We start from the raw sequence: 144179 nt of genomic DNA, 5'->3' as shown, positions 1-144179 counted from the left end.
ATTTAGAGAGGTACATGCATGTATTGTGTGTATAATTTTATAAAGCGTGTCAGTATTCAGGCACAGCTTTGTGCTTTTTTCTTGTGAACCTATTAATGCGCAGCCTGTGATGTGTTTGTCCTCTCTAATGGAAATCCTCCGATCCCAGAGGCTCTCTGTATTGCCACTTGTGACATTTGATAAATCTTTTGGGTGCTGAGTGGTAACTCCTTACAGGGTAGTAATTAGAAGTGTGACACAAATCTGCGCACATCCAACACACATTTTTCATCTTAGCTAGTGTGTTTCTGAAACAAAAAAACTGGACCATGAAACAAAAGGTATTTTGTAATATAAATACAGTACAGTAGTGAGCAATGGTCTGTTTTCTCTTGTGTTCTGAAAACCAGTTTTTGTACCTGTGTAGTTATCACAAGGCGGTGACAAACATTGACAAGCCTGGACTTAAGGAGTGGAGATTTCATCTGTTTTTTGACAGCATCTCCTCTCTTTTTACTCCTCATCATTTTAGAGTTTCTGTAAATTGGATTAATTGGCTCAAAATCACTAAAGATAAAGCTCAGTATATAAATGGTTGACAAATGTTCCACATTTGTGGGCATTTTTTGTTTCCCACTTTTTCCTTTCAAAGAAAAGGAGGCAGGAAATTAAAACAAGCCAACAGCAGTGCTGTTCGCATAAGCAAAAGAATGAGGAACAGAAAAAGGTGAATCTGGAAGAGTAGGCAGATTTTGCTGCCTTTGTCTGAAAGAAATCTGGAAAGCCGGGGGAGTAAAATAAAATCGAAAGTAACATTTTTACCAAAAGTATACAAAATGTACTGTATTAACTTACTGCCATCTAGTGGTGATAAACTGATTTTATTTAAAGTTCGGTTCAGAAGTGAAGGAAAATGAAGAAAACACCACTAAGGCCTGTATTTCTCATGTGCTGACAGGGATGTGCATGAAACTGAATTTACAGTACAATATAGCCCAGCAGATGATAACGCAGTGGCAATATAAGCATTGCATGCCTGTGTAACAACAGAAAGGAAAACTATTTACCCACTGTATTGTTGCCTGATTTTAAAATGTAGATTGAGATATCATAACTTTGTGTTTTATTGTGGGCTTATATTACTCATTATTTCTAAAATGTACTAATGTACTAAAATGTAGTACTAATTATCCAATCAGATTGTAGAATTACAAATCCCCGTAACTGTGTCACAGTATCTTTAATAAATTCTTGTCATTTTAGGTTTATTAAGAGCAGAAAGAACTCTCTAAGCAAAACTGCTAAAAACCAGTACCAGGACTGCCATGTAAACCAGTCTTATGAGAAACTCTTAAGAGTTTAAGCTCTCTTTGTAAGTACTTATTCAACAGAAAACTACATTGCAAAACTTCAACATTTTTTTCTCACGGTACATATTATTTAATTTTGTTCTTTAATGTTCTTTTGTATATTACAAAGAGGAATATTTGCACCCTAACAGAAAAGCACTCTTTGCACTTCACACAGAACACCACCCACACAGCACCACTAACAACTCTAGATAATTATTACACAAACATTTGATATGGTTTCAAAAGGTGTTATTTTCTTAATATCATAAAAGTATATTATCCTTCTTGAGTCTTGCATTATTGCTCATTCACTTTCTCCAGATAAAGTATGCAAAATAGTTTGTAATTTGGTTAGTCGGAACTAAGTATTACTTTTGCAGTGGTTATGGAAAAGGTTTTCTTCCCTGAAGAAATATTTACATTTGAGTTTTTTGTGCAGGAAATATTTTGGTTCTTGTTCATTTTAGGAGTGACTCGCAGGTCTGGCCTACTTTATTCTTCTGCTGCTGGGAGTGTAAACTGAAAATTGCTGTAAAAAAAGAGGTGTTACAGACAAAAGCAGGCAGCTCAGGAAACAGGGTAAATGCTTAAAGGACCGCATATGACCAATAAAAAGGTTTTTGTGTAAGTTGTGTTTTTATAATAAAAACGATGTTTTAAAAATGAACAGTACACCTTCTGTTCATATTTCTTTGCTGAGGAAAAGCTGGCACCTTTTCAGGCCACCTGAACTGGCAGAGCACCAGGAAGAGTAGAACCTCTGTTCTGTTCAGACAAAGCTGATCTGTTTTCACTCGCCGAGCTTTCCGCCTGCTAACGTAATTACACCAGTAAGAACAACAGGGGGCACTCTAATACCGTCTTTAGGTACATTAAAATTAATTTTCCAGAAAACCTAAATCCGCGACACTTTAAATGTAGGAAGGGCCTCTGAAGTGTTGTATAACTGTTTCGTTAACTAAGAGGCATTAAGAATGCAGAAGAGTGTTGGAACCAATAGCATTTTAATGTAGCAGTTTTCTAGTAGCCATTCAAATACCGTTTCAGAACAAAGATAACATATATACTTTCTTTTTTCAAGGGCTAATGATATCATCATATTTACATGTATTTAGTTTATCGCAGTCTTTATTGATTTACAGGTTTATACTGGTTTTTGTTTCACTGGTAAGGAGCTGGAGGTGTAACTGTTGATGGAGGTGCTGTACACCAGCAGGGAAGAGGTCTAGCTGTGTTTAAGGAGTGCCATGGAGATGACCTTAGACGTGAACACCCTGGTGAGGCCATCATGGCGTGATACATGTGCATGGCTTGAGACCTTAATAAAGCTGGACTGTCACACTGACACATGCTTTTAACACACCCTGATCAATGAGCATCCTGAACCCCACATTAGACACAAACTGACCACTTTCCTGTTTCTATCCCAATCTTTTTAAGGTATATTTTGTTTGGTTGGTCTCTGCCTTCCTCCATTATCCCTATACCTTTAGCAAACATTAAGATCAGTAGCTATATGCAGAATGGGAAACGTTTCATGATTTTGCTTTGATCATTGAACTGCGAAAACAGTGCCACCTCGTGGCTGGTTTTTCCAGTGTTGGGGATGTTTAAATAAATCTGATTAAAAGGTGGAAGTTGTTAGAAATATTTGTTTCAAAAATGGCTTTAATTACTCGGTGTTTAAATAAAGGAAGAGGTTTGCAAATACCTTATTTATCAAACTGTATAACATTATTTACAGATACCAATTTTTTTTGGCAATTTTATTTCAGATTTAAGTGTTCTTGGTTTGCTTTATAATTGCGTTAACTGCTTAATTACCTGTACTGTAAGTGTTAGAGTAACTGACCAAATCCCTGGATAAAGTATTTTTTCTATTAGCATAAAAATATAACAGCGAGATGTTTGCAATATTCCACCAGAAAGATGATTACAATTAGAAAAAGAGCAATTAGATGTCCAAGCTGAAAGTGATCAAAACAGAAAGTGTATTGTGATTAGACACATGCACCTTGTACATTGTAGCCAGGTCATTTCTGAGGCAACTATTATTAGACTATGTACAGTACAAAACATTGTAAACAGGATGCCTGTTGTTACTACCCCAGATATGCAATCTATCAAGTACAGGAGTTTTTCAACTAAAGGTAGAATGTGTTAGGGAACTGATATTGTTCTCTTTGTCACAAAGTCATAACTGCATTGCAATCTCTTCATTATTTGCCACCAAATCTTAGAAATGCTAAGTGTTTTTTATTCACATTTAAGTTCAAATTGTAAGAAAAAAATGTCATTCAGAACTGGTTTGTCATTGTCTGAGCCTTTTAGTAATCTGCAGAAAATATTAATAGTTAATCTCTAGTCTTCATAAATATTTAATTGTCTGTGTCCATATGTAATATATGCATTCACTGATGTAAGAGAACTGAAGAGCACCATAAACTATCAGTTATTCGGTACGCTAGTAGTTGTATTTACTTAGAACGCTCAGTATTTCTCTTTGATTTCCAGCTGAAAAGTTTCAAAATCACAAAAATAAAAAAGTTGTCTTTTAAATGTACATTAACATTGAGTTAATGTGTGCAAACTGAACGCATTTCAGAGAAGAAAATGATTGCTGCCACACCTTCCTTGCAAAACTGATTCACAATTTGCAGATGAAAATCACCAACCTTCTGTTAAAACTATTAATTCACAACCATCCATGCATCATAATCCACGCACACGAGCACACAGGGACAATTCTGAGACTCCAATTATCCTAGCCACTGTCTTTGGAAGGAAGGAGGAAAGAGGAGCATCTGGAGAAATCATCATGTGGAGAATGCAAACTGCACAAAATAATTGCTGTGTCAACCTGTCATATCTGTAAGTCACTTTGGATAGAGGTGTTTGCCAAATGAAGAAACGTAGCAATCCCAGGTCCTAGCAGCTACAGCATGTGTAACAATGGTACCTGCAGTGCTTCTGTAATTCCCCTAAAGGACAATACTTCTCACAATCACGAAACAGAACAGAAAAAACAGGACACAAAATTGCTAAATTTACACAAGACTGCATTATATTTGTGAATTCTACAGGTTTATTTCTGAATATTATAACATTGAAATCACACTCTTGTTCAGTGCATGAAACTGCCCTTTTGTTTTCCTTGCAAATAAAAAAACTGAACTCTAATATATTATATTATACAGTGTTGCTGGAAAGAAATCCACAAGAGATACTGAGAGGCAGCAAATGAAGTAGAATGAGTGGGCATTTCTGTCCTCCATAAAAGGCCTTATTTGGTAAACATGCTCCTTCAGTATGTTATCAAGTACACTTGTTGAAGTTGTTGATTCGACACAGAGCTGGGAAGCTGGCAAGAGTGAATACATATGAAGAAAGGTAATTGAGAAATAAATGAGGGTTTGCTAATAATAGGCATTCTAAATAACTGAAATAAAATGATTGATTTTAAAACAACTTTACCTCATTAATTTATGTGAGTTATTTTATCAATAGAAAATAATGTGTGAAATAAATCTTTGTGTTTACTGAATTATCCATGTAAGGTCAAGTAAAAGGATGAAATGTTCAGGTTGTTTAACTGCAGTGATGTTGATTCAACTAAACTGTACACTGGGCTGAATGTTCTAGTTTGGCTTGCTGTGTTACTCTTGCATCACAGCTGTTTTCTTCAATGTACCTCTGAGTGGCAAATCCTTCTCACCTGGTCTTCCAGTTTACAAAATCCATCCATTTTCTATCCGCTTCTTCCAATTCAGGGAGAGCTGAGAACTATCCCAGCAAGCCGTTTTAGAACATATTTAACTGTAGTAGTATCATTTGATGTATTTATTTATTTTTCATGCTGTTCTGACATAGTGGGTAGATGGAAAGAGCCACGCCTGCTGGACGGTCTGAGGATTCCAAACTCCCAGTCAAGGCACGAGGAGTGACGAGAGCTGGCGGAGATAACCGAACTGGAGTTGCGAAGGCTGGCCAAACAGGATAAGTGATAGAGGGTCAGGGCGACTGCGCCGTCAAGCAGTGCCGGATGGAAGCAGGTACAGCTCTATACCACAGGCCCAGGACTCAGCTGGACAGGCGGGCTGCCGACAGGCGGCGCAGGATCGAGACAGACAGACAAATATACTCGGGCTGGATACAGGCTGGTTGTCCTTCTTGGAAGTAGACCTGTTGTGCTGTGAGCACTTCTCTTGCCAGGAGGTAACTCAATGACTGAGCAGTGGATCAGTGGCACATCAGGGATTAAATACCCTGGACTAATGGACTAATTAGCCATTATGTGTGTATTATGTATTATTATGTATTATGGGCAGGCGGTGGGGACAAGCGTCCCGAGCAAGTCCGGAGGGCCCCAGGAGGTTTTCGACTCCTCATGCGAATGAGGCCGGTTTCCACGGAGACCGAGGACTGCGAGCTCTGGCTCGCTCAGCTGTAACACACGTGGCATTGTATCTTACTTTCTTTCCTGAATTTTTTTTTCCACTTGACACATAAAAACACACTTACAGCATATAAATTTGAAAAATAAAATTGAAAAAGCCGACATTAAACACTAAAAAGTTTGTACACTATTAGCTTTACATGGCTGAAACCAGTTCATCTGTAGCTGAATGTATATCAGGCCCTTGAACAAGTTTACTCAGCTGGATTGTCAGATGTGAAATGGTTTCAGGTGTGTAACTGGTTTGCTGTTCTAGGTCATCACTGGTCACCATGACAATGACATCTTCTGAAGCAGACCCTGATGTCTGGGAGCCATTCGACCTCTTCTTGTCAGCCTTTGCTGCTTTTCTCTTCCAGTGCACTTTGGAGATTTTCTTCTCTGTGTCTTTGTAAAATGTGGTTAGTAGATTAAACAGGAGAGCCAACCATGCCATTCCAAAGAGTATCCAGAAGGCAACCAGGCATCGATAATACGGTTTTGCTGTGTTGATACCTATGCAATAAATGGAAATTAACTTAATGAACATTTCAGATTTCACTAAACACAATATCTTGTTTACTAGTTGTAATAATGCTGCCATGTGCTTATACAGATTCATTCTGTTTGTTCCAAACACATTTTCAGTTACATAGCCAATTAAATTATTTTGTGAGCTACACACAGTATCTGCAATGCTTCTAACCAAGCTTCGAGGTTCTTTATGGCTGAACAGTAAACTTCAGTTTACAAGACCTTTCTTCAAGGCTTATACAATTTTATTTTAAGTCAATGTTTTGTGTAATCAGTCATATAAGACCTGAAAAAAAAATTCTATATGTCTAAAGGACTACTCACTCCAGTTAGACTGAAAAACCAAAGACATTAGGCCCTACAGGAATTGAGTCTGAGATGCTTACTTTTAAAAAATGGTGTTTTCCAAATTGGGTGGGGATTGTATTATTATATATAATATTATAGATTATAATGTTAAAATAAACATGCATTAACCTTGAGTTGCAAATAGCAATGGGGAATGAGCACTGAAGATTTAATGTTTGTGCTTTGCAACTGCCTCCAGCTATCTATAGTAATGTGTAGATTTGCAGGGCTGTGAGTTGTATAGTTTAATAAACACTTGGCTTTTTAACTGTTGTCTATTTCTCCACTACTACTTAGTTCTAGGCACACTGCTTAGACAGTGGTAGTGGCTGTGGTAATAGCTGTAGCCGCAAACTTTGAGGTTTGCTTATTATCAGCAGTAAAGGTTTTGTGAAGTGAGCCATTAGGCATCATAAAAAGTAATCCATCTCACTACGAATGAAATGGCGCTTTATTTGGATATCCCTGGACTAATGTTGACTCTGTATATGGCACTTTTTAATGCAGAAATTGGACATCAGTGCAGCTAGATTTACATTTTGCATGATGTAGCCTTACACACAGTCCATTTCCCATGTTTGCTGTTGATTAGGAGACAGGTGGCTTTATCTGGATTATCACTTAAGCATAATCATGTATGCTCTGCCTGCTGATCTCAAGACTGGAAACTTTTCATAACTGGATCTCCCTATTTTAAATCCACATAAAGAATAGAAAAATCTGGAGCAAAGAGGAAACTGTGTTTCTGCCTCATGGCATCTTGTGTTTCACTTTCCCATTTCTTAGCTTCATATACTCATGGGACGCAAAAGCAATTCTCACCAACAACAAAGTCGCCAAATCCAATCGTGCTGAGGGTGATAAACGCATAGTAGACTCCTTCTCTGTAGCTCCATTTTTCTGTGAGGCTGAACACGAATGGGGGTAAAGCCAGGAACAGGATTATTCCAACCACCAAGAAGAAAACAATGGTAAAAACCTTCACCCTTTTCTGCAACAGAAATAAAGGAGAAATATTATGAAAATATTTCAGACCAAAAACTAATTTGTACTTTGTCTAGTCTTTACGTAAGGAGTACTTGTTTGCGTTGCGATTAATAACCATGCACAAAATACATCTGCCAGCACATAGTTATTATTTTATTTTTAGAGGCAAATGTCTAAGATGGATGTTGTTATGCTGGCATGGTGTTTAGCACTACTTCCTCATAGTTCTTCGATTCTAAGTTGGATTCTGGACTGAAGTACTTTCAGCTTGTCATGCATGTCCTTTTTGTGTTCTTCAGCTGCTCTGGTTTCTCTTCTTCCAAATCATGCTGGCTAATTTAACTGAAGCCTGCAGTGGACTGGTGTGTTACCCACTGCTGCTATACTTAGCACCACTGCTATAGGTGTGTATAGGTACCTACTGCTGCTAGGTAAATTCTAAGTTGCCACAACAATCATATGAATCTTTGTGATAATGCATGCATGAATGCATGACAAAACAAATCTCAATAAAAATGTAGTATATATAACTTCCCCCTCTTCCTCCACCATTTGCCACTGAAAATGAAAATCCCTAGGCCATTTCCAGGCCCTATTGTTTGAAAATAGAGAAGTTCAGCCAAGGTACAGTACATTGAAAACAGACCTTTTGAAAACACTGTGGTACTGTGCCTTTAATAAAACAACAACAACAACAACTATTTAAAAAGAAATTACTGCTGTGTTGAATGCATTCTACAGGGTAGTTGAATATTTTGTTACCAGCGATTTCAACTACACCTCATCCACTCCTCTGTTGTATAGTCGAGTCCCCAGCTTCTCAGTCCAGGAAGACAGGATCTTCCCCACATGGTTCAGAACAATTAGGTTCAGGGGAATTCCAAACATCGCAAAGAGAACACAGAACATTTGGCCTCCTGCTGTCCTTGGAGCCAGGTATCCGTAACCTGTATAGACACACTGTTAGTCACTACAGCTCTACGAAATGTCCTTGTTTCTCATTTAACTGTCTCCATTACAAATAGTTAAAATAATTTTTCTCTGGAACTCTCAAACTTTATTTATTTTCAACCATTTCATGAAATGAGCTCAACGGGATTTTTTTTCTTCCTGATAGTGTTGATATGATAGCGCTCGATGGTAAAATAAATCGAATCAGCAATGCAAAGTTTTTTTCTTGCAAAATCACCATAGCAGTACTGGTAGCCCCTACATGATGTTTATCTGAAAATGTTCTCCATTGCACTACTTTCAGTCTGCTGTAGACCCTGAGCACTCATACAATGTAATTATGAACCGCTGTGATGAGACTTTACCTATAGTTGTTATTACGGTGCCAACAAAGAAAAAAGAACTGCTGAAGTCCCAGTTACTGCCATTACCCACAGGATTCACCCCACTTTTCACTGCTGCAGTCATGACCTACAAGACTCAAACGAGAGTAGCATGTGAAATTATCTGTACACAAACATTTGAAGTTAGAGTGCGAGTGACCAACCAGCCAAAAACCATCATATATTTATATATATATTCATAAATTCACTTTACTGAAACAAATGAATATGAGAGGCCATCTAAGTGTCCCAAGGAGGAAAATGTATTTGTGGAAATTGTTTCAAAGTCAGCCATTTTTTTTTAATTGTCACCTAATAACAATTATTTTTCTCTGTTTTTTTTTACAGTTTCTGTGAAGTAGGATTTGGCAGTTCTCCATTGTAACTCAAAGAAACGTGATCTTTTTTTACCCACGGAATACTCTGAAGATGCAGAAATATGTCGCACTTTCCACAAACACTATTTATTGCTCATCACTTAATAATCTGTACTTGTATTCCTTCAGGCACCGCATCCCGATGGCAAGAAACACCACTTCTCCATTTGTAAAATTGCTGCATACATTTAGCGTACTGTGCCAAAGTTTAGGTGCTCGTATGTCTCTTCAAAATCAGAACTTTCACAAAAGAAAGGAAGTAACAGTCTATTAGTATGTTAGTAGGAACATGTCAACATTGTTAACAGTGCTAGTAGGAAAGAGCTCTTACCTCAACAAAAGTTTCCACAGATTCTTTGGTTAAACATGTGTAGTTTTTTAGAAACAGTAACTTCTGGAGGAAAATTTCTTTTCTCATCTCTTCCTCAGAATGCTGTTCCAGCGCTTGAAAGACAGCAGCTCCCATAAGTAAATAAGCAAGGTACCCGATAACCATTAGTACCGTTCTGGCGCAGCGCGTAGACATTTTTAATAAAGATTCCGGATTGCTCAATACGGGAAAAGCACTCTATGTAAACTTAGTGGTTTATATTTAATCGTAATTTCATTTTAGGCACTGGATTCTTTGCATATATAATGTACTGAAGGAATTCATGTCCTCGCAGATTCTAAAGTTTCTTTTTCTTTCATCGTGTGCGATATATATCAAGAAACTAATACGCTACGGCAGAAAACGAGGTAGATGATATGACCTTTAAATCTCTGGTCCGGGGAAAGAGGAGTGGTATAGCTCTGTTTTGACGGCCCCAAAGCGGAAATACCAAGGTACATTTTATTGGTAGAAAACTAATACGAGGTGGGGGAATCGTAAGAAAAATAATAAGCGCTACAGATAGTATCCTAACTGCTCAGCTTGCCAGGAAGTTTCTGTGATTGAAGAGGTGTTAAAGAGACCGAGGAGGGTAAAGTCCATGGATGAATGACGTGCAGAGGCTGTCAGAATTAATGTAAATTTAAATGCCAAAAACTGGGTTTTCTCCTCGCATTTGTTTAACTTTTAAGTCACATTCATTTTTATCAATTTGAGTATATCCAAAATCAACTTAATGTACAGTAGTACAGTGTTTCAGGTGGGTAGCTGAGTCAGCATGCGTAGGCTGCAAAGGAACAAGTAATAGGTTTATTCCATGCTGAAAAAAAAGAAGAAAGAGAACACAACGAAGAAAAGAAGAAAGAGAACACAACGTTTCGGCCGTGGAACAATAGTACAGCTCTTTGAAAAACAAAAACAACATCCTCTCATGCTGTATTCTGAAGTTTTAGTTTCTTGTCTTTTTTTTAGCAGTTCGTCACACGTAATATGAGTGGTCTATTTTTTTAAATGAATTAGAAAAACGCAGAACACATCTAGTTCAACCAGTATGCCACTGGTCCATCTAACTTTTTGGTAAAATGGAAGACTCACTGTTGAAATACTGCCATACCTAACCTAAAACTGCTAAGGCCTCTTTGCATTGCGAGATATTGAGATGTGTGCCTTGTTCTAAAAAGGTCACAGAATGGGTTTGGAGCCTTCCACGGCCGAAACGTTGTGTTCTCTTTCTTCTTTTTTTCAGCTTAGTACAGTGTTGTCTTACGCTACCGGTGTTTTCCAACGTCGGCTCGCTGTGTTCTAGCCTGTGAAACACTACAGGTGCGCATCCAAATATATTCTCAACCTGTAGGTTGAACTGCGAGGAATTATTAGCCTTGATTTTGGATATTCAATCAAACCTAATCAATTGCGTTATTAGGAATTAAGAAATACATTTGTATGACTTAGCTTTCTGTGCATTTTTTTTCATTCCATGAACAGCTCAGCTGATTCTTTATTAAATTAACTGCTGTGTTCCTAGTAAACAGGAATATCCGTCTTGCCGTCATTTAAGTTTCCACATCTTGGCACTTTAAAAAAATGTTAAGAAGTCAGGAACTAAGAAACAAATAGTTGGTCTTTGACAATTTCCTGCAACAATAGTACAGCTCTTTGAAAAACAAAAACAACATCCTCTCATGCTGTATTCTGAAGTTTTAGTTTCTTGTCTTTTTTTTAGCAGTTCGTCACACGTAATATGAGTGGTCTATTTTTTTAAATGAATTAGAAAAACGCAGAACACATCTAGTTCAACCAGTATGCCACTGGTCCATCTAACTTTTTGGTAAAATGGAAGACTCACTGTTGAAATACTGCCATACCTAACCTAAAACTGCTAAGGCCTCTTTGCATTGCGAGATATTGAGATGTGTGCCTTGTTCTAAAAAGGTCACAGAATGGGTTTGGAGCTTTTCTACTCCACAATAATACCGCAAGCTCAATTCTGTTGAACAATATTTATATTTTTAATATTGTTTCTGGTCCGTACACAGGAAAGCATGGCAGTTCTTGCAGTTAGTAATGAGATGATATATTGTTTCCCTGGGAAGCCTCTACTACAAGACAATGTGCAAGATATTGCAGAGAAGATGAAAGATTTCCTGAGTCTATTACTTTCACACTGGGGACACAGAGATGTCTTCTCTCCAGACAGGAGTAGTATAAATTCTCAATGGAAAGGGTGAGACACACACACCATAACTTCTTTGCAACCTATTGTTTGTACAGGATATTTACGTAGATTTTCCCCCAATTATTTTGCTACTTAATTTCACTAATTTTCTAAATCTATTATAATTAATGGTACTGATGTTGCCAAACCAAAAAGTGAGACTGTATGCTTAGACATTTCAATAAATGACCCATAGAAAACTGTTAAAATGGTTCTCTCTACCTTAAAATAGCCATGTTTCCTAAGAAAGGAGTCTCTGTTGGTGTTTTTATATAAATGGTGTCCCATCTCAGATTTCTGTCTGTAACCAGTACCAAGTACTTGTAGTGATGAACAATTTCTATAGGCTGACTTATTTATAGTAGGATAGAGGAATATTGCATTTTTATTAAACTCAATGAACAGTTCCTTTATTTTGAAGACAGTTAAAGAGAACTCATCGCACTATTTTGTAAAATCATTTAGAATGGGCCCGTAATGATTTTCGGGGCCTGTAATAAGCTGACCAAGGCTATTCCATAAGCAGACTTGAAGAGATGTCTGTCTATGTGATTTCTCTTAATGTACTGTGGGTGAGGGGAGGGTCAAGACATGATGCCCCGTGGTCATCATGTGGTTATCCCTATTAGACTTGTTGAAACTTGATTTTTAACTGTGCCGAGTGTATCACGGTTATGAATGATCAATTAATTAAAATTACACCAGAGACAATTATCAAATATCCAAAATACATTGTTGGTACTAAATATTTCAAACAACATGCGCGCAAGAATGATAAATCATTTTCAGGGAAAATGTAACAAATGTAATAAAAAAAACGATGTAACAAAATAACAGTTATTCCCCATAATGCTTTTATGGTGAATACCCAAAAGATGGCGATAGTGTCTCTGTGTTTGAGTTTTCAAAGTCAAGCTTGAAAGCTTTGCGGCGGAGCAGGAAGTTGAATTAGCAGATACTCGCGATACTGTATTAAAAACTACTTCCCGGTTGCAGATCCAGAATTGTCAATGATTAATGAAATAGCACGAAAAAGTGATTGTTATTATTATTTAAGATCAATAACACATTGCACATAATGATCGGATTTACTGTGTTTTGCATCGATGTTAAACACGTTTAAAATAAAATTATTATATTAAAATTTAAAAATGTTTAGTTAAAGTGCGTGTATTAAAATGGAAATAGCACCTTGAATAGCCCCTGTTTAACGTGTTTCAGTATGGTTCATAAATCATGTTTTTTTAAGACATCACACACTCTTTACACGAATCACCGCTGTTTCTGTTGCTCGCATTAATAACCTCTTAAAGTTATTATTTGTTTTGTTAATAGGCAGTTTCCTGAAGTTGTCCCACGAGGAAAAGCCTAATTGAAAACAACACCAGATTTTACGCTAATACAAGTTTATGAGACCTACCGGGGCACCTTTTGGCAGTTTTACAGTTGTTCCAAAAGAGCTATGTACCCGCATACTTAAGACATGTTCAATTCTAGTTATAGAAATCTTGACGTGTAAGACATAGACATCTGTATATGTTTGATTCTGTGCAGTTGGTTTCACTAGATATTTGGGGATCAATAGATCTGTATTTGAGAATTGAGAAATTAAATGTAGTGTCAAAATAATGAAATAGTAAACACCCAGACTTCACAGGAATAAAAGAAGTGTGGCGCTGAGTGAAGAGTTGTGAACACAGGTTCCAAGCTCATCCATTGCTTCTCAGGAGGTGTCTGCACACAGACTGCCTCTTTAGTCAAGTGTCATTCTCTCCAATCAGAGGCCGCTCTCATGATTTTAATTGAATTCACTGTCACGAGTGATGACTCTCTCTCTCTTTCTCCCTACTACATCCATGACCCATGCTTGATTTCTCTCATCACTGTAACAAATAACAGTAGTCTCAAATCACAACGTACACATTGAAATGTCTTTCTAGAGGGCAAAAGTGTTTGATTTTAAGCAGCTCCAAATTTTGCTATGAGTTTCATTAAGCACTCCTACTGTTAATTGGGTCCACCGGAAATATCACATAACTGCAGATAGTCCATCTTAAGCATAGCTCTGTTCGAATTCATTTCCGATGGGAGTGTCTTATCTTCCAACAGTATGAAGGTTGTGGGTTTGGAAGACTGCTATCCACAGCCCCCAGAAACAGCCCTGCTATTGTTAATGCTTATTTTATACCAGTTCCAATTCTGTTTCTATTGTTTTTCTTAAAAGCATGTGTGTGCATTCCCCTGCTTTATGTGGTATCATTGTGGCTGCTTTGTAGGTCAGATCACACTAAAAACCCATAAAAAATATCAAGAAGAGAAGCAGGTTGAGAACATTGGCTGAGCAGTCAAAAGGTTGACAAAGAAATGAATTTCTGCAGGGCCATCACACCATTGCCCTTTTCTGCTTATATATAGTGTGTGCCAACTTTAACCTCTATGCCTAGAGAAGAACACATCCTTTATTCTGTATAGTCTAATGCAGTGTGGTTTACAGAAACTGGTGTATGCTGAGGTCCACATTAATTAATCTCAGCTTTTTAAACAATAGCTGACACATTATTAATCACCTTCCTGTTGTTCAGGTGCAGAGACTGAAGCCATGTGAACAATGTCATTTATCACATCTTGGCCAAATCAAAACCATCTATGAATCATTACCTTTCAAGTAAGGATTTGTGTATATAGACAACCAGAGTTGAATTTTCCACTTGTTGAAACCAAAAACCAGAAGGTAAACCTAAGAGCAGTTTGATACAATTTTTGGGGTAATTATCCACATAGTGAAGTCTGAGAATTTAATACAGCTTATTAATGAAAACTTGAAGCAAAAGTGGTTAGTGATATTTCTGTTCCTTTTTATGTGGATTTATCGTAGGTTTCTCTCATCCACAGCAAAGAGGTATTTAAAAAATACAAGTGACAAGCTTACTTTCAGTCTCACAGCACTGGCTTGTGACTCTGCGCATTGATGATGAGGGATTCCAGACACAATGGTAGAGAGGGGGGGCTTTATCTGAAGCACAGCTTGCAAAACACCTGAAAAAGGTAAGTTATTGAAACAAAATATGCCGAAGTGGCTTGATTTATGTCAAATCAAAAATGGAATTGACAAGGAATGTAATGGGCAATTGATTTGGTGGCTTTATTGTGGTTGAAGCCTACAAGTTGAATCAATTTCTCACTGCTATTATTGTTTTTTAGCAATGAAAGTTTGAACGTGAACTTGTGGTGTGTTGCATTAAATTGATGTAAATAATTTAAATTAATCTTTTGGTAAGAAAGATGTTTAAATTAAACAAGCTGAGATTAAATCAAAGCTGTATTCATAAAAGACAAAAAAACTTTTCAGTTACAGAGACAGGTGGCCTTTTTTGAAGGCTTTTTCAAAGGTTGAACTTTTATCTTTTCTTCCCTTTTCTTTCAGCTTGGAAATATCTCCTACTTAGTTCCTTTGCAGGTCTCACACTGACACACCTCCCCGATCTCCAGGAGATTTTATAATGTTCACTTTTGCATCCTGAGTCTAAAAAGCACATGCCTGAGTAAGGGAAAGCTGAACACACTTCCAGCTGTCCTACATCAGACAAACAATGAAAGAGTAAAGACTTTGGAAGTAAAAATGAAAAAGAAGCCAGTCTGAAAGATTTCACACTACATTTGTGAAATAAACAACTGTTTCAGACTGCTTAACTAAATCGAGCCTTTGCTCACCATGCTAACGAACATGGCTCATTAGTGCCCGTGGCCATAACAATAAACAGGCCTAACCAATCTCTCCAGCAGTAACACTTACAGGCAAAGCTTTTAAAAGTGTTGCTCAGTGTAATGTACATAAAGCAGATGCAGGATTCCAGTATCATTGTTTTATTTTTGTTACAAAGTTAGGGAAAGGTGAACAAGCTTGGCTCTAAGCACAATAACAGAAAGTCTGCCAAAAAGACATTGTGTTTTGGAAACTGTTATTCATCCTGTTTGTGACTGTTTTATTAGTGACCTGTTTCCCATACTGGACATATAAAGGAAAATTAGGATAGCACCCTCATGAGCAGCACTTCACTAAAGTCTGTCTAGCAACAAGCTAGATGGGCCTGATGTCTCCCCTTGTTTGTAATCCTTCTTAGGTTCTTAAGTCGGGCATTATGGAAGATTTGAGATCCTGAAGAATAATGTAGATGCTAAGGGGTGTTAATTAACACAGGATTTATAGGAATTTAAATGCCGGAGAACCGAATGCAGACTTGCTTTTAAATGTCCATTTCTCTAAAACGATTACCAGTATGAATTCACTGACAGTTGCTAAAGTTTTCTCTGTCGAGCTTTGTTAGCTCAAATGTGGCATAGATAAAAAAATAAACAATCTTATTTTTGTGCCTGACACTGCAAAGTCTCATGGACAAGACTTCTCACAGTCAGAACGAGTGTGGTTCAGAGTGACCCCTTGCCAGCTGATGGAAATGCTTTAATTCCACTAACCCTCCTTAGCTCTTGTATTTTGTTCATAATCCATTGTAATTCTGTCTGTGTTTCATTATTCTTTACATAATTCAACCAGTGGTAGTTTTTCACACATAAAAAGGAAACGTTTTTGGTTATGCATATCATTATTTTAGTTATTTTTTTGCTACCATAATTCATAAAATTAAAATATAAAGGACCACATTCTTTTTAATCTCTCAAGGTGCATTACTTAAAATTCTAGTGCCTAATATTGCACCAAAGAATGCAGAATATTCCAACTTTATCTGAATGAAAAAGTAGTAAATTCAACAGTTCAGGGCTGATTGGTGACTTCTTTCTGTACTTCCTCAATATATTTTGATGGCATGAACTTTCATCCAGATGGGGGTTAAATTGAAACCACCAAATCACCTATTATGAAGATGATATGTGATATATGTAATATATACACACACACATACAATATATATTGATTATTTAAGGAGTTTGTATTGGTAATCCCCTACCAAACCTACCTCTGTAGTCTTCTTCCAAAGCATTTGAGAAATTGCATAACAGTGGGCTGGTTCAGTTCCAGTAGCAAATACAGCTGAACACATATTGCAGGACTGATTCCAGTAGATCAGAGGTATGCAGCCCTGGTCCTAGAGAGCTCACCTGGATGAGTGCTGCAGACCCCTGTGATGAATGTTCAGAGGTGTCCAAAAATACATACAGCAGGACTCAACAAGCTTCTCACGATGACAGGAAATCTGCTCTCTGTACTTCGAGATCAGAATTTTCTTGCCAGCTCACTTGTCCACTTGATGTCATTTTATGCTGCGACCATTGTCTTTAATCCCTTGAAGCTGTCTGTAGTAAACATTAGCCAGGTCTGCTAATGCTTTCACTCAAGCTTCTGTACCACATGCTGGGACATTCCCACTATTTTTAATAAGATGGGTCACTCCAATGGAACATGCCATTCTTTAATATGTTTATAGGTCAAATATAACATATATACACTATTTTAAATCAAGTAAGAACTGAAAAACAGTTCCCATAGAGGCAAATTTAAATTGTCTGTTTTTGGTCTGTGTTCTATAGATTTCATTTTGTGTTTATTTTCTTGCATTTTGCAGCACAGCTAGCACTTTTAAGAACACGGACTTTGTTTTACCAGTGTGTGATGATTGCTGGATTTTGACAATCAGCAGAATGTCACAACTGGATTAACACAAGTGTTGCCTTCTGGAAGTCAGGAACTGATGCTTTGGAAATGTACCTTGGTTTACTCCATTATAATGGCATTGGAAACGAAAGGGGACTGGCAGTGAAATAAGGCCAGATCTGAGCCAAAGGGGACTGCATGTCAACACAAGGATGTGGAGAGCAGATGTTCCTCCTTGCTCTATTGATTAATGGCTGCTGCAGAGCCTGTAATGTGCGCTAGCACAGTGTGTGGATGAACCTGCAGCAGAGATAAGAACGATCTCCCTTAAGTGCTCCCAGTCTCTGGGGAGAACAAGGAAAAAAACAGGCCTGCTGATTGACTAAATAGCAAAAAGCAAACTGTACATATTGTTTTCTGAACAGGGGCTTTGACAGGCTTGTGGAAAGGTAAGTCATGCGGTTCAAATTACCCCCGTGTTTAATTTAATGACGCCAAAGGGGGTGAACAGTTTACTGCTTTGCAGAAAAGCCTGTCTCTCCCAGGAAACCACTTCACGTCCGAGTGGTTTCTCATGAAGACATGCAGAATTCAAATGGCTAATGTGGTATATTAAGAATATATGCACATTAATAATATAGTATATTATTGTATATTTAATATACAATATTATACAGCATAGTGTAGATTTAAATGGAAAATATCTTTTTTGTATCTTTGATTACTCTGAGAATTTAATACCATTTCTAAGCTTCTAAAATTGCTTGGGTACCATACATAAAAAGAGAGAATTACTGGCATGCCTTCTTCAGACTGTTAGCATTACAAGTTTCCTACCCTATTTTTTAATTCTGTTGTTTGGACCTTTGCTCTTCATTGCTGTAAGAATAGACATGGTTGTATAGGAGTGGAGAGAGAAGCATGGAAATGCTGCCAGCTGAGACAAGTGCATCTCCAGCCAAACAGCAGTGAAATCAATGACCTCATTAAATTGGCAGCTCCTGTTACTCACGGGGGATGACCGCTCTCTTTAGACTCATTGTTTCTTTAAAAAACCCCAGAAAAAAACGGAGTCTGGAGTTATCAAAGTTTTCATTCGCAGAGATTAATTTGTCTCCGGGAAGCATGTGCAATTTGGATCATTACCAATAGATTTTTTTTTTCACTTGCCACAATGCATATGTTTTTTGATTTCCATTTTTTCAAACATAAGAAAGCTTTGCTTCAACTGTGTCATGAAAATATCTGCCCACATGTGACAGGAATGATCTAGTGCAGGCAGCTGAAACATATTCCAAGTGAAAATAAGAACATAAGAAAAGTTGACAAAGGAGACAAGACCATTTGGCTCATATAGTCTCCTTGGTTCTCAGTAAACAGTAACAATAACTCTGTGCGTTTATTGGCACATTATCATCTTCAAAATGACTATATGAATTAAATAGATGATGGCCTTAACATTTTAATTGGACACGAAAAAGAACAAGATGTTAGGATTCTGGACTATAAATGGAAAATGGTCATCTGGTCATGTCAGCCATCTTCCCCCAAGGCAAAAGAGCAGCTGTTCAATTTGCTAATATAGGAAGTGCAGTTTTATCTAAATGGAACGAGCTCAGAGAAAGCTCTACAGAGCATTCTTTTTTTTTACTGCATATATAATATGTGACTTGTTCCGAGTCTGAGACGGAGAAGGATTAATATTCCCAGATCATTTATTACCTACAGACGTTATCAGAGCACTGTCTTTTTCCTGGCTTGTTGAAGGTCACAGTTGTATAAGTAGAACTCAAATTGTCTTTATATTTAGGACACAGCTTAAAAGTTGTTCAGAAAAGTATTAGTGTTCATAGTTTATGTACCATTATGTATACTGTATGTTTTCTGTATTTATTTCTGAAATTATTCTGTATTATTTCAGAAGGAAGGGATTGATCATGTATAACATAGATTACTTTTAAATAACGAATTCTTAAATAACCATTTGCCTTTTGTTGTTAATGGTCAAAGAGTGCAAAGTTTTCAAGGGTATAGAACCTTTGAATAAGAGAAGCCAGTTCAACATTGCTTCAGATTACGATATTACCTGTAGAAATAAGTCTTGTCATCTGTCATCAGTGCTGAGGTCACAATTGCCCATTTATAATCAGGGAGGACTAAGCTTTTTAAATTAATCTCCACACTCATATTTATTTTTCTCATTCTTGGACCATAAGCTAATGTGATGAGTCGCAGAAAATGCTACAGGAAACAACTCTCTCTCCAGTTCTACAGACGCCTGAGACGCCGGGTACACAGACTGGGTAGAATCAGCCCTTTCTGGTTTCCCTTTACTTTTGAATCAGTCGACTGTCTGGTCAGCAGCTCTATATGTAGAAAGAAGGGTCTCCAGTCCTAGCCCTGGAGAATCCCAATCCAGCATGTTTTATACTGTAGGTAGCCTTTAAATAATGAGTTAAGGACAATTCAACTATGATCATTTAAACAGGTGGTGTGTCGAAATAAGTGATTTAATTAAATAATTTAGAACAAAGATCAGACTGTCCTTCAGCTCTCAAGGACAAAGATTCCCTTCACTGAAACATCACATTCTTAATTGATCAATTTCTTAAACAAAAAAACTTTAAATGACAGGTGATTCAGGATGTAAAATTACCTACTGTATATTTGGGCCTCTTCAGGACTGGTTCTGCAGACTGTTGCATAAAGGCATAGACTGGTGGGTAACTTTGTGATTAAGAGAACAGTGGGTATGAGAAACAAGAGTTTCAATCCTACAGTAGCTGGATATGACAAATAGACCAAAAGTTTCAAAATCTAAACGTTTACAAAGGGGAGGAGGCCATTGGACACATCTAAAAGTGGAACCAAAATCTACTGCACCCCAGCATAACTATTTCATGGAGCCTGCTTGTCTTTTCATGTTCATTCATTTACATTCGGTGTGTAAACCTCAAAGTTAAATTCTTTGTGGAAGTGGTGTTTCATCAAGAGCTGACAATTAAGACAATTATACCGTAGTGAATTCTGTATCTGGATATCAAGGCATTCCTGTCCTCTGGCTCTCCATACAAGCTCAGGACTTCTCATTACAGTTTTTAATCAAAAGTGAGTGCACTCCTTAGTTTCCTGGATGACATTATCTAAAACGAATCCATTCATGCTAAGCCAAACAATGTTATATTGCCTACTGTACGTCAAACCTAAGTGGTTTAGTTTGATAATACATCATGTTTGATGTGCCAGACCTTGTGCTGTTTTCAATTCAAAGAAACGTAATTGCATTACTGAACACTATAATATTAGTCATTCCTCAAAAAAAAAAGACTTTTGAAATCAGCAATAGCTTTGTTCTTTTATTGTCTCTAAGATATACAGAAAGGCCTGAAAGACAGACAAGCCAAAACCACACTTTTTTAGCTGACGCAAAGTTGTCATGGAAACCACCGCTTCAGCTACAAGGTGGGAAGATTGTCTTTTTATATGAAACAGCAAAATCAGCACCATGACCACCAGAAATATTAAACTGAATGTACAGTGCTGTAACTGAAGATGGATTTTTTTTTTCTGCCTCGGAAAAATGATTTTGCTTTTTATGCAAGTGTTCTTCGACTGAGAAAGGGAGGTTACACTGATATCTCTCCCCAGAAATGGAACAAGTTTGTTTGAAAAATGTTAAAATAAACACCTTTTGAGCTTCAAATTGAGAAGACGTTAGTGATTCTTGTGTTCTGTGGGTGATGTCTGAAATGTTGCTAAGTTCCTGGCTTGTCTTCAGTGTTGTTTCAGTGTTAGGTGTTCAGTCTATCCATTGTAGGCATGAATCACGCCTGTTCGAAAACACCTTGCGAAGGCAACGTGTCGGGACTGTCTGGAATCTAATTAAAGTGGACAGAGAAGAATATTAATGCTGTTTTTTTTCTGATCATGCTTACAAAGGAAAGGATTGTCTTGTGAGATTTTTTCAAATTTGACATAAAAATGGGTTTATGGAAAAAGCCTAATTCATACAACTCCTAATTTATGCGCGCAAGCGAAGAAAGTATAGTTTCTCAATTTTGGTGAACAGGAATCTACGAATATGGTGACAGCTTTATAGGGAGCAGTCTTATTTTGTAGCAGGTGAAAAATGTTTTACTTGAAAAGACTGAAATTCTTATAAAGAAAGTTTTTGAAATTGTTGGAGCATTACGAACATATTAAGGAGACCAATTGAATTCCTCCCCTAGAAATATTTCATTGACTAAGCTAAAATAATTAATTTTGGAATATTTGCTTGCCTGGATAGGCTCCGGTTCGCCCATGATTCTAAATTGGATGAAATGGAAAAAGGATGGATGGATTAATGCATGAAGATTATTTGACTTTAGGTTCAGGACACCAGGAAATAAAAGGGGCAGCATATACCCATCCATCATCTTTGAAGTCCATCTAGTAGATGTGATAGAAACAGAACTAATGTCATGGAGAAATTTAGGTAACATCCTGGGCCATCAACTGCTGCACAAGTAACAGAGAGTGCCTGCTTCTGATTATGAATGCACCAACACACAAGTCCAGGTCTGTGCTTTTGTGTACTCAGTCGTTTTAAAACCAAAGTACTCATCGTTCTGAGCTGCTGGCAAAACTGTCAATGATACCTTTTCAGAGAGCACCCGAATGAAAGGTCAGCCGAAATGAAATATGACAATACTGTGTGAAAAGCTCTCTTTGGAAGCCCAGGAGACAAAGAGGCAGTTCGCCGTTCGGGAGCTCCCTTCAGGATTGCCAGTGTGCTGTCTTGGATAAACGCCCTGTCTGATTGTTTCAGTCACACTGCCGAGGACTCAAAGATGACCTTGGCTACCCACTTCAGTGCTGTTGCTACTTTTTGTCTGAACAAACTAAACTAATGCCACTGGGACAGATACAGTGTGCCGTTCTTTGGCAGAACAATCATAGAGCTCTCTGTCTCACGATTTACCAGCACTTGAGTTTTGATGGCACAGAGTTTGCTACTCCTGTGCATAAATATAATCGCAATAGTTTCAGCTGAAATAACTGACTTAAAAATGAAGAGTGTGACTTTTATTCTCATTCTTGAGTTTGACCACTTGCTGTTTGTACATGTGAGCTAAAAGTACCTTTTTAAAGAACAGATATTTCTTAGAATGAATCATAATCTTCTTATAACTTGAGAAAAATTATTTCTAAAATTGTGATGTTTGAATGACAATGTAACAGTTATTTCCAAATGCAGTTATTAAGATTAGGAGTTTGGTTAATTACTAATACAATTATATGTCCAACACGTTTCAGGCAATATTTGTATTTCAATTCGTCAGAGTATATCTGCTTTATTGGACTTCATCTTTATTTTTTAAATAGACTGCAGTATAACGAATTATGCTTTTACATGTTTTAAACCTGCTGGTGCTAGAGAAAAATAAACTGTATGTAGAGGTTTCTTCTTTGATTGCTGTTGCCAGGTGGTGCTGTAATAAGTTTTCTGCTAATTCACAAAAACAGCTTAACTGGCCAACAAAAAGTCCCCTTCATGAACTACAGAGACAATGTATGACAGCGGTTTAAGTGATGGCGTCGTGTTGAAAGCAGAGTTCCTTTTATATGTTCTGTAAACAATAAAAATTTCAAAGCTGTGTTTAATATTCAAATTTTTACAGAATTCAAAAGGAAATTAGTCTGGGAGAACACAGAAAGACCAGCTTTGTATCCTGTGGGCTCATGCCAGCAGGAAGCACATGAGACTTGATAAGAAACACAAGACCAACTTCCTTATAATGATTTAATTAACAGGCTGGAAAATGGGCCGTGATTCCATGTCATTCCTCCACCTACATTTTAAACTGTTTTGCAAGCCGAGAATAACTGCCAGAGGAGAAGAAAAAAATGAGTTTACTACTTTAGTGCTTTCTCTCACTGCTATTTCAATTATGTTAAGATGCTTATGAACAAAGCACCATGGAGCACAGTGGTGGGGCACTGATTTAGCTGAACTAGGAGTGCATCAAGCTAGAGCCTTTGTTTTGCAATTAATTTTGTGTTTTTGCAATTAAGAAAATAAAAGCACGTGTCATGGGGCACACATTAGACATCAAACCTGTCTTTTTGACAGATCAGCACCATCTGTGGTTTCCTACGGTTTCACTCTGCTTTCCTAATGTGGGCCTTGGGAATACATTGATAAATTTTACATTTAGACTCATTTATTGGGCAGACACGTTTATCCAAAATGACTTAAATGTGTCTGTATAAATAAATGTAGCTAAGTAGATTGCCTGAAATGAAAAACGTAAAGAAATCCATAGGGAACCCAAAGTCTGTTTAAGAAGTATTTGTTCTTGATTACAAGTGAAAGAAATAGAACAGGCAATGCACTTTTCCAAGCCAGCAAAAATACTGGCTGGAAAAGTACAGTGTCAGTTCGTACCACTACTTCACAGCTCGGCCAGCCATATCACACTGGAACTTACAACTGGCAGCCCCCTGAAGCTCAGCAGGTGTGAGCCTGGTCAGTACCTGGATGGGAGACCTCTGGGGAAAAACTAAGGCTGCTGCTGGAGTGGTGTTAGTGGGACCAGTAGGGGGCGCTCACCCTGCCCTCTGTGTGTGTCCCAAATCCAGAGTATAGTGATGGGGACACTATACTGTAAAAAGGTGCTGTCCTTTGAATGTGACAAAAAACTGTAGTCCTGACTATCTGTGGTCATTAAAAATCACTGGGCATTTCAGGAGAAATACTGTGTCCTGTACGGGTGTTACCTTGTCCCATGTGGGTGTTACCCATGTACCCATGTTACCCATGTGGTGTCCTGGCCCAATTTCCCATTGGCCTTTACCTCCCATAGCCTCCTAGTAATCTCCACTATGAACTGGCTTCATCATTCTGTTCTCCTCCCCACTGAGAGCTGGTGTGTGGGGAGCAGATTGGCGCACTCGGGCTGCTGTTGCATCATCCAGGTAGGGCTGCACACTGGTGTGATGGAGGGGAGTCCCCATTACCTGTAAACCGCTTTGAGTGGAGTGTCCAGAAAAGTGTTACATAAGTCTAAGGAATTATTATTATTATTATAGCTCTGATTGTCTAGAATTCGATTCCAGCTGCTGGTGCCTGTCCGTATGGAGTTTGCACGCTCTCCTAGCTCTCACATAGCTTTTTGCCAGGTGCTCCGTTTTCTTCCCACCCTCCAGGAACATAGTCATTCTAGGTTTCATTGGCTGGTTTAAATGACCCCTTTGTCCATAGCCTCGTGTCAGACTGGCATCAATGTGCAGAGAAGTCATGTGCCCTTGGCCTGTGCTTTGGAAAACAGGCATGGACTCTCACCAGGATAAGTGATGGATGCAAACATACTAGACTGACAGAGGAAATGGGTTGACTGAACAAAATGTGTTTACTCCTATTTATCTCCTCGCAGAGTCAAAAGTCTCCCATGAACAGCCTTGACTGGGGATTTGTTTCTGTATGGCTTTTGAAACCTAGTTAATCATTATCCCATCTTAAAAAAAAATGAGCAATGAATAACAAAACTCAGTAGTCTTATTTAAAAAGAAGTGTCACTTTCTGAAACATAATCTGTATTGCTAACACAGCTGGCTAATTAGACATGGATAGACAGTATAGCTGTGTTTGTATATTAACAAAAATATTTTAAATGGAAATATATCACCTTTTCAAAGAGCAACGTGTGAAGACACTATCACTTAACAGCAGTTAACAGCAGCGGTTATAACAACTCCATGGCTCTCAACAACTGACACAACTAAGGGACTTCCTGTCTAAGGTCTGTGCCGGATAACTCTTTTTGGGCCCTGAGACCTTTTGATGTCAAAATCCACCATAATCCAATTGTGGCCCAAAAGTAATTTTAGTATCTTTGAATGAATGCTGTTTACTGTTCTAACTCTTGTTCTTTGTGTTTATTTTTTAAACATAAAAAACTCCCTAAGCTGACGCACAAGGTGGACTTTCAATGAGGCATCATTGAGTTGAAATTAAAACTAAATCTCATTCATAGCTTCAATATTGACAGGAGAATATTTGTGAAATAACCACACTTCATAGCCTGAGGGCTATCACTAATTACAAAGGACAAATGGGTGGTATAACAACAGCTGATGATTCAATGTCTGACCAACTAAACAACTTCTATACGAGGTTAGACGCTCACAACAAGGACCCTTCACACAAAATGCCCAGTGAGCCTGGGGAATTTGTGCTGCTGCTGTCTGAACAGGAGGTACGGAGAACTTTCAGAAAGGTGAAGACAGGGGCCCTGATGGCATCACCTCCTGAGCGCAGCTGGCCCCTGTCTTCACTGTAATATTTAACCTGTCACTATCCCTGTCAACTGTCCCACTGTGCTTTAAGAGGACTACTATCATGCCACAGCCTAAAGCAACCAAGGTGTGACATCTGAATGACTACCGCCCGGTGGCACTCACCTCAGTAGTCATGAAGTGCATGGAGAAACTGGTGATGGGACACATCAACAATATTGTCCCGGATTCTTGGACCCCCTGCAGTTTGCTTATAGGAATAATAGGTCGGTGGACGATGCTGTCTCACTGGCCCTTCACACCACTCTCGAGCACCTGGACAAGAGGAACACCTGTGCCAGGATGTTATTTATTGACTTCAGCTCAGCCTTCAACACCATTGTGCCAGGCAGGCTGGCAGTCAAACTCGGGGGTCTGGGCCTCAGCAACTCCGTCTGCAACTGGGTCCTGGACTTCCTGACAAGCAGACCCCCAGGTGGTGAGGATTGGAAACAAAACCTCATCCCCTCTGATCCTCAACACAGGGGCCCCCCAGGGCTGCTGCCTGAGCCCACGGCTGTATTCTCTATTTACACATGACTGTGTGGCTAGATTTAATAGCAACCGCATCATCAAGTCTGCTGATGACACCACAGTAATTGGTCTTATCAGCAACACTGATGAAACCACCTACAGGAGTGAGGTAGCAGAGCTGGTGGAGTGGTGCCACAACAACAACCTCACACTTCACATCGGCAAAACAAAAGAGATTATAGTGGACTTCAGGAGGCTCGGAGGACGTCACACACCCATCATCATTCACGGGGCTCCAGTCGAAACAGTCAGCACCTTCAAGTTCCTCGGCCTCCAGATCACTGAGAGGCTGAGCTGGTCAGAGAACACTGCTGCCATCCTCACTGAAGCCCACCAGCGCCTTCACTTCCTGAGACAGTTAAGGAAGGGGGATATGAGCAAGACAACACTCACCAATTTTTACCATAATATGACTGAGAGTGTCCTGACTGGTGGTATTACGGTGTGGTGTGGTATGATGGAGCCACAGTACAGGACAGAAAAGCCATACAGAGGGTTGTAAGGTCTGCGTGGAAAATCGCTGGGACTGAGCTACCCTCCATCGACCGGATATATCTCGCCCGCTGCCACAACCGGGCATGACCTATACATCGGGACCCAATTCACCCTGGCCACAATCTGTTTTCACCCCTGGGTTCTGGTAGGAGGTATCGCAGTATCAGAACACTGACCAATAGATTCAAAAACAGTTTCTTCCCCTCAGCAGTCCCCATCATAAACACCTCCAGTTAGCACCTGCACATTAAGGTACTGCACTATTTGCACTATGTCCTGTCTTGGCTGTATTATAACGTTGATTGTCTTAATTTATTGTCCATGTCTGTTTGTCATTTGTGCCTACTTTTTTTCTCTAATGTTACTAGGGACAGCTGAACGAGTAAGCATTCCAGTACACTCGTTGTATATGGCAAATAAAGAAATCTTGAATCTTGAATCAAATTATGTAAGAAAACAGGAGCATGACAATTGAATTTAAACAATGGAAAAAGGATCAAGAGAATCTTTTTATTTTCTCTGTTCCTGACTAGCCCCTTTCCACATATCTAACAGTGGAATTTTCTGTGCACAAGCTGATTTTGGCTGTGGATATCCTTATGATGTCTCCTTGATGTTAGTTTCCTGCCAGATCAGGGATCTGGACAGATTAGGTAGGAAAGGCCTGTTGAAGTCTTTCCAGACATTCGCATAAATGTTAGCAGAGGGCCTTTCTGTCTGAACTGGACCCCTATCTGTGTAAGCAGAATAATGTGTAAGTTTACAGGCAAATACAGGACGACACTTGCAGACTTCTGAGGCCCAGAGTATGTTCTGATTCCTTGAATTCATTGAGGATAGCCTGTCACATCAAGGTAAGATAGAAAGTAAATTCAAAGGCATCTAATAGCTGTCTTCAAGTCTTGCTGTAATACAGATGTATACAGCATTCAGAAGACCACAAAGTTCACATATGCTTGTATGTAAAAACTGAATTTAAAAAGTCTGTGTATTTTACTCTAATATATATTCTAGACAAAGAATTATTATTCTTTCAACGTGTTATACTCCCAATCTTTCAGGCTCCCAGGATGGGCTTATGCAAACTATAATACTACTGTCCCTAAAACACGTTAATGCTATTAAACTTGCTATTAAATGTGGGCGCAGGACGGTACTTTTCCACTTTCTTACTGCATTCCAGACTAGCCTTTGGGCTCTCCTGGATCCATTAATTTCACAACAATATAACTGTCAGAGGACAGTAGGGAGGTAAAGCCCCTTGCTTTCAGGGACAAAAGCTGTGTTTACTTACTGTACATGTCTCCAGACTCCCCGTAACTCCCCACCCTCATTCTACAAATGTAAACTCCTGTGGAGCCTGCTTTTACTACCATCAGCACAAGAAAGACAGCATTTACTATGGTTCTGAAGATGTCTGAACGCAGAAGGGTTCTCCATGCAGTTGGTAAGCTAGGAGCCTGAGTAAAATACGAGGGAAAAAAGCTGCTACCTTTGCTGCTGCTGTATATTATTAATTTTCTACATACATCCTACACAGTGGTCTCACCAGACACAGTCCTGTCAGGAAGTAGTCATTCCAACTACACGGAACAACTGCAAAACTTCATTCAGTTTCTGTTATCGCTCTAGTTTAAATTGTGGCACAGTGTCATACTGTCCATTCAGCAAACAAAACAGAGGTGGAGAAAGACAGAGCTCTGTTTTTGCACCTCATTTGAGAACACTCTGCAGATGTAGGGAAATGACCTGACAGGCGTGTTTGTACAGTCAAAGACTCTTTATTTTTAGTGGGCATGATGAATGAGCCCAACCCTGTGTGAACTCACACTGGCGCAGAATTGCGTTCAGCTGGCAACTGTGTGCGATGTGATAAGACCTAAATGATTGTGTTGGTCTTAATTGAATCTTGATAAATAGCATGCCAAATCAAAAACAAACACTGTGCTGAGTAATCTTTTCACTTAGGTAGGAAATGAGGGAACTGCTTAACTAGGTAACAGCAGAGAGCCTGCAGACAAGATGAAGCCATTTGGTCCATTTCAGTCATTTGGCTCTTAGTAGTTTATTATATTTTTACTTAACCTTTTTGTTACCTGGAGAGCCATTTATATAGTAGGGCATTTACTGGAGCAATCTGTGTAAAATATCTTGCTGAGGTGTTGGTCTCAGAAACCTCCTGACTCATGTTCCACACTGCTGCCCTTATGATCCATTGGTATCTTCCATCTGGTTCTTAAAAGACGGCTGGATATCGGATTCAACAATATCAACAACAACTACTGTAGGTAGGAAGTCCCAGTCTCCCACATTGCTTTGTGTAAACAAGATTTTATATCACCACAACACAAAGCCACCCTGCTTTGCTAGACTGGAGACTAGAAGGAGCTCTTTTTATTTACCTTGAAAAAACAATGGTGGGTATCCAATCTACAATTGTTTGTAATGATAATAAGGAACGTAAGAGCTTTGCTGCAACGTGTACTTCTGAAAATTATTTTATTCTTTTATCTGTGCATGATCAATATGAAAACTTCCCATCAATTTGCAAATGTCAAAATATATTTTGACAAGGAACAGGTAACGGGTTTATTCCATGCTGAAAAAAAAGGAAACATCGTTTCGGCTGTGGAGCCTTCTTCAGGTGTGGGTTAACTATCAAAATATATTCTGATAGTTATGTGGGGCAGTAGTCACAAAAGCATCTCTCGTTAGATTTAAGTATGTCTCCTACCATTGAATAAGATAGGAACCCCCCAGCAGACGACGTATCACTCAGTTGTGTTGAACTGAACAGAGGCTCTTTGAACGGAAAAAGAATAGGTTAAGATAAAGGTAAGAAGTGATAACAAATTGCTGTTCTGGGTAATCGCGCTTCAGAACCGAGACCTTAAGACTTTCTTATTGGCTGTCAAGTAACTATTGCTCTCGCTACGGGAATTTCAAAGATTTAATACTCCAGAAATGATATATTAAGAACTTTTAAAACAGATATTGCGTTTTGTGGATGGGAGGGGGGGATTTAGTGCTGTAATTTTAGCGAACATTCTCGTCAACACCTTTCAGCAGCAAAACGTCATTTTTTTGTTTAAAATTGCCCTGGTTTTAAAGGGTAAAATCTGTTTTGGCACCCATTTCCAGACGCATAAAAAGAAGATAATCTCGATTTTTTTTTTTCCTGATCGCGAACACTAAAGTCACTGCAATGTACGAAGCGACACAGACAATGTCCGACCGGTCGATAATAAATTTAGCTTGCATGCCATTTATCAATAACGCCGTAGTTCCAAAATCGCTTGGTAAAAAAACCCCAACAGTAGTGGCATTAGCCTTTACCCCCTAATCACGTCGTTCCGTGTCTGAACTGAACAGTTTCACCGTCCTTATCTGTAGCTGAATCAGGTGGAGACTGCATGGGACGCATTCAACACCGGGAAATGCAGTCTTTCCTGTTCTTTTGTTCCTTTGAAACAAAGGCGTGCACGCTGAGCTGCAGGTACTACACTTCCCAGAGCACCTTTCGCTTCGATATCTCCAGTCCATGCGCACTGTGTTATCTGGCCAAAAGGGATGATGTCACCTGCAACAGCAGAGCTGCACAGTATTGTGTTCAGCGAGATTCCTATTGTAACCAGAGCCTGTGGAGCCTGCTTGAATGATGGGTCGGTTTTCAAGGTAAGGAATTACTATTCTGCGTTTTTTTCGGGAAAATGGAAAAAAACCCTATCCAAATAAAGCGGCAATGCAGATGGTAATAAAGAGGTTCAGTTGTGCTTAAACAATTAACTGTAAGCTGTACACGGAGATTCAGGTTAAATAAATGGGTGGGACTTTCAGATTAGACACATGCAAATAGAAGGTAACATAAAACAATGTATACGCGGAAATATATAAACCCTTGTTTTCGTTTCTGTCGTCTATATTTGAAGTTTTCAAGGTACTTGGATGAGACACCGGTACAAAAATGATGACGATGTCGTGGTTTAAAAAAATAAAACACGAGTTTGTGCGCGAAGCCGGCGGACTCCGGTGTTGTGCGGTTGATGTAGTCTGTAGGCTTGGCAGATCGAAGAAGCAAAGGTCCCAGTAATTTATGCTTCGTGTGAATTGTGAACTGAAGTTGAAGATGCCGGGTTTTGTGTGTCTGTGTTACCTTACGCGATTATGATACAACCGGTGAATCAGGAAGCGCATAGCTTAAACCCTTTCCTGTTTTCCATCCACACGTTAAGGTAAATTTAATTAAGCCAGTATATGATGTACTGTATTTAGGTACTGCATTTTCTGGCATTTGTCAGGAACAGAAAAATTCAAGCATTTATTTTCATTACGATAAATAAATCGACTGTATGCAAATAGTCACAGGTACCCCCGATTCCCTTGAGTAGGAGAATTAAAGCATTCTGCTTTTATATATTTAAGAACGGGTTTATGTACGTTGCTGCATGTTATGACCGTAGATAAAGCGGCTTTTAATAGGTCAGATTATATAAAGCATGTCAAACTAAGAGATTAATGACAGCTGCAGCAGTTACTGCCGTTTAATTTAATAGTTTCTTTCACTCTGCTGAACGCAAGCCCTTTTTTAACACCATGTGGCTTGTCATGCATATTCGAAAATGTTTCTCGTACCTTTTTGCCAGCTGTTGCAGGCGTAGGAGGACTCCAACATCTGCGCTTGCGAACACTTTTTATCGTGTGCCTTCCAATTTCCAAAAGTGCATCGGAGTGTTCCACTATTGTTGTTATAGGAATATGTGTAAATCGTTTTTATTTGGCTGCTCAATGTCTGTTTCCAGTTATTTATGCGAAATATCTGCAATTATCCCGACAGAAACCTGGGGAATAAATTAACTAAAACTCGAAAAAAAATGCTCTCCGAAAGAGCACCGAACCAATCCTGGAGTCTGAAATTAGAGGTTTTGACAAAACAAACCTTGGCACAGTAGAGGATATTGTGCTGGTTCTGTCCTGTCGTTCCTTCAATCAGGGTTTAGACCTGATACCCTGTGATGATAACGCAAACCTCTTTGACTTCTTTTGATGAACGCTTCGCCAGAGGTACTGTACGTTCATTCAGCAGATAGAATCTGGGCTTCTGATTAATTAAGAACGAGTAACCGTGATAGAGATACAGGCTACAGACTTTCCACAGATGCAAAAGAAAATAAAGTCTTCTTGCGATATGACTGTATATCGAAATGAAACACCCAACACGCAGTGCCATAGCGTGGTGTTGGTGTTATTTACTGTAGCATCGTGTGACTCCTGCTTTCCTCCTGGAACCTCAGCTGGAATACTGCCAAACCCACGGAGATTAAAAGGGCTATTCTTAGATGGCCTCACAGGACACCAGTGGGCAGAGATTTTGCAGGCTCAAGTCGCCTACTTATGGGCACGATTCCGTCTTACATGATGTGAATTGACAACTACTGCAAGTGCGAGACTTTTGCTCTCAGAGACTCCAAGGTCAATGACTGTTAATTATTAGAAAGTGAAGTCACTGAAGAAGATATACGTGATGCAAAGTATTTATTATAATACAGTAGATGTTAGTGTGGCATAGTTTAGCAAGCCATGAATGTAAAGCTGAACTGTGTCTCATTACATCAATTGAAATGACTGCTGTAGATTTGTCACCCACCAGCATAGTGGACACAATGGAATGACATTGATCCAGTGACAGTTCTCTGGTCTTTTCCTGTCTGGTCTGTATTGGAAAATATGAAGATGTTTTTACTTTAGTCAGTATAAGCTTACTTACCCTGAATTAATTTACTTTGCTGGTGTGGATTTCAGTCTTTCAAGCATGGTTACCAGTTTCTTTTGTGTATGCTGCTGGCCTGGTAGTATTCCAGGGAATTCATAACACCTTTGTTACAGTACATGCCAGACAGCTTTGAGACTCCCTTTCACTTGCCAGGCACTTAATTTTAATTGAGCGTCTGTCTTCCTTCTCCTGGACTCCAGCACACAGTTCTGTGTAGGATACTCTTATCTGCTGGAGCTCACTGTGAAAGCACTCCCAGCCATGCCAGAGTCGGATTCTGCCCGTGTAAGGGAGCCAGATTATTGTTCAGGCATAAGGAAAATTCTTTTGTGAAGTATGCAGAGGCAACTTTTGAAACATGCTGGCAGTGGGTGTGCATGTAATGACCAGTTCAACATGCTGCATTGTGAGCTGATGTTTCAAGAAAGTGTAGTGCCAAATGCCAGGAGCAATTGTTCTGCTTTTCCATTTGCTCAAAAAATGATTTATAGATTCTTGTTTCCCTAATCTAAAAGGACGTATCCTTACAATTCTAGCTGTCTTAGCAGTACAGATCTCCTTTACAGCTTTAGGTATACCATGTGTCATATTGGGATTCATGCTTTTACAACTAAAGCTGTTGGGGGAAAAAAACAAAGGACAAGTTTAAGATGGTAAATAACTTTTCTCCTGACAGATGGGACAATTTGGACAGTTCTGAATAGTGTGATATTAAAATTCAGTCCCATTAACCAATTGAAGACAGAGGCAGCCGTATTGCAGTAAATTCCAGAAGTTTTTAGTTTGGTGCCTTTTTTTGTCCGCAATATTCTGTTAAAAAATCTCTTAGGATTAAAGGTTAAAAACCCGACTCCCTTTGTGGGTAAAACACTGAAATAATCTTCTATGCTTTTGTTCAGTGATTTTATATTCATTAATCTGGGAAGTGATATCTTCCCGTGTCATTATTAAATCAAGTTTGATTTGATAGAAAGTGGAAACAGAAGAATGATGAAAGACATATTACCAAAGTGCCAAATTCTCAATCTATTTTAAATTCTTTATGAATACCCTTCCCCCCCGTAGCTAAACCTGATACAATTTGACATAAACTTCGCCTCTCATATTTACAAAGGGCTGTTAAAAGGATAAACATAAATCTCAATTTTGTGTCGGATGTCCACGTCCTGTGATGTGGTTTTGTGAGATTAAGACGCGGACAGTTTGTACCCAGTTTCTCCTGCTACTCAGAAACATTTTATTTATGGTAATTATAACATCTGTTTGCTCAGCCCATGACAACCCTTGTATTTTTTCTAAGTGTGGAACAGACACGTGTCTCTTTACACGTGTAAGAAAAAAATCTTGATTGTTTTGGGAGGAAGGGATCCTAATTAATTCTTAAATTTCATTAGCTCAGGACAGAAAATGCATTGCTGTTTTTTTGTGTCACTCAACTGAAAGAGGAGACGGCACTAGGGAATCCTCATTGTTTCCGCATGGAGAGGAGGCAGGTTTCATCCACCTTCATTTCTGAACATGGTTCCCAGTTTTTCTGATACGTGTCTGTTTTGGTCTTCCATCATATTAAAACCTGTAGCACATTACACTCCATAGTGATCTCACTCACTAATGTTTTGAACATCGATGCAGTCTATTCCCTTAGAAAAATTGCTAAACAAGCAGCTTTAACATCAGTGATTCTATGGCTTTCTAACCAGAGAGTCTTTTCCTCTGAGATGTCATAGAATTTCTCTGACTGCAGTTTTGGGGTCTGCACTGTAGTCCAGGTTCCTCTTTTCTTTCCAAGGAGTTTTCGTCTTTTTTCTGTCTAGACATGCGGGTTTAATGAATTTTGTTAAAGGCTTAAATGATGAGTAAGAACTTGAAAGGAAAAGGCCAGTTTCTAAGATGAATCCAGAGTTGCATGAATGCGACAGGTATGCTTAAACACCGATCCTGTCAGAGCAATAATCAGATAGTGCCTTAATTTGAAAAAGTCCAAAAATAAATGTTTACTCCAAACTGGTAACACATGTTAGCAACTTGTTCAGCAGAGCCTAAACTTATTTGTCATGTACTGTAGTATAAGGTGCTGGGTACCTTTCACTCAGTGTGCTTTGAATTCTCTGCCCTTGGTTTGCACTCTTTTGCAGGCCTTTCTGTAGGGTGCGAACATCTTTATCCTGGCATTTGTTTTAGCTGGTGCCCTAGTTACTCCTCACCTTGCAAGGACATGCTGCCTATCATAATTGGTGCCTGTCAATCTGGGGTCTCCCACTGTGATCCTAGAGTGGCCCTATTCAGCAGTTTTTATAGGAGGCCATTAAACCTTCAGTTTCTAAAGACCCGGAACAATTTAACTGTGATCAGTTAAACAGGTAATTGGCTAAAGTAAGTTATTCGGAGATCATCTGATTAGAAAATATTAAGATCTTCCTTCCTCAGGGACCAGAATTTTGTTCATTCTGGGGAGCTCAACTGCAGTACTCAAGGGCTGCTGTTCAGTGGGTTTTTTGGGTCTCTTTAAATCAAAAACCTCCTAAGAACAACGAGAGGCTTCATCTTGGGTAGTTAAGGGCTCAGGTGGAAGAAAATCCCCACCACCTTAATTGAACAGATTGCTTCCTCAATCAATAACTCACACGTGTGCCTAATCTTTAAAAAGCAGGTGATTTGCAGTGACCTATAAGACTGAGTGGGGTTAAAATCAGGGTTGGAGGCGCCTGCTCTGATTGACCCCTGTGTGCATCCTGTGATGGACAGGTGTCTCCCCTCCAGGGCGTATAGTATCGCCTCTCTTAATACTCTGTGCTTCAATAGAAGACTCCAGGTTGCCATGACCCTTATTGATAAGCGAATTTCTTTAAATACATGGGTTTGTCTTTCCTGGGAAAGGTAATAGTGTCAGCACTCCAGTGGAAGTGGCCACGCAGAGTATTTCGGCTTTGACGGTGCGTCAGAGGCTGTTTCTCAATCGGAGAATTTACGGATAATTCACAATGAAAAACTGAACCTCAGATTGCAATTTTCGAATTCTAAATCGTGGATATGAAAACAAACGGGCATCCTGAACACTAAGTGACAGTGTATTAACTTCTGGGCTTCTGCAAACAGTTTGAGAGGTTCAGTGGGCACAGACTCTGGACACCGGTTGGATAAGGTGGGGAATGAAGTGCACATAAACATGAGGAACACATAAAGACGTAAGCTCTATGTTTGTTCCAGGAAAAGGAGAAATGAAATATTTAGAAAGCAATTTGGCAGCGGTTGAATTGGAGACAGTGCTTATGTGTTTTGTACATCTTATGGCTCAACCATTATATTTCATTAGCCAGTTGTGAAACATTAGCTTGTAGTTGCGGTGATCTAGAAAATATGTTTTTAAGGCAGCGTCGTCTATATTTCACTTCTTATGTCTCATTGATATGAGGAACATGAGTGCAGAGTATCAGTTTTTGTTTTGTTTTATGATGTTTTCATCTGTGTTTTGTTTAGATTTGCCAGGTAAAATAAGTCGGTTATATACCAGAGATCTGCTCCTGGCATTAGGATCTGCCATTGAACATGAGCAAAGTGACAGATCAAGGTGTCCTTCAGACTCCTCCCCAAGTTCCTTGTAAAAGGAGGAGAAGGAGCTGATTCTGTGCATGCTGGAGCAGTGCCAGGGCTGGGGAAATACCCCAGTGAGGAATGCATCCTGCTGAGCTCACATGTTACATGAATGTGGTGAGAACAGAAACTTCTGATGCAGGGAAGATTAAAAAAAAAATGAATTCTTGCCTTCTAGGTTGCTGATTGCTTTTAAGGGGTTTTGACTATAATTGCTTCAGAGTGACGGCAAAAGTCATTTTGATGGTTTTGTGTTGGCTTGAAGATGCCTACTTAAAATGGTTAGAGTGGTTTTACTGCCATCTCATTAAGACTTAATTTTCCTTCGTCACATGCGGTTAAGCCATTAATCTTACAGGGGTGCTGTCTTTTGAAGAAGTGTTACTGTTAGCAATTGTTTCATTTCTAAACCAGAATAGCAGAAAAAAAGGGTGAGGGTAGTATGATGATAATTGTTTTTTATTATATGAAATCCCTCTTAGCTTGAACATATTGTAAACCAGGGAGGCTGGAAATATTGGTGCTCACTGTTCAAAGATTCACAGGTGGTATTCTGTACTTCATATTGCACAAGAACAGGGTTGTACCTCAAGGATCAATACCGATTGGTTTGCCCAGGTTTTACTCAGTCAAGTGTATCCATGGCAACAGACCTCTATAGATTTCCTGTTTTCCAGTCTAGGAACGTGTGTAGCTAATCTATACTTTACTGAAAGCTTGCTGTTCATGAATGCAGATCCATCCACGAGTACTACCAGTTTATTAAATTTGTGATTACGTTGTAAGAATAAAATCAGGTCAGTACTAGTAAATTAGACAATATAACAACGTAACGAGATGTTTATTTAGGTCAATCCTAGAGAAATTATAGTGATGGGATCACTATATGGGATGGGATTCTTCAGTGTAAAAAAAACAAATAGGTTAAAAAAGCCTGGTTAGATTTTAAGGATTTCCAGGGCATATTTCTGTTTTTCTAAAGAGCTAATGTAATAGGAAAATCATACAAGTTCCTACAGAAAAGTTTTCATAATGATAATTGGCATGGGTTTAAGTTCTAATGTTTTGATTTTGTCCTAATTTTTGTAAACTGTATTTCAATTATTTCGTTTCTGCAAACGCTGATGGTGCTTTGCAGCTGATCTCATTGTGGATAGCGAAAGCATGCTCTGCCTTTCCATATATCATTAGAAATGCTTCGGGGAAATCCTAGAAAATAATTATCTCAGCACAAAGAAAACATTTTTTCTTTCTATTTTACCTGCCTCTTATCTTGTCAGTTGTGTTCAACAGTGTATTTGCATAGACCTGTTAATAAGGTGCTACAAAATGTCAGGGGTGAGGCATTGAAAAACAGCCACCTTGTTTTTGAAGAGTGTCTGTTGACTTTTTAATATTAACTGCAGTTTGTTTGTATATCCTGGTACATGTTCTCACCTGGTGAGGTGTTGGCATATGCAGTCAGTCCGCTAAATAATAATATAAGGTGATAAAGGAAAACCTTTGTGTGAGATTGTGCTGCATCCAAAAATTTAGGAACAAAGACTGTTCAGCAAAATTTGAATTGCAAAAGATACTGGGCGCTTGCACACAAATTAACATAATGGTACCACCAGCCCTGAAGGGTTGCCATCACCCCATAGATCAGCCTAGGTTGGTGCTGTGACAACAATAGGCCTGTGTAGTTGTTTGAATATTCCATCCTTTATGTAGTGTGGTTCAGTAAGAGTAGACAATAGCCTGATTTAAAGTTGTGTACATGTAGGGTGCCGAATGTCCCCTGTCTGCACTAGCAAGTTCAGTCGTGTTTTAACTGTCAGGGCACTGTGACTGCTGAGTGTGGACTTTACTGATGAGCAGGAGTGCTAAGAAAAACAAGCAAACCAGCCCCAAGTTTTCATACCCACCTTTCCCTTTCTCATGACTGTGTCCTTCTAGTTCTTATGAAGTTGGCATTTTTAAGAGAGATGTGGATCTTTGTCAACTTTATTAACTACTGCTGATGTTTATCTCTTAGTGGACCCTAGCTACTACTACCATTTATTTGTCACTAAAGTAATTCTGTTGTGCTGGTGATTACTTTTATAAAGCCTTTGCTCTTTGACAGCCTGAGGAACCTATTAGGACATCAACACTTATTATAGGTTTTTAAATGATCCCGTTGCCTAATTTTCCCCACCCGTGTTTAATTAGCATCACGCCCAGAGCTCCCACTTCCTTGTATAGTCAGTATGTTGCTTATTTTGCAAAGCACTGTGGGTAATGTCATTGTTTTGCTGGTCTACTGTAGGTTGCAATGTCTGTCATCTCTTCCTTCCCAAAGCACAGACACTTATCTCTCCAAGAGTCCAACTAAGCATAAGTAAAGGGTGATGGTTCCCTGAGAGTTACACACAGGTCATTTGAACTCAAAGCATCCAGGGCATTCTCTGTGAATTCTGTCTGCATTACTTTTAAAACTGTAGAATTTATGCAGTCTCCTGTAAGATTTTTATGAATTAGTTGGGGTCATTGGCTTTGGTTGGACTGTGCTCCAGGTGGCAAGGGAGCGAAACTCTTAGAATTCAGCCCTCTGGGGGAGCTGCTCTGCCACGATCGCAGGATATTGCAGCCATTATACTGCGACTGAAAGCCATGTATCTGCTTAACATTATCTGTGTCTTGCTTAGTTAATATTTTATTAACATGGAACATTGTGCAGAGCTTTTGTTGCTTATTTTTCATAACCAAGTGGGATTTTAATGCCAGCCAAACCTAAAAAATTGAGTGATTCTAAAAAAATGTGTTGTTTTCTTACAAAAAACAGATAAAGACCCATTTTCCATGCTTTTTTATTAATTTAAAGTACATTTTTTCCATAAATTATTTTTCCGTGCTCGAAGCCATCAAATTAAGGCCTAATGCTAAACCTGGATTCATTTGACCAAATATAGGCTCAATGGAATCAGAGCCGCAAATCTTGAAACTATAAATATTTTGAGATGCCTGATTCATGTCCTCCTATTAATAAATATAAACTGCAAAAAATTAAAACTACAACTATAAATATTAATATCTCAATAGACTATATAGATTATATACTTGTAGATTTCTAACTTGTTAAACCAGTAATTGATGTAAAAGATCTGAATGTAAAATACATCAGAATTAAGTATCACTAACTGAGAGTTATGAGTTTGTTAAGCCTGTCAATCTTTCCTTAAGATGTGAAATAACCTTTAGAGTTTCTGCATTTTCCAAAGGTCCAGTTTTGTGTTCAGTGGCCGGACACCACCAGTCATCACATAGTGATTCATTTTCAACAACCGTGTTTTCCAGTTTCTCATAACCGGCAACAAGACAAAACAGCCAAACATGTTTCCTGCTGCTCATAAGCTCATCTGTGTTCTTCAGTCAGCGCCTCAAGTGCAATCCAAGGACCCTGATGAACATTGCTTATCAGCAGCTGGTGGCTTGGCTGCAGCTTGGAGCTGAAAGCTGAGCTGGCTGGAGCTACCATCTGAACTCCCAGGCAGTCCTGCTAATCAAATAAATAAAAGTGAAGGGCCAAGAAAAACTCATACAGCATTCTGCCATTAAAGAAATGGAAAAATGAATGCTCGGACTGATGTCAGAACACCTTACCCTGAGGCTGCAAATTAAAGTTAATGCACAAGCTTTGCTTCTAGATCTCGCAGTGATATTTTATTTCTCGGCAAAGGCTGCGCTTTGCACCAGTATTTTCTTATTGCTTTCAGTTTAGTCCAGTGACTTCGAAATGATATAAATGATCTTTATTTTAAAGGCCTGCTTACTGCAATACAAAAAAAAACAACTGACCGTTCTCGAAAGATGCTATCTGCAGTCGATTATAGTGAATAGTGGAAATGCAGGATAAAAACTGTAGGATAAAAGCTAAAAAAGTGGGGGTCTAAAATGCAGATTTCAAAGGTCATTTTGGGCAGAGTAGGGGCTAATTCTTCACTGTCACACCAGGGGGAGTCTTTTAACAGGGCTGTAGAACATCTTGGATGATGGCTTCTTCCCTCTCTCTGTGACAGCAAGCTCTGTCACCGTGACTCAGTCACTATTGATGCACCGTATTATTGCAACAGACGCGCACCTGTACTGTGCCAAAAAACTCCCTCTAGTCACTCTAATGCTTCAGTCATCCGGTATATGAGGTAAAGCAGTTTGTCATAGTCTTTACAAACAAATTCACTGCACCATTCCATTTGTTTTTTGACTGATGGCCGGAGATGAGATGTGTAATAATAAAATATCACTTTCCACTCCCTGCAATGAGACCATTTTGTTGCGTCTTGTATTGTGTGTGCTTTGTTTTGTTGAGCTCCGTGTGCCAGCTGTTCTCCTGCTGTATTGTGTGCTGTGCGGTGTTTTCCAGTACCGATGCTGTTTTTGACAGTCAGAAAGTTTCTGGCTGATTGGATGACTGTCTCCTCCTTTGGAAAGTGGTGGCTCTCAGTATTCTGGAGAGATTTGAGTGCAGAGCAGCATCAGCATGCTTTGGCTGTAAAAGAACAAGTAAGGGTTAATTCCACACTGAAAAAAACACTTGTCAGCTGTTGAGCCTTCTTCAGGTGTGAGGATTGTCACGGGTGATCATTCTGAAGAGACAGCTTTTTCCCAGTGGATTTCAGTTCTGTGTTTGTGTTTTTCTTTGCAATAAATTAGCAACTAAATGATTCTTCTTGACTGTAACCAAACCACACAGGTGGATGAAGTGTCACATACAGTATAGCTGTATTGTTGGATTGAATCTCTGTACCTGTGTTTGCTATTAAGTTCTGAATTAGCAACACCTGACTTTGCTCAGTGAAGCATATTTTCATTAATGGGGTAGGACATTAGTCTTGAAACCCAGTACATACATTTAAATAAAACCTTATAGAGTGCCTCATCAAAAGCAATGACACAATGCTAGAATTTGATTTTTTTTCCAGCAATGGACAAAAAATATTTTTTCTTTAGCTTATACGCATCACGGTCATTTTCTGAGCTGGTTTTGTTACACTTGGTGTATAAAGTTGAAGCTTGAACTTGGAAAAACAGTTGTGCTTAATCTTTGTTGCTACCAGGAGGCCTGAACTAACATAAAAATTCCTAACTGAATCAACATTCATTAATAGTTATTGGTGTCTCTGGGAATTTAAAAAAGATAGTCTTTCATTTTTCTTGTAAGTTAATTGTGTCACACGTCAGTTGTGGAGTTCTAATGCCCCCCTGGGGAATCTTAGAATATCTCTGGTACAGTTAGTCTGCATCTCGCGTTGTTTGCCAAGTTAACCCTAACTCAAAGTCAAAAAGACTTCATTAAGCCATCATCAATCAAAAAGTGGGATGAGATTTTAAAAAATTCTAATTTAAAGAGGAATTCCAAAACCTCGTTGTTAATATTTTGTTACCCATAAAACTTAGATGTGGTTTTAATTAAGAGGATTGGCCTAACCATACCCTAAGAACAACACTGCTCTGTGGATATCCAGATGAGAGCTAATTAAATCTGCCTTTAGCTCTAAATGAGCTTTGTGCATATCCCAAATTAGAACATTTCCTTAATGTAATGTTAGTTACCGTCTTAGCAACATGCGATTGGGCACAAGAGGAGTCAGGTGCACTAAACTAAACCAAACAATCATAGGCTCTAAGATGTCATGTTGATATCTAATGTGAACACGTTTTTATGTGAGAATGTTCTGCATCAGGCTGGCTACACTAGCTCAAATATTCAGGATTGAGTGGACAAGAAGATGCATTCTGTTATATTCCTCTTATATGAGTGCTTTGGAATGTGTTCTCTTGTTTTTTCCGGAGGCTGAAGTTATACTCTGGCACAGCTGGAATATTGGTAGTGTAAACATGCAAGGTACACATTTTGACCCAACTGGAAAACTTCCAGAGGACACTGCATGCCCACACAAAACTTCAGTGCTGCTGTCCTCCCCTTGTTCATTCTGGCATTTGATTTCAAGTGGTGAACATACAGAAGGGCACCGTTCCAGTTTTCAATTTTGGGGTTGTGACAATAAATGTAACTTTCAGTTACTTATACTTATTCTTTAGCATCAGGCATTGCCGTAGAAATGTGTAATGTTTGTTTAATAGACATGTTGATGTTGTCGTACACAGCACTGTCAGCACTAGGAAGAATTATTCCCAGCCGTTTCACACAAGTGTGAAACAGTCATTCGAAAACACACGTGCCAGAATCCTTGCAGAACAATTTCTACAAAGAATTGTGAATATACCTGTTGGCTCCTTGTTTCTTTTTTTTTTAATTCTGTGAAAGTAATGATAAGTTATCTTCGTCTTACATTTTAAAGAAGGAATAACACGAAGGGTTTGTTTTTTTTTGCTGGCAACTTCCAGATGAGTTACTGTTTGCCATTTAGCCATGATCCCCACAACTTTGTGTTGTCAGTTTTAAATGTTTTCCTGTGTCTTACTGGCATAACAACACATCTGTCTTTCGAAGCAATAAAATTGCTTTATGAGAATGAGACAGAAAAAAGTGTTTTTTAAAATTCAGCAGACCAAACACAGATAATGATATGTTGTGTGGGAAAGCAGCTAAGGGACATCGTTGGCTTCGCTCTGTAAAATCATGATCTGTGGAGGTATGTATGTTTATGTAACTCTGTAATTGTCTACACTTGGATGCAAACATAACAGACCGAATTGCGCCACCTGAACTTGTGTTTTGGCTTTAGCTTTAAGTCTTGACAGGTTTGTATTTTAGATTTTACAATCTAAAAAGTTTACTGTAATTAGAGCTTGCCAGTTCCATATCACCCTCCTACCAGATGGTTTTCTGTACTTGGAATTGTAGATTATAGAATAAACATTGCTTAGTATTTATCTAAGTCTATTTAAAGTACAATAACTAAAATACAAGGGTCATCTGGAAAGTAATACCACATATATTCTGAAAGATTGGTGCTGTAAAATGTAACTTTTTCACTTTTGAGACTTAACCACAAATATTCCTGCCACAATGATTAGTCATTAAATACATTATGGATTTGGGGGTACAGGAAGACGTGGGGCGTATGTTCTGGGCACTCAAGTGTCTTTCACTATATGTTAGGATGTTTTCTGTGATCATGTGCAGATTTTCCTTTTGTTAAATTCAGAAGAAAAATAGGTGACCTGGAAGTAGGCTTGAAGGAAAAAAAAATCTTTTTCTGGACACTTGACCTACTTAGAATTATTTCTGAACAAAATGTTTCCTCTTAAAAAAAATTGACTTCTTTCCACATATAGGTCTTGTTCAGCCTCGGTGTCCCAGGAATTCAGTTTGGAAAAGTCACCGTGAACAATCCAGTGCTTTAAATTAAACGTTTCGCTTCTGTTGCTGTCAATATGGAAATGTGAGCCAGTATTGTGGATTGTTATTGTGTATTGTGAATACTGGGATACACTAAATAGTCTGTCCAGATTCTAAATAATGCCCAGCAAGTATTAAGCCACTATTGTCACTTTAACAGCTTTGCAGCAGGGGAAAATATTTTTGTGGAGAACATGTTATTTCAGTTGTTTTGCCCTACTGCTGGCATAAATGATGTTGTTCACATATACTGTTGCACAGTTTGGGAAGAGACAGTCACGTGATATCGAGGTTGAGTTGTGAGAGACTAAACCTAATTCTGTCCGTCGAAAAAGGAAAAGGAATTCCTCACATGTGCACAACACATGGACAGACAAGTGAGACAAACAGTGTCTGACGTCAAAAGTAGTTGTTCTAATTTTTGGTGAGATCGAGCTCTTACGTTCTAAATATCTAGACGATATGCAACATAGTTTAATGTGACTTAGTAATAGCATAATCTCTTTATTGCTTTATTTGAGTGGGTAGATCGATTGAGAAGAAATTCTCAGTTACAGAGCTAATACAGTGGCGACGCTGTAACATAGCAGGGCTTTAACTGGAATATACGGGCACCTTGCTAAATTGTACAACTGCAGTGTCCCATCTGGAATTTGAACCTGTGACTGGTCCAGAGTCCAGAACCCTCACCATTTCTCCACACTGCCACCAGTATGGCAAACAAATACTTGCAGGTCTGCATTTGAGATGTTTATATATGTATACAGTCTATTCATTTTTAACTGAAATATCCAGTCCTTGTATTTTTTGTTAAAACTGGGGTGGAATTTCATCATTTCCCTGGGCTTGAGAAAGAGTTGTTCAACCTGTTTGTTTTTAAATACTCCTTTAGGGGAAATCTTCATCTAACGATTATCATGAGCTTTTTTTTATGGCAGATTTTAATGAAGTTTCATAAACGACGTTTCCTGTCTGAAATGAAATGGCCATGACAGAGTCACTCACCACATCCCTCCTGTCCCCTTCCATGGATTCTCTTCCAGTCCCGTTCCTCTCGGCCGGCCTTGCTGGGAGGAGAGGTGGATAGACTGTCCGCTACTGTGGAAAATTCTTTGGCTTCTCCCATGGAAGTACGAAACTCACACGCAAAACATCAGAGTCACATGAAATCACATGAGATCACAACAACAGTATGTGATGCATAAACACACGGATAAATAAATAGGTAGTGGGTGAACTACATTTGTATACTTTCATTGAGTAGTTGTATTGCAGAAGGGACAAAGGATTTTTTATGAATGTTTTTATTTGAATTGGGTACCCTTTACCATCTTCCTGGTGGGAGCGTTATGAATTGAGAATGGAGTGGGAGTGTGGAATCGGCTGTGATGATTCTGGCCATTCTGAGAACTGTATTGTGATATACAGCACAGAGCTGGGGCTGCTGCTTCCCAAGTATTTTTCCTGCCATTTTCCCAGTCCTGGACAGTTTGGCTTTGCTTTTCAACCCTGGGTTTCCAAACCAAACTGTCATGTTAAATGCCAGGATGCTCTCAACAAGGCTTTTATATGCCATCTCTAGGACATTTTGACTGACATTAAAGTCTTTGAATTAAAAACCTCTGATTTGCTTTCTTAAAAATGTCTATATTCTCAGCATATTCTCCGCCAGGGGCTCTAGACCCCTTATGCCACTGAAGAGTAAGACCAGCTGCCATGAGAGACTGAAGCCTGAATACATTTTGCTGGCAATTCAAGAGCATATTTAATTGATAATTAGGAGTTTTTATCAGCACAAATGTAAATATACGTTGTCTGTTCACCAGCAATTGTTTACTACTGCTCGCAAAGTGTGTGTGACAGCAGTCCTGTTGTCCCTATTTAGCTCAAGGTTAAGAACAGACCTTCTTAGCTGGGGTCCAAGGGGACTATAAGTGGCCAGTGTTCAGGGGAACAGCTCACTGAGTTTCTGCCAGAATCTCCACTGGGCGTGCTGCTGGGAGTTGGAGACCGGCTCCAAGCTCTTGATTAGCATGATAATGAGCCTCAAGTGCACAAATTAACAAGCTAAACTGTCATGCTGACGGCAAAGAAAAGGAGAAGTCTGCTCTACACTAGCTGAGCAATGCCCAACACAAAAGTACTGGGGTCCGCTGCCACCAGTTTAACCTTGACCGAATTCTACTCTTCCTAAGAACTCTTGAATGAAGTGTTGTAGAGTTTATCTTTCTTTTCTGGCTTCTTGGGATTTAGAAGTTAAATGAGGGATCCTAATGGCTGGGGAGGAGATTCTGGAAGCTTGTACAAGTTCCTGGACTCTGGATTTTCAGTATCCCTTACAGCTGTTTTGTGAGCGACGTCCTTAAAACAGGTTCTCAGATGTTTTACTAGTTTACGGAAAAAACGCCCAAATTAGCACTATGGTGTTAACATACAAATTAAATAGTTTTTATTTATGTTTTTAATGGGAACAGCTTCAGTAGGGTTGATCACCTGTTGAGGATGTGTTTTGGAATACAACATTCATTGGCCTGTTCGGTACATATGCAGCTAGTAAACAGGAATCTTATCAGGCAAGAGTGTTTCTTGTCTCAGCATGTTCAGTGGGGGTAAAATAAGACTATATGTACTTTCTAGTTGCAGTTGATTTTAAGATGCTTTTCAACTGCTGCTGAATGGAGCAGTTTATTTTGTTAGATATAGCCTATGCCCTGGATGGTACCCTTACAGAGCAGACACATGGACAATTTAGAGATGCCTATTCACCTGAGTGCGCATGGCTCACTATTACACAAGCATGGCTCACTATTACACAAGCATGGCTCACTATTACACGAACATGGGCAAAACATGCAGACTCTATGCAGTCACAGCAAGACCTGGAGTCCTGCTTTGTGCTGCAATGGAAAGACTAACATTCCCCAGAAAGCACACGAAACAGAAGTGCAAGCACTTAGCCGGCCATATTGTATCCTGACATGGATAGTCACGATAGGATAAACTCATTGAAATTGAGCACGTTCACTTAGCTAATGGCCTTTAATTATTTAGGACCTTCAAGCGGGATTACAGATACTAAAAAATACTTTTTTTTGTTGAGTTCATTTGGGGTACTTAGCCTGCATGCCAACTTAAGTTAAATCATTAAATTTTAAACATGCATTAAAATCAAAAGCCATCTTAACAATTAGTGTTTATTCTGTCAATAATATACAATCCTTAGCTCATTATAGCCATGCTGGTAGGATTTTCCTTTTCAGCTGAACCCATTAGTGTTATTGTACGTCAGCTGTGGGACACTGTCCCAGTTACAGGAATGTTCTTCTTTTTTTTAACGTACCAGCCTGAAGGGCATTTTTTCTTCTAAGCACACGTCTGGCCTAGAGCCTAACGATATAGTCATGCTTGGTCTTGTGAATCTTCCTTCAGGGTCTGAGCTGCGCCAATGATTCTAACTTTGGTCACTGTCTACTGCCTTAATTTGTATCCACAGTATATACTCAAAGTGATGTTTTGTTTTTGGTTTTAGAGTGCAGGAATACTGGAATCCAGCAGTGCAGATTCTTGTTCAAAATATAGTGTTCCTTTACACTACATTTGTACTTTTATTCTGCCTTCTTATTTTTGGCTGTTTGCAAGTAGTAAATTATATTTCTGCCTTTTCACAAAGTGACCTAGCTCTTCAAAAAACAACATGGAATTATCTAGAGGTCAGTAGGAAATAAATTATTTACAGCACAATGCTCATTTAGCCCAGAGCTCCAGTAACATGGTTATGGAATATTAAGCTGGTATGCTTTTCATAATAGTTCAGTAGCAATGTACAGAACGATAGCCAAGTAAAATAAGACAGTGTGTAAATCTGGCCCATGTGATCTTCTCCGTGAATAATCTGCATTCGAATGAGGACCCAGCTGCAGCATGAGCAGGTTGGTACAAGTAAGAGTGGACGTGTGGCCCTAATTTAAAACGGCGAAGGGACTCTTATTCTGTACTTGAGGAAAGCCCTGCTTTCCTTGTGCTCTGAGCTCATGTCGCGGGGAGCCTCCTCTCCAGTGGATCCTCCGGAGTTCGCCTGCAGACCTTTCCCCCTGCTCTCGCCGCCGCTCCTTGGCTGGCCTGGGCCTCGCCCAGGAGCCCGCCTGCGTGCGCTGCGGGAGCAGCAGGAGGCCGAGACGCCCCCCCACGCCCACGCCCACAGGGTCGAGAGCGGAGAAGCTCCTGCCGGGAGCTCAGCTGGGCATGTTATTGAAAGTCAACACCCTTCCTGAGTCGCGAGAGGAGGGGAGGACAATGCTTTGAGGCCCTTTTTTTCTACAGAGACCTTGACATTAATACTGTTAACTGTCTTGGAAGTATCAGGAAGACTATAGATAGCATACATGCTGTGAATGTGTATGTATATAGACACTCTTAACCGTGCTTAACTGTTGCTTTTTTTCCTACTGGCACCGTGGGAATGCTGATCCATTTAGGGAGGATCTAACCTTTTCTTCTCTTTTGAAAAGCCTTCTCAGACGCAGTGTCAGTACTGTGTCGCACACTGCCCTGTTTCTGATTCATGAAGGTGCCAGTTCTGGTATATCAGGATACTGTTTGGTGTGGCCAGCAAGAAATATTTACAAAAAAGAATGTTTTTTGAGTCCTATTTAGTAGTGGGACTAAAATTGTCTGAACAGGTGGCAGTTGCAACCAGTCAGGATTTGATCTTTTATCGTAATGGGATACATGTTGCTTTTGGTCAGAGTATCAGTCCTGCAGTTTTAAAATCAGGTTGGAACGTAGATACAGGAATCACCCCTATAGTCTGTTTCCAGGATTACAGAGTATACATTTCATGGAAAAGGTAACAAATTATTAAAGTTCTGGGAATTCCTTAGGTAGGACTGAATCATTTTGAAAGCTGCTTTAAGGTGGCATGAGTTATAAATGCTAAATGTTGTCTTGATGTGGTTCAGCATACACCTTTACCATGCAAACTCTTGCATTTAGAAAATTAATCACTGTTTTACAAGCGGCAGGAATTGTGGTCATTTTCTTTAGAAGGAGTAAAGAGCAGTGATCCATTGGTAAAGAGTTCTAGTTTGTGGTTCAGATTTTGACTGAAGAACAGCGTGCATTTAGGACATAAGCTTGTTTTGTTTTGGTTGTGCTGCAAGCTCTCTGCCACTTACTGTTCAAGCTGCCAGCCCAACAGTAAAAAGGGACCCAAGCTGTGTCAAAACAGTGTCAAATGTCAGGTGTCTCTCTAGGTAGAAGTTTTAGATTCATTGAGACACTATAGGAGATTAACCTTTATAACAGTAATAATGCAACTGAAGTAGGAAGGTTAATCTGATAGCCTACCCAAGGGACGGGCAATAGTACTGTGCTGTTTGTGAAAACAGAGCGCAGTGTTATCAGGAAAACAGAGTGCACAGTTGATGCACAATTGATTCTTCTGTTTAGCTAATTATTTTGTTGAAAGTGTTGGTTCTGGCGTGGGTGGTATTACCTTATAATCACATTGATGTGACCAGGCTGAACCTATTATTTGAGCTGGGTGTTGCTTTTGGATGGATATATTCTTGTCTGTCTTGGCTTTGCCCGACATAAAATGATTGTAATTATATTTTTTTTCTAAAAAGAGCATGTCTCAAGTGTTTCAGGGATGTGAAATGTCGAAATTTCACAAGCCGGCAAACCAGCTTTTGCAAAATAATAGTTTAATTAGGTCTCTGAATATGACCTTCATTATCTCCCCACAGGACAGAGAGCCCAAGACTGCATTAATCTGTGCTTTTTATTTTCTATCAGAGATTGGGAGGAAATCATTTTTCACCACAGTGGTAAAATCGAGATGAGTATCTGTAAGGGTGGTTATTGTCTGCTTTTCTTGTTTTGTCATCCACGCCACAGAGATGTCAGTGCAAGCTTTCATCCAGTGCTAATTGGGATTCTATCACAGTAACATTTTCCCCCCTTCGCCTCTATGGAAACACAAGTCCACAATTGTTACAACAGATTGTTTTAGTTGTTTAAAGGTCAGACAGAAGTGGGAGGGGTTCCAGTTGCCCAGAAATGCTAACCTTAAAATTCCTGTTATCAAGCACAATGTCTTAGAGAATCTCTGTTTTCCACTCTTGTTCTAAAGTCTGTAAGGCACTACACACAAAGCATAAATGTGTGGCATGAATGTTGCACGCATTCAAAGATGAAACATTTGCTGGCGCTCCCAAGCTACATTTTAGTGATAAAGGACAACTAATACATGCTTTGCGGGTGACCCCTAAAATAGGGTGTTATGATAATATACTGGTAGATAGCACACAAAAAGATTATCTTGCATATATCCATAAAGCCAGTATGTTACAGCCAGTATCAATGGATGCAGTGTATTAGAGCAAAAGAAGTCACTAATAAGAGGATGCCATTCTGTAGCATTGGTGGATGTTCTAATCCACAAAGAGTACAAAAAAACCACACCACTGAAAATCAGTTTTTTCTAAGATGGAAAGGGGGGGAGCATTTCATTTTTACTGTGTTTCCTTTTCATTTTCTTTTGAGGTGGGAAATACAACATCAAACAAAAGACACGATTTCCAGTGGAAGGAAATAACGCCCCCCAGTGTATGTGCACACTGCAGAACAGAGCCAGGCAGCTTATATTGAGGTTGTGAGTCCTGGAATGACTGAAGACCATCCACGTTCATATTATCTGATCCAATTTGAATCTCTTGATAACTCTTTACAAGTGAAGCAGACATAAAGGGCTCTACCTGTGAGGAGTTCATTATTGACAGAATGGGAATGCCGTGTTTTCTGGGACTTTGAATCTTTCCACCAAATATTTATTTCCGTGATTATGGAGAATAATGTAATCTACAGTGTCTAAGGGGTGATGTATATTTTTAAGGAAATCTATAGCATATGCTTTGGCATTAAAATCACCCCCTGAAACTGTCTGCATTGCTTAGACTGTCTGAACCCTAGATTCTACTTCTTGGCTTTCTTTTCTTAGAATGCTGTCCAAGATTATGTTAACGGTGGTCTGTGATGACCGGATTTGGCATACATTACTTTACATAAGATAAATATTAAATGCATGTTCACTGTTACAAATGCATGAAGTACTGTGCAACGTAGGTGCACGTACAGTATAATAAAGGAAATCATTTGCAATGTGCAGAAATAGTCTATCCCTTCGATAATTGTTAGTCTTATGCTTTACATAAATCTGTTCTGCACATATAATTTATAGTTAATTAACCCATTAACTTTAATAAGTGCTTTGCAAGGATGAGGATTTATACAAGATAATGATGTCCTTTTGATTGAACAGGCTCCCTTGGGATTGTAAAGGTAATCTTTTTAAATACTGGCAAACAAGCCCACAGTTTCCACATGATTTTGCAAAGTATTCAGTGTTTCCAGTTTAATACTGCATCTGTACTGCTGTGTGGGTCATCGTCAAGGATTCATGTGATGCACTGGTGGTGTTGCGGAGATGAGATACTGTAGGACACAGAGCTCCTGTTGTTCTAAATGTCTTAAAGGCTCTTCTGTGCAGGACACTTGGCCATAAGTTGAATTTCTTAAAGTACGTTTTGTACTCGATGGGTGATTATTTTTAAAATACAAACATGTTACTGATAAAAAGTAAATTCCCTTATGGTGCATAGAGTTTTGAACTATAAAAGGCTTGGAGGTTAGCTTAATTGACAGTTTAGTCATTAACAACTTGTTAGATTGGAAATGAAGGAACATAGCTCCGGGTTTCGTGAATTGCTTCTCACATGCTTTTACAGTATTTTGTTTATGACTGGTAGTATATTCTCTGCGTGATTCTCATATTAGAATTCTGTTTGGCGTCTGCGGTGATTCAAGGTTAATAGCCTATAAAATTTCAGTTTTGCGTGTTTTCTCTCATAAAGAAATTGCAGAAATGTAAATGTAAAATCCAGTCACTCTCTTTAGAATCAGCGATTCATTCTACATTTACAGTTTGCTTTCTGTAAGTACGCCTATATTATGCCCATTAAGAATGTACAGGAGGTGTGCTCCTCTGTGAAACTAAACTATGTGGTGAAATGATTATGAACAACAGCTCCACATCTGAAGCTGATGGACAGCCAAAACTCTCCTTTTAAAACTACGAAAGCAAAGTGCTTCTGCAGAATGGCATCTTTGTGTATGGGCAGTTTAAAATACCAGAATGTTTAGAGACCTTTTGAAGTTACTAATCTTCACATCCCTGTTGGAACCATTTTCCTCTTCGGAAGGAGTTGCTAAATTTAAGACTTTTTTTAAATTTAAAAAGGAAATGCGTATTCTCACAGAGAATACTACTTTTCAGTATAGTCTTAGGAGGCCAGAATTACTCTACTTGAGAAGAAACAAAACTGTTATACCTTAAAATGACCTGATAGTGTGTGAATTGGTACAATCGATGTGATGTTGTTAAACATTCTTAAGTCATCTGAACTTTTCACCTACTTTCTTATATTCAGATGTTCTAAATAGATTACAAATGAGAGGATTTTTAATCTTTGGATTATCTTGCTCGTATGGTTGCTGATAACTGGACAGGATGCTTAGATCAATAAGCTGTTTCTTGGAAGATGCCAGAAATCTGCCCTTACAACATGACTAGACTTTTTTTTCCTTACTGTCACAACTCTTTGTGCAAAAGATAAATCTCCTGTTTATCATCACTATTAAAGTTAAGATTGTGATTTCGATCAATTCTTTTTGTATGTCTGTAACCAGACTCATCAGTCAGACTGAGGCCTTCAGAAACAAAACATATTCAAAAGATTTACAATAGTCAAATTTTAAATTAAAAGCTGATCAGTTGACAATAAATGTCCAATAAGCAAACAAAAAGCTAGAACTGCGATAAGTTAAGGGAACCAATTATTCTGTATATTATAGTATTAATACTTCACATTTTATTACCTAAAAGATTATTTGATGAAACCGACTTTTAAAATGTTCTTTGGTTTTTGTCATAAACAAGAGGTTTGAAGTTTGTGGATGAGAGAGAAGTGCAGCTGGGAGTAAATCACTTTCCACCCGGTTTGAAAATACTTGGTGGGTTAACAAGTCGATATACTGTGACTTTTTTTTTTGACTCACCTAGATTACCTATTGTTGTCTGGAATGAAATAGGAAAACATCTGTTCTACTGACGCGGTATAGGTGGGGTTGCACCAATTTGCTGTCAGGGGGATGTACCGTGTCTCTGGAGTAGATTGTAATCAAGTTGTTCCCCTTGGCAGTATGTTAGGTAATCTTGCATGTTTCAGCTTTGGCAGGAGCACAAGATTCCACTTTGGAAAGGCTCCTGAGGGAGCAGTATGAAAGAGTAAGACTGCTCAAGTCGTGTCTTACTTGCACCCGCAGTCAGCCTGGCAGACAGACACTTGTCCTGAAGTGGCGTCGCTGACTTGGTTGACTTACTAGGAACCTTGTTAACCTCCGGGGCTTGTGAAGAGCATTTTAAGGCTGTGTCCACACTAGAAAAGCCACAGTATGTTGTAGAGCTGCAGGCTGAGTAGTCTTTCTTATGTCTGTTGCTGTCTGCACTCATTGATATGAAGGGACTCCACTGGAAGGAAACCGGGACCTGTTGGGTTCTGGAGTGTCGACTGCAGGTAACTGTGCCACCTCTTCAGTGCTGATGCCTCCCGAGGTGGTGTGGCCGGTTCCATCTTACAGCCCTGAGCTCAACGGTGTGGTGTCTCACGTGACGGTGCACCTGGGAGTGCGATCAGGCATGAAAACGGGCGCGAGCGCCACCGTGCCCCGACCGACATGTGTGAAACTCCTCGAAGATTGACCTTGTCGGTGTCGCTGGAGGTGCCGCATGGAGGTATTGACCAGAGGTGCTGGGTCACAAACCAGCCTGGTGAAATGCAGATTACGGTTAGCGAGGACCGGAGCAACAGGGCTGGGATCTGGCACTTGTGACGCTTTCATCTGCACATGGGGCATTTCAGGCAGAATACTTTGCTCTGGTGGTCAAAACCGAGATGCCCTTCTCTGTGCTTTCCTTCCCAAGATATTCCTTTGGTTGACCTGCTGTTAGAACCTTACTCTTCTGAATGTAACTGAGGGGCTTTTACAGGTTTTTAAGACTGGGGCACATTTTCAAAATGTGGTAATTTGTTTGAACTTAATTGCTCTGAGTTTTGTGGATTGACCTAGGCAAAGCTTTGCTTGAATGGAATCATCCGTTCTCATTTGGAAGTGGAAAAAAGCTTGTGGCGATGGGGCTCGTCTTAACAAAAAACAATCGCAGGAGGAATATTGACCTGGCTTATCTGTCATCAGCTGGCTTTCTGTCAGTCCTTGCTTTCGCTTCTCCCCGTGTTTGTAGACTGTTCTGTGTAGACAATGTTGGGCACTATTAAACGACTGAAGAAATCTAAAACAGATTTTCAAGAAGGAAACATTTGAATCTAAAGAGAAAAGCTGGCAAGACTGCGCCTGTGTTGTTCGTTTGGCGAACTTATCTTGAAGGACATTGCAATCAAGTCTCGTCTTGTGCAGTCAGACTGACACGGCTGCCCTCCTAACAGTTGACAGCCTTAATAAACTTGATGTACCGGGTTAGTGCTTCAGTCACACACACACATGCACGCGCGTGTGTGCAGACCTCCAGGCATTCCTTTCAACAGCTCTGCTTTGAGCAAACCAGCTATTTCAAATGCGCACACAAGCAGAAAAAAAGGAAAGGAAGAGAGAGGGCGGTAGCTTAGCTTAAGCTGCATCCTATAGGAACTGGGGTGTTGAAAATGGGCGTTAGCTTGAGGTAGGGACTGACTCACAGCAGCAACATCTGTGCCTTTGCTCTGGGCTTCACTGCTGTGGAAGCCATCGAGTGGCCTTTTGTTTTAGTGTAAACTAGGAAATGGCTTTGGAAGGCTGAGTCCGCTGGGACAGGAGAGATTGTTCGTGCTTTCTGCTTCTCCCACAGACCTGTGTCAAAGGATGTGTCAGATCTGGAGCAGGTTCTTCAAGGGAGCATTCTAAAGAGGCATTTGCTTTTACCTGTTTTCAGGATGGACCACTGGGAGATGTAACTCGTGGACCCCTCTGCCTGCAGGTAGAGAAATGCATTGTTTCTGAATTCAGTTCTAAAAAGATGTGATTGTCATATCACTCACAAAAAGATCTGCTGTCAGCTGGGAAATATGAGGATGGTTGTCCTTTCAGTGTTCAACTGATAAATGTGCAGTCACTTGAAATGCAGACTGGGAATTTTAGCTTTCACAGTCTGTTTTTATGAGGGAACTAATCATTTTATTATAAGAATCATTTGCCTATTAAGTGGTTCTTAATGGCCCACAATGTCTTCTAGATAAAGAGCTGTGGTACTGTATTTTTTCTCGTCTTTTGCTTTAATGGGATACGATATGTTTGACCCTGTTGGGCTTGATGTTGATTTTAATATTCTTTTTCTTTCTAAGTGTTTTTTTTTTGGAAGAAAGGACCCGTTTTACATGGTGCCCTGGGTGAAATCCTTTTAATGGGGTAACCCTTTACTTTTTGCGTGCTCTCATTCCAGTAACTCAATCATCAGCTTACGTTCTGATAGGCAGTAAACCTTTGAAGAATGACTGCAGTTATCAGCGGTGATGTTTTTAATCAACAGATATGCTGTGCTTAAAATAGAAGAGGGTGCCATGTTGTAGAGAGGAGCCTTCAGACTGCTGAGGAGTGTCTTTGTTCATCCATGTGCTGTTTCTGTGAACTTTGCATTTATAAATATTCAGTAAAGTAGCAGAGATGACCTCATACATTTAAAATGGAAATGAAAAGAAAAGGAAAAAACATCAGCTATGTATTGAACTTCTTTGCACTACAAAAGGCTTCTTTAACTGGGGCATTCTGGATGGAATGAAACCTCCATGCATTTTATTCTGGGGTGTGACTGCTGAGATAAGGTCAGTGAGAGACAGTTACCTTGAAACTACAGTAGTTGCATGGCTAGCCTCAAAATTTCTTAAATTCCTCTGAACCAAAATGGCTTTTTGTGACAAAGCAGATTTAAAATCTGCTATTTCAGGTTGGTGGCATAGGTTAAATGGCGACACCCTGCTAACAGAGTCTTGTGGCTTGGGACTGGCTAGATAAGAGGGCAGAGTACCCTTCTGCCCCCACCAAACAAACGTCTGTCTGAACAGCAGCTACCTTGACAGTACTACTCTGCAGTCTGGCAACAAACTTCCAAGCTTTCCATGCAGATGTTTAAAACAGATCCATTTATTTGACTCTTGCCAAAAATAAATAAAAATTGATTTTTCAAATTGATTCACTAAAACACTTAATGTAACAGATTCTCTTGTTGCACATTATGCCAGAAATGGGAGAAACAAGTATTTTCTTATGGAGAATTCCTAGGTATTGTGGGCGTTTTAATCTATATTGGACCCGACTTTAATAAACCACGGAGCTCCTAAATGCCTGGTTAAGGTGAGGTGTCCGTGCACTTGCAGACTGACATGAGAGTGTTCCTGTTGGAATACAAAATATTTTTGTTTGTTTTTCAAATATTATGGTGATATTTCCTCATGTTCAGAGGCAGAAAGCAAGTTTATTTCAGCACTTGGAATGGTCTGACAACGCCTGTGTTTGGAAGCATCTTGCTTTGAGAAAGTGAGAGAAGGAAAGTATATTGGTGAGTTCAGTTCGAAAAGAATTCACTGAGCCTTCATATCCATTTAGCACTTTTGCTGTGTTGTATTGTAGCATGATTTACAGCTGCAGATTTACAGTTATTTTGCTAAACAGAAACATTGCCTTCAGCATACTAATGTTGAGCAATCTCTGTGTGTGTGTTTTATATTCTTGCTCTTGCATGTTGAGGTGTCATCATGATATCCAATACATTATTAACGGTTGTACTGTAATGTCGGGGTTGCCTTTAGATTGCGTTGAGGACTGGGATAGGTCTCGGAAATTCAAAGTCAAATGGCAGACTTGTCATTTTACCAGTTGTCATGGAACAGTAGCTCCTGTGACCTTTTCCTCAAGTTCTGCGGTAATTCTTGTGTCTTTGTGTATTCGCATAAAAGGTGATACTAAGCCCCACTGATGGAGAAATAGGCTGATATTTGCCAAGGAATTTAAACTTTGACTCTGGATATAAAGGCCTTTGCAGCCCAGTTCAGTAGGTTATTAGCAACAGCAAAGTCTAGCCATTTAAAAGAAAATCCCTTTTTTGCCGAACACTCTTTAGTAAATATTAATAACAGCTTAGTATATGTACTTTAAGCTGCTGAGCATGCACATCAGGCAGCTATTGCCATGGTAACAGTAGTAGAGGGCTTTTTTCGTAACACCCTACAATGCATAAATATTCAGTATGATTTGATGTTGGGGCTCTACCATTGGCAGCAGCAAATTCATTAGAGGCTTAGCTGGGAAAACTCATTACTCACGCCGGTCTCTCGCAATCTTAACGGCTTGTCCCTCGGGATTAGTCATGAAACAGGAAGCAGCGAGATGGAAAAATCCTAGCAACCAAGGATCGGCAGCGCCTTCAGCACATCAAGGTCACAGCACTGATCTGCGAGGAGCGGCAGTGTCGGGGGAAAAAAAAAAACAGCTCGGGTGCATTGGGGTGATGAGGAACATTTCGAATTTGCGTAGAATTTGAATTCAGCCACCTTAATCGGCGTAAGGTGTTTATTCCCCTGGCAGTGTGTCTCCTCTCCCTTTTTCTGTACGGTGGAGAATCCGGACGAGGCGTGAGGGTTTTTTTTTTTACTGCACTTCTCCCCCACCACCACCACCCTTTGGAACAGGGAATGAAACATTCATGGAGGTTTCCAGTCAGTGGGGATGTGGAGCGTTTAGATGTCACCGATTGTCATCAAGCTCTTCTGCTGCCAGAGTTCCCAGTGCTGGACACGAGCAGGAAGGGGTCGGTGCATGAAGCAGAACGAAAACCAGCCATTCCCAAAATAAAACCTGCTATTGTTTTCTGGACCCCCCCCCCCCCCCCCGGTGCGGGCTTGTCACCCTTCAATCAGCTGCAGGAAATCTGCACAGAGGGAAGATTTTAGAGACTGCACCAGTGAAGGCAGTGTGTTCCAGCTCTAATGTATAGTATCTTCCCCCAAAGACTCCTGATGTGGGATTGGTCTCTTCTCTTCGCCGTTTAATTCTCTGTGCCTGGAACATTTGACTTTCATGAAATTACATGAAATTAAACCTATTTGTTTGCTTACAGTTTCACATTTCAGGCAACGTGGAACACCATTGTTTTGTGTTTTAGTTCTCCAAACAGTTATAACAGTATGCTGTAGTTCATAACGATGCTACTAGATTTTCAAAGGCATGTCAGCTACAGGTGACACACCAATAGTGCTCTTCCAATTTAAGCTCCTTATCTATTAATGGATGCACACTGCTTCACAAAGTGGATGTTGGATACATTCTAAAGATCCCTTATGGAGTGGCATAGTCTGTACACTTTCCATTTCTCATTGAGGGGTAGTACTTCTCTGCACTGGGCAGAAGGACTACAGGAGCACAGGCCTACTTTGACTTGAACAGAAAGCGTTGAAAAGTGGCACAGTATTGACATGCCACTGGCGGTGATGTTGGCATCATGGCTATGCTGTGGTACGGTCCATGCCAGAGGTTATAGCAGAAATTCATATGCAGTGTTTTTGTTTGTACTGGGGGGTTGCTTAGCTACACCTGTCGAACACAGATCTATATCTACATTTGTGTAACTGCGGCTTTTATTTCTGTTAGGAGAACTAACTATTGCTTCATACTTCTTATATACATCATACTAAACCTCGTAGAAAGTGTCTTTTTCTGTTAATACTCATATTTAGAAATGCCCAGGTCACAATAATCCACATAAAGTAATGGATACAAGAACATCCTGTGTTATAATAAGTTTCAGATGTTCTAGTGTCTCAGTAGCCCCAAAGCTAAGACTTCAGTCTGCAATCAGTAAGTAAAAAATGGAAGTTACATTTTCTAGTTTCAGTTTTTCAGGTCCTTCTATGTGATTTATAAAATGGATTTTGAATATCAAAATAATAAAAGCTCTCCTTTTTTCACTGTGAGGAAAAACTTAGAAATTGCGCCTCACCTTTATATTTTAATTAAATGAATATTAACATAAAAATACATTTCCAAAATATTATGAATAGTTCACTGAGATAAATTGGGAACTATTGACAAACATTTGACTCAATAATTTATCATGTACAAACCACTACAAAAGCCAAAACTGTTTTATTAAAACTCACAGTGCTTTGCAACACATCACTAGGTGCAAATTATGACATTTTATTTTTCAGATATTCTTTACACTAAATTAAAAAAAAGGTTTTTAGTTTGGACAAGTAACTTGTAGATGTTACTGCGGTTTCATAGAAAATGTTCTTAACATTGTAATTTTTAATCCAATAAATATAGATTTATTTAAAGCTTAGGGTGTATTCGTTTAGCAATTCCTCATTGTGATTGCAGCCAGTATTTTCCTTAACAGAGAAAATCTCGGAGTAAACCTGCCCTGCCTGGAATGAACCTAACCACTGCTGCTGCTGATGAATTCTAAAGGGTCAGTGATTCAGGCAAGCCTCAGGAAATTCTTGAGAGCCAGTCATTTGGTCATCCGCTTCAATCAGTAATCTATGGATTGAGGGATCCAATTAATTTGGTGTAAATCTGTTAGAAACCTAAACATTCCATAATATTAAAGTACTACATTTGTGTGAAATCTCCTTGCAATCAGAAGCGAACATGTGTTCGTGAACTTTGGAAGTGTTTTCTTCACAGAGGTGTTCTGGAGAGTATACAGTATAGTTTACAGTCACAGTTTAAGGTAGCTCTGTTTTAATAACATGAGAACGATTACAAATGACAGTAGGCCATTCAACTCATCTACCGCATTTTGTAATAAGTAGATAATTGCTCTAAGAATTTCGTCCAGCTGTTTTGCAAGATTCCAGGGTGTTGTCTTCAGCAACAAGGCTCATGGCTTATTCCATACTACAATATTCCTTTGGATACAGACATGCCCCCTGGTGAGGTTTAAAACCTTCTGCATTGTTTAGGTGACTTTCATTATTTTAATCACCTGAGTTATTTATGAATTAAGGGGGTACTTTTAGTGAATGTTTTCTTTTGTGATTGTACTGGGGAGGAGGAAACAAGAAATCCGGGATTTTGAATTCTTTGCATCTCTTTTATAGACTGCTGTGCACGCTGAGACTGTCTGCCTGTGTGTAGAGTATCTACGGTATAGAAAGCCCTGTAGCATCAAATGGGAAATGTACTGTTCTAGAACAGTCATTGCTAGTAGCTTTGTTGTCCTCAGTCATAAACAAAATGGTATTGCAGTTTCAAGCAGTTGTGCTGCTGTCATTCTGCCAACAGGCTGTGTGACATTTTTATAATGCTGTATTCTCAAAAATATAGAAACCTTACTAGACTGGAAATTTAACCTACGTAGCTGCGTTCAATTTGTACTGTGAGGTATAGTGCAGATACGCTTTCTAAGTGGTGGTCAAGGCCTTGTAAAAATTTAAACAGGTATCCTTGTTATGCATAATTGATTATAAATTAATATATTTTGAGAACACTAGTAGTAAAAAAGAGGAGTCCCTGAATTATTTTTACATTCTAAAAAAAGCTTTTATGTAAGCTGTGCCTTCAACAAACAGCTCCCATCAACACTGTAAAGATATTCCAGTTTAACGTTAAATTGTTTCTTAAGCTTCCCACAACATAAAGCCAATATCTTGGACTTCCCATTACTAATCATCCTTCTTCCTTTGAAAATCTAACTCTGTTGGTATTTTGGACTTCCTAAATTGAAAAGGGCATCTTTATGGTTATGTTCTGTGATTCAGGAAAAGTCAAACATCATAAAGCTAAAATACTGCCTCAGCTAAACTGAAAAAAGAACATTCCTCTTTGGCTTTTTGGTCAGTCTAACTTTGAATTAAATGGTCATAAACTCTCTCGTAGAATGGCTTTGATTGAACTTATTTTTAGTTAAGGCTTGTACATTAAATATTTTTTTAATTTTTAGCTGTTTGTGATTATATTAGACTAGACACAAACCCCTATGACGTCAGTACTGGATGATTGTGTGTTACTGTAAATTGGCATTGTGAATTTGATTCTGAAAATCCAAAATAAAAAGCTTAATTTAAGATTGTGTATATAATACTGTATTGAGAAAATTCCCAGTTTTCAATCCTGTAATACAGCGGTTCAAGTAGGGAGCTGCGTCAGCATGCATAGTCTGCAGAGGAACAGGTAAAGGTTTATTCCCTGCTGCAAAGAAAAGAGAGAACGTTTTGTAATGTAATAAACCTTTACCTGTTCCTCTGTAATGCAGCAGCAGCTTACAGTGCTGTAAATCAGATGTTATATTCTAATGGGTGAAAGGGAAGAAATAAGTAGTATCCAAATTTAGGTTTCTACCTTCTTTCCCATTTTATGATGTATATGGCTATTTCTGAATTGTGTCTGGTTTCTAACTTCTATATATATAGAGTACAAAACCATATTCCACAAAATATTTGTAAGCAATTACTTTAGGGTCTCACAGAGCAGGAGTAAAAATGAGATGATAGGCGACCTCACTGATAATTATCAGTGCTGTTCTGACATGGCTGAGCTGGTGAAGGAGGTCTAGTGCTGTTTGCACCTGCTGCCCTAAAAACTTTCACAGCGCTCAGCCTCTCAAGAACACAAGAATGGTTAAAAAAGAGAGGAGGCTGTTTGGTAGTCAGTTGCTAATTGACCCGATCCCCTCCAGTCATTCCTTGAAAGAAACCAGGCTTCTGTCCTCAACAACATGGCTGGGTGGCTTGGTCTTTGCTCTCACAATACTTTTACTATTTTGGCAGCTGGGTCCAAGGCTTTTGATAAAACTGACTAAAATGGTCTTTTGATTTTAGACTACAACGCTGTGCTGTACATTGTGTTTCTCCAGAAGCCGTGCATGTGGTCTGTTTTGTTCTGTAATTGTTTCTGTATCCCTCTCCTCGGAGATGGAGTTTAAATAAATAAAGGACTTGTTAACAAATGGTCTTTGCGGTTGATCTGAGATCAATACCAGCCTGCTTTTTGCCACAAAATAAACTATTTTAGGATACGTCTTTAAGAAAAATACATGATAACTTCCATCTAGCCTGTCTGGTAATTAACTTTTAAGTACCAAATGGGTGAGTATTGTAGCGCACTAATAACAGCTTGTTGGAAGATAAGGTGTGTAAATTTTTTTCTGAAGTGAAATGTGTTTTAGAAAAGCTTGAGGTAGGGTCAGGGATAGTGGTGCCTGCAGTATTTGAACTGGCTTGATGAAAGGCAGGTTGGAATGCATTTATGAGCCACTCTGTTTTGTTCTTAACATTCCTTCCATATAGATTGAGGTTGTGCAGTTGAAGTTCTCTGTTGTGAAAGCATGTTTCAGTGTCGATTATCTTAAATGATCCCCCAACTTAAATAACAGTGTAATGGAGGAGCCAAGCTGTGCTGAGACATTTAGAGCATTTCAGAACACAGTTTGAGATAAGTCAAAACAGAGCTGAATTAGACCTGTCATGGTTTTGTGGTTCTCTTTAAAGTAATCATTAAAAAATGATGGCACACAAAGGAAGTATGGCACAAGCTTTCTTATATTTTGTTATACAATATTAAGGTGATTATTTAAAATCATTTGAGCAGAAAAAATCTGTTTCACTTGTTTGCTAAAGGGAGGATGGTCCTGAGTATAGTGTAAAATTGTAATACACCCCATAACAGCACTTGTTGCATTACTGTTAAATTACCATTTAATAATAAATGATTTAATTTCAGTCGATGATCCGTGAAGAAACCATTTAGTTAAATGAAGTTACCAGATTAAGTCTGAAGACAATAATTTTAAGGCAAATATTCAACACAAACACTCACAATAAATATCACTGTCCCTTGAGTTTGAATAAGGAGATTCTGCACTGCTGTAGCTTTTTTTTTGCCAAACTGCATATACCATTATATAACATATATATATATAAGAAGTGAGAAGAGGGGTTGTATTGTTTGGGGTATAATCTGACATCTGGATGTTATGGAGTGAGGTTTGTGTACGGAGCTTATGGGATTTGCACTGGGAGGATTCAATGGGTCCTGAATATGTTAGGGCAGGTTGCACTTTCTAGATTGCTAGAGTTATACCTCGGCATGGGAGCTCAGAATGTATGGTACCACTGATGTGCTCGTTAGACAAGGGTGTTTCAACTTGTGTCAGATTTGAAAACACATAAACCAGTATATACTTTCATATATATACTTTATATTTTCAGTGGCACAACCATGTTTTAAGAACTTTGAACATGGGTCCGTACTACTTTCATTTTCTTACTGTGTTTTAGGATTTTATTCTCTGTTGTGGTGCATTTCCTTTGCTTTGTGCTTGTCAATTTAAAATGACAAGTGTTAAATGTAATTACAGGGTTCTTGTAGAAGGCTCCAATACACAGTCTAACTGAACTGAACAAAACTGAGCTACGTAAGGCTTAAAATGTGCACCTTAACAATGTCTTAGTTTGAAGGTATGAGGAAAATGAGTGTTCTCTCAGAGTAAACAAGCAGGCACATCAGCTGTCAAAATGCAAACTGGTTTACTGTAAAATAGTTCCACTGTGGATCAGAGTCATTTAAATTTAAGTTAAACTGGCAGATTCAGTGTCACAAAACAAGGAGGATAACTCTTACACAGTTTAAAGACTGAGAAATCAGTAGTTGTACTGAATAATCTGGAGTACATCAATTTAGTTCTCATAAATTGGCCAAAGGATAGTTTAAGAGAGTTTAAGTTTAATCCGTTAATTTTTTAATTTAAGAATGGGGAAAGACAATTTTACATTTCTCACTCTACCCTAAAACAAAGCAGTTTGCATGACCTGCATTTGGAGTAAATATTCACTTTACTTTCAGTCTGCTTTTTCAGTCTGTCTGGTAGTTGTGCTTCCCACTGCTATTTCTGCTAAGACAAAAATATCTGAAAAGTAGTACTCACGTTTTCAGCAAACGAGAGTTTTGCATGATATGTGTGTTTAATGTACAGCCAGAGCCACTGCAATAGATCATGATAAAGAAACCTCAACCCCTTCAAGCCCACCAGGATGAGTCCAGCTCAACCTGGCAGACATCTCTCCTCCCATCAGTCTCCCACTGCTGCCAAGCTGGAGGAGTGAACTCTGACTCAATGCATTGGTACAATGTGCTGCTTCTGGAACTAAAAATAATCTCCTTTTTGTATAAAATCGATTTTTTAATTATAATGTGCTAAAAATATAAGTAATGCTGTAACCGATGCTCCGTGATTATAAAGTGTGTTGCTGTACAAGAAAGCTGTAAGGCAATGATCTCCAGTCTGCACGGTGCTTAGAAAATTGTGGCGGCAGATTTCTACACCGCCTGGAGCTGATGAGCTTTTAGCAGTTGCTCTTAACGCCTCGACTATGATGCACATTGGCTTTGTCCCCCTCATTCCTAGAAAGGGAGCTGACTATACTGATCAGGACACTGCATTACAGTAGAACATTCTCACCCTTTTCTCAATTCCTGTCTGTAGATAACAGCCCAGCTGTCTGAATGGAATTTCTCCAGTCAAGGCAGGTTTCTGGAAACTTGAAACACGCTGTTGGTGCGAGACGCGGAAGTTAATGCCATCCCTGCACAAACTTGCAAAAATGCTGGTTGGTTCAAAGGGACTTTAGTCTTTTTCTTTTTTTTTCCAGTCTTTGGGCTGGCTATAACACTGCAGCGGCCATTATTAACCCCTTGGGACAACACCTCATTAAGGGTTTCATTTGGATGTCTCGGATAAGAATGCACTTTATATCATTTTCCTCAAATGTTGTCCTTCAAAACAGACCAGGAGGAAATCGGGCGAGCCACATCTTTCCGGGTTTTTGCTTACCAAGCTTAAAATGTGCGTCAGGAAACGAGCAGATTTCACTGCCGAACACAAATGTAGGCCATTAGGCAGTGGCTGCACTTCAAAGCTCAGAGGCTCTGCAAAGATGATCATTTTCCTGCAGATGACCTCTTTTATAAGATTGATTTTTTTCAAATGGATTTCACAAAAGGAAGTCTGCAGCTCCCAATAAAATGCACGTGTTGCTGCAAACTGTTGGCCTATCCTGTTATTGTTTCAGCAAGACCTGAGATTTGTCTTCAGTTTAACATGTTTACAAGGACAAAATGTAATCCAGAGCCATTACAATTCTTTGTCTTGATGGGCCCCAATAAACATCAGTGACATGAGTGTGTACATTTACAGTTGTGACACCAGACACTTGTCTAGCCTTTTCATCTGATTTGTCATGTGTAGTCCTGGTCTTGAGCCATGCAATGCACTATTATGTTATTGCTGGCCTGTTATTTGGATTTATAGTACCTGGCACAGTTTTTTTTTCTTCATACTATTTCAGCATTAATGTGAAGGTGTCTGTGTGTAGGTAGGCATTGGATATAAACTGTGTTGGGGATCAGAATTGAACTTGCAAAGTTTTGTGGTTGTGGAATCTACAGTGTGTTTAGATTACCCTGCGTTTGAAAAGCTGGACATTCTGGATTAAACTCATCTGAAATTAAAATAAATAATTGAAAATGACTCTAGTTATTGAAATCTGTCTAGCATAAGAGGTGGGATCCATTGTTTAAGGTCACTGGGAATGAAATAGGAACAATTGTGTCAAAATAGAAGTTGAAAAACATCAGTTTCAGTGCATATAAAATACTTGCTTCCTCCCTTGCAGTTTGCAAGAAATGTTATGGTACAGAAAGACAGCTGCTCAAGGATTTCTTACGCCTATCTTCTTAATGAATGCTTATTCCGTGCCTTCTTCAGCAAGGGCTTGGTCGCCCTTTACACAAAAATACAAACACAGTTAACACAGAAACCTTTTTAAGGGATGAATAGCCCTCTGTGCTCTGATTCTTGCGAAGCTAAGAGACGCCATAATCTGTTTTTTTCCATTCAAATCCATGCGGCTGTGCAGTGATTAGGTCTTCCTGTGCATTTACTTGGGGCAGTAGTGTGAAACATGGGACGGCCTTTTAATTCGCAGCCTTTTATAATTAGAGGCCTTGTACCTCTCAGGCCAACTATGCACTAAGATCTTTAGATTCCCAGCAATAATTCAAATCTTGTAATTTGACGGATTTGATTTTAAATAGCGTGTCTTGATTTGACGTTCAAGCCGTACCGCACTGCTCCTTGAATTACGTAATGAATACCACTGAACTGAACAGAGCCAGTTCTCATTTAGTTCACTCTACAAGCAGGTGTTCTTCCAGTCTTTCTGTTTCTTTGGAGGTATGACCATTATGTCCATTCTTCTGCCTTATTCTTAAATGTGAAGCCCCAGCTCTAACCTTTCTGACAGAACTAACTGGGTGTTTTGGGTAGCCAGCGAAGAGATCTGCACGCATAGCTGGACAACAGGGTCATTGAAAGCTGCCGTCACGCTTGTGGTGCATTTGCCCTGCTCATTTAGGACAGTGGACGTGCTCTGTGTCTGCGCTGCCTGTTTCAGCGAGGTTTGTAGGACTGCTCTGTGTTTGGAGGAAGATTGGTTAAGATTTGCTGCAGTGAATTAGCAGGTTAGATTTTCTGAGACGAGGGAAAGAGGAGATCCTGGTTTTCTCCAGTGATAGCAAAGAAGTGTGACTTTCTAAGCCCTCTCTGGTGTTGCGTGAAGAATAACATTCCCATTCCACATGTCGGTGTGAATATTGTGGCTATGGAGTGTACCCAGAATCTCAGTGAGTGGAACATGTACTATTGAAACCTGTATGGCCTTACAGGTTGGAAAGTTGGGCTGGGCTGTGCTCGTGCTTGTGAACACACAGAGGACTGACTGAGCAAGCTAACCAGTCTGGCTTTTTTCTGCTGGGAGGCCTGTGGGGAATCTGTGGCCAGCTCAGCTTGTCTTTTGCGGTCAAGCTAAAGTAAACACAATATAGACTGACCTGGCCATTGTTTTCTGGGCTCTAGCTCAGGAGGAAACAGCTGCCTGTCTTTTCTTCCAGTGCAGCTCAGAGCACCAGTAGAGAGCAAGGTCCTGAACCATTCATGTAGGCTAGGTGCCAGGGCACGTTGCGGACTGACAGCAAGAACCAGGTGGCTGGAATTCAAATGTGTTTGAAACTGTGTGAATGTGGAGGAAGCCGAGAGGATACCCTGGGGGTGCAAACTGTGAGAAAAGGTGGACTGTCGTGGCTTCTGGGTTTGTTTAACCCAGCAGGGGAAAAGGTTAATTTTGCTCAGTCTTCATGCGAGCTATGCTGTGGCTGCTAGCATCCACCAAGGGTTAGATATTCTGCTTTGGAGACAGGGGACTAAGGGTAAGAGCTGACTGTTCTGGGAAGGTTGAGGTTTACTGTACTTTCTGGGTGCCTAACCTGTACATGAGAATAATCCACTTAATTTTAGGGGCATTCAATGTAAAAGCACCCCTGAGACTGGCATAGCTGCTGTATGAATTAGGACTATCCTTGTGAAGATCAGAGATATGATCCATTTTTCCCATTTAGTAGTGTTATACCATAAGTTCGTTAAAAAGCCCAGATAGTGAAACCGAGTAGATTATTTTAGGTATTGGTTTGATTTTGAATTACTTACTTTGTAGACAAATGACATTGTAGTAGATCTGTGAGGGATGTAACATCTCATACGCTAAAGTATGTGTGTGCCCAAATCTCCATTGTTTTTCTTTATAGTTTAAACCTTGTAACTAAGCTTTCAGAGCTTTGAAGTACAGCACGTCCCCTACAGTGCTTTGAGATCAGTCTCTCTGTGGGGGATATACATTTTGTGGGGAGTATTGAAAGAGGCTTGAGGAGTAAGCTTTGAATCCTCTCACACAGGCTTGCTTCCCTGGGCATTGTTGCAGAGAAATAGTCTTTTGATACTCGATCCTCCATTACCTTGAAATCGTCGCTGAGATCTGGTGTGGTGCCTCAGATCCCCCACCACCTTAAAGGGAATGTCTTAGTGTGAGTGTCGACTGGCATGGAATCCATAAATAAAAATCTAAAACGAGTCGTGTTTCATAAGGTTCAGGTTCTGGAAGAAACAAGGATATCATTTGGCGATATATAGGGTTTCATTATTTGGAGAGTTTTCTTACATCATAGCACTTTTAAATGCTCGTTCTTTATAAGGAGACGAGTGATGAAAGAATAACAAATCGAGGTTAGGTTTTTTCTAGTGCAGTCCCCATGGAGGACAAGTGAGACCTTCTAAAGATCATCACATGGCGATTCTGAGCTATGAGGAATTCCAGCGCACTGCGGGCATTGATTTGGAAAGTGCTGGATCATAAACCTGGAAAGGAAACGTAAAGCTCAGAAGCGTGACTTTCTGTTGCTCAGGCAGGGAGCTACATGCAGGTGCAGATTAAGGGCAGAATGACTGGTGAGGCTCAAGTTTTCTGGTAGTGAGATCAGAGACGGGTTTGACTGTGCATAAAATCAACAGGAATTAAATGGGCTGACAGTTCACGGTTGCTTATCTCCTCAGAGTGACGTAAGAACTCTCTACTTTTTGGCAAAATAAGTAGTGGTACCAGCATCTGGCTGTGCCTCCATACATAAACTGGACAGGGGAGTGTACCATCAGTACTGTTTGCTAAATAGCTGATAAGGGATGAGGTGAGTGCTCAGTAAGCAAGGGGTGAAGGGTGACAAGCCAGCGATTCGATCAGCGTCCCTCGTGACATGTGAAGCTGACCTGTTTTACCGGCTTGTCTGCCCGTGGCTTGTGTTTCATTCCAAAACTCCCAGAATACTTTCAGAATACCTCCAGAAGACAGTGTAGGTGTGACTGATGAGATGTGCCAGCCATGGTGTGTGTGGAATGTCTGTGATTTTGTTGTTGAATAGTTGACATAACTTTGCTGCAGAAGGAAACCTGAAGAGCTGGTGACGAGCAAATTTTCACTCACTCATTTGGACATGGAACACGTTGCACGGACACAGTAACTAATATCCGTTCAGACAAAAATGAACCAGATGTATCATGAACCCAAACTAAAATAGTGAACTTGCCCAGTGCGCTGAAGCAAGTGGGCTTGAGTTTCACAATAGTTCCATTTGCCATGGAACTGCTTGTCCATTGAGGAACCAAAGTTTTGGACAGATTATCACAAGAAATAACATTCGTGTTTTTCTACTGGGATACCTTTTGAGACTTGAGAGCTCACGAGGCTAAAAGCCAGTTACCTGTAAGATTGAAAGGTGTCTGTTTTTCACAATAGAGGTAATATGGCAGTTTGCTGTGGAATTTGTGAGCAAGCTAGCGATGTCTTGTGTACGTTTTGGGATGAAGTGGGTCTGCTTCATGGTGTTTACACAATTTCATTCTGCGTATTGGTTTGAGACAGAGGCAACTATTAACATTGCCCAGATTAATAAAGAGGTTTGTCATCCTTTTTGTCATCAGTTGTTCTTGTTTCTTGTTTGATGTAATTTGATTTCACGGCAGGTATCGTACTCTAGCTTAAAGATAGCTCACAGTAGCAAGCATATCATTGCAGCTATTAACATTCTTTATAGAGTACAATACTTTTCAGCTGCTCCCTGGCCCCCTGCTCTCTCTGTACATATTAAACTTCATGGCTACTATGTGGAGTTCATTCTGACCAGAGATTGTCTCCTGATTTAATAAAAGCTCCATGCTGAAATGTTTATTGTAACATTATTACTGATTTAAATGTCTTAAAGTGTCAAATCCTAAGAATCTAAACAGCAGGCACTGGGACACTGTGGCTGTAAAACAATGCCAAGTGTATAACAAATGTTTCATATATCAAATTATCCAATAAGAAAAATGAGAGGATTGCACTCTGTAAAAAAAAAAAACTAAACTCCATAATCTTGTTCAGTAGAGGATATCTGAAGTGCTGATGCGAGCACGTTTTCATTTACACATTCGTCACACCCGTTTTAAAATAAAAGGATTTCGGCATGTTAGTCAGACGGGCGTTTACAGACCCATGTAGCTATGTAGCTGCATTGCACTGTAGCAGAAGGAAGATTCAGTAGTCCGTTCCGGTAGGAGACGGGTGAAAGGAAGAGTGTAGTCAGAAAGCAAGAGCATGAAGATGACTTCTGCCCCAGCACAGCCCCCCCCTCCCCCCAGTGGTGACCATGTGGGCGTGCCAGCTGCCTGTCTCTGGCTAACAGCTGTGAATTTTCTGGCATTGCGAGACAGGGCAGGGTTTAGGGTTGAGCCACAGAAAGCCATCCTGAAAGAAATTAAAGCAAAAGCCACAAGCAACGCCTGAAGTGTTCAATCAGATCTTTTGAAGTGCTATTAAAAGCGTCCGAGTCTCTGTCAGATATATGATTTTAAACCAAGAAATATTTCAGTTTTTAATTTTCCAGTTGCCTTTGTACTTGTTGGGTCCAAACGTTCCCTACCTATCCACAAAGCATAGACCTTCCCACAGTCTCTTTGCCTTGAGGGGGGAGGTTAGTAATAGATGAATCACTGACTCAGTCCCTTGGTAGTTCCATACCTATTCCTCTGTTCGTGCTTCAGAGGTGCTAGATGATAGAATGACAATTTTCTTTGAAGACACTGAAACCTCATGACCGTTTTGTCACGTACTGCAAGCCCTGGAGACCGAAGGTGAAACTGCTTTAATCCTGCCTAATGAGTTTCTTACCGCCACCCACACTATGAATTCCTGGGTTATGTTTCATTCACTGTTTCAAAGATCTTTCACCCCTAGCTCTCCAGTCTCACTGAAAATGTATTTCTCTATAAGAGAGATGAAATGTGTTTGGTTTTGTACCTCCGCTTTATAAATTTGTTGGGCACGGATTCTTAAAGTTGTTGGGACAGTAATATGTAACAAATCAATTCTAGACATTTTTTTTAGTGAAAGGAACTTTAATAGAAGGCAGTTGGGAACTCCATGCTTGGTCAAACCCTTTGCTATAGATGGGAGGATCCACAGCCGTCTCTGCTCGGGACTCTGCTGGTCCTCTCTGTGCTTGAGCTCGATTCCGACCTTCCCTGACTGCCTTCATGTTCTTTTGAGCACTTCTTAAAGTGAGCTAGACTGCAGCTGAACTTCAGTACGAGTTCAAAGGGTCCCAGTGCTTTGATCTTTTATTTATACCGTCAGGCAGCAGTTGGTTATCCCCTCAGTCTGCTCTTTTTACATGGGGTTTAGAATGAAGTCCTCATTTTTTATTAAACTTTAGTCTCCTTGTGCGGTTTCAGCTGCAGAAACGAATAATTTCTTCTTTTTTTCTGAAGCTTAAGTGTCCTCGTTTCATTTTAGGATTACTTTGAGGAGCATTTCTCTCTTACCAAATCAAAGTTAGTCTAAATATCTTCATTATGGTGTCGTGGGTGTCTCAAGTGAATAACCTTCCATATCATTTTAGCCTTTTAAGGTATTTTAGGTTGTGTGTGGTATGGCTGATAGGTTTATCTGTGCTATACAGTTACTATACATCAAGAAGATGTTTTTTCTACCAGACTTATAATGGCTTATTGGGTTATTCTTTAATTGTACTGTGGAAATATATATATATTTTTTGCTTGGGTTCTAATAAATCAGAGTGGAATTGGACAGTATTGGTTAGGGGGCTCCAAACCAGAGGTTCTTGTGTTCAGATCCCAACTTGTGACACTGACACTCTGCCCATGAGTGAGGAGGCACTTGACCCAGCTGTATAAATAATTGGGTACCACAATTTGTGTACAAATTAAGAAAACCATCACCTTGGATAAAGGCAAAGTCAGGTTAATAAAACAAATGTAGAGTTACACAAATATACTTTGTGACACTAAGTTGCATACAATATATACTGAAAGCAAATGTATATTACTGTACCTTACTCAGTGCTTTTGCAGGTTTTTAAACTCCAAAGAGAAACACAACACAACACACAACAATTTTTAAAAGGTACAGCCCTAAATCCAAAGTGAATTACACATACATTCCAAATACGATGGCTTGGACTCGTTAAAGGAACTGTTTTTCTTGTACAGCAGGAAGAATGGGCTGATGAAGGCCCTTTAGTTGTGCTGGCTGTCTTCGTTGCTAGGGGAAGCCTTTCTAGGTACCAGTCCTTTTCAGAGCTGAAAACGCCCCTAAAGACTTCATTTCAGTGCCGTTTTTTTCTTTGATCATCAGATATCAGATCCAAGATCCCTGTAGGAAAGCAAATTAGTTTCAGCCTGTTTGCACAGACTTTTAAGAGTGTATTAAGGGAACATTGTCAAGTAATGTAATTAAGCTCTAGCACTCAGCATGGCCGTGAAACAATACAAGAGGCTTTTCAAATGCTTGGGATGAAATCAGCATCTGTTTACCTTTAGATTCCTTCTGTCTTGTTAGCTAAAAATGAAGGAGTGTGGTCAGGGTGGGATTTCAGAACAGCGGCGTCTCGTGTTCCTTTATTTAAAAAAAAAACAAAGACTGCCTTCAGGTTTATCAAGTTTTATTTCCATTTTGCCCCAGGATTTTTAACATGCTACACTGGAACATTTTTCAAGCTCTGCCGATTTATTCAGATGTACATTTTTTTTTGCGGTGTGTCTGACAGCAGGCTCCTTAATTTGTTAAAAAGGAAAGTGCCGTACTTTTGTGAATTGTAGGTTTTCACTTAAGTCCTGATTAAATAGTACTTTTTATTTCCATCAATCATCTTACTTAGGTTTGGTACTGAGGCAAAAGGCATTCAGCAACTAAAGACTCATGTGCAGTAGCTTCTTGCAGCCCCTCTCAGTCAGGAAGTTAATAATTCTCTGGTGACGTGCACCAGCCTTTCTGCACCAGCGTCCCCACAGCAGAGAAGTCCGGGAGGCAAACTTAACTCCCTTACTCTTATGAAGAGAGCGATAGGATCTTTCATGACCTCATTTCAACATCCTCTCCAACACTGGCACTTCCTAACCAGTCACCATACGAGAAATTCTGGTCTGGGAGAAAGAGCGCCACCTACTGGTCCACCAAGACCACGTTCAGCAGCTTCTTGGTTTCCTTCGCGGTCTTCCATCCTTGTATTTAACATAACCAGGACCAGCTTTGTTCAGACCAGGTTACAAGGTGGCAACATTCCTATCAGATACCATACAGACAAAATGAATTGTGCTCGCACTTCTGTCCATCGCAAGTCAGATAAGTGAAATATTTTTTTTCTTTCATGCTTTTTGGAAGAGTGCACTCTAGATCAAGATTGAACTGGGTTAATCGTCCTTTGTCATTGTTATGTTGTTTGCTTGTGAAACAAAGGGCACTCTTTCATTTCATCGTTTATCGAACCACATAACCTGGTTTAGTGTATAAAACAGTGTAGACAAATTCTTTTCTTAATGTGGTTCAGAAATCAAAGTAAGATTTGTCTGGCTAACGCATTAATTGGATGCAGTGCTGTTCATACAGATGTCGTTCATAGTTTCCAAGTCAGTCTTGTGCATGGCCTTTTCAGTTTGTACTGTAATAACTGTGTCAAAGGCCTTTTAAAGTGATTAATTTCATTAGAAGGTATAATTGAGTTGGAAGAGTGGTCATTAGGAAGTACAGGCAGTGAGGGTAAAATAAACTGATCCTGACTGAGAACCGATCTGGAGTTAAATCATTTCTGTTTTCACTCTATTCAAATGCAGATTTCTTTTCTGATTTTGATTACATTTTGGATGGATATACTTTGTGGTACATGCTGTCAATTTTCAAAATCAATGTTTTTTAACTTGAATTTCGTTTTGGCTTAGGGAAGCTATTGCATTCAAGCCCCGTTTTCACAGTGTTTACTCAATCGCATTTAAAATTCCTTTCCTTAGCCAGGTGATTGTAGCCATAGAAACTATCAGTCTTGTCCCAGACATATTATTATGCAAAATAAGCGATTGATTAGCTGGGGTTAGTCTCCCTTGCTACAGTTGAGGTATCGAGCGACTTTCACCTTTGCACCTCAAAGGATATTATGATCTTTACACAGGTGATCTGGGTCTAAATTTTCCCAGAGTTAAAGAGCATCTGCCCAGATGGTGATAACTCGGCTGCTGTCAGCCTGGGTTGACTGAGGAAAGATAAATGCTGAAAGATTTAGTGGCACACGTGTTAAAACACGCATGTTGTGTGCAGTTTGACAGTTTTTTTATCCTCTCTAACACAGTGGCTACACAAGTGTGATTTGGGCTAGATTCTGGTGTCAATATAAAAAAGCTTCCTCTGTGAAATAAGACCTAGTATATACATTTCCAGTAACCTTCAGCTTGAGAAAGCTTTATTTTGGTTTGGCCTTTGTACAGACGTCATGACAGTGACACCGTAAAATGACAGCTGGCTTACGAAGTGGTACAATACAGTGTTATCCGTCTTTAAAAGTAACATAGGAAAAGCTTACAGTTCTAATGATATTAAATGCATTTGCCAGAAAACAGCATTGAGGCTGAAAGTTTCTTTTTTTGCGGTTAAGCACCAGAGGTGAGCAGGAAGCTTCTCACAGTACAGAACAGGTGGTCGGGCCCAGCAGGCGAGTGGGTCTCGAGGGGCTCGACTGTGCGATTGGTCTTGGGATGCTCCTGCTCCTGCTCCTGCTCCTGCTCCTGCTCATCCCCCTGCTCATCCCCCTGCTCATCCCCCTGCTCATCCCCCTGCTCATCCCCCTGCTCATCCCCCTGCTCATCCCCCTGCTCCTGCTCATCCCTGCTCCTGCTCATCCTCATCCCTGCTGCGTCAGAAAGCAGGGGGAACCCGCGCAGCGGAGTGGCCTGACACTTCCTCTCTGCGGCTCCTGGGTTTGAGTTGTAAACGGGACCCTTTTCTCCCCCCTCAGGGACCAGTAGCTGACGCAAGGGCCTGAAGGATCTGAGCCATGCCTCCCCGGAAACGAAGCGGGCGAGGGATCTCCTTCATCTTCTGCTGCTTCAAGGGCAGCGACCACCCCGAGATCACCTACCGCCTCCGCCATGACAGCAGCTTCGCCCTGCAGACCATGGAGCCGGCCTGGCCCATGCCCCCCCCGGAGGAGCTGGATGCCATGTTCTCCGAGCTTGTGGTACGTGGTGGCCTGTTCTGGTGTGCCGGCCTCTGACGGCCCCAGGACTTCGATATCCTTCCTGTGTCGTCACGTGCTTCAAAATCTCCCACAGCTCGACGCCCGCAGGACGTTCACTCGATGTGCGTCATGCACACGCCTGAACAAGGCTCGACAGCTGCAGTTTCAGTTGCAATTAACCTTCCTTGTTCCTTGTGTATAATAAATACAGTGTTAGTCAAAATGCTGTCTACAACTTTCACAGTTTAGTACAGATTAATTACTCGGGTTACTGTGACAAAAAGGGTTTCAAAGGAAAGCATAAATATCAAAGTTTCTAACAGTTACCTTACAATCCTTCGCCATCTGTGGAGGAGAAAGCAAAACTTTAGTAAAATAATTGGCATTCATACTTGTCGACAACCCTGTGCCTGTATGGGATTGTTGTTCATGCTCCGCTAGTCTTGCCAAACAGTAAAGGGCTGTCTAAACCGAAAGCTGGGCTTTTAGTTATTCACCACTCTGCTGAATAGGTAGTACTGAAACTAGCCCTGTCAGAAACAGTGCTAGAGCTCTGTTTGCCATTTTTTTTAAGTCTCGGCCATCCTTCCATGCTTCTTTTGTAATTGCGTAGCCACGTTTACTGAGCCGCCCTCTGGTAGATTCTGTTCTTGAGATGTCCCTGTTCTTGTATCATGTGCAGCATCATCTTATGTGCTTACGAATCTCGTTGAGGTCATGAAAGGAGCTTGCTTTACAGCTGTTTGGTTGAAAAGCCTTTCTATTTCACTTCAAAGACCCTTGTGTTTAGAGGTGATGAAATTGAAACAGGCCTCTGTGGCATGCAGCTCCTTCAGTGCTCCTGTATTCACCGGTGAACACAGTGGAGGTCGAGAGGTGTCATTACTGTTCAATAGACTAGACAGCTTACATGAAGAGGATGGGTTGCGTCTCTTCTGGGGAAACTTCTTACAGAATTCCCTTTGCAGCAACGTTCTACCAAACGTCAATTGCTTATGGGGAGCTGTGTGCTGCAAGAGTATTTGCGTATTCCACATCAAGTAAACCTATTGCACTAATCACTGTTTTTCATGTTGGCGAAGGGCAACTCTCCTGTTCCTTCGAATCCACAGGACTGGGAAGGTAGCTGAAGAGTTTGCTTTGAGTCCTGGGAGGGTCCTGCAATTGAGGCAGTGACACTTTGTGATGTCTCCTCTGCTGACCTTCTCACAGATCACTAAGTTTCATCCTGCCTAAACAAGAGGATTAAACTATTGTAAGGATGCCGCAAAAAGCAAACTATACAGTAACCGATTGTTAAAGGACCTTGTTTCTGGCGCAGAGGGCAAACAGATTTAGAAATAATGCCAGATTGACAGGAGAACTTGAAGCTATTCTATAAGCTTAGAGAAAAAAAAATCTTTTATGTCGTGGGGATGGTAAGAATGTCTTTCCTATCAAAAAGTAAATAGTTTTTCTTGGCTTTGAGCTAATGGAAGTCACCAGATTTTGGATTTGATTTTGATGGAAATGGCTGTATAATTATTTATTTCTGGAACAGAGACGGTCAAGGGAGTGCAAGTCTATTGCTTTGCTTGATGTGGAACTCCCTGCGTGCTACTTATGCTCTTAACACATTAAGATAGAAATATCAGTAAAACGAGGAGCAGCGCATTAAAACGCGTAATAACAAATGACTACAGCAGTACTTCTGAGTGTTTGTCCATTACATTGTGCCTTTTTAATTAGTATTCTAAAGATACCCAGCAACAGTCTGTGAAGAGGCATGCGCCGGTTGAAACCGCTGCAGTGACAGGATTTTAAACAATGCCAGGAGAGGGTGTCAGAGTTTGTTCATGCGCAGCGGATTTCCAAGTCTTTCACTTTGATTGATAATTGAGTTTCTCCTGCTAAAAACAGTGACATGCCTGAGGGGCACCATGCTGTCATTGGCTTTCATTGGAAAATGAAAAATCCTTTTAGAATTACAATTGCAGAGCGTTCGGAAAGGATAAGGGGGTCCTGTATCAGCACCCCACGATGAAAAGTGTTTAAATTCAGATGTAAAGGGGTTTCTCCCCCTGTTTTTTGTCTGCTGGTTGCTGTTCTCTTTTAATACAGCGCTTGGAAACTCAGCAACGCAAAGCTAAACTCTCACAGCAGATTCCAGGAGTTGTTATCTGCAACTTCTACTAGTTGTACTATATTTTTGATGTTGACCAATTAAAGATTTTTACCTGTCAAATCTGCTGCATGTACTGTCCAGTGACATTTTGCCCTCCTACTCTTGGGGTTTGCAGTAAAAAGTCCATAGTGACTTAAACTATTTAAGGGTTTGGCATAGTCAGGGATATAAATTTAGAAAGGTTTCTCATCTTTTTGCTTGTTCTGCCTGCACTATACTAAGTATTCTTCACTTCTTGAAGAAAAAAATTCACAGGTTAGAACAGAGGCAAGGAAAAGGTGTAATTTTTACACTGAAAGGGCTTAATAATCAGATTTATAAACTCTTCGGGTGTTGTATAAAGTTAATGTTTTCAGAGACCTTGGATCATTAAAGTGCATGATGACATTTGGGCTAGGTGACAACTTCTCATTATCACCAGTATTATTAATTCGTAACAGTCTTAACAATTTGCAGTCTAGGAGCTTGTATTAATAAGCCTTTGTAGTGAGGTCATCAGATCATACATTTAAGTTTAATCCCTATTTTAGGAAAAAACAGTGGATTGTGTTATTGTAACTCATACATTTTTGTTGCAAGAGGCGAACAGTAGATTTCCGAATATTTAAATATGAAGGTACATGCATGATGTGTGTTAGAAATTCTGTTGATTGCTGTCCCCTTTCATTGATATCTGATTTTTATCCCTGTACTAAATGACCATGTGTGGTCTCTTTTAGAAATATTTAGGAATTGACTCTTGTAGTTGTAACATGTTAGATGTTTTGCAGCCACTGTGAGCCATTAAAAAGAAATAAAATGTGGTTTGAAACTGGCAAGCAGTTTTTCACAGATGTAGAAATGTTGACTGTGTTGATCTGCTCAGCCTCTTTGCCTTTTATCGTCCTGCGTGCTATTTTAAAAATGTGACCAGCTGGTGTTTTTGGCTGCTTAGAATAGGCTTTGGTGACTTTAGCGATTTTCTCTCGGAAGAGGTTAAAGCTTATATGCTGCAAATTATTATTTTTTAAATGAGCACAAGTGTCTACGCCACTTTCTTTCCTAAAAACGACCTGCTAGAGTAGAGATGAGAATCTACAGCAGGAGAAAAAGAAAGGAGAATCCCGATGGGTTTCTCCCTATATGGATTTGTAGGCAAACGCTCACTGGAACACAGGGATTGTGTTCTGTATGCCGGGAGGATCTTCAGGGTCATTTCTGCACTTTTGTTTTGCAAACTCTTAGCCTGTTTGACAAGAGAAGCCTCTGAGCTGTTCAGTACTGTATACCCTAAATCGTAGCCCTGCAGTGTTTGATACTGCTTGCAGTCAGTTTTGGAGTGAAGTGACCTACTTTAGGAGTTGCACTGTGGAGTGGTCCGTTCTACCAGTCTTAGACTGAGAGATGAGAGCCTTAGGGTGAGGTTTGGTCACACCAGTTGGGATGGCGTTATTGCAGTCTCCAGGGCGGCGGACTACGGGAGGGAGAGGATGCAGACATGAGCTGACAGTGCAGGTCATCACAGCGAACCCCAGAGCACAGTGAAGAAGGAGAGCTCTGGAAAAGAAATTATGCGATGCATCCCGGGCTGCCTCTTGTGCACACAGTGAAGGATACACTGTCTCAACACATCCTAGGACTATGCTCTCTGCAAGTACAGAGAATACTCTGTCGCAAGACAACTGTGTTGCACATATACGTATATGTAAGGCAAGCTCTTAGGAACTTGAGGATGGCAGATCATGAAAAATGTATTGTCAGACATGCTGTGCTGACATCTTTGATTTCATACTGCATTGTTTAATTAGAGGTCAACTTATAACAGTGGTATAGGAAACCAGTAGAGGTCAAATATAAGCCTTTGGTTTTCTGTGCTTGTCTATCTCCTGCCCAAATTGAATTCAGCCCCCATGGGAGGCCCAGACAGGCATGTTGGGTGTCTGGATATCATCAGCGTACACACTGCTGAACTAGGCAGCGATCTAGTCTTGTGCTCTCTCCTGTGCTGGCATGCTTTAGTGTAAACTAGTTGCCTTCAAAGTGCTTTCTTGTGACTAACTGATTCCTGTAGTTGATGTACTGTATACTTTTTGTCAAATAGTAGAAAGGTTTTCATTTTTTTTTCTTTACGGTTATGACAGAGATGGGGCAAAACGGATGGGGGTTATTGCAATGACTTGCACGTGAAGCTATTAAAGTTGCACCCGAACATCTGGAATGAGTTTTATGAGACAGGCTGCCAAGGAATGTAATGTCGGTTATGTAACAATGCAGGTAATAATTTAACAATTCCATGGAAGGCTTTTCGAGGCTATCACAGCCAAATAAGCATGTCCCAGAGAAGGGCGAAAAAGAAATTAACCCTTCCTTCCCACAGAGAGCTCAGGTTTCAATGCAGGAAAAAAATGCAGTTTTGAGTTTCACATTTACTTTACTGTACACCAATTACACCAAAGAGACCACAATTATTACTTGTGCTACAGCATTTTCTGCTGTGTATCAAACACTAGAACCACTGTCCTTTATCTTTTTTAATATTTTAAATTGAAGTTGCTAAACTGTGCTAAAAATGGAGGGTAGGTAAAGAGCACATCAAATAAAAATTTGCAACATAACGAGTGCAACATAAAACAAATGAGCTTAGCTGTAATTTTGAGAAAAAAAAATTAACTTATTTATGAAAGAGTGAAGTGTTCATCTCCATACATCCTTGTTAGCATCCCTGTAATGGTTAAGTCTTCTAGTATTTCTGACTCAACTCCAAACCAGACAAGAAAGATGTTGAAGAGCATCCACATGTAGCGCAGACATGTTGGTGTTGGGTGTTGGGATCTGAGCAGGTCGTTATCAGGCACAGTTCTATGCAGAACAAAGTGAAAAGATCTGTAACATCATTCCAGCTTCCACAGTGGTTGTTATCCTGATTAAACACTAAAGGATATGTTCACCAACTTTTGGTTTCTTTCAGAACTGAGTGATTTCTCATACCAGTCCTTGTACACGAGTGAAAAGGCTGATATCAGCAGGATGCAAAAATGTTTAGTGTTACATGAAACACAGCTCACCAAACCTTACTGTCCCACAACGCACACGTCTGCTTCCTGCCTCTCCTGCGTGATTGTTTGAAGTTAAAAATAGCTGAAGACCTCTTGTTTGCTAGAATGCCTTTAAGTTTTTTTTAAGACCAGATTTTTGCTAATGTGGTTTCCAGAAAGCATCCCCATCTGTTTCCAGAAAATATGGAGTTCAGCCTTGCAGTGCCTCATCGTGATCTGTTCTATGTGTTTTCTTACCCCTTTTCATCACTAAATCTTTTCCGCAGACCTTTCCTGTAGAATATGTAGTGCCTGATTCAGCTTGATCTCCATCAATCAATGCATCAACAAGTCTTCTTAAGCGAAGAGCTGGGATTGAGTGTGGAGGGATTCAGCCAAGTTAATAGAAAGCCATTGTTTAGAAAGCACCAATCGATAACACACAAAGGGCAGCTCCTTACTTTGGAACGTGCTTCTCTTGTAACATTAATGTTTTGTTTTGGTTTCATTCAGTAGGACCCAGTTTTGTTTGTTTTCAGTTCTGTGTAGTGCTGTAGGATGGCTCCGTGTTCGGGGAATGACCAACTGTTCCTCTCCTTCTGTCCCAGGATGAGCTTGACCTCACTGACAAGCACAGGGAGGCCATGTTTGCCCTCCCAGCAGAGAAGAAGTGGCAGATATACTGCAGCAAGAAGAAGGTAAGGATGTTTTATAATGCCGCTCCAGGGACCAATTAGGACACGTTGCTGTGCAGTTGAGCATGCAAAGAATGGAGAAAGAGTTTTGTTTAATTTAATTTTGTGTTGTCCCCTCTTTTGTGAAATCACAACATTCTTCTGAGTGTCTTTTTTGGAGATAAAAAGTCTCTGTTTCAGCTTTCTAATTTGCTTGGCCAAATGTTGTAAAATGTTGCTGAGTTTGACACGGAATTGAAATGGGGGATAATTTTACTCAGTGCAGCACTGTAGTGTACGTGCCATTATGTGTGTCTCAGTGAATTCTGTTTAAACTGCTTTAAACTGTGGTGAATAGTCCCTTTTGTTAACAGTGTTGGAAATGTTACTTAACGTTTATTGCAAGTCATGTCCTTTGCATTAATGGCTTGGAGTGCTCTAATGGGGAAATATTGTTTTTAACAGAGACCATTCTGGGCACTAATTATAATCCTTTCTGGAAAACCTGTCCATGTCTATCACAATACCCCTCACTCCATAAACCTACTTTTTCATGGAGCAGTTTCTTAAAATTCTAACACCTTTTATAGTTTTAGAAGCAATGTTTTTAAAATATTTACATGTAGACATTTTTCACGAACTAATACAAGACGCTGGTTGAGTGAAAAAGAAGATGAGGAAATCACCTCCTACATTGGTGTGGTAGTCTGAGCTTGTATTCCAGCTGTAGATGTTTGTCTTCACAATCACCTGTCTGTGTCTAATATTAAAGGGAAATAGCTAAGATCTGTATCTAACAAAAGAAAACAAGACAACCCAAGTGGAAGAACAGCAAAGTGCATTTTACACTGAGAACAGGGGACACCTCTTTGTAGAAATAGTTATCCAAGTCTGGAATAAAGCTACCCATGTTGTCAGTGATGCTTCTCAGATATCTTTCTTTCATGAAATGACTGGATTAGATCTTCGTGTCATTTGGAAATGTGCAACCAAACAAGTTAGCTGGGTCAAATGTCTTTTCCCATTTGCAGTGTTTCTTATAATTGCTCTTATAATGCTTGCATTTATGATGACTGTGCAGGTGCTAGTGACCACGTCCCAGCTGCCTCTTAGTGCCTCCATTTATTTCTGTTACATGAGGCCACCAGCAGGTGTAGGATATTCTGAATTATAGCACCCCCAAGACACCATTCAATGTCTCCTAAAAAAACACTTTAAAAATATTTTTTCATTAACAAGACCAGGCATGGAATGAAATATTTTCTAAACAGTTCCAAATGCTATAAAGTACGTGGAGGCAGGAGATATTAGGTCAGCAGAAATGCTCGTGAGGCATTTTGTATTTCTTCCCCAGCAAAGCCAAATTGTCATTGTAAGACTGCAGTTCTGAGCTGGTTATGAGACTTCTGAAAGCTCTGAGGAGCTCGGGCTCTGAGAGGAACAAAGCACATTGGATTGTATTAAGATGCTGCTGAATACAAAGTGGTGTTTTCAATAGGAAACGCTTGCAGTTTTTTGCTAGAAAGGTAATTCCCCTTTCTTGTTCCAAACACAACACGTTCCTACTTTGAAGCAAGGTCTCTCCCGGGTCCCAGCCAAAAACCAGCATCTGTTAGTAATCATTTCGCATTTAGAACTGACAGATTTTCTTGAAACAATGAACTTCTGGGCCATGAAAGGCTTCTGCTGGTGAGCTTGTGTGTGCGCGCACGTAGTTTTCAGAACATAGGAAACGGATGGAATTGTGGTTTAACTTTGAGGCGCACTTGTTTTATTTTTATTTCCATCTTATACACAGGGTCCAGGGTTCTTGGTATTCCAAAATCTGAAGGAAATTAAATTCTGTCACCTTGACCATATCCTAAATTGGAGAACTTTCTGGTTTCAGGTTGTTTACACTGTATTTTGTGCTGGTGTGTTGAAACAGGCCTTTAAACAGTGCCATCTCTTTTAACATAATAGGCTTACCATTTTTTTATGTCTCCCACTATATGTTTTTCCCTCCTGCACTCATGTCTGCAGTTCAGATAGGAGTTCTGCGTGGAGGTTACTGATTAAAATAAAGATGGCTGTCTGCTGTATCTAGTCTGTATCTCTCTGGCCCTTTATGCAGAGGGACTGCTGTTTGCTGTACATTGTCTGGCTTGATCCTTCACGTTGACAGATGTGCTCCGTAACGTTTCTGTGTCTTCTCTTCTCAGACATTTTCTTTTGTTCCCAAGCTTCGAAAGAGCCTGTGATAAGATGCAGACCCCCTAAATCTTAGTGTTGCCTAAGAGCCATCCTTTCAACGATCTAACATGGTTGCTTTCTGAAGTAAAATGTTACTTTTAACGTTTACTGCATTTGATACTGAATTTGTTTTGTTGGCTTCAGGACAAACGGGACTTTCTCTGAAGGAAAAAAAAAGAAAAAAATATCAGTAAATATCTAGCTGAATTAACTGAGTGAAATAGATCAACAATTCAAGGTATGGTAATCAAAAAATGTGTTCCTTGTTTGTTAATGCATTTCTATTTGATTAAAAAATAACTGTAATTTAGATGCTAGAATCCTCTTCTGATTAATGGCTGTCTTTGTAAGAGGAGGCACCGAAAGTATTTCATACAGTATGGGGAAGGACTTTGCCTTATATCCAGAGTACTCTTGAGCCTCAGTGCTGAGCCGGTACCTCTCACAGAGCCTTGCTTTGTGTTAATTTGGTCAGTGGATCAGCCCTGGGAAGTGAACCTCCAGCTTCGTAGTGAGCTCTGTAGGAGGGACAGTAGTGCAGGGTATGTTCCTTCGTCCACCCCTTGCAGTGCTTGGGTGTACAGTAGGTTTTAGAGGTGTGGGTGGCATTTGCTGTCTCTTTGTGGCTACAGAAATCATGTAATATTCCTCCCCAGAGACTATATTTCATTTTGTTGGGAATTATAGGCTCAGACTTCAAAATATGTGCTACAGAGCACACTACTCATTATCTTCTCCCTTTATTTAAAGATAATATAATTGGGATTTTTCCAAAAACAGAACATCATGACATTCCTGTGGCTCAGCAATAAAATTGTCACCATCAAGCATGTTTTATTTTCTTTACAACCAGGGAGAAATAGGCATTGGGCTGTGTAGACTGTAGTTCTTTTCAAGTCAAGAACGGATGGGATTTGAAGACCCAATGAATAAATATAAAGGCTGAGGATGGGGCTTGCTGAGTTTCTTGTCTTTATTCTTACGGAGAGGTCTGGGTGCTTGACACATCCCATGAGCTCAGAGGGAGAGTGAAAGGGATGTGTTGTGTGGCGTCTTTTTCAAAGAGCGAATGCAAGGAGATGACAACTCTGTGCCACATTTCACAAGCTGTCGTGAATGCTGACATCAGCCCGGTAACTTGAGCTCTTGTCTGTGTCCAGACTCTTTGCTTTCCTTTGATTCATCAGCCCTGTGCTACCGTCAGGGGACCTGACCTTAAGATTCGGCATGAGTTCTTACAGCGACGTCTCTTTGTTTTAGCTGTGGCCTAACTTGACAAAATGTTCATTTAAAGTACCACGAGTACATTTTAGCATCCTTGTCAAAGATCAGAAGATTTATTGTTAGTGTATGTAGGATTTATTTAATTGTATTTGGTTTTAACGCAAGCATTGTCGCAGATTTGATGTATTATGAAAGTCTATAGTTTTGATTATGTGGTTTTGAATTAAGTAAGATTTCTGGAGAGCACGGAGCAGAGAGGCATAACCGCTTTGCTTTAATATCCTTTACAGTTTAAGCAGCTGGCGCAGTTTTAATATTAAGCTTCTGGGGGAGAAGACACCCTCGCTGTGTTGGAGATGGATGACTTCTGGAGATCAGCGCAGTCGAAATCCAAATTCCTGCCACATGTGCAAATCATGTTTCAGTCCCCCCCGACTTGGACCTTTTTATTTCTTTGTAAAATGAGTGTTAACAAGCCTGGTGCCTTGGGCGAGGGGAGGAGCTGCTGTAGCTGACTGCCATATCTCCAGTTCAAACCCCAGTCCTCATCAGTTTCAGATAACAGATACTGTACGTGAGGGTCTTTGTCCAGCTGTGAACCTGTGGTATTCTCCCCTCAGAGCCAGCAGGTCTGGAACCCAGACACCAGGTTTTTTTTCTGATGGGGGGGGGAGGAGGGTTGGAAAGGATGTAGGGGAAGCACACTCCCTTCTGCTGATGTCGGTCTTGTAAACATTGCCCCTCTAAACTCTGTCATTCAGTATAACAGTCCCTCCCGTATGCTTGCTGAAGAGTGTGTTGAGTAGGCTTCATAAGTGACACTCATTTTGTTTAAAAAGCTTACTCTTGGACTCAACTGTGCACTGTATCCTGAAATGGACACATTGCTTATTAATCTTTGTGTGTTACAAGTTTGATAGTTCTTAAGGTCTCCTGACTCTCAATCCCCACAAGCCATGTTATCATCTTGTTAAGATTTTGAATAGTTAAAAATAGTTTTGTAAGATCAGTCATCTACTAATTTGAGTGCTTTCAAATGTCACTAGCAATGCCAATTCTATGAAAAATTCATAAAAATCTTATTTGTAACATTGTTGCTGAGGGAGCTAACCTTGCTCTGAAAGTCTTGCATAGATCAGTTTTCCTTTAACGCCCTTCATATTTTTAGACATAATAGATGTCTTGTTATTTTGGTTTAGCTTTGAAGCTGATTAACTATTCATTTACAAAGCTGGGTCATTTTTGGTGAATGTCTGATCCAGGCAAACAAGCGGCAGATTAGAACAGCTTACCTAATCGCACCTGCTATGTGCCAATTAACGTGCAAATTACTTGGTGTCGAGGGGTTTATGTTTGAGGATAAAATAGGGCACTTGCTAAAAAAATGAATATTGCCCTGATTTCTCTAGTAAAGAAAAAGATGCACATAAAAATCCTGGAACTGCTCAATTGTTCTTCAAAAGGAGCAGATGTTTATTATAAACTAAGTCCCACAAAATGTTTGTCTGGTGAAGGCCTTGGTTGATATAGAGTTTGTCGAAAAGTGTTGTGGTTGACGTAGGGCCAAATGCATATTTCATCACAATCAATTTTCTTAGCAGAGCTGAAGAAAATAAATACTGCGGAGCACCCAGTCTTCCTGATTAGCCTGCCAAATGATGGTTCTCGGCTACGGAGGCAATAATGCGTGCTCAGCACTGCAGCAGGCCAGAGCCCAGCCCAGCTTGGCACAGGCCTCTCAAGACTTCAGACTTGCTTTGAGATTGCCGAAAGGGAAGTGTGCTGAGTTTCCAATCCAAACAAGGAAGTTTCTGCTCACAGGTGCAGCGTTTGTTTGGGGCTTACGGTGGGACTGTAATGCCTACAGGGATGGCGACGTCCCTTCATGCCTACCACGTCAGCACCCAAGACTGCATCTTCCCACTCTGTCTGGGTTCAGTCAACAAATTCCCAGATTTGTAGAAATTGTTGTTGCAGTTCATACAGTGTTGCAGGCATTGTGTTGGGGGAGTTTAGTTTATTTTAATGACTCTTTTAAAGTGTACTTGAAAAACACAAGCCCATTCATTCAGAGTTTTCTCTTTAGTTCCCTTTGTGAGCTTGCAGCCTTGCTGAGGCCGGGTGCACTTGCGATGGAGGCAAAGATGAAGAAGTTTTGTTCTTCATCAAAAGCTCAGGAAATGTAGCTATTCTGTTGAACACAGCAGGAGTGCTGCTTGTTGGAGTACGGTGCTCAAAAAGAAGAGTACTTCTCTTTTTTTTGGTTCTTTTGGAGATAAGTAACAAGCATCTGGAGGACAACCCCAAGCCCAAGACTGGCTGGAATTGAAATGGCTGGATTGGAGGAAGCAGGTTCTTCCTGACCTAGAAAGGGAAGCCCAGGTTATATCACACAGGCCTGCCTGTTCCAGTGACTGCTTCCTCTGCTGAAAGTGTCCCACACTCAACAGCTCCTGTGGCAGGTTACCATGTCCATGCTGTGCTGGTTGACTCATGTCCACCCAGCCTTGATGTAGCTTGGTTACGTGTCCTCCTTACTAGAGGAGCCCTGGTTGCATTTAATATGAGGACAACATGAGGATAACTTCTTGTACTCCAAGGCACAGAAACATTCTGTGCTTTTTCATTGCTAATGCTCGCACAATTGCGAGATCGCTCCGGCTCCCGCCAGTTGTACAGCAGATCTTTGGGGCTAGTGTTCCCTGTCCGTGGGAATAAGTAAGGAAAGGGGAGTTTGCCTCTTGAGCTTCTTTGAAGTTCTTGGTTGCGTGTCTTACATAGAAAGCCTGACCTCTAACTTGCTTGACTCTTTGACTTGTTTTCCAGGGCACTGTGGATTACTGCACTGGCTCTGGACTGCATTAACTGGCTAAGCGCCTGACATTTGCAGACCTTTTTTTTATCTTCCTGCACTGTTATTGCCACTGACTTGGGGAAGCCATTGACCACTCACCATTTTGCTGAGTGTTCCATAATTACATTTAATCTTAAAGAATAATTTGCTTAAGGGATGGCCTTTGATTGGGAAGTGTACAGTATCTATATTTTCCAGGTTTTCCTGGATTTGTAAGATTTTCCAAGTCTGAGATTTGCAGATATTTTCCAGATTGTCAGGATGATTGTTGACAGAATGTTAATGTTTAAGGCATTTCAACTGATAAATTACAAAGGAAAACAAAAGGCAGTATTTCCACTTGAAATGTCATAGAAAGTTTTGAAGGATTGTGTGCAAACGGAGATCGTGGTGCTTTGAACAAAACTGTTTTTGGAAACATTTCTGTTTTAAAAAATAGTTACTTTATCCTTTACTTTATAGTTAACTTACCTTGTGTCTACCACTGAAGTCAGCACTGAAGTCAGTTTTGTCATTAGCTGGTACTGTAAGGCAGGCAGTCTGTTTGCAGTGTTTTCTGCTGTTTATTGTTGTTACTGAGAGTATGCCTGTTGAAAGGAGCCATTGTAGAGAGACAAAACAAGTCGTGTCTTAGGTCATCGCTCCTAGGCAAGCGTCAACTATCTTTCCCCTTCAGTCTTCATGGTTCCAGTCCTCTCATTATCAGGAGGATGTGGGTTTGTGTTGTGAGGTTAGATGCCAAAAGGGTGCCACCTGTGGTTCTCAGTTCCATGTTCCCTGGTGCAATGCTGTTGCTCTTAATTGCACTGTCTGTAAGGTATACTGTATGTGTCAGTTTCTGCATTACGGTGTAGAACAGAAAAAGGAAAGCCGTTGTGTTAATTTGGCAAGAGCAACCATAACCCCTTTGTTTGTGCTTCCAAAGACAAAGGCTTCTTTCTGAATTACTGGTTACAGCTCAAGTTTGGTGTATGCTGCTATATCAGCTCACGCAGATTTCTTTCATGTCACGCCTAGCAGTTTGCCTAATGATGTCTTTCTGTTTAGATTCAAGAATAAATCCTCCTAAAACTTTGTACCATTCCGTACCTTGTGATTTGAGTGCATAAGACTGTAGAAAAGGTTACAAACAAGAGGCAGCCATTCTAACCTGGGTGTTAGTTAGTAGCTAGTTGATGTAAGGATCTCATCCAGCTCTTTCTTGAAAGAAGGGTATTGACTTTAACAACATGGCTTGGTCGCTTGTTCCACCCTGCCTTGACCTTTTGGGCAAAGACCTGCCTCCTGTTCTCAAGTTCTATAGTGGCTCTCCAACTGTTTTATCTCTAAGCTAAGATTTTTTTCAAGGATATTTTTCAAAGCCTTGCAGGTTCCTGAGATAAAAAGACTTCGTTGACAGGTGTTTGTTCAGCAGTGTTCCCACAAAATGCACAATCAAGAGGTTATCACTGTTCCTGAGTAACTGATCCATGAACCCTTTTCTGGACAGCCGTGAGCTGTAAATCTCCTCCTGGACCTTCTGGCTCTTATTGTGCCGTTTCAAGAGTTTAAGCATGGTTGTAGAGAAACCTGCAATATTAGTTATTTTTCTTCCAATAAAATTGAGTAATTTAGGAAACATAACAATAAAACAGGTGTCCTGCTGCTTAAGTGTGTTGGAAACTGAAACTGTTTTGTACTTCTTTTTCCTTGTTTTCCTTCTGGATGTGGATTGTTCAGATAGTCAGTAAAGGTTTCAAAAATAATTGAAGTGCTTCATGACATTGTGTAACACAAGTGCCAATACCTGAATGGGGTTTTTCAAATTGTACAAACCATATTCAGAAGGAATCTACACACGATTTGTGAGCATCCCACTTAAGTTGAAAGCAAATCTATTTGCCAGAACCTCAGCAAATAGATCATCAGAATATCATTTTGCAAATTGAGATAGCCGCAGTCTTTGGAATTGTTGGTAGGAGATTGTTAAAATGGCCAGAAACATTTTTAGCTAATGAAAGTCTGCTTTCCTTTAAGAAATGTCTGGTTAGATATTGAACTTATACACTTGGTTTTTGAATTGGTAAGAGTGGAGGACTCTAAATCATATTTAGCTTTTATATCTCAGTTGCTGTAAGTGAGTAAATCCCTCTTCAGTGTAATACATTGTTATAATGTCAAGGAATTGGATCATTTTAAATGTAAAAGCATTAAGTGTCTGAAGCAGCCTGATAGTGTAGCCAGGGTCCAACTGCAGACACAGTTTACAGTTGAGTTATTTAATGCTGGATGACTGCCATTAATCACAGGAGACTGCACAGAGGTGGAGTGTGAAGCTATTAAGAATTACCACACCAGGCCTTGCTTATTAACACCGGCTTCAGACTCCTGATCCGTTTAAGGCACTTGTCTGTTTGCAAAACAATTATGTTGGCAATTAAAAGTCCTTTAATTTGTTTTCAGAAAACAAAAGAGCCATACTGTGTTACTTTAGGCTTTGTGTGAAGAAAGGGCCTGGATTGAGTGACTCTCATTGTGCAGATCTTTGTCTGAATTGAAACATTCTTTATTGCCAGGGAGGCTATGCCATGAATCATAGTTGCTACGTTACCCCTAGGTGCCCCACATATTGTAGATTCAGTACGAAACAGCAAACAGCGACTTTAAGCGGCAAATGCAAGCTCAGAGCTGCTCAGAATCAGGTTTTTTATTTACAGATCTCTAAAGCTTTTCTTTATCTTGTCATTCCTTCTTAAACCACGCACCTGATTTTTAATGTAGAGCAGGTCCTCCAGAGGACAGGAGTGAATTTTACTTGTGCTTTTTTATTAGAAGTATGAATCCATTTTACCCGAGCAATTCTTGACAGTATTTTGTTGTAGCACCTTGCTAATTTGGCCATCATTTGTCTATCTCTCTTTTGTGTAACATGTAATTGTGTAATTCGCATACGTTTTCCTGAATCTATTTTTTTGTATTTTTGTGGAATGCCACATTTATCTTTTTTTTTTTAAGTGGTTGGCAAAGCATTGCAGTGCAAAGCTTCATTTCATAAGAGACTTCTTTATTTCAGCCTCACAAGTATAAAATTAACTTTTAATTCAGCTAATTCATTTAAGGATGTTTACCTTAAATACTCAATGTGCACTTTTGAGCAGAATGGGAGAATTTCCAATAAGTGTTCTTTCATTTTATTTTTCTCTTCCCAGGATGGGATATGCTCTGTGTGTGTCTCTTCCAACCTCTGCAGCTTTTACACATGTCTCTGCAGCTTCAAATGTGTCCCACAAGTCAAAACTGAATTTCATCCTATATTCTAATTCTGCACATCTCTTTACCATTTCAGGATCAAGAGGAAAATAAAGGTGCAACCAGCTGGCCTGAATATTATATTGACCAACTGAACTCCATGGCTGCTGTGAGTTGTCTTGAATAAATGGTCTAGTGTGATCATTTTACTTGTATTATATCCTTTATTCACTGTTCTTTGTCATATTAAAGGTAACGTTAGATTGTGAGCTAACTGGCCTCATAACAATATTTGAGAGAATTAAAAAATCAGAGCAATTTGAAGTGTCTTGTATTTTACTATAAAACAGGCTTTGCTTTTGGTTGGGTGGGATCTTAGAATAAAGCAAAACACCTCTACAAAATTTAAAGGTATGCAGGCTTTTAGGGGTTTGGATATCTTTTCTGTTGTATATTTCCCCATAGAACTGATACCCTGTCACGTACAGTGCTTAGAGAATTGACGTGTGCTTCCAAGCACAGGCAATGGCCAGGGATACTAAAGACACAATTAAAACTGAGTACAGTCAAATCATATTTCTATTTAGTTTTGTGTATACTTTTCCACTGATCATCTTGCTTTCCAGGCAAGGGTTTCATTGCAGTTTAAAATTAAACCATTCACAACCTTTTTTTTTTGTCATACAGAGGAAAACCCTCCTGGCTCTGGAGAAAGAAGATGAAGAGGAGAGAAATAAAACAATTGAGAGCCTGAAAACAGCTCTCCGAACACAGCCCATGAGGTATTGTTCGATCAAGGCACCCCACGTTAATGCACACTGACTTTAAACCGGTCGCTCGCCTTCTGCGGACCTGACCAAACGCGACCCCCAGTCCACATCAAAGCAGGCAGCACACAGTAGCAGGAAGTCTGCCTGTTGAGGGCCATGGCTGCAGGAAAGCGGAGCTGCAGCTTAATCCCAGTTCCCCTCAGGACACGGCTGAGTCATCCTTGCTCTGGAGCCATTACCAGGGGTTTTATTACTTCGTGTTGCTCATCAGCCTTCGGTTCCCCCCTGAAATATAGCAGAGTAGGACCATCAACATTATAACTTTGCTCCTGTAACAAACAGAAATGATGAGACACCCCCCCACCCCCGTCAAAAAAACCCAAAGAAATCTCACCTGAGGACACCTTACAGAAGACAAACATTGAATTCATCTGGCCATTAGCACTCTGTCACAGTCTGTAGTTTTCAGTGAGGGGCTGTCGGCTGACTGAGGCCAGAAAGAACTCGTTCCTTGTTTGAAACACACTCTTCAGATGACCCCTGTGAAGCTCAGAGAAGCAGTGTGAAGAAGAGCAGTCACTGATGATTTGAGAAGCAAAAAACAAGACACACCTATCTTCTGCAGACTCGTCTCTAACTAGTATCAGTACTGCCACAAGTTATCCTTTTTAATTTGTTAACGCTTGTTTTTTGCCTCATGGACTATAAAATGAGCTTGTCATATCATTTTAGCTCATTTGGAAGAAAAGCAGTTACTGTAATGAAGAATTATAGTGCCTTTTCAGTTTTGAATGGATGACTTATTGTCAATTTATCGTTTAGTGTTAGCGATAATATATGAATTGCTTTAAGTGTTAAACTGGATTATGCTGGACTATAAGTTATATTACTGTGAACGGAGGTGCAGAATTATGTAGTTCAATTCTCATATTCTAAGCAGAACATACACTATTAATCATGTATGTTTGGAAGGTCCCTAGGCCCAAAAGTACTGGGATGATGTTGCAGTAAATTATTGATCGAGGAGTGTGGTGTGTTCAGCAGAGCAGATTATTTCATGAGCAATTACTTGTCACAGCCCCTCTAAACAGTGTGTCCTTAATTATAGAGGATTATATTAAGGGATACCATTGATTTCAACAGGATAAGGAATGTAGTGAATTCCACTATTTCCTAAAGGCAATTGGTATGATAGGTTTAAAAGGTTGCACTAACGGTGTTCATTTAGCAACTTGCCTTCAGCTGAATTATTTCAATAATTTATTTCGTATGTGATGCTGCATTTGGATTTGGAGAAATATATCAGCCAGTCTCGTTCTGTCCCACACATGTACATGAGCCCTTGCTCCACAGCAACATTGATTGGCTTTTTTTATTTTTCAGGTTTGTCACCAGATTCATTGACTTGGATGGCTTAACGTGTATTCTTAATTTTCTGAAAAGCATGGACTATGAGACCACGGAGTCTCAGATACATACCTCACTGATAGGATGCATCAAGGCACTTATGAACAACTCTCAGGGCCGGGCGCATGTGCTGTCCCACTCGGAGAGCATCAACATCATTGCTCAGAGCCTCAGTACAGAGAACATCAAGACCAAAGTGGCAGTGCTGGAAATCATGGGAGCTGTTTGTTTAGTGCCAGGAGGCCACAAGAAGATTCTTGAGGCCATGCTACATTATCAGAAGTTTGCCTGTGAGAGGACACGCTTCCAGGTAAAACTACAAAAAGCATAAGAATCATAATAATATTTAAAAAAAACTGTTGAAATCATTATTCTCTACTTATCACCTACTTTTTAAACAAAAATCAGTGTGGTTTTCTTTTCAACTAAGAGAGACTATATCAGTTAATGTATCAACTATTTAAAGCTATACTCCATAACCGCATCACAATCATTTAAAAAAACATTTCCAGAGACTTAAATAAAAAAACAAATCTTGGAGACTGAGTGACAGGGTGTAATACTGGCCACTCATGTTTGTTTTTTCTTTCTTCAGACATTACTGAATGATCTGGACAGAAGCACAGGGCGATACAGGGATGAGGTGAACCTGAAAACAGCAATCATGTCATTCATCAACGCTGTTCTCAGTCAAGGAGCTGGAGAAGTAAGCACCTCTTTTAATACTGGGCTGTCAGTCTTGGCGAAACATGTCTTATCTGCTGTGTGATGAATAACTCTTGCTGTTCCTTTGCAGGACAGCCTCGAATTCCGAGTGCATCTCCGATATGAGTTTCTCATGTTGGGAATCCAGCCTGTGATAGACAAGCTGCGGTCACACGAGAACTCCACGTTAGATCGGTAAGCTGCCCATTGTCAGTAAGGTCTTTGTGTTGGTATCTTGAATGCTCCCTTTCAGTGTTTCACACTAACAGTTCATTTGTCTTATCTTCCGTGCCCTCTGCCTCAATATATTGTATTCCAGGCACTTGGATTACTTTGAAATGCTGAGAAATGACGACGAGTTGATGTTGGCAAAACGATTTGAAACGGTAAGTCCTCTCCTGACTTCCTCTGGTAATGTAGAGATCCCTGTTATATCCCTGTTATAATATCCATTATCTGTTATGATGTCCGTTTTGTTTAGGTGCATATCGATACTAAGAGTGCTACCCAGATGTTTGACCTAATTAGAAAGAAGATGAACCACACAGAAGCATTTCCACACTTCATGTCCATTTTACACCACTGTCTCCTAATGCCTTGTAAGTAAACGTGGCATCTTTATAATCGTGATTTATTGAAATACAAAAGACTTTTATCAGTAACCTAAGGTGTCAGCATGCTTGCAGTATTTTATTCCAAAACCCCTCTTAAGTTTTAAAATTCCACTGTGATTTTCTGAAAGTGATGGGACTAAAATAAATAAAATGTCCTATTGGCTCTGAGGTCTCAGCCCAAGAGTAACTATGAACACCAGCTCGTTGGGTCTGCTTGAAATTGCAGAATTTGAACCCCCAGAGGTGATAGAGATTCTTCTGCTCCTTGTGCCGTTTTTAAAGCCGATGCTTCTCCTCTCCCGTCCTCAGATAAGAGAAGCGGAGTCACGGTTCACTACTGGCTGCTCCTCGACCGCATCGTCCAGCAGATCGTCCTGCAGAACGACAAGGGCCAGGATCCGGATGCGACGCCTTTAGAGAACTTCAACGTTAAGAACGTTGTTCGAATGTGAGTCATCTGCTGCTGGGCTGAGGGGTGAAAAAGAGGTACAGGGGGTCCTCGCCAAATGCAGCGGTTCTATTCTGAAAATTGCCTGACGTCGGCAAATACAGAGATGTGTGGAAAATAGGGTTTTTTAGGCAAGCACACTTTCCATTACTTCATTAATGTAAAAGGGGATTGAGTTTCTTTATACACATAACAAAAAGTGCTTTATAGTCATCGGGCTCCCTCCAAACGTTAAATGATTTTGTGACGGAACACCACCAGCCACCAGTAGTACTCTGCATTCAATGATTTGTTGTTGTTGGTTTTTTTTTTGCTCCATTCAGGCTGGTCAATGAAAATGAAGTCAAGCAGTGGAAAGAGCAGGCAGAAAAGATGAGAAAAGGTTGGTTGACTTAATGTGGTAGTATACACGGGCTCTTATTAGTGTGTTGGGTTTATGCTCAATTCAAACAGGAATTGGACTCGTCGCCACAATCTATGATGGATTTTCTTGGTCTTGTTATTCACTGTTTTTCCAACACTCTGATGTGTGCCTCCAGGTAGAAAGCCCTTTGTCTTGTTGTGCACCTCCAAGTGAAGGCCTGTCATTGGTTTTTGGTCGTAATTCCTTCCCTTGTCCTATAGAGCACAATGAGCTGCAACAGAAACTGGAGAAGAAGGAGAGGGAGTGTGATGCCAAGACCCAGGAGAAAGAAGAGATGATGCAGACCCTCAATAAAATGAAAGAGAAGCTGGAAAAGGAAACCAGTGAACACAGACAGGCCAAACAGCAACTGTCAGAGCTCTCCACACAACTCCAGGACCTCAGCACTGTAGGTTTGCCTGCATACCTCTCTGAGCTCCCTTGTGCCAGTTTATATAGAATAGAGTTTCAGAAGAAAAATATACGTGAGAACAAAATGTTAGTGCAACGCCTTACAATTTGTTGTAGAACTTTGTTTTTTTGATGACGCACATATATTCTGAAACAACTCTTTAAAATCTTCCGGCATGGTTGGGATCACACCTGCTGTTCACCTTTCTGAGCTTGAGGGCTGGATTATGAGATGAGAGACGTTCATCGTGGTGTGTGAACTTTCTAAATTTGCTGTCACATGCTTAAGGATGTGGCAAACTCTAAAAACAGCTGTTATTGCCGAGCGGCTACTTCGCTCTTCGTGTTGCAATCCAGCCTGCCGCTCCTCCTGCTCGACTGGATTGGTTTGCGGGGAGCGGCAGTGTGTCCTGTGCCGCTGGCTGTCCTGCTGAAGCTCGATTCCTTTTCCCTTCCAGAGGCAAAGCTCCGCCATCCCTGGGGGCCCTCCTCTCCCGACAGGGGCCCCAGGGGGTCCCATCCCTCCCCCTCCTCTTCCGTGCGGTATGCCCCCGCCCCCGCCCCCCCCTCCTGGGGGCATGCCGCCTCCCCCCCCTCCGCCCCCGGGTGGGCCCCCTCCTCCTCCAGGACCCCCGCCCCTGGGAGGGGCTCCTCCTCCTCCGGGGGCCCCTCTGGGACCGGCCCTGAAGAAGAAGAACATCCCGCAGCCGGCCAACCCCCTCAAGTCATTCAACTGGGCCAAGCTGGCTGAGGTGAGCCGACCCGAGCAGCGTGCTGGACACCGGGGGCCTGCCACATGGTTCGGCTCCGAAAGGAAGATAAAGTATAGTGGTTATTTCTGCTGCTGTCGCTCAAAACAGGCGTGCAGATGTTTATGGGATTGGAGGCTGAGTGTGGGATTAAGCTGAAAGACAGATGCTCGATCAGGAAAGCATGTACAGGACTCTAAAGTGACAACCGGTTGAGAGCTCGGGTGACTTGAAATTTCATTTTGCTCAAGCTGTGTTTCCACACACAGAGGAATCTCTTAAAAATAAAAAAAAATGTCCTGTGCAATGTGCAACAAAACGTTTTAAACCACTGACTTTATATTCCGTTGTTCACAGAACAAACTGGAGGGTACCGTGTGGACTGAGGTTGATGATGTAAAGGTTTTCAAAGTGCTGGACCTTGAGGACATTGAAAAGACATTCTCTGCTTACCAGAGGCAGCAGGTAGAGTAAAATCGTAGTGAATTTGGAGCTCTTAAGGAATTGCTATATATTTTAACACTAGTCTCTGCATTCTACTGGTTAAGACATCGGAAGAGCAGATCCAATTCATTCTCAAGCACTTGATCTCTGATTATTGCACATTCTTTTCCAGTCTTCAACTGAAGATGCATTTCTGATGTTAGTGATGTGATATGATAGTCAAGATGTCGCTGTCCAAACACTGTTGATGTTGCATGTCAAGTGAATGTTCTAAGCAAACTAAAAATGTAACAGGTTTCTAAGTAATATGCATGCCGTTACTGCAATCAAACAGTGCTCAGATTAACAGTTAAGGAGTGATCAATAATCTAGTGTTACCCCTAGGGCACAGAGAGGCTATTATGGAATAAACTATTACAACAATAACATTTACATGTTTTTTATGCTAAAAACATCTTAAATTGATTTTTTGAGCCATATGAAAAAGTTGATTGATGGCAATTTGATAGTAAAATTAATTTGAGTTTCTCATAAAGTATCCAGCAGAAGCTGGAATAGCCTTTCCTGTTCCTTCCTAAGGAGAACACTTCCTGAAATTAATAGATTACATCACCACCCAAGCTTCTTAATTAGAGGATCGATCCAGGTGAAAACAGTTTATTTTGTGTCTTATGTTTTCATAATGCTAAAGTATTATATAAATCCTGGCAATGTTAAGTAACTAATTCTTCGTTGCTATAATTCACAAAGAATATTGAAAATTTTTAGTTTTTTTACCTGGAAATATCCTGCTCTTTTAATCAAGTTTTAACCTCTTCAGTACCATCAGGTTAAGAAAATAAAAATTCCATCTGCTGATGATCATACAGTGCATTGGAACATCCATTTATAGCCATATTCTTTTCCTTAGATTCAGGAACGCTTCACAACATTAGAAAGTTTGCAAGTGAGCGGAGACCATTTGGGCTATATAGGCCTTTTTGAGAGAGAGAGATTTTTCTGAGGGTCATGTCCACCCATTTCCTCAAAGAAGTGCTGTTATTGGCGGGGCTGCTTGTTCTGAGCTTCACCCACTCCCTGTGCAGGGGGTCTCCTGTTCTCGGTTTTAAATACACTTTCCCTTAGTTACCATTTTTTGTAGTGCATTGTAGCATGTGTTTTCTGTGAAAAGCAGTGAATACTGTTGATGTGCTGAATTGAAAGTTCATCATACAGTTATTTTTTATGAAACTTGCCATCATGGTATTGGAGAGGTTAAGTTTACTATTCTCATTGCCATTGGAGAAAACCAATAGTGTTATTAATATTTGTGTACCTTTGATTTGCACGTTTCACAGAAATGTAGTGATTTTCTCCTCTGAGCCATTGCTCACGGGGCACTCTCTCATTCAACACTGGTATTTATATTGATTTGCTGTGTTGGCTGTTTTTTTTTTTGCTTTGATTCACCAAACTGCCCTGTTTTTAATGAGTGCTGCATCTTCCTTGCTTCTTGCTTGCGTTTTAGGACTTCTTTATGAACAATAACAGCAAACAGGTGAGTTTTATTTCTGAGCCTTTACACTCCTGTTCTTTGTCTGCGTCATCAGTCCTGTCCTTTTGATCTGGAAGAATCTTTAATAAGAGCAGAGTCTGTCCTCTTACAGTATGTTTTGGATGTATGTTGCTAGTTTTCTGTTGTGTTTGGACCATGTTTTCCTGGCAAATAGATAGATGGGTTGCATTGCAAATATAATGTGAACATTATTTTTTATTTCTGAAAGAAAATGACAGAAAATGAATCTTTTCAGTCAGCTATAGCGTTACCTGTGATGCTTCAGCATATTTTAAGATGTTCTGTGTAGTATTTTCATTTTCTGTTTGATCAGTAAGCTGTTCTTTCTAAGCTGACCTTTGGTAGAGTCATCTCTTCTCAGGGGAAAAAAACTAGTGTTGTTTTAGTTAACTGAGCTAATAGGTATTGTGAGATATGGGTGGCATTTAATGCTAATGTGGAAAGCAGAAAAGACTAAGATAATAACTTTGCTAATTAAAGCACTGTTTAAGTTTTACTATCACACACATCTTTGCTTTGAGCTCAGTTACATAAATTAGTTTAATGGAATGGCAAGCTTCAGTGAACAACCAGAAGCTCAAGAGAAGAGATTTCTGTTGTCTAAAATGTTCTAAATGGTGAAGAATGGAACATCTGTCCTAATCCCTATTTGTTTTGCATGTTTCCTTTAAACAAGAAAATGCAAACAGCAAGGTTGAAGTTCGAAGTGTCTTGTACAGTAAACATTTACCTCGTCATGAAAGAACTTGACTTTCATGTTCATGCAGTGTGTTGTGCGTCTGTGTGTCTAGATGTTTATCCAGCTGTTTGTGTTGACTAGATACTGTGTACAAATGTTTTGTATCAAAGCAATTAAAGGACCCAGGTGAAAGGCAGGACAGTCTTCTGTGAGCTGGACTCTGTCTCCACCTCAGGCAGGCCTGGCCTTTGGCCAGCAATCATTCCCCTGACAGCTGGAGAGCTTCTGGCCATCGCTTGTGCTGTGAAATGTTTTTTTTTGCTCTCCACTTTTAGTCATTTTAATTTTCAAATTCTCAGGGAGGTTGTAGAATAACTGTTTTTATTAGAATTAATTAATTTTGTTCATTATATTTTGTTTGCAATGCCAGGTGGTTTATATTTAAGTGTTAAAAATGAAATTGTGTTTATCCTATTAAATATCAAAAGATGTTGTTTTTTTATTTACTGATGTATTTGGCAGGTGCTTTTTTTTATTCAAAGCCATATAAATTTGCCCCCATTCATGTAGCTGAGTATCATACTGGTGCAATTTGAGTGAAGTACCTGGCTCAAGGGTACAGCACCACTGTCTCACCTGGGACTTGAACCCACAAATATCCACGTACAAATCCAGAACCCTAACCTCTGCTCAGCACTTTGCCACAGTGTATCTGCAGCAAGTTGTTTCAATGTCAAGCAAAGCTAATGGGAGTTAACTGTCTCTCCCTTTAGAAAGAGATGGACGATGATTCCTTGAGCTCCAAAAAAGTCAAGGAACTGTCTGTCATCGATGGCCGGAGAGCCCAGAACTGTAATATTCTTCTTTCACGGTAAGCTTAGGTTCCTTTCTCCCTTTTGCATATTTGCTTTAAGTTTGTGTTTTGTGTATTTTTTAGAGGTTAACTGCAAGCAATTTATCTATAGGGTATTTCCATTCATAACAGATCTACATGTTGTCTTGTGTTTCTTAACTGAACACAGCAGAGATCTGAGTCTTAAGTTACAGATTGTTCAGTGTATATATTGATGTAGCTCTCAGCTTCTGACATTACATATTCCTTTTTTGGACGTGTTCTTATTTGATGGATTTTTTTTCTTATGTTAAAATTGAAATGCTGTGGCAACCCTATGGTAGCCTGTGATAGAATATTTTATAACGTTATGCAGGGTGATTCTCTGTAGCCTGGGCTGGAGCTGCTAGCTGATAGAATTAGATTTAATTGTTTACTTGCCTTGCAGGGCAGTATTTACAATTCAATAAAGAGTGAACAAGCATGAACATTGAGAAAGTGGAATCCAGTTATTTTAGGAGATGCTTTTAGCTAGCCTTTCTCTGAAAATCTTGTTTTGCAACCATTTCATCCTTCCGTGAAAAAGAGCTTATTGCTCTGTACCATGTTAATTATAATTATTTATTACAGGGGTCTTAAACTCAGTTCCTCAAGGGACTAATTTCTCCTGGATTTTATGCATCTCAATCTGAGTTACATAGTTGGTCGAATAGCTGCTTAATGTTACTGTTAAATTGGTGCTGTAAAGTGGTTTAAAGGTAACTGGACTTTTAATAAGTTAATAGTTTCAGAAATCTGCTGTAAAAGACCTTAAGAAAAATCATGTGAATGTCTAAGAAAATGGTTTAATAGACAATTTAGATTGAAACAAAAACCAGAAAACACCAGAATAGCACAGTTATTTTTAATAAACAATTAAACAGGCGTTGCACAACAAAGTGAGTTAGTGTTAATTTTGAAGTCACTCCAAAATAGAAAACATTAATTTAACAGTGCATTGTGATTCTGTTAAAACTAATACAGTGCCTTAAATTCAGTGCAGTGTTTGGTCCATAGAGTCCGCAGGAAAAAATATCGACTTCTGCTTGTTCAAATTTCTCATTGGTATGCTGTCTAAAATGGTATGTGATGGTATGTAAGAACATGTTAAGGTTTTCTTGGATCAAAACTCTTTATTTTCTGTGTTCTCCAAAATAACTACCTGGTCATGTGTAGGATTAGTTAAGTTTTGTTTAGTGTAGAAAATTCCTACCCAGCTGATTATTCCACAGGTCAGAATAGTTTACAAAGTGCAGGGAACGTTTTGGCCCGTCTGGCTTGTCTTGCTTGTATCTACAGTAAGTGCTCAGACGGTATCTTTCAGCCACTGAAAGAAGACAAGGTATCGGCTTCTACAACAAGGCTGGGAGGGTTGACTTGGCTTAAGCCTTTGATGCTTTTCAGTCCTATACTGTACATGAAACACTTCATAGCTTCTCTTTCTTGAGAAAATGTTGAATGAATTTTGTTTGTGTTCTATAATTTTTTTTTTGTAAACACCATCAGGGCCTGGTGATCTGTTGATCTAGTGTCTCTAGTAGCTATAATACCTTCGTCACATCTGTGGTAATCCTATATAACACAGACCTTTCTTTCCTCAGCCCTAGGCATGTTGTAAATACTAACGAAACATTTATTTTAGCCTCCCTCTCAGCCTTTCTGCTATTTTCTGACCTGTTCTTTAAATTCATTGTATTCCTTTTCTTCATCTTGACGCTGTTCTTGTTTAATCATCCTGATGTGTTTTCTTTTCGATAAGAGCTCAGTTTCCTTTCTTTCACTTGAAGCAAAAGAACTCCACCAATTTTTTTACAGCCTAATTCACAAAGAATTCTGTATTTACATAAGATTTTGACTTGTTTTCTCTGGGAAATCATTTTTCAAATATGACAATCTGCTTAACTTTCTGCTTTGGCCAAGAATCCTAGTTAACCTTTTCATATATGGATAATGTTGATCTCCACCACTCTTTTCAGTTTTCCTCTCTGATCTCTTTACAGTTACAGTCTTTTTAGTAACTTAATTTCACACACTCCATCTTATAGCTGTGACTGAAACATTCTTTTTCTCATTAATTTTCTGTGATTGGAATTTGGTCATTGTGGTATCAACATTCAATCTTTGATTCTTGAAAATATTTAGAAATGTAATTAAATAATTTTTGTGAGGTATAGGTGAATATGCACACTGAATTGAAGCTAATATAGAAAAGAGAGATATGCACTTCAATATGGTGTTTGAAGCATTATCAGTAATAACATGTTAAATACTGTAAACGTGTCCAAGTGTCTAAAACCTATAACTGAAATTCTTGTGGACAACGGCTAGAAAATGCATTTGAAAATGGCATCTTGTGATTTTCATTGAACACTTCAAGTTCCAGTTTTAAATGGGCAGACAGCCCAAAGCTGTGATTACCAGGAAGGCCTAGGATAATGGCATAATGGGAAATGGGATGTTTGTTGTACTCTAAGGGCTTTCAGTGCCCGAACAGCTTTATGTGGAGCTTAATTAAAATTGCACTATGCGTACGTTTTATGCCAATGTCCAGTTTGAAATGCAAGTCGAGTTCTTTACGTCAATTTATTCACAGACCAAGAAGAAATATGATCGACTCTTTGCAGAAATGGCCTGCAAATGTCTGCAAATACTGAGACGTGATCAACACTCTTATTGTTATAAAAAATTAAGTGCATCTCTATTTTGTTTTGCATTTGTTAGAAAACAAGAAACACTGTAGCGTTGCTGAAGGCAACATTCAGAATAAGTTGTTTGACCTGAACCTAACTTACTTAGTTGCTTTTTCTCCCTATCAGTGTTTTGGTAGGAATCTTTTCCCAGGACAGTTTAATAAACTTTCTCAAACTCAAGGATGTGAAAGGATCATGAGACAAACTGTTGACTTTCTGGGAGATCATGTGTACGTAAAGGGGTGGAGAGCTGTATGGTTTGTGGACCATGCCTCCTCTAACCACTTCTTACATAGGCTTAGAGATTAAAAAGCTCCTAGGGAGTGGCCTGGTTACCCAGATCCATGGGTGTGGGGCTAAGTGCAGTTATCATAGAGCTGTGTAGCCCAGCTTCAGACTTGTAATGGCAAGACGCAGGGTGTAGCTGTCATCTGGTGCATTCAGGTGATTATAAGTTATGGAATCTACAGGTTGTTCATCTATAGCACGGTCTAGTATGATTTGCACATTTTTACCAAAGCTCTTCTTTGGAACTTTGCCTGCAGTTGGGTCTGCAAGGTGTTGTGATTCTGTATTGCTTTACAATTTGCTAACTTGCCCGCTATCTGCCTTCCCCCCCAAATTTATGCGTAGTGATGAAGGACGCCACAGTTTCGGGTGTGAAAAGGACGGGCAGTCCAAAGGCGAGCGCGTGATAACCACCAAGCTCGTGCAGTGGCGATCTCGACATTTGTTGGTATGGCGAGGACTTGCGTCAGGCAGAGCTTTAAGCAATAATAGACTGTAAAAAAACATTTTTGGAGATTGAGTTACCATGTTACCAAGTTAGGAATATTAGGGACAGCCATATCCAAGCAGGGAAATAAAACCAACTTGTTAGCTGCACTATATGATGTCAGAGTTTGCTGATTTCACAGTCAGCCATGAAGTAACGCTTGTTTTTGGAAAGCTGGCAAGATCAGGTGCGATCAAGAGGAGGAAGGAGTTTCCTGCCTCCTGGGCAAAGCTTCTGTGACTCCTGGGTGTGAACATCACCTGCGCGTCCTCCTGGGAGTGGCGCGCTCCGAGTTGTGCAACGGTTTCCTAATGATCCACACGCTATCCTCTCAAGCTAGTTCTCATTCGGAATGGAGAAATGTGTTTCTGGTGTTTTTATAAAGACAGACCGCCTCCGCTTAGCTGTTTTTGATTTGAGCTGGATGGCTTCAAAGTGTTTTCGTGTGACTCCATAACATCAGTGCTGGTTCTGCAGTAACATTGGTTGTGTTCTTTCTGCATTGTTAAGATGACTGCCAGTTCACTCTCAACAGTACCTTTTGTACTGTATAAATTATGTTTGGGACTTTGGCTAGCATGCTATGCAACTACAGTGCCCTCAGTTAATTAGTAATGCTTTCTGTTAAAAGGCAAGCTCTGTCAAGCAGGTGTTTTAACATAGACCTTAAAATACATTGAAATTTGAATCTGAAAGCCTGTGGGTGAACTCAGCTTTATAAATATCCCCACTTCTTTTATCACCGCTGAAGCTTTTTATAAGATAGCTTTTATGGGGATGTGTGGCTTGAAAATCATGATTATTTTTTTCAATAAAAGCACGGCAGAAACATTTCATTCTATCACATACATCTGCTGTCAGTCTTTTACCAGATTCCACTTAGACTGTGGCTGTTTCTCTTTTGTTCTGAATGAGCCCCATAGCACCATTGTTGTTTGTGTCTGCAATGCTCATTTGACTTCTGGAACGTTTTTGCTGTGGCACAGTTTAACGTCTTCTTATTCTCATGGCTACGTGTGAAGTAGCTTGGGAGCACTCCTCAGCAGCCCGATTGTAATGTATGGCAGAATTTGGGTATCGTAAAAACCCCTTGAATACATATATAAACCTTCTTTTTTAAATTGGGTTATTGACTTCTCTGTGGTAAGTTTTATTGTGAAGCATCCATAATATCAAAGAAGAAGTTGAGGGCAAAAGTAAAAGTGACTGTTGTTGCATGCAAGTGGCTGCTTTTTGCAATGTGAGAACTGACACCATTGTGATGTTTGGTTTTTCAGTTTGAAGCTGTCTAACGATGAAATCAAGAGAGCCATTCTGACTATGGATGAGCAGGAGGATCTCCCCAAGGACATGCTCGAACAGGTGTGATCACAGTCTCTGTGCAGAAAGGCGCACTGCACTGACAGCACGTGAGATAGCAGATGCAAACTTTTAAATGTCCCAGTGACTCCAGCCTTAGCTCAGAGGACAGAGAGTATCTCTCTCACATCATGCGGAATTAAAGGATTTTACACTCATCTGCGAGCGGTGTTAAAAGTATGAGGTAGCACGATTAAAAGAAGCAGTGAGGCAAGGTCTTTTGTACGGTTATGAAACATCAGGATGAATCTGTGGATTATTAACAAGTTAAAACATTGGCTGCTATCTAGGTGCTCCCGTGAGCAGCAGGTTGGATTAATCTGCTCTCTGTGGGCACATGTGGTTGAGGTAATGGAGCTGGAGATAAACACAGGACTGGTTCTTCAGCTGCTCTCAATCATCCTCACAACAGGATTTGGGTAAACCACCTGATAGACTGAGAGTGGGAGTGTAGGGTTGAGCAATATTCTATTTCATTTTGAAGAGTTCGTATTTCTAATGTGCTTATTTCACAAGTTTTAAGCAAGAAAATATTCCTAAGAAGCTTAAGCACTAGTTGAGCTTGTCAACAGGATAATTCTTTTCTACAGCAAGTCAATCTTGTACTAATCAGGCTCATGGTTAGTATCAAAATTTATGAAGAGATGTACGTTTTAAAAACCCTTCTGTTGATTCTGAAACCTCTCCAATAGCAGTGGTCTTACCTCCAGTAAGCATCATGTATAAAAGGAGGATAAGATCTGTGTCTGATCATGTTTTTTTCCTCTTTTCCTCCGCTCATGGTATCATTACTGTCTTGTTGGTATCCTGAGAGCCACCTTCTGTGAGCGCTTTCACATCCAGACTCCGAACCTTCTCCAGAAAAGCTTTTGTTTCATTGGTCTATGTCTGCGTCTTGCATCTTCTTCTGCTGTCTAAACCCTTGTTTTTTAACCCTTGTTAATTTTATCTTCTGTTAACTTTTTTTTTACTGTAAAGTTCTTAGAGAAGCGACTTTTAAAGATGCTATATAAAATAAATTATGATTACATTATGTAATGTTATTAACAATATTGCAATATTATAATAGTATTGTAGAATACGATTGATGTTGAAAAATAGCTTTACTTAAAAAGCTGACTTTGCTTCTCGGTATATTGTCATTTACTCTGGAGGTTCAGAGTTTGTAAAAATGTGCACACTTTTAATTTTTGGGGGCTTTGTGCGTCCATTTTAAACCTTATTAATTTGGATCTGGATAAAGAGAAGACAGTGTTTCTATGATGAATGAACATTTGCACTGAGGTATTTGTTGTTCTAACCTATGGACTATTGAAATGATGTTATCATTATAATAGCCCTTGAACATCTGAATATTGTTAGGGACTCTATAGCAGCTATTCAGCAGCACTATAAAATATGTTCCAATTTTGTTCAGTCTATATTTGTATAGAAGTGAGATGATGTGTTATCTTGGCACTAGGGTAATAGCTGGGCCATTTTTCCTTTGGCTTAACTTACTAATGGTCCCTTGTGTTTTAGTTCAGATCAGCATGAACTGACAAACATTTAGATCTGTTCTTTTGAAAATACATTAAACTTCCACTATCTCATAATGTGGAGCTGGGAAAACAAGTCTTTTACAAAGTACAGGATTCTTATCGAGTCCCTTGAGCGAATCTGGTCTCAAGTCCTGAGCAGATTAATGGGATTGGTTTTACACTGCCTACAGTTCTCAGTTTCAGTCTTTCTGTCATCTGTCAACTGCCCTTGGAGACTTTTGGTAAACATTGCTGTTTATCAGTTCATCTAACATTAGGATATATCTAATCCAGTTTTATGTTACCGAGTCTGTATGAATGAATTAAATTTAATCTTTGATCTTGTATGTTTTCGGGTGGCCAGTGTGGCTATGACAGTAGTGCTTGTGAACTGTGAGAGCAGTATCGGCTGCCTGCTTTACTTTGCTTTCTTGAGCTAGCTCAGACACAGTAGCTGTCTCAGCCATGGAAGGGCTTGTGCTTTGCAAAAGCAGAAGGACAGAAAAGGGATGAACCTAATTTTTCCCTGAGATAGGGCTGTCAAACATTCGGTCCACAGGCCAGGTTTGGCCTGCCGGGCCCATTAGCTTGGTCTGAGGGGCTGTCATGGTCTGAAGAGCCTGCATAGCTCACACACCAAGCAGGTATGCCTGTCAACATTACTGAGATAGCACTCCCTGTGCTTCTCTACCTCTATCCAATCACGATGCTCCTTTGTGATGATGTCACGCGTCTAGATTGACAGGGGCGTGTCTTTGCCTGAAAACAGTGGAGGAAAAAGAACTGATCCTGAGAGACCTGTCCACACTCTTCCTCTACATTGTGGAGCAATGTCAGTGATTAAATTAACAGTGGACTTACTAAACCTAACTTTGGGTATGTTATGGTCTTGATAAGTTTTGTTTTAGCTTTGTAATAGTGGCCTTTTAATTATCTTTAATGAAAAGGAAAATATTGCATTTCCTAGTAAAATAAACACTGAAGCTCTGTTGTGTCTGAATCAGGGTAAGAGCTGCTTCTCACTTATTATCAACGAGTGCCTTCTCATGTTCCCAGACATCGTTTTCATGTGATTGCAAATCTCCGAGCCCCTGTAACATTTCAGTCCTGTTGTTTACTAACCGATAGACATATTTTCTCTCAAAAAATTCATATAATGAAAACTGCAAGGGCATCGCCTTCGTTGAAGCCACGGTGGCTTCATATATTTTAATAAAACAGTATTAAAATACATGCTTTGTTGTAGCACAAACGTGTAAATCAAGTTTTTGAACAGCGAGGGGTGTGTACGTGTCCTTGTGCATTAATTTTGCCAGTTGTTGCATGGCAATATATTTTTCAACAGAGCGAGACTTTATGTAGTGTGCTGTAAGCACAAATCCAAAATTTTAGTTACAGTTCATGATGATAAAAACAAAAAGCTCCGTCAAGATGCAGTGATGGCTGATGGCATGAAGGAAGTTTACAAATCAATAATACTGCCTTGCTGTGTCAAGTGTTTTGATGATTTATTGTTTTCATGGCCCCTGTGAAGTACATTGAAATCAAATCTGATTACAAACTCACAGTAAGTGAGTTTGACACCCCTACTCTAAACTCTGTTTTTCACTTCGCTGTGTCTGACCTTTTACCATAGTGTGTTGAAGGGCTAAGAGCAACTCATTTTTCTTCCATCTCTCTGACTCTCTGCAGCTCTTGAAGTTTATTCCTGAAAAAAGCGATGTGGACCTCCTGGAGGAGCACAAACACGAGCTCGACCGCATGGCGAGAGCTGATCGCTTCCTTTACGAAATGAGCAGGTATGGTTGGACCGAGGAACAAAGGCTTTATTCTTGTCGAGAGATCTGATTCATTTCCAATCATGTGCCCGTAACTGGCAAACCCATCTTGTATGTTTTATTATTGTCACAATGATGTTTAGGGCTGTGTTCAAGCTGTGTGTGAACAATCTACAGTACTAACATGCTATCAATGTGATAAAAAGTTAATTGGAGCTGAAAGTATGGTTCAGAATAATGTTTTTATTAACCTTCAATTAATTATTAGGGTTTTTTATCAACACATTACTGTCACTCTTTTAACATGTTATTCATGTTCTGATAATAAAGTGTGAAAGGTGTTTGTTACTGTTAAATTCAGTTTGTGTTTGTGTCTGGAAAGGAAATTGTTCCAAATCTCTTGCTGCAGTGTGATATTTTAAGAACTGTGCCACTTCTAATGGGATGTTGGGGGGAGATGATTGAACAGTCTGAACTAAAAAGAAAACATCCACTTACTCACAGGACATTAGGTCATAATCTAAAAGTCTTTCTGCTGACGATGAAGATTGTAGCCACTTTTGAAGAAGAAAGGCCTTTTAAATTAGCTGCTTTGAAGCACAAGCTCAAACCATTGACAGTATTCATTAGCAGGGCTTCGACTTTTTAAGTGATCACAGTCCCTAGGCAGATTCTAAAATGTCTTTATTTTAGAAGAAGTAGCCCCAGGCGAAAGAGCTGGCTGTTGTCACAGCACAGGATGACGCGCCCTGGCCATACAATAAAATATATTTCCGACTTCTGAAACCCACTCCTGTATGGGAAAAAATGCCTGGTTTCCTGGTCAAGTCTTTGTAAGGCTCATTTCTGAACATTTTGGAGCTTTAAGATCATTAATGTTCATAATCTGACATCTCTTAAAGATAATTTTAAAGTGTTTTAATTAATGGTATCAGACATTTGTAATTATTTCATATTTTGAGTACAATTCTGTTAACTGTGCAGCTGCCCTTTATGTGCTGATTAGCAAAATAAACACTATAGGGACGTGTTGGGAATCATTTGTTTCCTGTAATTATGAATGAAACTTGCTTTTCATTTTGTAATCGTATTCATTCTGGTTAAAGGAGGAGGAAAAAAGCTTCCTTCCATGAATTGGTGACCATCTCAGATTGTAGGCCTGCAAGCGTTTTAGTTTGTGAAAACAAAGCAGTCTTGCCAACTACCCTGTAAATGGAAGTATTGGCACAAATTGAATCGAATTGGCTAGATGTATTGTAAGGCCGACAAATGCTTTTCAAATAAACATGTTGATTGTTGTGTTACATGAGCTATTTTTCAGTGCTGAAACGTTCACATCAAGATTCCTCTTTGAGAACCTGCTTCTGCTTACTAGTCACTTAGAAATAAGGCAGCCACCAGTGAAATCCATGGCAAGTGTCAGTATCTGTGAGCTCTTTCTGAGACCGTCTTCCTCACAACCCTTCCATTGCCCTTTCTTGACAGAATAAACCACTACCAGCAGAGGCTGCAGTCTCTGTATTTCAAAAAGAAGTTTGCAGAGAGAGTGGGGGAAGTCAAGCCTAAAGTCGAAGGTGTGTGCTTGATATTCTTGCAAGGGACGTTCTTAAATGCTCTTGGATATCCTGAAGTAGAATGTAGTACGTCGATGCATGCGCTGCCTGAGACAACACAGCCTGTGGGTCCCGATTCTGTTAAGCATTACTGCAAGTATGTGCCTCTGATTAATGTTTCCTGTTGTATTGCACCTTTAACGGTGCTGTGGAAAGACCATGTCGCACGCACGTTGAGTGTGTTTTTGTATTCTGCCTTTTGTGAATGTAACCACATGTTTTCCATGCTGGGCTCGCAGCTCTCATTAGGGCCTCTAAGGAGGTTCTGCACAGCAAAAACGTGAGACAGCTGCTGGAGGTGGTGCTGGCTTTTGGGAACTACATGAACAAAGGGCAGCGAGGCAATGCCTACGGGTTCAAGGTGTCCTCACTGAACAAGATTGCTGACACAAAGTCCAGCATCGACAAGTAAGCATCCAGTGTCGTGACATTGTTCTTGCATGGTCTCGGACCAGCAGAAGTCAGAATCATTGATTCATTCTGTGTTCACATGGAACTCTGGACTGAAATAACTGTAAAGAGCCAAGAACAGACTGTGGCATTGAGAATGGACAATGTTTGTAAAGGAATTGTACTGAATGCACTTCAGGCATTATTCACAATGTGCACAGAAATTAATATTTCATTGTTTAAGCTGCAGAGTTTCTGATAATTGCATAACACGTGTTTCATTTATTGATATAATTGCAGAAATATTACTCTCCTGCACTACCTGATCACAGTCCTAGAAAAGAAGTACCCCAAAGTTGCGCTGTTCCATGAGGATCTGCAGAATGTACCAGAGGCTGCAAAAGTCAAGTAAGAAAAAACTGTCCATCAGTTTAGTAAAGACATGTTGGAAAAGTATCAATAGAAAATAATGCCATGTGCAACTTGCAAACACCTTGCTTTTTCCTTTGATATTTTTGCAGGGAAGATGAGTCCTTTTGATGCCTCCATATCGATTTTTTTTAATTGATCTGTATTCATTTTGAATGAAAAGCTCAAAAACAATTTATTCTAACTTGAGATTTGTGCACCGTTTTCAAAATGATTTATCCTTTCAGACAATAAAGACTGATCGCTCTCCAAAACACGGGGGTATAATTATCACAACAACAGGATTGTACATGGAAAAAGTCCAGTCCATTAAAGCATTTCAGGCTTAAAGATCTTAAAGAAATCTTGAGAAATAAATCTTGGCTGTTTATTCAAGGTGTGCCATACCCTTGGAGTAGACAAAAATTGACAGCTTGAGCGAACCACTTCTCTTCAGAGGGCAAACACTTTTTGAAAAGACAAACTGTATTGAGCTTTCCAAGGCAGACCTGAGCAAACATTAGCTGCTGACCTAGACCTAGTCTGAGTCACCACCTATTCGAACAGATTGGTAGTTTTTAGTTCAGGTCAGCCCTGAGGATAAACAGCTAAGGTGTGTTGAGTTCCTGTTAAAGAACTGCTTGAAGGTTTCACTCATTTGCTCTTTGGAAACTTTAAAACAGAGAAATCTATGGAAAGTGCAGTATGTTGGTTCAGTTCTCGGAACTAGTATTGAACATGCTAGGTTGTGAACCCATGGTATACACACTTGGACAGGAAAGAGCTCTTTATCGTCATGCTCATTTTAATACACTGTTTCATAAGACTGTTTTCTGCTGTCATCTCTCCTGTGAGTCCAGTAGCAACCATAACCACATGAGTTAAATGTGAAGAAGCGCTGTGAGAAAGATTACCAACAGTTTTGTCACTTACAGTAGCTCTACTTGAAACATATATGTACCCTGTTTTTTTATTGGGTTTAAGATAATGCACACCATCCAATAAAGTTCAATTTCAATTGAAGGATATACATTTTTTTGCAAATAGCTTTCAGTCTGCTAACACAATCTTTAATGGGTGCTCACATACAAATTCTGCTTAGGTAGTATTCTTCTGTATGTTGTATATAGACTTGGGTCTGACATCCCTTGTTTTCTCTTATAGCTTTAGGGGCCATTTGTGATGCAGAACTATGTGTAAACAGGGAAAGTTAATAACTTAATAACTGAAAGTTATTTACTTTTAATGAAAACACTCCATCCTTTTCATCCTTATTATGTGCAAATCAATGAAAAATCCACTTTTCTTCTTCAGACTCATTACTTAATCTATTATTAATAGCTTTTTCTGTTATCAGTTAAATCCCATGGAAACACATTGCTTTTTCAGCTGGATTTGGCTAGACTCTCCACAGAAATGATGTATAAGGTATTGAGCCAATATTTTTGTTTCTGAATGACCTTAGTCTGGGAAAGAAAAGCATAAAAGGGCTAAAACGTGTGTCAGGTGTAATCTGCTTTAACCTTGCTTTTTACAGTGTCATGATGGAGCTGTTCTTGAAATAGGAGAAGTGTTACGAACTAAGTCAGTGTAGTTGTTGATATAGCAGGTGAAATACCGAAAAAATTGTTTCATTGCTTCATTGACATTGCTGTTTGCCAGCTGTGTTACACAATACTCTATATTTGGGGATTAAATATATGGGAGTATTTCTGGTCTAGTAATTTTTAAAAGCTTTTGACAGTGTAGCATTTTACAAAGAATATTTCTTGGGAATGCTGGATTTTCATTTTTCTCCATCAACTCACAACTATGAATACTTTGCTGCATTCTGCACAAAAAACAAAGCATCTGCATTGACAGAAGATGGTTTGAATATTCCTTTGACAAGGAAGCCTCAGGTCTGATGATACTCGGCTTAATCCGTATGGTCTTGCCTTCAGTCTTGGAAAGATGGGAGAAATATCTGTAATATGGACACGGTCTTCACTGATAAAGCAGAACAATAATTCTCCTACTGTATATTGACTTATTTTTTCTCTGCCCATAAACATCACAACACCCTGAAATGGTTGTGGACCACGTGCAACAGAGCACGTGGTGTACAATGAGCTGGTAGCTCCCCGGGTTCTTAAGTCTGCCCACTCCTCTTGCGGCCTTTGGTGTAGTACATCTGTGGCTTGGCAGGAGCTCCCACGGACTGCTGAGACTAGTTCCAGCCTGGAATGTGAATGTATGCGCCACTCTGAAAAAACAAAAATGCTTATAATTGGTGTAGACAGGTCTTGTAAGCATATGATGTCCAAATTCAGACTCTTATAATGAGAGGCTGAGATTTTTCTTCTTCTTCGTCCTCGGTAGGGGCAACTTGAGCAAGCAAGCTACTTCACACTGTTCCAGTAATGTACCCTGTTCCAAGTGGGTACTTCGCAACTGGAATAAAGCTTTAAAAATATATGGAAGGAATGCACAGTCAAGAGTGGATTTTTGATATTCATCAAAGGTTTCTGTGCAATGATTATTAAAAACATTATAAACATTACAGCTTGAATTAAGTGACTAAAGCTGTAGTTCTGTTTCTTACAACCCGATTTAAAATTCAGCATGTTTTTAATCAGCCGAGGACAGCAGCAGGAGAGGAGAGTGAAAAACAGCCTCCACTGCAAAGATACTGAAATAAGCAAAGATATCAAAGCGTGAGCTTTGCTGATCGGGTATGTACTGTGATTGAAGAGTACATACTCCTGTACAGGCAGGGAGAAGATGTCCCACAAAGACTTTCTTGCTGGAGAACCGTACTATGCACAGCTATGCCTTACAGCCTTAGTCAGGGAGATCCCAGGTGTATCCTTGGAGACTTAAAGCTTTGCATGGAGGCAAAGTTGGACAAAACTGTGAACTTGGTTAATTTAAATGTCCATTTAAATGTCCATAAGGTAACCGGACTGTTTTCCTCTCCTCTAGCATGACAGAACTGGAGAAAGACATCAACAATCTGCGCAGTGGCTTGAAGAATGTGGAGAGCGTAAGTGGTTTGCGCTGCTTCCAGTTTCCACATGTTCTGCAGTTTGAGTCTGGAGTGGAAGGAAGTCAGTGCGGAGGACTTCTTATCCAGGATGTTTTTTCCCAGTTTCCTTTGGGGTTTCCCTGAACTCTTTCCTTTCTAACCTAATTGTGTGACAGCCTTCCTGTTTGCTGTCACTTTGCTTGGCAGACTTACAAGAGCTCTTCCTAACATTTAAACAAATGTTGTGGCCGAAAGGCTTCACGGCAGTCTTTGGGTTTTATTGAGATCGATCTTGCCAGCACAAGGCCATGTGGCCTTCAAGGATCTTTTAGATGTGGCCTAAGCCAGATAGTTCAAACCCAGAGTGAAATTTAGAATGGACACTGGGTGTCATATCCCTACTCTTGGAAACTATCCCATAGGATCTTTAGTAGAGATATTATTTGTGTATATATAGTGCATAGGTGATTATGTTGGCTATGTCTTAATTGGAGAGCTTTGAAGGAATACTAGTCAGACAGCATTCATCTATTCTCTTACTTCTGCAGGAGCTCGATTTCCAGAAGACAAGGCCTCAAGAGTCAGGAGACAAGTTTGTCCAGGTTGTCAGCCAGTTCATCACTGTGGCCAGTTTCAGTTTCTCTGATGTTGAGGATTCACTCCAAGAAGCCAAAGAGCTGGTAAGCATAGCCTGGGCTCGAACAGCTGTTGTAATAAGGATGGTCTAACAACCCGTTTTGCTCTTTGAAAAGTTAATTAATCTCACGTGCTTCTGAAGCATTTCCACATTTAGTAATGGAGACTGGGGATTCTTTTTGTGCCGATTTCGTTTTCAGCAGTAATAAAAGCATTGTGATTCCTGGGTCAAAACCTATCTCTGTAGCATTGCAAAGAAAATGGACTCATTTCTTTCTTTCTTCAGTGGCTACCTGGAGGGATATTGAATAAAGCTACAAAATATAAATGCAGACATTCTGCATGTGATTAGAATTCTTGGGTTTCAAGCATGGCAAGCATTCGGTCAAGTTTATTTTTAACCATTTAAATGCGGTAGAAGCTATCTGAATTACAAAACAAGAGAGTGCAGGTACATTAACAGTTAACGGTCGACTATAGTGCTCTGTCTGGGATAATGTACATGTGGAAAAGGAATGCTGAAAAGTGATTTTTAAAGTATTGCACATACACATGTGAAGCCCATTTGTGTTGTAATGGCTTGCTTAGCTTAAACTGAAAGGGAGTTTCCTGACAAAAGTAGATAGTATCACAGAGAGAAGATGACATGGTCCATTTGCACTCATTAACAACAAACGATATTTCAGAATGTGTCCGAGCAGAGCACACCTCCTCCTCATGTCCGTCACGTTTTGCCAAGACATCAGACCGCAGCGCTTGTTAATCATGCACCATTTAATACCTAAACTGAATACAATTCCTGAGCTCAGAGCTGTGAAAAGTCCCACTAACACACATTTGGTTTTGATATCTGGCCCATATGGCAATGATAAATTAAATTGACATCAAAGGGACGTTGAAAGTAAGAGTCCCTCAGCCCCTGCGGTGTTTACTATAGACTTTAAATTCTTGGTGCCCTTGGGCTGTAGTATAGAGCTTCCATTTTCTCTTGTTTTGCCTTTGCTTTGGTTAATAAAGTCGTTTGCAGTTAGGGGATTGTAAGGAGAAAGAGAGACATGTCGAGTGTAGAACCTTCAGGGGTGCAGTTTGACTGAGACACTGCTGTTGGAGTCTGCAGTCACAGCTACAGGAGATTACACCAGGGTTGCCAAATACGTGGACCTGTCCTGCAACAGACTTTTGAGCATCTTAATAAACTCATAAAAGTCATGCATAGCCAAACTGACGTTTTTAGTGTGAGCTCTAGTGACATTAGTCCTGTAACTTTATCTGTTTGCAGCATGTTTCCTTTGAGGGACAAATTTAACACAGCTTGCCAGTGCATGAATACCAGCAAACATGCACCTATCTTTGCTTTGAACTTCACATGTAATTACAAACAGCCTTTAAGCCTTCAAGCCTACTTTATGACTCTATTTATCTATAGGTTGAAAAGTCGCTTGCTGCTTTTTCTGGAATACGTTGTTTGTCTTCTTATTTGAACATTGAATTATTGAAAACATATAGAGACCAGGCTTAGATACTGATTTCAAAGGCTGTTTTGTTTCTAATGCTCCATATGGTAGATATTTGATGCTACTGCATTTGTAGAAATATATTTGCTATTGAGATTTTATAATGTAAAAAAATAGGGACAAAACAGTCTTGCACTTGACATGAGAGGAAAACAAATCTAAAACATTATTAAACAAGAATAAAATTCATTCTTGAAGACGTATGTAGTGCATTTCCACTCAATTATTAGTTTTATTTTTTTTACATTCAGAGCTCCTGATTTTCCTTGGGTTTGTCTTTCAAAGCATTTCATTCCTCGTTTGTAGTTGTACATGAACTTGGGATTCCATTTATAGAAATAAAACATGGGAAAACTAGAAGGTTGAACTGGGAGTGGTGCTAGCTTGTATTGGCTGCAAAAGAGCTAGTAAAGTTTAATTCCACAATGAAGCACAGAAAGAAAAAATGCAACATTTCAGCCTTTGAGTCTCTCTCTCCTTCATGCCTGAAGAGGGCTCAAAGCTGGAACGTTGTCCTTTTCTTTCTGCCCCTTGGTGTGGAACTAGCCTTTGTTCCTTTGTAAAACCGGTATGTGCGAGATCGGATCATCAGGTGGGCCGAGAAATGCACGATGCAGTCTGTTATTCTGAACCGGATCTGCTCGTTTTCCCAACAGTTTTGCAAAGCAGTAAAGCACTTTGGTGAGGACGCCAGCAAGATGCAGCCCGATGAGTTCTTTGGGATCTTTGATCAGTTCCTCCAGGCGTTTGCTGAAGCCAAGCAGGAGAATGAGAACATACGGCGCAGGAAGGAGGAGGAGGAGCGCAGGGCCCGCATGGAGGCACAGGTGAGAGGAGCAGAGAGCACCCCTCCTGTCCGAAACACAGCTTCACTCCCCCCGGAGCGAAAACTCCTGACGCCAGCTTGGTCATATCCTGGATCCAGAGCAGTAACGCGAGACGCGCAGATGGTTGACAGATCCAAGTCTTTTGCAGCTTAGATCACTGACTACAGACTAACATAACCAAGTCTTGGTTTAGGGGCCTCTTCAAAAAAATAAGAAAAGTTCAAGTGTAGGGAAAAAAACGAGCAGAGTTCATGCACCTGTTGGGACCTGTTTCGCTCAGTCAGTGCCTTCCATTACTGGCAATGCATACGAGATCGCTGCAGAAAGATACAGTGAAGTGCTAAATGTAGATCGCTAGCTGCGATGGGCAAGTTGTCATAGTTGTCTTCCTCATGTTTTTAATTGAAGTCTAGAAGGTAAATTCCAGCAGGATGTGTTTTCTTGTTTGACGGGTGACTCCCAGAACTTCGCGGCTCGTTAGTGTCCCGTTGTGAACCGAACCCGTTTCCCTCCTGCAGCTGAAGGAGCAGCGCGAGAAGGAGCGCAGGGCCCGCCAGGCGAAGGAGAACGGCGAGGAAGACGGCGAGTTCGACGACCTGGTGTCGGCGCTGCGCTCGGGGGAGGTGTTCGACAAGGACCTCTCCAAGATGAAGCGGAACCGGAAGCGCATCAACAGTCAAGCGACGGAGACGAGCCGCGAGCGGCCCATCACCAAGCTGAACTTCTGAGCGGCACACGCGCAGAGCCGCCGCCGCCGCCCCCTCGCCCGTCGCGTGGGGGGCAGCCCTGGCTCCAGCCGCTCATCCTGATGGCCGGCTCCTTTTGTAGCTGACTCTCTGTGTCTGTCTCCCTTGGCTCGAACCTGAAAAACTCAAAAGAAAAAAAAAGCCAATTTTCTGGTGCCGAAGCACAATGGTGTCTGTCTGGAAACAGATTGCGAAAGAAACATTCCCTTCAGTGAAGAATGCGGACAGTAAGCAAAAACAAAACTAGGACTCGAAATGAAATGAGTCACTGGTTTTCAAGTACCATCGGCCTGTAGCTGCCAAAATATTTTTTTCCTTTAGACTGTGGACATGACAGTGAAACTGTGGCGCTGGTGCACCATGGATGAAGGTTATTAGAATTAGTCTTGAAAGCAGAACTTTAGATCCAGTATCCTCTTCGAAGTGTGTGAAGAGGTCCACATCATTGGAGCTTTTGCTGAACTAATGCCGTTCTTAACCACAGGGGACACTGGGAGTATCCCTACATGTTTGTTTTTTTCCAGGAACTTTTACCTTCCTTTGTACACTTAGAAAAGGAGGATAAAATCTGGACAAGCTTTGCCCTTTTAATGTCTGCAGTGTTGGTCATGATGGAGAGAATGAAAAAGCATGTTTATTTCAGCTGCATTCCCCAGGATTGTCATGCTTTCATAGAAAACACTCCATGCCGTCTTGACTGGCAGGCTGTATTTCCATAGTTGAAGTGAAAAGTAGGATTCCCATTCCGCATTCTGCATTAGACATGTAATGGATATATGCTGGATTTTTAAGATATGACTTGAGAAAGAAAAAAATCTATTCCTGGCAATAAAATGTAATTAGTATGAAGCGTTTATTTTATCCCCCCAAAAAAAGAAAGAGCAAAGTTAAAAAATTACATAGTTTTAAAAAAAAAGAATTTCCTTGGGAAATGAGCAGTCTTTTACTGGGAGCTGGCTGATTATTTGATTGCCATATAACCCTAGAGAGGAGTTTAAGCAAGTTGTGAAATATTTTGCGTTTTGGAGCACTTCCACTGATGGATCTGAATCGACTCCTTTGACAGGTTTTCTAAATTTCAGGACAGCTGCATTAAAATACACTGTGGATGAAAACTTCTATGCACCAAAAAAAAGGTATCCTTTTCTAGTTGGCTAACAAAATTTACATTAAAAAAGCCTTTGATGTGAAATGTAAAATAGGCAATATCTCATTTTTCAGCATCGTCAGTCAGTGAGTGCTCCCTTGAATAAAGAAAATGTTTTTATTAGCCTCCTTTTCATGTGTGATAAGATTTCCTTTATATGTGGGTTCCTTCTATATGATTTTTTTATTTAAAACTGCCTTTTAATGTAAGATAGATCTTAACTGAATAAAGACTGTTGGAGGTGTTGATTGTCTATTTGTTAAGTTGTTAAGATACATGATCAACATTTATCTTGTCTATATTTTAACCTTTCTTCAGAGCATTTTAGACACCCTGCATGTGTGTTTGACATTAACAACCTGGAATTAAATATTTTAGTCCCAACCTAGCTTAAACTTTTGGCCCGAATGCAAAAGTTTTGGCAAATTGAAAGACTAGTTCTTATTTAATGAAGCAGAAAGTCGCTCACTGCCTTGTCTTATAGCTTTAGAATTTCAAGTGGTCTACAAATCGAAGAACACTTTTGTACACCACGACACCCATGTACTGATAACGGAGAATGATTTGTATAGAGCGCCATCTGCTGTCTAAGTGTTGCCACTTCCCCCGAAAATTAAGTTGCTCATTGGTACTGCTATTCTGTTTAGGAGAAGAGCAGTCCCTATGCTGTCAAGCCACTGCCTGCCTTTGCAGATGATTAGGGAATTTAGCTGCCGATTGCAATGGCCCATTTACAGTCACAGTACGTGTTGAGGCTGCAAAGCCTTTGGTCACAGAGGTGAGCTGCCTCTTTCACCCTGAAGATATGGGCTCCTTCCTGACACCAACTCAGTGCGTCAGATTCCAAATCTCGGTAATCAGTATTCATCGTCTTTTTGGAAACCCAAAATGTTGTAAATGCCTTGTAAGCCAATGAAGCACTTCTGTAGCTTGCACAGTCTGTGCGAACAGGAAAATGATAAAGTAATTTTTGGCATGTTGGGTGTCAGATTTAGTGTAGCATCATTGCATTTACAGAACAATTAAATTCATGCAAAAAAGGGAAAATTTCATGACATTGTATGATTTGATGGTATTGTATGACATTGTCTGAGAAATGCTTTCTGTTCTTAATTCTTAAGTACTCCTTGATTCTGAACAGAATTTCGGAGAACTCCCAAGACAGCTAGATACTGCTACATTCTGTGCCAAGCTTGGACATGTCTTCTGATGAAGAGCAATGAACAATTCTTTTACTTTAGAATCACCTGTGGTTTCAATGTAGGGGTGGATTTTAATTTCTATTAGTATTGAAACTGCATTTTCAGTAAGGGGTTTTTTGCATTCATTGGTTCACAGGACATTGCACAAGAGGTAGAACAAATTTCACTGCAATTGAATGATCATCGATCCTGCTATCATAATTTGCAATACAACTTGAAATGATCATGTTTGCTTGAGTGTTTAATCTCTTAATTACCATGTAGCAATTTTTTTAAAATGCCACATTATCACAGTGGGTTTCTAGGGGGAATTCTTTTTTAATATATTAACCTTGGTGCATTTTAAAGGAAATGAACTTTCAGAGACCAATGTATTTGCACAAAAGTGTTTCACCTGTTGGTAACAATTGGAAATGAGGCAGGGTAAGGGTTTAATCAATCTTATGCCAGTTTAATGTTTCAATTCACCTTTTCACTTTCCTCTTATAACTCATATGATGTTTTGCATGTCTTGTTGAAAACATCACCCTCTTGTATTGAACAAAACAAAAGAATTGTGCAGTGACATGTTTGATGCATAAAAGACTTTGATTTATTTCAGGTTTTAGTTGCAAAATACTGTAGTTTTACATATCGGTACACAATAACAATAACAAACTGGAAATCTGACATTTACATACTGAAAAAACAAGCAGTGGAGTGGTAATCTTTGATTGCAGCAAAACAGGGAGGGAAATTGATCTTTTCTTGTTTTAAAAGGTGTTTTAAGGCTTTTGGCCAATAAACCTCTATCAACTAATAATAATTTACTAGAACAAATTTATTATGTGGGAGTGGTGTATAATGTGACATTGTGCTTTTGTTCAGTAACATAGTGGCATAACAAGAAGAACAAATAAAATACTGCATTTTATGGGAAATATGCACTGCAGCAATGACATCAAGAACCATACAAATTCAGGAAGCAACTTCCTTGTGTACAAATCACAACATGGAGTGTAAGCAAATTAAATCTTGTCACAATTTACCATTGTCTAGCTGGAGGCTAAACGTGGGCTTTTGCGCTACATATTGTGACAACTATCAACTAAAACGAGAACCAGTTTGATTGGCACCCCAGACTCTTGGCAGCCATGCCCCGGACACTGACACAAAGGAACAATAAGAAATATGCGCAATATATGCCTATCCATGCTATGTGGATTTATATTCACAAACACCCATTTAAATGTTGACAGAATAAAGCTTGTGAACGGCGAAAGAGAATCTCAGAACGAAACTATGTTGCAGCCAACCAGGAGTGTGGGACGAAGCCCAGTCATCAGCCAGCACCGTGTACTGCTTTAGCCGGTAAGGGGAAGACCTTGGTCTCGGCAGCAGTCTCTCGCATTAGATCAGGTCGACGAGCAAATCCGTTCCCTTCGGGATACTTACAGAGCATGTTTACTTTCTACCAAGGTAAACCGACTGTTGATCGCTTGGCATTCACAGTACCTGGACTTCGGCACGCCAGAGCTGTCCGAGGTGCTCACAACCTCTTGGTTAAACAGAAATAAAGATCTTGGCTGATTTCAACATAATGACTTATCTATACATCACAACAGTAAAGGAATACTGTAGCGGGCTCTTCACAAAGGCAAGGTTAGGACCATTCAGGCGTAAACTGTTGCACAAATAATACGTAATGTTTGCTTCGCGCGTAACGAGGGACGCCCCACATGTGGCATAGCCCGGATCATTTTCAATTATAATGTCAAATAATAACGCTTTGCCTAACACAGGGTTTTGAAAACCAAAAACCTGCGAGAATGTCATTGAAATGACTGACGATGTAAATGGAAAAGTGGGGGGGGGAAATGACATGATTAATACAATAGTACAGTAACGGTAAAGAACCCCTTTCCGTTTCTTGATTTTCCGGACAGGGCTCTTTGCGTTATTCACAGTGTAAGCTACTGCATATTGGCACTTTAAAAGGCAATGAAGTTTAAACCGCTGACCACCTTCAGCGTTAATGGCTGCGCAGTTAATTAAGAAAATTATTTTGGAATACGTTTTTTGGCACAGTTTCCAAATATTTACAATTTACTAAAGCCCTTCCAGTGAATTGGGTACCAAGCTAGGGCTCAATATAATAATAATAATAATAATAATAATAATAATAATAATTTGTTTAGAAACGCACCCACAGACCGCAGTGCCAAATTGGCTGCAGCCAGGATTTATGGCAAAGGTTATTCAAAGGCTCGTATCTGCAGTTTCAGATTTGGGCGCTGCAGGTTCGGACACAGTGTCCGGCTGCCCGTCCCTGCAGAACAGCACCGCCGGGTTTTTGCACGCCCACATGGCCAGCTCGCCGCCGTTTCCTGGGCTGGAGGAAGACAACCTGCTGCCAGCTCCGTGCCTGTTCACATACCGGTCCCTTATCCTGTCGGCGCGGCTCCGGGCTTCCCTGCCCTGGCTCTGCGTGGACAGGTAGGCGGCGATATTTCTAGTCCTGTACCCTTCCTCCCTGTTGCGTCCCAAGAGCATCGATATGTTGGGGTTCCTTATCGCGTAGATCAGAGGGTTGATGGCTCCGTTCGCCCAAGCCATCCAAATGGCTACAGTATCCATCACTGGATTGAAGGAATAGTCCCCAACGGCTGTGATGATGCCCATGACACAATAAGGCCCCCAGCAGAAGATGATGAACACAATCATGATCAGGACGGTCGTGGCTGTTCGCATCTCGCTGTAAAAGCGCAGCAGGTGCGCGTACGTGGTCACCGGCCGCACCCTGATTTCCGACAGCCTCACGGTCTTGCAGATGTTGTAGTGGCAGAAGCACATGAGGGCGAAGGGCAGGAGGTAACAGACCAGGATTAAAGCTATGCTGTATGCTGTGCCCATTCTGGAGGTGCCAGAATGGAAGACGTACATGCAGTGGTAAAACCCCCTCTTGTGAACCATGTCCCCGGCTGTCCGTACGACCACGTACCATGGAAAGGCAAAAAACACCGCCGTCAGCCAGACGGCCACCAGCAGCTGAATGGCCTTCTTTCGCCCTATTTTTTCTTGAGGTTGCCTCACTATGGCGTAATACCGGTCGAAGGAAATGAGGGTCATCGTGAGGGTGGAAATGATGCCGAAGCAGGTGTTGAAGAAGCCGTTAGCTATACAGAAGCAGTCCCCAAATATCCACATGCCATCCCTGCTGAAGAGCATGATGAAGGAAAATGGTAAACAGAGGATGGCAGTGAGGAAGTCGGACAGCGAAAGAGACATGATGAACGCATTAGTTACAGTCCTCAGCTGCCTGTGCTTGATGATGACAATGACGACGGCTGCGTTTCCTAAGCTTGAGAGCAGAAAAATCACAAGGAGGATGAGGGCTTGGGCGGCCACGGCGATGCCATGAAGGAGAGAGTTTGTCTCGGTGCTTTTTCCGGGGGAATAGCGTCGGTCCTGGTCGCCTCCGGCCCCCGTCTGGTTTCCAGTGTCGAGCTGGGTGACCAGGGAGCTCAGGGCTGGGGTCAGGGTGAAGATTTCGAGCACAGGATTTGTCCTCGACGTGTTTTCGGCAGCTGAGGTGTTGCTGGTGCCGAGCAAAGCAATGTTCGCGGACAAATCCATCGGACTCGACTGGGGGGCATCCACGAAATGGAAGAGGATTCATCACTTTGGAATATTTAAGATCAGCGTTTAATGAAACACAGCAAAGCAAACAGCGTATATCCTTTACAGAGACCTTTCTCGTGTCGTAGACCTCAAAGTGTAAAAGACAGTACTTAGCTCATTGCAGGATCCCCCGACAGCCGGAATAAGATGCATTTTTTTTTCCCGGTTGCTCATTACAATCGCAGGGGCTGATCTTTGCTCTGAATGTTTTTAATTGCCTCCTCAGTCACTCCCAGACCCCCTTTCTCCTTCGCTAGTCTCCGCCTGCGTACACATGTTGGAGGCTCTGATCGACTCCGTGACGTTTAGTGCCGTTACCAAGGCAGCGGTGATGGGCTTCTGCTCCGGGTATTACGCACTTTGCAATAAAGAAGGGTCGATTTTAGGCAGGTTACGTTAGTCTTTTCACGCAAATGTGCTGGGTGGGAGGGAGTTCAGCGATTATAATGAGACGAAAAACGACAATTTAACAACTAGGTAGAAGAGAAGCCGAAGACAAATTATCCTTCTGGTCAGCTATGGGTTGTATACCCCTTTTGTATTTATTTCCGCTTAGCAAGCAGTGTTTCAGTGAACAAGAAACGAGACAACAGATAAAGACAGTTGGCCAGCTAATTAGATTTAACAACGTAGTCAGGAAAATGGGGTTACTTGATAAATGTTTTGTCCAGTGCCATGTAAAGAAAAATTACATCATACATCAAAGAAAAGAGTTCATTTTGCTTAGGTGATTTGAGCACATGCGTGTTCCTCCTAAAAAAAGTCATGCATTGAAAACAGACCTTGAATCACATTTGAAAAGGCTGAATTAACTGAATAGACCATTTTGGTTCACGTGTTATGGTACATTTTATTAGAAACATCCTTCCTGTCATCTCATTAAAAGAAAACTATAACTGAACAAAAGAATGACATTATTGGGTGAAGTGCCCACCAGGTCTGATCAATTTTAAACACAGGACAGTCACCAGTCTTGTTGTTAAAGGTCATTCTATCATGATTGTAAACATCTTTCTTACAAATGTATTATACTATAATCATAGAAAATTTAGATTTACCTAAATTATAATTAAAAATAGAACAAGACCTAGCAGTACTTCAACCAACAAGGGTTTAGTCAGAATCATATTCCAATTAATACAAAACAATAATTTTGATAACACTGTTAAAATGACTGGGTTTGAGTGCACACTATATAAATCATTAATCTTTGTCTTAGTTCCTACAAGATCATTTTGGAGACAACCAGTATAAATGTTCACTCAAAGTAAGCATTCTAAATACTTTACAAACAAATGATTTATAGTAATACTGTTTCATATTTACTTCTATAATGAATAATGTCCATGATCACAAACATTATTCCACCGATACTGCAGATTTGATAAGCCAAATAACGATGTGGTCATTAAGGGTCCCATGGCACTGTTTGCAAGACTAGCAGTGTTAGCCTGGTGTCCTGGCTAAATTCGATTAAGGGCTTTTCCTTTTCTGAAGTTTCTCATTAATTCAGATGGTAAAGTCATTTCGGACTCCTCCACCTGACTTGCTGTAATGGGGAGCTGGTGCAGAATGGCTGCCACACTTTAGCCTGGCTGGGGCTGGATTCCAATGGTAGAGTCAGTGGGTTCCCTCCTGTTTATTAAAGACTTTGGGATCCTTTAGGATGCAAAGTGCTAAACAACTGCAAGAAATTGATATCGTTTAAGTTCCTACAAATAATTGTAAATGAATACATTCCAAGACTTCAGAATTACAGAAATGCAGCACATTTTTCATTTCTTTTAGAAACACACTCTAAGCCTGACCTAAACAGCATGCAAGATTAACAAGATTAACGGGCCCTCTGTGCACTTTGATTCTGTCAGGCACTTATAATGCAGTGGTCTCCACACCTCAAGTACAATGCCAAATATAAGTCAAGGGGGATTGTTCGTTCATGTTTTCAAACATTATTGCATTAGCCATTTTTGGTGTCTTACACTTTTAAAGGTAAATTTTACATACAGTATAAGCTACTCTGCATAATATTATGTTATTTCAAAAGAAAGCCATCTTTCAAACTGTCGTCATTTTCAAGTACAAAGCTTGCAATCCCAGTGTAATGTGCTTGTCCTGCAACTTCCACCACAACGGCCTTGAAGTCGCCACATTTCGTTTCCTAATGGGACAAAAAAGAAAAAAGTATCGGACATTATTTTTCATACATCCCTGGATGACTTATGGCCTGAAATTCAATTCTAAGTATCTACCGCGCAGTGATATCATGACAGCTGTACACTTAAAGCCTTGTAAACGTTTGGAAAAAACAAAGTTAATTTCATCGCCTAAGTTTAAAGAGGGAAGGTCCTGTTGTTACCTCCACTGCTCTCCCAGTGAACAGGGAACCAGTGGCACCACTTTGGAATGTCCTGGTCTCGTTCAGCTGAATAAGTCCCTTGTAATACTGCAGGGCAATACGAGCTGTCACTCCTGAACCTGTAGGGCTCCGGTCCACCTATAAAACAACAATTCAATGCAAAATATTATACAGCACTACCAAAAATATGAAAAAGAATACAGCTTAGGTTTTTCTATAATATGTTCACTAAACCTTCTGATTTGCAAACACCATAGGAAACGCTACAGTATATAACAGACAAGCAGTGGGTGAAAGACCGTATACAGCCCTCATTACAATTTGGGCTGGGTTAATAAGAATTATAATGAACTCCTTGGTTCCCCTTGCTTATGGTTATCACTGTCTCTCTCACTCCAATTTGCTGTACAGAGTGAAAACTGTGTATTTTAAAGAAATACAATTTATATTGTACCTGCGCATCCGCAAACACACACACATTAGCCGTAGGTTCTTGTGAAAAGGTGTCCTTGCCATCAGTGAGGATTGTACCATAGAGAAAAGCCAAGTCAGGACTTGTAGGATGATGAAGTTCGACCTACAAATGGAGCCAAGGAACAGACACGCTAATTTTAGCTTGATAATGCAGTTTTTCAGACTAGCTATGTCATGCTGTTTTGTTGATAATGCAGTTTTTCAGACTAGCTATGTCATGCTGTTTTGTTCAGTCTTGTGTGTGATGTTGTCCTTCTTTTTGTGTTTATACAGCAGTCAATCCCATTTGGGCCAAGTGTTCTGGTACCTGAGATTTAACAGCATTCGATACTGCAGTCGCTATGTCCACGAGATCCCTGGTTCTGGAGGTTTTGACATCCAGCCCAAACTTCTCCGCACTGACAATTGCGTAAAATGCTCCCCCATATCCTATATCCACAAGGACTTCCCCATATCCAGGCACAGAAACAGCAACATCTAACACATTGGGGAAAAAAAAAGTGTTTAGTACTTTGAAAACAACTGTGATACTTTAAGACTTTCAACAGAATTCTGTAAATACCACTCCATTGGCATTTTCTGCCTATATATTCATTTATTGTATTAATATGCACTAAAAAAGTAAAGATTGGGCCCTTTTTTTACAATGATCCAAACACTACTTTTAATTTACTTTGCCTGTTGTGTGCGTGTGTGTAGGGCCCAGCTTATTTGCTGGTAAATGTCTTTTCACTTTGTCAGGGGTTTTGGCAAGCGACAGTTAGAGGTTGGCATGAAATCTGACACATTCCAAAGTGTGTTGTGAATTCTGCTGCATCAGACTTTCAAAGCACAAATTTCCCTTCAAAAATTCAAGTACACGTGATGTCACTGTTTTTTTTTTCCCTTTTCCCCACCAAGGGTAGGGCACAACTACCTTGAAAAACATCCTACCTATTGCAAAAGCAAATGCCGGCACGCTGTGGAACCTGACTTTCCCTGCTCGCCCATTGCAATACTCCACAAAAGCTTTCACCAGGCCGCAGGGGCAGTGAATGTTCACCTGAGTCTCTGGCGACTGTGGCGCTTCTACGAGGCCATAGTCCACCGCAAACCTGCCAAGCGCAATAACAGCATGGCCACACATGGTGCTGTATCCCTCATTGTGCATGAAGAGCACGCCCAGGTGAGCGTCGCTCAGCTCACTTTTCACGACCAGCGCGCCATACATGTCGTAGTGGCCCCTGGGCTCAAACATCAACACCCGTCTCAAATGGTCCAGGTTGTCCCTCACGTAGCGCCTCTTCGCCAAGACACTTTCTCCCTTGACCTCCGGATAACCGCTCACAATCACCCGTAAGGGCTCCCCGCCAGTGTGCATGTCGACCACTGACAGAATCGGCCCGTCGTGTGGGGGGATCTTCACTTTATCCATGTCTGCAAACTTTCACGGGATCTGTGCAATGCCACGTCAGCGCCCTATTACAACGACGGTTCTTAACACCGTAGTAGAAGTGGTCTACTTTCTAAAGTCCAGTTTGATTTTTTTTTTTAAAGTACACCTCCCTCAGCTGTTCCGACGTCTGGTTGAATTCCTCAATTCTTATGATTGGAAACAAAAAGGCGCGTAAGCATTAGTCGTCGTTTTTTCCCCCCCCCCAACACTGAATTAGCTTCAAGTAACGCTAACTAAATTCGGCGTTTCTTGTTCAAGTCCAGAACGAAAGAAAAAAAACGGTAAAGCGGAGCAAACGGAATATATTTGTGATGAGAAGTATGTCCCCTTTCAGCCCCCGTACGGAAAGGGGAGGGGGGGGGGTGTCACGTGAGCCCCGTTCGTCACCCAGCTGCGCAAAATCCGTATTCTTCAATCCTTACGCCATTTCCTCTTCGCTGAATAAACCCGAAGGTGCGCGTTCCTATCGCAGTAGGTTTCGCCACTTCCGGTTTTTAGCGCAGAAGGCTGTGTTGTGGAAAAGGTGGAGCAGTGTGATGTTTTGTTCTCGTTAGGTCAGGGCATTTTTTTAAATCATTATTATGGGTAAGCGTTTCTGTCGGATTTTATTATTTTTTTCTTTCATTAGCAGCAAATGTCATGGTCGCTGTCACTAAATCGCTGTGTTTATTAGAAATGTGCAGAGCCTGATTGTGCTATGCTGGAAACAAGAATTGATCTGCATTTTCTGTATAGTTGTAGTGCATTTTACTTTGATTAGGTAGTGTCAGTGATTTAAAAAAATTAGCTGCCTAACAAACCAATTTCTATTTTTGATCGTCACCATTGATTTCTTGTTCTATTTTATAGTACGCAGATATTTTAAGTGTTAGCAGTAACCTTATAAACGTCAAATGACGGTAATTGAACTTCATTTATTATTTCAAGTGATTGTGAATGACTGAGTAACTACTGTTTACTTTTTGCTATTTCGTCATCTTCGTCATCTTCTTAAGTGCAGATGTACATATGCGACTAGTTTGGATAAATGAAAAGTATCGTTGCCTGGTAGTCGTTAAGAAACCCGTTTCGTTTGCTTCGCTTCCAGTCGTGGAGATGAGTTCCACCTGCCCGGGGTTATACTGTGGGAAAAGCTCTCTCAACGGCTCTCTAGGGGAATGTGGGGTGAGTAAAAACAATCTCCAACGTATCATTAGAGAACATTGTGAATATCTAAATGCATATGTTAAAGAGTTAACAGCATGGACAGATGCATTCAAGTACACGTGATGTCACTTTGTCTTCTAGTAGCTCAACCCGGTTATAATGTTTTTCTTTGTACTACTCAAAGGTTTGTCCGCGGGGCGAACGGACCAACGAGCAGAGTATTTGCCAGAGGTGTGCGGAGTCTCCGGAGCTGTATGACTGGCTGTATCTCGGCTTCATGGCTATGCTCCCTCTGGTGCTTCACTGGTTCTTCATCGAGTGGTACTCTGGGAAGAAAAGGTAAGGCTGCCTGAGCCCCTGGACACTCTTCTCCTCCGGGGTCTGTCGGAGTCGATCCAGTGGACGTCTTCAGAATGAGCAGCGGGTTACAAACCAGAGGACACCGCTGGAAATGATATAGAAGTGCTTTTAAGAACAAGACCAGGAGGCACTTCTCTACCTAAAAGGTGATACAGTGGATAATAGATTACCCTACGGGGTATACAGTACCTGGGTGAGATCCTTGGCTTCATGAGTTGTGGACTATCGGCTAAGAAGCTCTTCTCATTTGTAACCTTTCTTACATCAGCTTCACTCTTGTAGCAAATGCACACATTGGTTTGGAACTTTAATTAGCTCAGTGAAAAACTACAAGTTTTTTTTTCTTTGAATTAAAGAGCAGAAGAAAAGTTACAAATGACAGAAGGCCATCTGACTCTCCTTACAAGTAGTTCAAGTAGGGAGCTGTGTCAGCATGCGTAGGCTGCAAAGGGACAGGTACAGTAAAGGTTTATTCCATTGCTGAAAAGAGAAGAGACGCAATGTTTTGGCTCTGGAGCCTTCTTCGGGTGTCATTTCTCGATTTATCTCAGGACAGATCTTTGGCAACGTGACTTGGAGATTGTCACATCTCCTCCATCTCTTGTAAAAGGTGCCTTTTTCAGCCTTTCCCAATACCCATTGGTGCTCTTATTTCACTGTTGACTGTGAAGATGTCCATTGAGTCAGTGTGCCTTTCGGTATTTTGAATACTTGCATTTACACCTTTTAAAGGGTATATTAACTCAATTATTTTTGGATATCTTGTTTCCCCACTACAAAACTAAAAAATCATACAACATGGCCTTATAATATGCATGACCTGAATTGTATAATTGACTTGTGCTTTATTGTGTTGTAGCTCCAGTGCCCTTTTTCAACACATCACTGCATTATTTGAATGCAGTGCTGCTGCAGTCGTCACACTCATAGTAAATGATCCAGTTGGACAGCTGTCTATCAGGTCCTGCAAGGTTAAAATGCTTTCCGACTGGTACACAATGCTCTACAACCCAAGTCCTGATTATGTCAATACACTTCATTGTACCCAGGAAGCGGTTTTTCCTTTGTAAGTACACAGTTTTTTTGGGGATAAATTCACATTTTACAGCATGCTGTGATTGTTTCTAAACCATTAAAAACACAATAGGTGTATTGCCTTTCCATATTTATTAATGTGATTATTCCATGAACTGTAGATGTTATGTACAGATGTTACTTTTTTTATTTAGATGTTCTGTATATGACTACATCACAAATGGTATTTCCATTATTTTAATGTAAAGCATAAACCTGTGCTTTATATCACTGTATGTGAAACCTGTCACTTGTTCTGTTTATTGCAGGTATACAATAGTGTTCATATACTATGCTTTCTGCTTGATGTTCATGATGCTGCTAAGACCTCTTCTGGTTAAGAAGATAGCCTGTGGTTTAGGAAAATCAGACCGCTTTAAAAGCATTTATGCTGCATTATACTTCTTCCCAATTCTGACAGTACTACAGGCTGTAGGTGGAGGCCTTCTTTGTAAGTATTTTTTATTTGTATTCAATCATATATAATTATATATTTATTTAATATGCATTATACAAGATATTTTATACAGTTCTGTAATGCAATATGATATATATGACAGCATAATTATAACAAATGTAATTATTTATGGGTAAAACAAATAATGCATTGTTTTTGCCTTCGATATTTTTAGATTACGCATTTCCATACATTATCTTGGTTTTGTCCTTGGTTACCCTGGCAGTTTATATGTCAGCCTCGGAAATTCAGGTAAGGACACCTTGTCATAAGAATATTTCTTCCCTAAATAAAATTAATGCTAATTTAAATCTATTTTAATCTATTCTGTTTTTTAAGTCGCCAATTTTAAGTTGTTTTTTTTTCTTGATGCAAAAATGGTTGTAGAAAAATTAAATGTTACAGCGTGTAAATAACATTTTATGGACAGGGAGGATTTATAACTTCATTTCTGAATATGTCTCCTGTAATAAGTTAAACCAGATTGTGCCTACCAGCATTTAGGTCTCAATTCCCATAACCAAATTAAGAGTGATTTTTTTTTCTTCTTCAGTGTGGCCTTAATTTTTCAATGTTTCTTTCTGTTTCTGACACATGCAGTCTTTCAAGAATCTAATTGCCAAGAAGAAGAGACTTGTTGTTCTTTTCAGTCACTGGTTGCTCCACGCATATGGAATCATCTCTATATCGAGGCTAGACAAACTGGAACAAGATCTCCCTCTCTTAGCTTTAGTGCCTGGACCTGCTCTCTTTTATATTCTAACTGCTAAGTATACAGAACCCAATAGGATCTTGTCTGAAGGAGGGAACGGGCATTAATCAACATGAACAAATCATAACTGTGCTGCTCCAAACCAGGATTTCTTTACCTTTCTCCCTAATGCAGGTAGTGCATATATTTTGGAGACTTGTGTTCTTTTCAAGCCATGTATATATTTGTATAATGCAAATCTGCTTATAATGTAAAAATTCATGCAGAATATTGTGAGGTATGTTCAGATTCTATGATATGTACAGTATATGAATGCATGTTTAGGGAAGTAAATTTGCAGTTATCTACCTTAGGCTGTATTATACTTAATTGCGGTCCATGTAAATATCTTTGGGAAGCCATGAACTCCTATCTGAAATGTCTTATATCGAGTTGATATTCCTAGTGCCATCAAAGTCATTGATGTAGTTATATTGTCTTGCATTCTGTTTTTATATGTTTGTGGTGCAATAAAGTAATACTTGAAGAAGACTAGTGTCAAGCAGTGGTTATAGCTGTAGACACATATCTAGAATATCTGTTGTCAGTTTAAATACTGGTTTGAACTGCTGTTGTACTCTTGAAGAGGCCTTCATTATTACCTCAGTAAACTGCCCAGCTGTATCCACAAAGTAAACACATTTCCCAAAACATGTAGATAGAGTGGTTGGTAGGATATATCAAGAGAATGTTTTTGAAAACATTTCAAAGTCCTTGATTATCATCAAGAATGGCATGTATTTTGAACTACTGTGAATGTCTTGGACTGTCCGACTCAAAAGTCCTGGCTTGACTGAATACCTTTGCAATCAGTGAATCAGAATTTGTACATTTTCTTTTTCGGGGTTTGCCGGCATTCAGTATTCACATATAACAGTATTAATTTTGGCCGTTACAGTTTTTGAATAAAAGAAGCTTATTTAAAATAGATATGCATGTCTGTCCATCCGTTTCTAACAGCTTTTTCCAATACAGGCTCTCAGGAGTACTGGAGCCTAACCTGGCAAGCAAAGGGAATAAAGCATAGTACACCCCAGATAGGACACACTCAGACACACAAACACACACACATTGGGGCCAATTTTCTCTAGAATCCAGTTAACCTGCCACCATGTCTTTGGACTGTGGGAGGAAACTGGAGCAAAATGTGCATTTAATATTTGTAATTAATCCATGTCTGATTTTTTGTGGGGCGTGCAAACTGGTGCAAGCACCATATACGGGTACAAATGGAATTGATTTTAAAAGAGCCATGGAAGTATGTTTTCTTTACAGATATTTGGAGAACAAGAGATTTTAATTAACACAGAAATGTATCAGAATCTCTGGTATTAGTTATTAGACCTAAGAAACCAGAGTGCTTCTAATGGGTTTATAAGGAACCGATGTATTTTACATAATGTTCTCATGTTATAACATCATTCTGTACCCTTATCAGATTATCATGTTGTTGCAAATTTCCACTCTACAATAGTTATATAATTGAGTACTGATTTAATAATAGTTTATCACGTTGCACAAATATTACTAGTAAAATAATTAAATTCAAATATAAACACCTTCACAATCATTTATTAATTAGAACAAGTTGTTTCCTTTATGTTCGCTTTGCATTCTTTAAAAGGGAGGTAATCCCATCAAGTTGGTCCTTAAGTTTTACACCAATGCCTCCAATCTTTTGTTCTCTTTGTTGTATTTTCCTCACGAGCTCCTGCATGCCATCAAGGATGCCTTGGTCATGCTCTGAATACTCCTGGGGAGGAGAAAAATGGGAGAATGGTTTTAGGGAATATGGTTTAGGGCTTTAAAAGTTTTCATTTTTTGTATGTGGAGAGATAATGCTTACCAAAGTTAAAGAGGTATCTTCAGCCCAAGCCTTCAGGAGACACTCTAGATGAAAAGCACTGAATTAAAACCTTACTACATGATGGGTGTCACAATCAGATAATATCTTCATTTTCAAGTCTGGAATGGTCACTTCAAAGCAATGCAACATATGCAATTTAAGACATCTCAAATACACAAAATGTTTAAAGCTAATTTTTAGCTCAATTTAAATATACATTTACTTACTGAACAAGTTATGTAATTCATCTTTTAACCAATGTGTTTCATTACAGTGTCTCTCTGCTTCTTTATTGACATTGTTTATGTCCTCCTTCAGTCCTGCAATGCACTGAGGAACATCAAGATCAGTCAAGGCAGGTTCAAAATGTAAAGAGTGAACTCACAGCAGCAATCACATAGGTAGAAAAGTTTGATCATTGCACAATTCTAGTTATTTTCAATTTTATGAAATTTTACAAAACTCAATAAGATAATAACAGCAATGCATTACTCTCAACTATCTAAATGTCCTCTGCAAATGTTTTCCAAAGCTGTGTATGAAATGCTGGAAAATCTGTTCAGAGCAGCTGTGCTGGATATGTACACAAATACACATCATCTATAATCAATTAAACCAGAACAAAATGTTTAAGCTTACCAAATGTAACCTGCTGTTTTCCATGTTGACCCGTTCAAGCATCAACCCAGTCTCGTAAATTACTCTCTCAGTTTTGCAGATTTCTGCTATCTGCGCTTTAAGCTGCTGCATGTAGGCAGCATGAAGAGTTTCAATTTCACATTTTAGTTCCTCCTGTAACATAGATATTTTATCACATTCTAACAAAAATGCTAAAATAGATTTGTAATACAAATACGTTTTACTTGCATTATTTATACTTTGATATTAAATAACATTACAAAAGGCAGTGATATTTGGAATTTCTTTACATTTGTTACCTTTGGTTCCAGAATTATTTTGATGTCCTTCCTGAGTTCAAGGATTGAGGATTCCAAAATATTCTTTTTACTTTTTAGTTCTAAAAAATAAAAATGTTCATGATAACCTGGTAAAAAATAAGCTTATGATTTAAAAAAGACTCTAATTCTTTCAATACCAGATGAATTATAATGAGAATAATATGCACCATATGGTATTACCATATTTATTCTCTTTAGCTAACTATCAATCACATCAGCACCCCCATCCTACAGCAAAGCACCTCCAAAATATCATTCATAAAGGAATAAAAATAAAAATAGGGTACTTCTTTTTCCTTTAATGTTCATATCCCTAAAAAACTTAACAGTTCATCTTAACATTGGTCACTACAGTATTAGCCCTAACATCTTTATTTTTTTAAATAAATATAAAGTTTATGGAGTCTGGATACTGATTAAATTTGATTAATAATTTAGATGAATTGATTAAGTGGCCACACATTACTAGCCTATGACTTGAACAGAAAACCCAGTGTTGGTCAACCCCTGAACCACTGTTGATGACAAATGCTAATCAGAATAATGAATTCACTTAAGTCTGTTCAATAAAATCCCAGCAAATATTTTTTTATTTGTAGTTATAAGATACTGTATGATTTTCTATTAACATTCTTTAATACACACAAATGTATTTTTTACACCCAATGTTTTATGCTGAAAAACAATTCAATTTCTAATCACCAATTAAGTGTCAAACAGAAAACACCTTTGATTTTTAAATGACTACAATGTTGAGCCCCCAACCCTTAGAGATTACACGTTAGCAGCTCTCAATGCCAACAATCAGTGAACATATACAGGAAAATCCAACGGCTGCAATACTGTACCTGCGGTTTGTTTCTTTAGCTCCTGGTAGTTAAGATGTTCTGTGTCAAACTCGGCTTCAGCTTGCTGTAGTGTAGAAATGCTTATCTTTAACTGCTCTCTTTTTTTCTGTTGGCTTTCCTCTAAAGACTCAGCTTCTCCCTTCAGGAAGGAAATAAAAGACACAATCCATATTGATGAAAAAAAGTATCAAAAGTAATGCTATATTTAACATTAAATAATCGGTGATATTGCAAATATTTGAAAAATAGAGATCTATAAATTCTATACATCATAGAATATTATTAATTATATTATGCCTCAGTTAAATTGATATAAATATTCCAGATAACATATTTAAAATATGTGACAAATGGTGAAATGGGTCCTGCAATTCCTGACCCCAGCATAGAATAATTAATTCTTACACTGATTTGAAGGACAGCTGTATTTAAAGACTTTTCCATCTCTTTGTACGCCTCCTGGGCTTTGCTGAGAGTTTCACTTAAACATCGGATCTCTTCATCCATTGAGTCACATCCTTTTAGACTCTTTTTCTGATGAGAAACACAAATTTAAAGAACCAGCTTTTTAGGTCCTCCAAAACCACGCAAAAAATCATAGTTAAATGTTTGTTATACACATACAGACTACCTACAGTAATCTTATCTTAAGAGGCCATTAAGCTACCATTATAATTTATTCCACATAGAAAGTAATATGATATGATATACTGCAGAATATAAAGAGCTACCATTATTTCCAAAAATTCAAATTAAAAAATATTGTGTCAATACCACAATTTCATGAAATATCACATCAGTCTCAGTCTTAAAATTGTCAAAGTTGTTAATTCTGTTGGTCTGCTGGATATAGATGATAGGAAATGAAATGATAGACACTCAAGGAAATCGTTGTAGTTGGGGTGAAAACATGGTAATGGGTAGAAAACAGGGTAAATATAAAAAAGAATGCTCAAACTGGGATGATGTAATTAGCGGAGTACCACGAGAATCTGCATTAAGATAACTACACATAATTATTGTAGACACTTGTAATTAAATTGATTTACATAGAATTTCATCCCTTCATCCATTTTCTATCCACTTTTTCCACTTCAGGGTCGCGGGGAGCTGGAGCCTATCTTGCCAAGCAGCGGGCGCAAGGCAGGGTTCACTCTGGATGGGCTGCCAGTCCCTCACAGGGCAGACACACACACAAACACAGACATGCACACACTCACACCTAGGGACAATTTTCCCAGACACCAATTAACCTAACAGCATGTTTTTGGACTATGGGAGGAAACTGGATCACCTGGAGGAAATTTCTTTTCGAGAACAGGAGGTACTTTTTAACAAGAGAGTTTCTGCACGTCTGGAACAAGCTACCCAGCCATATTGTTGGAACTAACACCATGGCTTATTTCCAGAAACAGCCGGATGAGATGCTTGAATATATTTGCTAATAACAACGAAACAACCTACAAGGTTTGAATAGCCTTCTCTCATTTGTAACCCTTCTTATGTTCGGATGATAGAGGTTATGAAAAAAACCCATGGCTATTCAAAGTAAATAATGCAAGATGGAAATCAGAAACTGGTGAAAATAGCTAAGCTTTCAGTTAAGATAACTAAGAAAAGAGAAACAAAACTTACTTCATTTTTTAGTTCAGCATATTTCTTCTTGTTAAGATCAATTGCCAAAATCATTTCTCTTACTTCATCTACGTGTGCTTTATGTTTTTCTGCAAGTTTATTTCCTAGGTTATCTTTCTCAGCCTGCAAAAGTAACCTACAGCAAAAAGAAAATATGAGGGAAATTACTTTAACAGACCATTTCTGCTAAGTAGTGAAAAAAATCTCGGCAGTCTATAAAAGGCAATCATTTCAATGGGAGGACAATTTCCTCAAATAAAACACATTTTCAATGTTTTCATTAGTTACCTATTCTGTTTTTCTTTCTTAAGCTGTTCTTGCAGTTCTCCAGAGGTTCTCTGCCACATTTCTGAGTTAATTCTATACAAAGAGTTAGAAAAAAAAAACACCTTTTGAAAAGAGTTAAACATTGATATTATAAATAAAACCACTTCATGTATTCTGTCTTCTAAAACTAGGATATGGTAAATACAGGTTTACCCTACTTATATTGTAAACTACAGGTAATATATAGGAATCTTACTCATTGCTCTCCTTGAGTTTCTTCATCTCATCTTCCATTTCCCTAATTTCTATTTTAAACTTTGCAATAGATTCGATTCGTTCTTCAAGTTTCCGTTTAGAATTTTCTAGCCTGAAAAAAAAATCTGCATTAAATTTAGCAAGAATTTTATCTTTATATTAAGATTAGTTTACCAATCTATCACAATTTAATAAATTGATAGTCATTAAAGAAGTCCTAGTATTCTATATTTTTTTATTTGCATTCAGAAAGATGTGCTACTGAAATCCTTAACCATAATTCTAAAAAATGTCTTCATTCATATTTAGCTGTATCAGGCAAATTTATACCTGTCCAAATTAGAAACCAGCGTTCTAAATTTATTAGCACGTAGCAAATGGTACAGTAATGAGGCACATTGTGTGTTTCATGGTTATAAAAAAGTTATTAACTCATATGTTAATCATATTCATTAAAGATTTGAATTTTGTATTTACGCAATAGGACAGGATACAGAGGATATGGAGCTTACTGTTTTGAGACATTAAGATGTACTGCCATGCAAGAGTCCTCTCTTTTTCTTGCTGCCTGAAAGCTCTCAGTCAGACTTGCTAGTGCTTGTAAGTGCTCAGCATTCACCCCTCGAGAGTATTCCATTTCCTTATCAATCTGCAAACAGCCACATGCTTAATTAGGAGAATAAACTAAGACATCAGGAATGCCTTCTGTTATGCTCATTTGCCTTTTGTTGCAATTATGTTGTTTGATTAATTCCACCAATCCAACACACATAGGGAATTATTCATGTTGTAGATCTTCCTTTCTTTCCTTCATGAATGCTTTAAAGGGGGAGAGTAAATATTGTTTATAACTTTCACTGCTAATGCAAATGCTCTTACAAAAAATGTTCACTTGCATACTCATGAGTAAACCCAAAATATTTATATAAGCCTACTGCAACCTTCTGCATGTACACACATATTTAACAAAGGTTTTACTTAATGTTTCTCATATAAATGACACAAAAGGATAGTATGGCTATAACTGTGATGAACTGCTTTGTTTCACAAGCAGACTTACAAATTTGTTTGTTTAAAAAACTATCCCTTTATCAAACAGGACATTTACTTTTTTCTCTATTTTGTTCCTGACTTTCATGTGTTCATAAGGTACTGTATGTTGTTAACCTCCTCCTGTTCCTCTGCTGTGTGAACTATAACACTTCTGAAGAGTACCAGTAACCTGATAGTTTTAAAGGTCATCTGTGCACAAATTGCCTTTGATGAAGCATTTTAAAAGATCAATTTGAGTAAACTAGAGAGTCCACTGCTTGGCAGGAAATCAATCTTCTTCATCTAGCATCTAAGGAATAAGGGTTGCCCTTTTTTAAATTTCATCTACACACTATGTGGGCAATCAGCATTTTTATTAGCTTAAAAAACTTCATTTCTTTTCTAAATTTGAGTTAATTTATCAGCATAAAATTTATACCATAGTTTTTTGTAGTATTTATCTGTAAAAATCCTAAATTTAACATGCCGGTTTTGCAGTAGGGCAAATGAGTACTGTGATATAAAGTTTAAAATGTTCATTTTCCACGGTAAAAGCTTTCAAGCACAATTATAATAACAACAATCCAAAAATAAGACTAACAACTTTTTATCAATTTTTAACAATAAGAATTTAATCCAATTATAGTAAAATAAAACCAGGGTTATGGTAGATCATTTATTTCACTTACTCAGTGACATCTATATATTTAACTAATTTTTGATTTATTGTCAGTAAATGTCTGCATATACAGTATTTAACATTCTCCAGTCTCCAGAAAATTACTTTTATGTGCGCGTTAATGATCAGATATGACAGGTAAATTTATACTGTTGATTAAAATTTGTCATTACCAGGATATACCAACAGTCGGACTAATGTGAAATTCATAAGGCAGTAGCATGTGTGACCAATGTTGGAAGCAGTACAAGATGTTTATATGTGACATTTGCTTTGAACTAGCTTGCAGATACAACTGTGTGGGATTCTGTCCCAAATCTCTCATAAGGCCTGGACAGCATATGCTTGCCTGTTCATTGGTCTCTGTGCCCTTAATGTCATACTTTGTCCCAGCTCATCCTACAAATGTTAAATGGAGCTCAAATGTAGTGCAAATTATCGCAATCTCATCTCGCAAGGAAGCTGTTGTTACATGAGCAGAATGAGGATGAACATGAGTAAGACTACATGCAGAAAGCAGCAGATGAGATCCCTGAATTTGATCGATATCGTCCTGTGCAGTCAGGCCACCAACAATCAGACGGTGGAGTTCTGTACAGACTAAATACTCTTGTCCAGTCCATTACACTCATCAGCTGGTCTGTTGTACACAACAATATTATCATATTGTTCTGCAAATCTGTGCTACATTTACTGACTTCCATCACATTGACTCTCCTGCTAGAAAATATTTCCTGAGCTATTGCTCTTACATACCAATGGCCCATGAAGGCATTATTCTCTTGATAACTGAGGCAATTTGCTTCCTGTTTTTCTATCTTTCCTGATTTTCACCAGGATCAATGTTCAACAGGTTACATCTCCTCAACATCTTTCTCACTAATGAAGTGATATAGGACATTTGCTACAAAGTTGTGCAAGTGTATCACAGTCAGTCTCAAATAATCAATCAAAACGATACCAAGACATTTAATTGTATAGTTTTTGCTTCCAAAAACAGAGACATACATGTCTTGATCGTGCTCAATATATGGAGAGGAAAAGACATTACTATACAATTTTTACACAATTAGTTCATTATTGTGTTTGAGTAGACAAATGCAATGTAATGTATAAGACGTCTAAATGTTTCTAACCTTTAAAATTTCATCACGCAGGGACTGGGCTTCCTTTTGAAATCTTTCAGTCAGTTCAGTTAATTCTTTAGCAAGACAGACCCTGTTCATATTCATAAAAATAAAGAAAAAATGGTTTGCATTTATGTTTTGGGATATCATATCTACGTACAGTAATTCTGCATTTCAATACACAACACGAAACTTAAGAGTGATCTGTTGTACCACAAATGCCTCTGATCATAATATGGCTTTTATATTAAAAAAAAGTAATTCTGCATTCTAGCCTTTAGAGCTCTTATATCTAAAGACATTATCTCTATCAGTCTGAGAGTGCTAATGATGCAGAAACTAAGAAACAAATGAAAGTCCTTACTTCTGGCTGACCAGTTCCTTAGCTCTGTTCAGTTCTTCATCATATTGTTTTTTGTGCTGCAGTGCTGAATCTTTCAGCCGGGAAATGCTTTTTTCTAACTTTTTAATACACTGTATAACAAGTAAGCAAAAGAAAGTATTTAAGCACACCATAAATAAAGAACTTGCTACTGTACACCAAAAGTGACATTTTACAGTTGTACACAGCATTACAGTTTAATTAAAGTTAAAAATGTAGACATAAACCACCACAATACTAATTAGAATAAAGTTCCAGTCGTGTCAGTATGCAAGCTGCAAAGGAACAAGGTTACTTCCACAATGTGAAATATGGAAGAAAAACATTTCATCTACTGTGCTTTCAGTCTTCTTTCTTTTTACTTTTCAGTTAGGAATTAACCTATGTTCATTCTTTAAGATGCTAATGTAAACAGTAGTACATTTAAGTGTAAATTAACTGTTCAAACAGGGAAACAGCACACAGGTCAATTTCCCTACATACATCACAGATGTTCAAGTTGTAAACAAACACAAATTAAGTTAATAGAATGATCTGTTGTTGTATGGCCTTACATTCTTATGTTCGGAGATCTTTTCCTCCATGTCTAGTAATTCTGATGTGACGACATCCACCTGTCTTCTTTTCTTTGCATTGTCTCCTTTCTGGCGCTGTATATTATTTTCTGTTTCAGCAAGCTAAAACAATACATTGTTGTCACATAGAGGCTTGCATCCCACTCCGTTTATCCATCCACCCATCCGGTTTCTAAGCACTTTATGCAATGCAGGGTTGCAGGGAAGCCAAAGCCTATCCTGGCAAGCAACAGGCACCCCTGATAAGATGCCAGTCTCATCACACACACCAGGGCCAATACACCTACCCAGTAAGTCTTTGGACTGCAGAAGGAAACCAGAGCATCCAAAGACAAACCATGTGAACCCTAGAAGTACTGTACATCCACACTCCACACTGATAACACCCCAGATCTTGGCCTGTGCAATCAGATTTATACACTACTGATTCTAATTCTAACCCGAGAAATAAGACAAGGAAATATCTTACTTCTTTTTGAAGGTTTTCTTTGTTTTCTGCAAATTTCTGCCTCTCCTGTATCATATCTTCCTCCAGGTCTTCTATGGCATTTGCCAAGTTGGCAATATTTTCCTTTAAGTCTCGTATTTGATTGTAGGTCTCATTCAGAAGAATCTGTTTATTGGCTTTTTCTGACAGCTGGTGGTTGAGCTGATCAATAACATCCTCATGGCGACTCTGCACAAGCTCTCTCTCTGGACTTAAACACATTATTCATTATTTGTTGATTTTTATTAAATACTCCGAGACAAAAAAGTAAACCAGAACCACACCGACCATTTTCCTGGCATAATTTATAAAAAGGCATACAACTCCCTTTGTTTCAAACAACACAAATGTCCTAATTTAGGTACATAATGCAACTCAGTTTTCAATTTCTTTGAAGTATTAAAATACTAATATATAGTCTGCGTACACAGAAGAAGTAGATAAATACAATAATAGTCACTTACAATAATAATGCATTTTGTTCTTCGAGAAGTTCTTGCTTCTTTTCCATAAAGTCCATATCCTTTATAATATTGTTCATATCAGTCTGTAACTGATTTAATTGAACTGCATTTGAATCTCTTGCAGCAGCAACAGAAGCTAAGATATAAAATAAATAATTTAAACTACATAACAAAAAAATATCTCTGAAGAGTGGAGGTTTCTTAGTACTGACAGCAGAAGAAGAAATGTGCTAGGAACATGTAAGTATTGTGAAATGTGAAATTAATTCTGCACCATTTACTGTATTTTTCATGAATTAGACTCAGTGTAGAAACAACAAGCTTCTTACGTATAGGAAAAATATCTTCAGAATGCAGAATAAGTGAAGCATAGTGCACTAGTTCACTGGACCATCCTACTGTATCTATGGTTTCCTTTTCTACTCAGAGCTCAAATTAAATCGATTTTGTTGCCATATTCTGTTATCAAACATCATACAAGAATACACCTTTCAACACAACCTGGCACCAAATGCAGATGTTCCATTCGATGTGTATCATGCTTTGGATGGTTTGGAAATGTTTTTAATTTCTCCCAATAGATATCTTGATTCTGTAAACAGCAATTGAGGCCTTAATAATGCAAATTCTCCTGGTGATTTAATGTTTGGTGTTGTCGGACACCAATTTTTTATTTTTGTTAGAACAAGCTTAGCTCACTTAATTGTGTACCTGAAATTTCACTCATAATCTCATCTGGTAGGTGCAACACTCTGTGTCTCAGTTTGCTGGTTTCAATAGTTTCTACCTCCAGACATTCATGTGCACTCCTTCTGGATGTCTCCTATTGAACAGAACATTTAAACAAATAAAATGTTAAAAAAGACCAACTAAAACCCTTCCTGACAGCAGTTTCAGTTTAATAGCATGGTGTACATGCGATGAACAGGAAGAAAATAGGCGAGACACAGCTTGATTCAAGATGCGTCCAGTCATTGGCAAGCCCTTGTGGCCCTGACGGTGACTGGTAATACGAGATCTGCACTCCCTCTGGCAGGTGGAGCAGATGCTGTTTGGGAGATATCTGGTTCTGCACTGCTCAGTCATGTCATGGAGACCTCTCTCTGGCACTCTCACTTTGCCTACATGTTCTGACATCTTTGGGTCTCAAAGCGCTGGGCTCCTTCCCAGCCTTTCTTGCACCATCTGGTTCAGTCGAGGGCTATAATCCCCCCGGAGTGGATATTCACCATTCGAGTTCGTCATGCTTGCTTCTGCCATAACTGTGAAACACTTCTTCTGGCCTCCTCTGGTACGATTTCCTCGGCTAAGCTGGGATAAGAGTATCTTTTTTTTTAGACTGGAGTCTGATATTCAGACAACTTGACCAACCCAATGGAGCTGAAGGCGGATACATTTAGACCCTGAAAATATGCTGATCAATATTTGAGGCCAGATTTTAAACTGCATAGTTAAAACTGGATGTTTTACAGTGATTTTATTTCTTATTTGCTGCTCACCTGTCTCACATATACGTAATAATAAAGCCATGAATGTATACATCCCTCCCGTCTTAACCATAGATACACAATGATTCCATGACACATAACAATAAATCAAACTGAAATATCACATTACAGAGGGAATCAATCACGCTCCAGCACCTTACCTAAATAGGAAGTTAATTCTGTAGCCAAGACCAAGACGTGGTTAAAAATGGACACCTCATATTTAGACTATGCAGCTACCATGATTTAACTTGAAAAAATTGCTGTTAACAATAGGCTTATTCGTAGTTCCTGACTGTAACTTACCAATTCAGTAATTGCCCCCGCAATTTCCCTAAGGTGATGACATGCCTCCTGGTGAAAATATAACCCTTCATTTTTAAGATGTTTCTCTGAAAATACAGTACACAGCAATTATATAAAATTATTTTCGTGGTTTTGCAGCAAATAAAAAAAAACACCGAATTTAACACAGACCTCTCCGTGGGTCAATGAAGTAAACTCGATGCCTGCGTGGAACATTTCTTGATCTCCTTACGAAACAAATGACATTATAGGACCGGGGTATCGACTATCAAATGTTTTCGATTTAGTTATTCAACCAAAGGTTACTGCGATGACAGGTCGTTGACATATTAATAATAAACAACATGTACAAACACCAAAGGGCAAAACTTTTTTTTTTTAAGAATACAAGACAACAAAAACAGTTTTAAAACAACAAACAAACAAAAAAAAAAACTAGACAGAAAGTACTGAAACTCACCGATTTCGCCTAAATGTTCCAAAGCCACGAGAACAGCTGGAAATTCCGGCACCAGACAAGAACTCATTAGGAGTATTTTTAAATCTTTGAAAAGGGCCGATGCGTGATATTAAAAGTTTAAACACTACAACCGCGCCGCTCCTAAGGCCTGTGTAGGGAGAAGTGTCGTGGTTGTCATGGCAACCGCGCACAGCCGAGATCCCGAGCAGCTGGCTGCGGTAACAAAAAAACAGGCGATCAGAGGAGAGCTGCGCTCTCCTGGAATAAACAACTATGAACAGTTGTTTAACCTTTACCGGTCGTGGTAGTTCCTAAGTGTAAGGAAACACGGTTCTCGACGGCTTTCCTTGTGCTTTTCAAAAACTGAGGGTAACGTGAAAGGGAAAAGCAAATGTACGCTCTTCTGACATTAGTAAAACGTCGTACTACAAATTCAAATAATAATAATAATAATAATAATAATAGTAAAGTAGAGAGGATGCTGCACGAAGGGTGTATTTGACAGTCTTGCGTCTTAAGCCTTTCACTTCTACATGTGATCCCCGATCGCATTGCTTCACATCCACCAGCCTAACCTTCTCACTTTCTTCAGATCCGCTGGGAGTCCAGGTGTGTGGAATTAGGGATACAAAACACACACTTCTCACAACCACAACCAAGCACCATTGAGCTGGGACAGCAGGAGTCGGGGAATTACTTTTTAAATAAAGGTCTATTCGTTTTGTTTCAGTGAAATATCAGTGTGCTTATTTGGGTAACTAATATATAGTCCCTGTTATCTGTTATTCAAGAACCATGAAACATATTGCTGTAATTAATCTCCATCCGTTCGGTGTTTCCAATGACAAAACATACAAGAAGAATTCACCCTCTGTTAAACGATCTTGCCTGACAAAGGGATATTAACTTATAAAGCGATTCGACACTGAGTTTGAAACGATTGAAAATCTACTGCCTGCATTACAAATGTT

At 39.6% G+C, this 144179-nt stretch overlaps 6 protein-coding genes across 11 annotated transcripts; 2 read left to right on the top strand and 4 right to left on the bottom strand.

Annotated features, from left to right (window-relative positions):
• Positions 1–4398: 4398 nt before the first annotated feature.
• LOC148827974 (potassium channel, subfamily K, member 16-like) lies at positions 4399–10177 on the bottom strand. Of its 2 annotated transcripts, none has more exons than XM_088926124.1 (5): positions 9678–10177; positions 8952–9057; positions 8416–8582; positions 7471–7639; positions 4399–6282 (listed from the first exon to the last, which is right to left on the bottom strand). In XM_088926124.1, the coding sequence occupies exons 1-5, from the start codon at positions 9870–9872 to the stop codon at positions 5924–5926; spliced, it is 996 nt and encodes a 331-aa protein (XP_088782250.1). In that variant the 5' UTR covers positions 9873–10177; the 3' UTR covers positions 4399–5923. The 2 variants fall into 2 exon arrangements, with proteins under 2 accessions (XP_088782250.1, XP_088782251.1); XM_088926125.1 differs by having other exon boundaries at positions 8952–9065; positions 9678–9752.
• Positions 10178–30454: 20277 nt separating this feature from the next.
• On the top strand, positions 30455–117726 carry daam1a (dishevelled associated activator of morphogenesis 1a). Of its 4 annotated transcripts, none has more exons than XM_088924591.1 (26): positions 30455–30562; positions 74404–74625; positions 80412–80501; positions 90113–90184; positions 90703–90797; positions 92169–92502; positions 92788–92898; positions 92989–93092; positions 93217–93283; positions 93379–93496; positions 93821–93959; positions 94283–94341; positions 94584–94771; positions 95232–95525; positions 95880–95987; positions 97474–97503; positions 98974–99071; positions 103814–103898; positions 107108–107214; positions 108679–108767; positions 109046–109214; positions 109497–109604; positions 112569–112629; positions 113160–113291; positions 115418–115588; positions 116107–117726. In XM_088924591.1, exons 2-26 carry the CDS (start codon positions 74443–74445, stop codon positions 116314–116316), a joined length of 3222 nt encoding a protein of 1073 aa, XP_088780717.1. In that variant the 5' UTR covers positions 30455–30562; positions 74404–74442; the 3' UTR covers positions 116317–117726. The 4 variants fall into 4 exon arrangements, with proteins under 4 accessions (XP_088780717.1, XP_088780721.1, XP_088780720.1 ...); XM_088924593.1 differs by lacking the exon at positions 30455–30562 and adding an exon at positions 54400–54664; XM_088924595.1 differs by lacking the exon at positions 97474–97503.
• A 1526-nt stretch (positions 117727–119252) lies between these two features.
• gpr135 (G protein-coupled receptor 135) lies at positions 119253–122708 on the bottom strand. The gene has a single exon (XM_088925996.1). The coding sequence runs from the start codon at positions 122296–122298 to the stop codon at positions 120922–120924; it is 1377 nt and encodes a 458-aa protein (XP_088782122.1). The 5' UTR covers positions 122299–122708; the 3' UTR covers positions 119253–120921.
• Positions 122709–123173: 465 nt separating this feature from the next.
• Positions 123174–126854, bottom strand: l3hypdh (trans-L-3-hydroxyproline dehydratase). Of its 2 annotated transcripts, XM_088925997.1 has the most exons (5): positions 126110–126854; positions 125484–125653; positions 125157–125279; positions 124703–124840; positions 123174–124504 (listed from the first exon to the last, which is right to left on the bottom strand). In XM_088925997.1, exons 1-5 carry the CDS (start codon positions 126588–126590, stop codon positions 124379–124381), a joined length of 1038 nt encoding a protein of 345 aa, XP_088782123.1. In that variant the 5' UTR covers positions 126591–126854; the 3' UTR covers positions 123174–124378. The 2 variants fall into 2 exon arrangements, with proteins under 2 accessions (XP_088782123.1, XP_088782124.1); XM_088925998.1 differs by lacking the exon at positions 125157–125279.
• Positions 126855–127112: 258 nt separating this feature from the next.
• Positions 127113–130890, top strand: jkamp (jnk1/mapk8 associated membrane protein). Its single transcript, XM_088924589.1, has 7 exons — positions 127113–127196; positions 127699–127775; positions 127942–128096; positions 128977–129183; positions 129461–129642; positions 129824–129900; positions 130249–130890. The coding sequence occupies exons 1-7, from the start codon at positions 127193–127195 to the stop codon at positions 130465–130467; spliced, it is 921 nt and encodes a 306-aa protein (XP_088780715.1). The 5' UTR covers positions 127113–127192; the 3' UTR covers positions 130468–130890.
• Positions 130891–131956: 1066 nt separating this feature from the next.
• Positions 131957–143275, bottom strand: ccdc175 (coiled-coil domain containing 175). Its single transcript, XM_088924590.1, has 19 exons — positions 143209–143275; positions 142749–142834; positions 141667–141778; positions 140956–141091; positions 140474–140702; positions 139984–140106; positions 139412–139521; positions 139057–139138; positions 136722–136858; positions 136211–136321; positions 135976–136047; positions 135688–135823; positions 134458–134586; positions 134053–134191; positions 133184–133263; positions 132885–133037; positions 132473–132575; positions 132246–132289; positions 131957–132152 (listed from the first exon to the last, which is right to left on the bottom strand). Exons 1-19 carry the CDS (start codon positions 143273–143275, stop codon positions 131997–131999), a joined length of 2205 nt encoding a protein of 734 aa, XP_088780716.1. The 3' UTR covers positions 131957–131996.
• Between the last annotated feature and the right edge of the window lie 904 nt (positions 143276–144179).

This window comes from Atractosteus spatula, chromosome 9 (assembly GCF_055471065.1).
Source record: "Atractosteus spatula isolate fAtrSpa1 chromosome 9, fAtrSpa1.hap1, whole genome shotgun sequence".
Classification (NCBI taxonomy): domain Eukaryota; kingdom Metazoa; phylum Chordata; class Actinopteri; order Semionotiformes; family Lepisosteidae; genus Atractosteus; species Atractosteus spatula.
This window is presented reverse-complemented; position numbering and strand designations above follow the sequence as displayed.

Coding starts and splice junctions, on each gene's coding strand:
- LOC148827974 (XM_088926124.1), bottom strand. CDS start 9,872: ATGTCTACGCGCTGCGCCAGAACGGTACTAATGGTTATCGGGTACCTT. Junction 8,583..8,951: donor CACCGTAATAACAACTATAG/GTAAAGTCTCAT, acceptor GTGTCTATACAG/GTTACGGATACCTGGCTCCA. Junction 6,283..7,470: donor ATTTGGCGACTTTGTTGTTG/GTGAGAATTGCT, acceptor TTTATTGCATAG/GTATCAACACAGCAAAACCG.
- daam1a (XM_088924591.1), top strand. CDS start 74,443: ATGCCTCCCCGGAAACGAAGCGGGCGAGGGATCTCCTTCATCTTCTGC. Junction 90,185..90,702: donor AACTGAACTCCATGGCTGCT/GTGAGTTGTCTT, acceptor TTTGTCATACAG/AGGAAAACCCTCCTGGCTCT. Junction 109,605..112,568: donor CCAGAGGCTGCAAAAGTCAA/GTAAGAAAAAAC, acceptor CCTCTCCTCTAG/CATGACAGAACTGGAGAAAG.
- gpr135 (XM_088925996.1), bottom strand. CDS start 122,298: ATGGATTTGTCCGCGAACATTGCTTTGCTCGGCACCAGCAACACCTCA.
- l3hypdh (XM_088925997.1), bottom strand. CDS start 126,590: ATGGATAAAGTGAAGATCCCCCCACACGACGGGCCGATTCTGTCAGTG. Junction 124,841..125,156: donor GTGTGTTTGCGGATGCGCAG/GTACAATATAAA, acceptor GTTGTTTTATAG/GTGGACCGGAGCCCTACAGG. Junction 124,505..124,702: donor TCACTGGGAGAGCAGTGGAG/GTAACAACAGGA, acceptor TTGTCCCATTAG/GAAACGAAATGTGGCGACTT.
- jkamp (XM_088924589.1), top strand. Junction 128,097..128,976: donor TGGTACTCTGGGAAGAAAAG/GTAAGGCTGCCT, acceptor ATTGTGTTGTAG/CTCCAGTGCCCTTTTTCAAC. Junction 129,901..130,248: donor TGTCAGCCTCGGAAATTCAG/GTAAGGACACCT, acceptor TGACACATGCAG/TCTTTCAAGAATCTAATTGC.
- ccdc175 (XM_088924590.1), bottom strand. CDS start 143,275: ATGAGTTCTTGTCTGGTGCCGGAATTTCCAGCTGTTCTCGTGGCTTTG. Junction 139,139..139,411: donor AAGGAACTGGTCAGCCAGAA/GTAAGGACTTTC, acceptor GAATATGAACAG/GGTCTGTCTTGCTAAAGAAT. Junction 132,576..132,884: donor AAAACAGCAGGTTACATTTG/GTAAGCTTAAAC, acceptor GATGTTCCTCAG/TGCATTGCAGGACTGAAGGA.